Source organism: Bemisia tabaci, chromosome 5, assembly GCF_918797505.1.
Source record: "Bemisia tabaci chromosome 5, PGI_BMITA_v3".
In the NCBI taxonomy this organism is placed as follows: Eukaryota; Metazoa; Arthropoda; class Insecta; order Hemiptera; family Aleyrodidae; genus Bemisia; species Bemisia tabaci.
In genome coordinates this window covers 28089679-28191313 of record NC_092797.1, presented here as the reverse complement: position 1 = coordinate 28191313, position 101635 = coordinate 28089679, and the positions used below count along the sequence as shown (strand labels likewise).

General features: G+C 37.5%; 6 protein-coding genes across 12 annotated transcripts; 3 read left to right on the top strand and 3 right to left on the bottom strand.

The window, feature by feature from the left end:
- The first annotated feature begins 859 nt into the window (after positions 1-859).
- Positions 860-7281, top strand: LOC109037472 (uncharacterized). The gene is made up of 3 exons (XM_019052165.2): positions 860-1248; positions 2470-3265; positions 4269-7281. Exons 1-3 carry the CDS (start codon positions 1135-1137, stop codon positions 5411-5413), a joined length of 2055 nt encoding a protein of 684 aa, XP_018907710.2. The 5' UTR covers positions 860-1134; the 3' UTR covers positions 5414-7281.
- A 1622-nt stretch (positions 7282-8903) lies between these two features.
- LOC109037528 (uncharacterized) lies at positions 8904-22970 on the bottom strand. 6 transcript variants are annotated; one of them, XR_002009482.2, is made up of 8 exons: positions 22596-22931; positions 21594-21686; positions 16257-16328; positions 15590-15664; positions 13907-13987; positions 12326-12403; positions 11346-11520; positions 8904-9394 (listed from the first exon to the last, which is right to left on the bottom strand). XR_002009482.2 is itself a non-coding variant. In XM_019052249.2 (8 exons), exons 1-8 carry the CDS (start codon positions 22678-22680, stop codon positions 9337-9339), a joined length of 642 nt encoding a protein of 213 aa, XP_018907794.2. In that variant the 5' UTR covers positions 22681-22943; the 3' UTR covers positions 8904-9336. The 6 variants fall into 6 exon arrangements, 5 of the variants coding, with proteins under 5 accessions (XP_018907794.2, XP_018907795.2, XP_018907797.2 ...); XM_019052249.2 differs by having other exon boundaries at positions 11421-11520; positions 22596-22943; XM_019052250.2 differs by having other exon boundaries at positions 11421-11520; positions 15608-15664; positions 22596-22924.
- Positions 22971-30899: 7929 nt separating this feature from the next.
- On the top strand, positions 30900-41936 carry LOC109037445 (probable pyruvate dehydrogenase E1 component subunit alpha, mitochondrial). Its single transcript, XM_019052119.2, has 7 exons — positions 30900-31092; positions 32235-32300; positions 32747-32920; positions 33570-33788; positions 35300-35548; positions 36425-36673; positions 37666-41936. The coding sequence occupies exons 1-7, from the start codon at positions 31045-31047 to the stop codon at positions 37852-37854; spliced, it is 1194 nt and encodes a 397-aa protein (XP_018907664.2). The 5' UTR covers positions 30900-31044; the 3' UTR covers positions 37855-41936.
- A 1107-nt stretch (positions 41937-43043) lies between these two features.
- On the top strand, positions 43044-52178 carry LOC109037485 (uncharacterized). Its single transcript, XM_019052191.2, has 9 exons — positions 43044-43286; positions 43961-44156; positions 45817-45932; positions 46554-46706; positions 47114-47369; positions 47772-47839; positions 48247-48652; positions 49287-49348; positions 49761-52178. Exons 1-9 carry the CDS (start codon positions 43157-43159, stop codon positions 50522-50524), a joined length of 2151 nt encoding a protein of 716 aa, XP_018907736.2. The 5' UTR covers positions 43044-43156; the 3' UTR covers positions 50525-52178.
- disp (RND transporter family member dispatched) lies at positions 50903-73813 on the bottom strand. Its single transcript, XM_019052192.2, has 15 exons — positions 72281-73813; positions 71458-71544; positions 69299-69422; positions 68672-68833; positions 67968-68051; positions 67276-67399; positions 66019-66242; positions 64866-65039; positions 63567-63702; positions 62303-62536; positions 61375-61570; positions 60605-60986; positions 58765-59298; positions 55083-58298; positions 50903-54082 (listed from the first exon to the last, which is right to left on the bottom strand). The coding sequence occupies exons 2-14, from the start codon at positions 71463-71465 to the stop codon at positions 57387-57389; spliced, it is 3294 nt and encodes a 1097-aa protein (XP_018907737.2). The 5' UTR covers positions 71466-71544; positions 72281-73813; the 3' UTR covers positions 50903-54082; positions 55083-57386.
- Positions 73814-73965: 152 nt separating this feature from the next.
- Positions 73966-77200, bottom strand: LOC109037300 (cytochrome c oxidase assembly factor 5). Of its 2 annotated transcripts, none has more exons than XM_019051895.2 (4): positions 76974-77200; positions 75863-75974; positions 75012-75113; positions 73966-74419 (listed from the first exon to the last, which is right to left on the bottom strand). In XM_019051895.2, exons 2-4 carry the CDS (start codon positions 75968-75970, stop codon positions 74378-74380), a joined length of 252 nt encoding a protein of 83 aa, XP_018907440.1. In that variant the 5' UTR covers positions 75971-75974; positions 76974-77200; the 3' UTR covers positions 73966-74377. The 2 variants fall into 2 exon arrangements, with proteins under 2 accessions (XP_018907440.1, XP_018907441.1); XM_019051896.2 differs by lacking the exon at positions 76974-77200 and adding an exon at positions 76765-76934.
- Positions 77201-101635: the final 24435 nt, after the last annotated feature.

The window sequence follows — 101635 nt, the reverse complement described above, 5'->3', positions numbered from 1 at the left end:
ATGAGAAGGGAGCGGCAAAATACAGGCGGCCCATGCCATGGGCGGCAAGTAAGTAAATCCGACCCTGGGTATTAACAGAAAATTTGAAGGTGGTATTTTGATTAGTTTTATTTAAAGAAAGAGCATAATCGCAGTTTTTACATTGTCACAATAAAGATACGCATTTTTTAACTGTTGCTGTGTTTATAAAAAATTACCAACCCATTAAAAATTAACGTCATATATGGCCTTCAAAGGTACCTAAGTGTCCTAACAAATGCAGACCTGACTACACAGAAAAAAATGGATGGTGCTGACGACAGAACCTTTTGTTCATACGGCTCCCACAGTTTCTTTGTTACACTTACAGAACTTTTCTGTTGTGAGAACAGAACTTCTGTCGTGGGAACAGAGTACTCTGTTCCCACGACAGAAAGTTCTGTAAGTGTAACAAAGAAACTGTGGGAGCCGTATGAACAAAAGGTTCTGTCGCCAGCACCATCCATTTTTTTCTGTGTATAATGGAACTGTGTAAACATTCTTCGTCAGAGAAAATTTTTGAGAAAAACTTTAGCGTCTTAAATTCTGTGCAATATACATCATCATCACTATGTCACGTGTAATATATGTACTACTACGAATCATCATAATTGAGTAAAAGGAATGTAATTTTATGGCATCAAATTCACAATTTCTTTTCCTATATTAAAAACGCGTAATCTTATGGTCTCTTTTCGAGACGGCTCGTGCCACTGTGAGTAAACCAATAAATGGTTCTAGAATGTGCTAGACGTTTTTTGAACTAAGCACGTGATTTCTTTTATCACATTGATGAAAGTGATTCATTGAAAAGAGTTCATTTTTTAGATTAAAGAACTTAATGTTATCAATTCTGTGGAAGGAAAGGAAATGGGTTGATTTGAACTCTGTTGAACCTCAAATTTGTATTAAAAGACGAAAGAGACACACAAAATCACATAATCTGCTTCTTCAAAAACAACAGTAAACAGTTTGTGCATAGTGACGTTTATTAATTAAAATTGATCATATACTCAAAACGTTTAAGTTCTTGCGATTAAAAATAGACCATTTATTGAAATTGCTGTAATGTTTGGTCTATAGATTACCTTTTAGTTGAGTGTAGTGACATCAACTATGGCACGAGTTTTCACATTGCTTGTTACCGTGTTTTTAAAATCTCTGGAGGATCTAGTGCCGAGTGCAAGTGCAGAAGAATCAGTGTCAGCCAACGCATCAAAATCAGATTTAGTATGTATCATGAAATCCCAAACTTTGTCTCTTAGTTATATCGGCGGCAGAGGAAAGAACTTTTTAAATCAATTTTATGTAGAGGTTTTTTTTGATTTTTGACAGATTTTTGATTTGTATGAGTACTTGTTTGGCCAAGAGTAGTGAAATTGCTACGAAATTTGTCATTTTCAGCTTTTCTGACAAATACCTATTCTGCAATTTTGGTTTGAGGTTAAGTTCTATTGTTTTAAACAAAACGATGAACTTCCAACCACTATCGAATACGATCTATTGAAGGACGCGTATCGTCCCATTCTAGTCATAATATGATATTTCACCGAAGTAACTAATTCGATTTTCAGAATCGATTTACCTACTTCAGTTCTGCTATCTCTATCTAAAAATCCGTAATATTTTCAGATAGATTAAATGAATTAACCCTCGAATCTAGTTAATAACTAATTTATGTTTTTTACTTTTTATAATTTTGATTACAAAATTAACGAGAAAAGAATAAGTAATTGACTCGCCAGACGAGAGAAAAAGAGCGAGTTACAGATTATAAGGTTAGACTTGTTGGCAAACATGACGTATCATTACCAACTTGTCTCTAACAGGACTGCTGAAAATGAAGAGATTGTGATTGAGGGAGAATAAAAAGAACAGACAGAATGAGCATTTCTCTGTCAAGGCCGGTTGATACATTAATTTACTCTCAAGGAGAAAGCAAAGATGTAAATTTTTGATGAATTTGAGTTAAGAGTGGTGTTGCACACCAATAGTCTATATCAACGGCGAAACTCCCAAACCACGTGTCTCGGTTTGCAGCGTTACAGACTTCTTGTTCTACTTTAATTTTTAAATGATAAAACTGCGCTTTTTGAATAATGCCATGATTTTTCTTCTCTGTTCGAAGAGAACTCTGAGGAAACTTTAAAAAGTAATATTCATTTCTTCTTAAAAAAAATAAAATGGGAGCGGAGATTTTTAAACTCTGATAATTTCTGAACTCTGATCGTGGTCTGATAGTTTCACCGTCAATATACATTTTTGCATACCAAATTCTAAGTAAATAACAAAATGCAGTTGGTGAAAAGTTGGGTAATCAAAGGGGGGAATGCACATTCTCACGAGGAGGGATTCGCATGAAACCTCTTTTCCTCAAAATTGACCAGATGATAAAATATCAGTCAAGTTCAGCATTCAAAGACTAAAACGGATGATTCCTCTTTGTTTCAGGTTCAAGTTCCGGAAAGTTCAGACTTTGCCGTGATTAGACATAGCAAGGCGTTCATCGATAAAACTGACTTCATTCACGAATGGATCCTCCACCAACCGGTTCACCTCAGCGTTTCAGCTCCACCTGGCTCAGGAAAGTCCGCACTGCTGAGCATGGTGCGGCACTTCTGCAACGCCTCAGCCAAAATTCAAGACGGAGCGCTGATTTATCCCGTCGATGGCGACTCACAAACGCGTGAACTTTTTCGAGATACAACGGTCGCAAAGCTGAAGGATTTTCACGACCGGCATTTCCAAAAATACAGCGTTGTCAACGTCGCGTTTGCACCGTTGAGAAACTCAATCGACCGAGCCTCCTTCGAACAGAACTTTTGCTCCGTGATAAAAGATATGATCAACGATTATCAGTTCCTGACTGACGTCAATAGTTTGAACGAGTCGGAAAAAGCCTTCCTCCAGGGTTACAAAGGTCACGACGACAAGTTTTGTCGCCAAGATTTCGAGTCTGCCTTTAAACATCACGGATCCCGCTTGGTGAGCATCCTACAGAAGCACCTCGCGAGTAGCGTTCTTGTACTGGTGGATGACGTCGACGCGGTACTGGATGCCTTCGCAACTCATGATGGTGCAGAGTCTTTCGCAGAGTTTGCGATTTCCACCATCAGATGCTTTATTTTAGCGTTCATTCTAAATGAAAGAGGGTTTAGTGAAGGTCCAGTTGCTTCAAAACTATTGATGATGAGCTCATTTGAACTTGGTGTGGTTATCCCTGGTGACGTGGATAAGTTAATTACAGGTAAGAGTTAACCTGAGAAATGAAACACTTCACAAATCTTGTGAGGTTTCCATTTTTGTTAATACTTTCATTAACCTTTCATAGTTCAATAGGCCAGTTGCGCTGGTAATAGAATCGCGTTTTGATGCTTGATTCTTGTAGATTAGTTAAAAACGAGAGGATCTGTCCAAACAGCAACTTTCTATGTTGAATATCAACCGAGATATCGTCCTTTGAAAATTCGTGGTTTTGACGTCATCCACCGCGGCAGTGCATAAGATAGTATTTACTACCGCGGTGGATGACGTCATAATTCGAGTTTTTTAAGGCGCGATATCTCGGTTAATATGCAACGTAGAAAGATGCTGTTTGGACGGATCTTATTATTTTTAGTTGATCAGCTAGCCTGCTTGAATTACTGGTGATTTATTTTGAAAATGAGGCGAAAGAAGAAAAGATACCTAAATACAATTCTATGATTTTCGCCTCGGAGAAGAGCAAACGAATGTTTTATTTGTTTTCATGCATAGTTTACTTTCATGAAAACAAATTAAAAGAATAGATTGATTGCATTGCGAGTAATTTAAACTGGAGAGGGGAGGTTTAGTTAATTTTTATGAGGTTTCTTTTCGGACAACACTGTCTAGTCATATGATAGGGGGCAACAAGCACACGATTTTAAACTAAACATGCTGCGTAAATCTGTGAAAAATAAACGTGCAATTTCAAAATTACATGAATATTCAAAGTTTTTTTTTACCAGCTTAGTTGGTGCGCCCAAAACTGTTGACGTTGAACTGTTTCTAATATTTGACGTCATAATAAGTGAGTTGTGTGCTGTTTCTAATATTTGACGTCATAATAAGTGAGTTGTGTGCCCTTTTTGCTTGGGTACATATTTACCATAATCAAGTAATTGAGATCTTTATTTTTCTTTTTTTTAAATGGCTTAAAAGTTTCAAAACTTGTCCACCATAAATATTCCTTCAAATTAGCTCTAAGGATGATATTTTGAAAATTGCAGGCGTTGAATTTGATCGGTCACCGCGCCTGGGCACATATTTTGGTCTGAAGTATGCTGAAGTTGAAAAACTGTTAGCAAATTACGCTCTTCAAGATCATTCTCGCTTGGTAGCCGATTTGTACGACGGACACACCGTCGTTAGATCACCATCTATGTTCAACACAGAGGCCGTTCTAAAATTCATCAAGAATCGAGGAAATCCGCTCGCTCCGGAAACACCTACTGCTGTCTTGAGGGACTTTGAGAAACTATTTAGCGATGTATGGATCGGTTTAGCCATGACATCGTGCGTCTTCGATGGCACGTTTGCCATGAGTGCCATCTACCAGACTCGGTATCAAAACTTGCTCGCACTGAGACAGAAACTGCGAAAAGTCAGCCCGTTCCAAACCGACTTTAAACTGAGCACTCTGGACCATGAAATCTTCATCAAGCTCCTAATCAGATCAGGACTGCTCCAGGTTCTGGAAGACTTCGTTTTATTTGAACTCGGCTTTGACGTGACGTACCACCGTTTAGCACCGACCAACTATTTTGCTGCAGGAATTCTGCGAGATTACCTGTATAAAAGCGGGTATGTGGAGAAATTCTTCGGAGTGAGGGCGAAGGACGAGATTTCGATCACTGAAGCATTTAGGAATCTAGCCCCAACGATTGCATCGATTGATAAATTAAAAGATGCCGTTCATAGTATCGTGCAAATGAGAGATCCTGAGGATGATACCAACCTGAAGGCTTTGATGTACACGTTTGCGCGAAAAACGGCGGATCATTACAGCAAAGAGCTCGTCGTTGACGCTGGAATAATCGCGCACAGTAAGAACGAGGAAAAAGCAAAATCGAGGAAAGGCAAACCAACGAAAGGGGGAAAAATAGATGTGCTTTTGGTACAAAAAGAGAAATGTTTAGGAGTTGTCATTGTAACGAGATATGGTGGTAATGCTACTTCCCTTGTAAAGGATGTGGCCAACCATGCTTACACGGATATATTTGACACTAACCTAGTTTATTCGAAGTATAAAATTAAAGATAGAATGCTGCTTGCGGTAGCTGTTTCTAGGAAAGGTGTAGACGTGTACGGAGAAGTTTATGGTTCAACCGGAACTATTACTTTGGGGGCGCGCCGCAAGTTGTCACATCAATGATTTTTCTAGCTCTAATCCCTCTATACATCGGAGTGCACTCATTTTAAAGAAAAATTATCCACACTGTGTTGAAAGACAAGCTTCATATCAACTCTAATTAGTGCAGTTAGTTTCTATCTCATTGAATTGAACAGTTGGTTGACCGTCTGGTCAAAAAATTGATTTCTTCACCAACTGATTGCAGCAAAATCGCGAGTCGTAAAAACAGAAAGTTGTAAATATGGCCAACGTGTGTTTACAATTCAGAAATCCTACGTTTTTACGACTCGTGATTATAGTGCAATCATGTTTGTGAAGAAATCACTTATTTGCCAAACTGTCAATCAATCGTTAAAGACGTTAGCGACGTTAAGAGACCAGCCGATTTCCTCACTATAGCGAGGTTCTTGTTACAGCAATAGTTGTCATGGGAGATAGAGGTCTGGAATATCTAAAGACACTTACGCAATCTTTGAAAAAAATCTGATCAAACTAAAATATTGCAGTTTTCCCCTATCATTGGTCAGTTAATAGCTCCTACAAGAGACGTACCGAGCAAAATAAAGAGCCTTTTTCACTGGATGAAGTCCCCGGAATAAAATTTCGCAAAAATGTTTCAAAATGATTTTTGAGGAGCAAATTTCGGAAATGACCTGGGTCATTTTTCTCGTGTTCTATTCATGATATGTTTCTGATAGGAGCATATACAAATTACAATCACTATGTACAAATGGTCTTGCGCCAATGACCTAGATCCTTCGATGATTATTCTTCTGTGTCAAGAGCAGTAGGACGGTGCCTCAGTGCGGTGCAGTCCGTTGCAGTCGTTTGCTAGGCACTCATAGTGCGTTTCGCGGCGTTTCTAGGGCAACTGATAGCCTTAATTTCGCCCTGTGGCAACGTTTCTGCTTATCCGAGCCATCAGCAAAACTGCACCATTCAAAGCTTACGTTCCTTCTCGGAAAAACCACAAACTACGGTCAAGGACTCAGAACTCGTGATTTTCGTACGTTCAATGTTACCAGTCCATACCCTCGACGGACATTTCGCAGAAAGATCCGGGTAGAGTTATCATGTTCCGCGGTGCTGAATTCGGCTTCGCTGCCTCTTCTATGCGAAAGTCACGATTAATAAGGCTATTTCACTGTAAATTTTGGCGTATAACTCTGCGCATGTAAATTTTTGCACAATGCGAGTAGGAAAACATGTATAAGTACTCTTCTCGGTTATCCTTTACAAGGTTCCCGCTTTTTATTGTACCCTGTAACCCCCCCCCCCCCCCCGTGACCACAAAATATTTAACAACATACTAAGGGTTATCATTTTACAAAGGATAGAGGGATATCATGCAATTATTTTTTTAAAAACGTGGTTCTCATTGTTTGTTTGTAAAATATGAACTTTGACTGTAAAATGTTTATACAGCTATTTTTTAATACGCGTGTTTTTCTTTTTTATTGCTATCAATGCGTCCCAGAGAAGTTGCCACAAACTACGTGTGAAAGGACGTAAAAGGATCCGCGGTCACTCCTTTCCCACGCCGTATGCATTACTTCGCAATAAAGAAGAACGACAGAAAGGAAAGGAAAAACCAAAACGCCTTCATTTTTTGTGTATGCAACACAGACATCCGCCGAACACGAATAGTTGCATGCAGACGAATTCGCCTACGTTGCGCTCGAGAACTAAAATACTTGAGACGAATAACGTTATTATAGGTAATGATGAATTTAAAATCTGAAGAAAGAAGGCTATTTTGACAGTAACAACAATTATTAACACATCGTCATGAACATTATTATTTATATTTTGCTTGCAACCAAAATTGAACCAAAATTTGAAATCAAGTTTTTAAATAAAATGAGCAGTGGCTCAAGCTTCAGCTGAGAGACTTGGAATACTTTATTTTTCCTCTCTCGTATACGGAGTGCTGGCTCGCGAACTGGCAGTTTCACGAATTGTACTCAAGCCTTTTAAATGCAAATAAAAGGAAACCGCCAGACTACTTAATGCTAGACTGTGGGAACACAATTCACGAGGCTGCGCTGCACTAATGACGGGTGCAATCAGACCCGAGACGTGTCTGCAGTTGTATTCCTAAATGGAGATGTTGCATGTGTGAGGAATTTGCGATTTGACTGTTAATTCTTGTGTAAAAGTTTGCGAGGAACACTATGGTGCCACTGGTTTTCCCTGAAATCAACTCCCAAGCTAAAAAAAAAAGCTCTCAAGTTGAGGCCAAAATGGAGGGGATATCCCACGCTGTCCTCAGAGTCCACCTCTACGTCAAGACAAACTCTCCATGCAAAGATAGGGAGCAAAGACATTGACAGGGCTGCCACTTTATTTGGGGACTCTAAAATTGAAAACACGGCAACTCAACCCTACTAATGTATTTGCTCCCTATCTTTGCATGGAGAGTTCGTCTTGATGTAGATGTGGACTCTCAGGATAGCGTGGGAAATCCCCTCCATTTTGGCCTCAACTTCAGAGCTTTTTTTGAGCTTGGGAGTTGATTTCAGAGGAAACCAGTGGCTACATCGTATTTCTCGCGAACTTTTACGTAAGAATCAACAGCCAAATCGCAAATTCCTCACACATGCAACATCTCCATTGTCATAACTAAGTAGTATTGCACCAAACAGCATACCTCTTTGAGGGAAAATTGTGCTCGAATGAGCTTTTTCCCTCTGAGCTAAGATTTTCAACTTTTCACTGAATTGTAACGCGCGTTGGCTCCTCCACTAACTTTCTGTCTACAATTAAAGAGGTGTAATCCACGAGACAAATATTTTGTCATCTTAAGCCTTGTCTCCACGAGCCGTTTCACAAGATTTGTCACAGGGAAAAATCCCACTAACGAAGTTGCGAAAAATATTGAGTTAATCAATAATTTTCGCAGTACCAAGTATGGTACTTGTACCCCTAGGACCCGCTGAGAGAAGAAGAAGAAGTGAAAACGAATTGTGCGATATTTTATTCATTACTACATTATTCATATTTTTTTAGTTAAAATAATGTGTCTAATTGTCAATTGAGTGCAATTATTATTTTGATCCCGGTTTAATACTCGACTTTAACTAATTTATCTTCCCGCGCAAACTAGTCGCAGGACTGTATGAGCCCCGTCCCGTTGAGACGGTAACTGGGAAAAATCCCAGAAGTTTCATTCCTGCGATTCGAACTTGGGACAAATCCCATGGAAACGTCCCGTGGAGACAAGGCCTTAAGTGCCAACGACAGAGGCTTCGAATCATAAATTTCGATTACTCTAATAAGGTTTGTTTAAAGTTCCTTCTTATTTGAGTGTGCAACTTTGACCATTCTGAAATTTTACGTCATTCAATATCGTCGGTAAATATATCAAAATAATTTTATGATTCAATTAAGAAAGAAGCAAAGTTTCCTCTACCTACTATTTGAACTTCTGCGATGTACGGATGACAGAGGCGTATGGCTGAAGGGTATATAACAACATCTCTTAAATTGGAGCTTTGAAGTACATTACACATTCAGAGGAAAAATTCAAGATGATTTTATTTTTTATTCCTCGAAACATTTTTTGTCAAATCAAATGGTAACGCAAAAAATTTCAAATTAAATGAATTCTCCGAAAAATAGTCAACTTTGTACTGTGCTGATAAAAGAAGGACATAATTATAGGTATACCTCTCATCACCACAACTATTTTGTTCTGTGTAACTATAGCAAACGTGAAAAGGTACTTAAGTGTTGCGAAAGAAATTTGACCTTTCTCAGTTAAGAGATGATAAAATATTCAACAGAATTAGATTCATCGTGCTTACTTTATTTATATTTACACTGTTAGGAGATAAATCTGTTACTATCTAATGTTCATTCAAATGAATTCCGCTGTTTAACAATTTCAATATACATTGTCCAAATTCTGGGAATGAGGAAACAGAAAACTCAAAGATGTCAGATTACCCCATAGTGGCGTAAAATGCTGAGGTTCGGAATGGAGAGGATGATCTGACCTGCCTGTAACAAAATCATATGTATAAACGTTATTTTTTTTAAAAAAAATGAGTAAAAATAAAGACTACAGATAAAATAGAATTTCCATGATAAATAGTTTCAATTATTTGAACCAGCAAGAATTAGGAGATAATATCTTCTTATATGGGAGCCCCCAAGAAATTAACAAAAAATTTATGGTCGCGCCAAATACGCTTCTAGGATTTTACGGACAATCGTAATAAAACAAACAAAATCTTAAAAATGCACAAGATTTCGACCTACGAGTGCTAACTCTTCGTCGAAGCTAGCCAATTAGCATAATTGATTATGTGAGGAAATGAAACCTTTCTACGGATCGAGACTACTCTGAGGTGGACAGGAAGATCGAGATTCAAGTCGTTCGTATACCATTGTTGAGTCGTATAGGTACATCTAGCAAAGCTAGGCTTGTTTTATGAAGTTGGTACTTCCTAGAAATTTCAAGATAAAATCCATCCAAAAGGCAAGTAAAATTCACTAATCAAGGTCAGGTTGATTTTATGTTCTTTCATTTGAGTTGAGAATGGTGACGTTAGGCCTTTGGAAGTTTTACGATTTTAGGAGCAAATCAGCATGAACGAAGGACAAAGTCCTTTGTTGATGAACAATAATGTGTTCAATAATTTTATACTCACTCAAATCATATATTTTTTTTATAGTTTGTTTTATGCCAACGAAGCTGACGTCATACTTTTTTAATTCATATCAGATAATTATTAGTCATAATGCGAATACCTATAAAATACCAAAAGAGGAAGTGATGAACAGACACAAAAAAGATGGGCATACCATGCAAAATCATAATCAATAAAAATAATATGCTGCAAAAAGAAAAGTAGCCCAACCTAAACCTGTTTGTGTTCCTAAACTAAATTGAGATTATTTTGAAAAATTTATACACCTACTCTGCCATACTAAGGAAAAACGCCGTATGAGCATTCAAGTGCTGTCAAATTTCCTCTCAGAAAATAGCTATTTTTGAAGAAAGTTATGAATATTTTTCCTTTAAATTTCAGGAACTTTAGGTGAAATTGCGAACAAATTTATATGGAAAATTGGAGGGAAAATACTTACAAATTGTTCAGAAAATTCGTGATTTACCAAAGGAAAATTGGCAACGCCTGAAGGCTCATACGGCGCTTTAGCTTAGCACGGCAGTAGTGTGCGCTTAATAGCAACACTGGCGCGGTGCGACGACGAATATGGCGGTGCCAAGGAATAATTAAAATATCTGTGAGTAGTTTGAGTGTGGGAATATTTCCGGGAAATTCCTCTATCCGTATGGCGGGTTTCTGAACTCCCTGTTATCAAGTTTGAGAAATTATTCAGATTGAATTACCAAAGAGCATTTAGAGCTTATACATTATAACTTTCAGTTCGCGGAAGGCTGACGGTTAGAAAAACAGAGGCCCAAGCTCATAACCGTCGCACAAGTTGAGGCTCTTGGCACGCGCTATTTTCGAAACGCCTGCAAAAATTCCGGGGAACTTTGAGGCCTAATAAGGGGGATCCTTTGAATTATTGATCAATCGTGAAACTCCCACGCTTTTCAATCTTTCATGAGGGATACACGGGGCCCGGAAATCACACCCGTGCTGCCGTGGTAAGGAAAAACGTCGTATGAACCTTCGGGCGTTGCCAAATTTCCATTGATAAAACCCGGATTTAGTGGAAAAATTGTGAATATTTTTTTCTTAAATTTTCAGACAATTTTGTTCGCAATTTGATCTAAAATATCTGAAAATTTCAAGGACGAATATGCATAACTTTCCTCAAAAATAAACATTTTATCGAGGGAAATTTGGCACCCCTCGATTGTTGATAGGGTATTCTTCCTTAGCACGGCAACATGCCTCAGCTAACTCTGAAGGAGCCCCAGCCCAGCGCCACGTCTTAAAGTCATAAGGCAGAGAAGGAGAAAAGAAACGGAGACCTCTAATTGGATGGGAGAGGAGATCCCGCGTAAAGCAAACATACGACATTTCTCGTGAGCAAGGGCTTGGCTTACTTCTGCTCCTTAGAGCGGGCGTTCTTGTTATTCGATAAAATCCAGTAGATCCACGAGTTCGGGTCCCGCTTCGAAGGTGGCTCGGCCTCCAAACCTGAAACTAATATAGGATTCGATAATAATCATGTCACCATCCTTAGGAGGAAAGCCGTAATAACATTCAAATCTTGCCAAATTACGTTCGTAAAATTTGTATTATTTTTTTTTTTTCAAAATCAAATCGTCACCTTTCCGGCCAAAGTATCACAAGCGCCATGCGACGTTTAAACATTTCCACCCCCATTCTAATTTTTTTACAGAAAAATTGTTGGTTGAATCTGTTTGAAAATTTCACAGATTGTTTTCGGTGGCACGGAGAAAATTCAGTGAAATTTTCGGACAGCTTCGTTGAACAATTTCTCTGTAAAAACAATAAAATGGCGGCGGAAATTGTGTAACGTCGCATGGCGCTTGTGATACTTTAGCCAAAAGGTGACGTCATGTTGATCTTCATTTTAATAGAGCTGAAATACCTGCTCCGCTTCATTTGATTTGTATGAGAAAATGTTCAAAATCCAGCGAACATTGTAATGCGATGTTCCGAAGAATCCGAGAAAATGTTCAAAATCAGCGAACATTGTAATGCGATGTTCCGAAGAATCCGAGAAAATGTTCTCTAAATTTTATCATTATTTTCATGACAAAAATTACCCTTCTTAAGTCAGTTAATTCCTATTAGATAAAAGAGACAGTTTCTCAATCTCAGCAACACTTGATGGTGCTATCTATCTATGTCTTGAATTTCTACTTCTCATTAATCACAGACATAGTTTCTGACACCTCAGTTAAATGTCATCACGATCCGAGATGAAGGCCGATGATTTTTACCTGTAAGTTTAATGGAAATTTCAAAGGCAGCTACTTACTCTCTGATGACCGAGAGGGTGTATAACTCAGCCTCTTATGCAATGTTCTTGGGAAATGGATTCTGATTGGAGGTTTCTCTGAAACAAAACATGATCATATAATTTCGCGGTCACTCAGGGTTCAATTTATCAAAGGAATTTAAAAATTTGGAAAAAATATTTAAGCTGAGCTCAAAAAAATCACATCATTACCCTTTGCATACTTTGCATAGTAGAGCGTAGAGCACTGATATAATCATTTTTCAAACATACTTTTTTACCATGTAAATCTATCGAAGGGCTGTGGGAGATCGAAGTTCCTGGTTAAAACGGTCTACTAAAAATTAGAAGACAACCTCTAAAAATAGGTGACATCACGTGAAAAAAGGTGACGCACCTAGAAGCTAGATGAAATCATCTAGAAGCTAAATGACATCAGCTAGATACGGGGTGACATCCATGAGGAGATAGATGACATCTACTAAAATTTACACCGAAAAATAGTTGTTTTTACTGTACGGAGTTGTAAAATTCACATCTCCGCATTTTCTGGGAAAATGTTTAGTCCGTCCGTATAATGTATTAATTCCTCATAGTAAAATTTGCTTGACTTTTCAAAAAAAACTTTTACATGTTTTAAAAATAGTAATTGGAGTTTTTTGATTTAAAAATACACAGTGGAATCGTCTAGAAATATATTCTAACACCCGTCGAAAGCAGTTTGTAAATTTTAATGATAAGCAGCTTGAGAGTAATAACAGTTGAAATCAGTCATTTTTTCACGTCAACTTGATTTCATGACATCAGCGGATTAAGATTTTCTCTCTAAGAAACATTGTTCTTAAATTCAATCCAATTTATACATTTTGCTTGATTTTCAGCCACTTTCAATAAGATGAAACGCTCACTTAAAAAAGGGTATTCGGATAGAAGGAAAACAAAGAAGAACGTGGCCTTTGAGGCCACCAGGCAAACGAAAATAACACGAAACAGAGCGAGGTACAGAGCGATCGTTGATGACGGCGCAGAGATACAACTATTCGTGCTTGATGGGTGTCCGTGTTGCGTCTGCAAAATTGAAGGCGCTATGGCGCGAGGTGTAAACTCGCATTGCTCCGTTCCGTGCTGCCAGTAACTAGTAAGGTGTTTCTCAGACGGAAGAAAAGTGAAATAACGAGGCCCGATTACGTCTCTCCTATCTTCGGCTGTGTTGACTCTCCATTTTTTCTTTTTTTCAATTTGATGTCCGATTCTTTTTTATCTATCTATTGCTCGTGCTCGTGGCCACGTGACTACCTCAGAAAAAGTAGTCGGGTCAAGTTGATCCCGGCTTGGGATTTTTAGGGATGGTTGACGAAAACTATCCCTTGACACTCGATTTTTTCTCTTTTTTTTCAACTTGGTGTCTGATTCTCTTTTAACTGCGTATTTGTAGACCTGTATCTGAGGCTCGTAGAAACCGGCTCCACAAAACCCGCGGGGCATGTCCTTCGCAAAAACGGAAAGCGTTTACGAGGAAAAATCAATATGAGGAACCATTTTATGAAATGCTCACATTCACAGCCTGTCCAGTGACCCATTAAAGGATGGAAATGAACATACCTTCCTCGATCATTTCAGAAGCCACGTCATCCAAGCCTTCCTCTTCTGTGTCTCGAGGCGTGAGTCTGTCCGTCATCAAACCTGTTTCCGGCGAAATTACATCGCATTAATATCAAAAGCCTACACGTCAAATGAATGCTTAATTATAGAACGAAAACAAGGAAACAGCGGAAACAAGGCTAAAATATATAAAAATATACGGGACGTTTCGGTGTCTCACGACACCATTATCAACCGCTAAAATTTCAGATGTTTCGGACCTTCTTGTTTACTCCTGTTATCACCGCAGTCTTTCATTACCATCACCATGTAACGCCCTGCTGGTTTCTTTTGATTTAAATTTCTTTTTTTATTTTTGTACTTTTTTAGCGGTTGATAATGGTGTATATTTTTATGTATTTTCGCTTTGTTTCCGCTGTTTCCTTGTTTTCTTTCTACTATTTCCGTTTTTGGCTGTCTTTGCACCTACGTCTTTGTTCTGTTTAATTATACAAACATAAAATTATGAGAGTAACGCATAACGAAAAACGCAGGAGACGCAAAGCGCTTCGGGACCGCAAAGCGTTCAGGAGGCGTAGCCTCCTCGATAATACATAATCCTTATATCACATCATGACTACTAAAATTCACCGCTGCTATCGCTGGTCTGAGAAACGATTCATTTCAAACGCTTACAACATTATTAAAAATGCAAATGGACCACAAGAATAGAATAGGGTGAGAAGGCATGTATTTTCTTCAAGATCATTGAACGCAAATCGGTTTTTTACACCGAACGTTTGGGCTGAAACTCTGGTGACAATTTATTTTTTTACTCTTTGCCATTGAATTTTACCTAATTTTTACTGAAAATCTTGTTTCTCAAAATATACAGTTGATTTTTGTTGATACTTTTCTGTTGTTGAATTACAGCTAAGACGATTCCTTGCAATTTTCCAGTGGATATCTTTCTTTATGCTTCGCCAATTTACCCTAGAACCGTTTCAGGTAATGGTCAAATTACATTTTGGACCTACATACATCGACAATGTACTTAACCAGGAAATCACGTATCCCGGTGTGAGAAGTTACAGATCTGACATATTTTATTTCAGAGACAATGTTTCTGCGACCTCTTAAGAACACCTCCTTGAAAGTTAATTAAAAATATTAAGCTCATACGTATGATACTATTCTTGAGAAAATAAAATGAGCATTAATTTAGAGTCACCTTAATCGAGGCACGGTTTATTCTAGTTTCACCAATAACTACATTTTAAGGGTAATAAAAACTAAATAATCAACGATCCTAAGTTTTAAAACTTTCAAGATACAATCAAACCTTGCATTATGTTGGTTGGTTAATACATGTATTTATAATCGCATTAATACCGCACATAATCATCAGTAATACTTCAGAAAGGAGAGATCAATGGATATGCACAAAAAATTAAAAAAATACATAGAAAGAACATACTATATTAGGAGATTTAGTTAAACTTAAGTTAAGTTAAAAAAGAAAGGGGTTTGATAAAAAACTTTTGGAAGTATGGTGATGAGATCAGATAGAGGAGGGAAGGGCGCGCAGGGTATTAAAACATGACAGACTGAGAGGGGAGCACCACAAAAAAAAGACGAGTTAAATGGAGAGGCTCGAGTATTTTAATTAATATAAAAATGCATGAACAAACATATGGTACATACATTTTAATACATACTCACTCTTGAATTGGTTGATTCGCTTGATACTTGGCAGAAACATCCTTGCTGCCGGGGAACCTTCACGAAAAAAACAATGACATTATCTCACCAGATAATGCACATTTTTATGCTAAATGTGAACTCTTTCATTCTTCCTCGCTAGAATCTTAAAAGTTCGTAAAACTTTTACAGTTCACCACAAATATTTATTTTTGTTAAAGGTGGGTGGTTCTCATCCTTTTTAAAAGTGAAAGTACTTTTAAATTTGGTAATTTGCTCTCACGGCACTTTTACAATGTCTTGTAACTATGTGCTTTGCATGAATGTAAAAAAGGTAAAAAAAAAAAAAAAAAAAAAAAAAAAAAAAAAAAAAAATAGGAATTATGTCAAGTTACTTTTGTAGATTGGTGCGCAATGTTATTTATGTCGTATTGAGGAAATGAATAAGTATTCATTACTTGCCACTTATCAAAAATATGGACAACGGGCATAAATAATAAGTAAAAAATCTACCCCCCCCCCAAAAAAAAAAAAAAAGAATCGTTGATATATCACAACCCGTGATGGTTAAAGGTATTGTCCAAATTCCTTCTACAAAGTTCGTATAGAATGTTGTAAACAATTTTAAAAGAGCCGGATCAAAAACTTTAAAACTTTGAAAAAGTCTCACCTATGCTATCCATAGATTTTGCATATCGCCCGGCGTCAATCACTTCCGAAAGTTTTGGCAGTCTGTAAAAACCTTGCAAGAAGAAACATATTGATTATTGTACCGTTCCACACTTTATTTACTCTCAGAGAGGAAATTAAAATCAAAATTCCTTAATATATACCTTCCTACTCGTAACAAGCCAGTTGGAGGCACATTGTTTAATCTCAACACCTTGAAAATTGTAATGAAAATGAAGGGACGCGTAATTGAAGTTTATTTTTTCCTTCAGATCTTTGTCATTGTGTTCGAGAATTCTTAGATATTTGTCAAAATTTCTCTTTGATATCACTGAGACATTTACATCGGAAAAAATAAGGAGAGAACGTAAAGCAATATGCTACTTTTAAATGTTTCCTCTCGTTATTTTATGCCACCCCCGTGACACGGTAGAATTTGGCTCTTTACCTGCAGTTGCAGAACCATAAAGAAGCTTGACAATGACTGCTGGACTACCTGACTACCTAAGTATTTCGTGGGAAATACAGTGGCTTGTGGCAAATTCTTAACTTATTTTTCAGATTTACCAGATGCATGGGTTAACGCCATCTCAGGAGTTTAGTATCTGTCCACTAGATTCCTCGGAGAGCATATTTATGACCAGATAGTGTAGTAAAATTTCTGCTTAGAACTTTTTTATCGGGAGTTGTATGCCACGTGAAACTATTTCACTCAATGTTCCAACTATTAATAAAATGTTTGAGGTAAATACATAGTTGCAGAAATTGTATGCCTCAGTCAGAATCTAAGAAAATTCAAATCAATTAAAATATTATCACAAACTGTTTTTAAACTTCCAATAAAATATTTTTCTTGTAAAAAAAACTGTTTATCAGAAAAATTACATTAATCATAAAAAATAACCTTTCGACGCGGCGGTTAAATCTGAGTGTTTTCATAAAATGATATGATTGATATGCATTTCAAAAGCCTCCTCTAACTCTACTGTTGGTTTGACAAGTTTTTGTGATTGAGGGTGTTTAAAAAAAATTGAAAGATGGCTAATGCATACTATTCCAAAACTATAATCTCCATTATGAGATGCATGCATAAACATTACATTATTGCATTTACTATGCACCCTTTAAACCGCTCGGAACTCTTGGCTCATAATTCAAGAAAAACTCGTGTTAAGCAAGTCTGGAGAGCTTTTCGTTGGCGCTTCGATGCCCATTGTGTTATCCGAATACGGAAATGGTGATAGAGTGCAAAAAGGACAAGCAGCACCGTTATTTTAATCCGCTATTGTTCCGTATCCATAGTCGCACACGCATTTGCCGCATTCCTCGATTCAGCCTTTTAACGCGTGTCAAAAGAATTCATTTTACGGAATCAACGTGACATCGCTGTGCTCTCATTTTTTACAGGCAGTGCGATTGCATTCAGTTTTTATCTGTGACAGATCTTTTTCATTGGGGGGGTTCATTTCCCGCCGTGACATGCAGCGAAACAAAGAGGGAAACGACTGCTCAGGAGAGGTGATTAAAAATGTCACGATGGAAACGCTTCCTGTAAGCGTCTTGAGCGGGGATGCTCTCATGTCTCTTCTTATAAGCATATTATCCGTTGAAAATACAAGGGCCATTCGGGCCATTGCATATTTTAGACAAAAATTTTAAACTTTAAACACATTTTGTTGCCTTTTGAACAAACATCTGATGTTTGTTTAAGACGCAAAACTATGTGGTGATGTGACCTTCACTGCAAAAAATAGTAGCTCGGATCAAGCATGATGATTTTTTAATTTGCCGCCAAGATTTTTTTTTTTTTTGCTTTAAGCTGACTTTTTCTTGATACAAGAAAAATAATGCTTGGGTTAAGCAAAAAAGTAGCGCATATTTACCAGCAAAATTCTTGATTTAAGAAGGAATACTTCTTGGCGGCAAAAAGATTCTTTTTTTTTTTCAGTGTTGACTTTAACAAATAAAGAGAGGAGATCCATCCCAAAATGTTTTATTACGGTTTAGCTGAGGGACAAAAATCGCAAAAAACAATGTCCTCGATTACAGAAAATACCATTCTTTCAGAAATATGGTCATTTGCAAACCTTCAGAGTCATCCTGTCATTCACCACATTTCTGATGTACACATCAATGATTTTCAAAAGTACTGAAGTTGATTACTTGTGTGTGATTTCGACGGATGGAATGTGGTTACCAAAGAAAAATTATCGGTCGCTGAAAGAATGTAGTGTCAAATTCCAGAGGTCAATCACAAGTCCATCATGAAAAAGGAAAAACTCGCCCTGTTTGCGGTTAGAGTAGCTTCAAAGAAGGAGTGAAGTATCTTTCCCCGCCACTTAACTTTAAGGCCAAAAAAAAATAGGTTTGAATACTTAAGTGGAAAAGAGAATCGTTGTCAGCCTTTGATGGTTTCCATCTGCTGCATACTTGTTGCCAACATGGACCTTATAAAATTCTGTTACGATGAGTTTTTTCGAGTATTTGTCGATGATCATTCGACGGTCCTGACCGGATATTGGTTTTTAAACGAAGTTGACAGATTCACTCGCGAAATTCATTGCGGCGGTGTATAATTGAATGAAACCTTAAAGTACTATAATATTTACTAAAAAAATTTTGCTCTTGCAGTTAAAGTTGTGAAAATCACGCGTACCATATTAAAAACCATAAAATATTATTATGGGCACAATAAACATCCAACTTGATTAATTTTTTTTAAACCCCCCCCCCCTTACTTTCCTCCCAATCTAGAATTCATCCATATTTTAACAGATGAGTAAATTAGGTATCCTTAATAATAAATAGATTTTAGAAACTCTGAGGCGTTGAAGTGGTAATCCGTTAAATCCCACCCAAACCATAAATATTCATTTTGTTTTCCATTTAAACAGACCCTCCATTCTCTCCTCCACCCTCTTCTTCCACGGGCCCATGTATCTCATATACGTATGTCATGGAACTGTTTTGGCCTCATGAATATTCATGTCTAATCGATTTACGAAGCGATTTATACAATTTAGTCGCTTCCCCTACGGCTCTTTTATTGGGCATGATTTTCGGAAGTTGTGCAACAACGTGTTTTGTCTGTTTAAATTCATCTGAACGATCAATATTTATGAAGATATGCCACGTTGCCTCGAATTGATTGTCTTTAATGGATTGAACTTGAAAATAAATGGTGCCACCAACTTTCAAGAATCGTCGCTGTTCTATATGTCGCAGGCAATTAGCAATCGCCGGCAATGTACAAGCCAGTGGTGAATAAACATGGAAAATTATAAAATTCTAAAATAAAAGAACAAGATTACAGTGCTGATTATGTTGCCTATAGTGTGAATAGGCACTTTTCCACCCTTAAAACATGGCAGAATTATGCACACTCAGAACAGAGTGCAGTAAACTCCGTGACATTAGTTGGGTTGAGATCGGACAGGCAACTAAACTAACACCGTGACAAAGCGTAGAGTATCACAAAAAATGAAGGCGCTTTAAGCCGAGCTCATACTTTTGAAAACCATAACCTTAAAAATTACATTATGCCGATGCGCATTATTGCGATTTATTGAAACTACGTGTGAACCGCTTGCAAATTGCCGGCGATTGCTAATTGCCTGCGACATATACATCATTGCACATGGTGCCGTGCTAAGGAAGAACGCCGTATGTGCATTCGATAGTTGCCACATTTCCTCCGATAGAGTTTTATTTTTATGGGAAATAATGAATATTTTCTCTTGAAATTTTCAGATAATTCAAATCTAATGGTGAGTGAAATTCTCTGAAATATTGGAGGAAAAATGTTTCCAGATTTTCTTGAAAATTCATATTTTATCAAAGGAAATTTGGCAACTTCCGAAAGCTCATGCGGCGTTTTCTCTCAACGCGATAGCATGCGTAATTCACTATATAGTCTATGATATTCTGAAACATGAGAATATCCGTACTTTTATCAATGGTGGTATTCGCATCAGCTCAATTCAAAGAATAATCAGAGTAAAACACTGACTTACTTAAACTGTAAACAGCAAAATGCTTAAAACTGAAAGAAAGAATGAATGAAGTGACAAATAAAAACAGACAATTTAAAATGGAAAAAAAGTCAAATTAAAAGTTAACTATCAAATAATTTTTAGGCTCAAAAGCAACACGGTGGCTGCAATAAATGTTTTGTTGATGGAGCATTTTGAATAAAACACGTTGAATGTAGAAAGTTTACCTGGAAGTTTGCACCACTTAGGAAGTATATGGTGAAGAATGAGTGTTCAATTTTTTTTTTCACGAAATGTACCTACTCCGAGATAAGAACCATTCACAGAGCGAACCAATATCTCCATTTTGTCAAAAGAAAAGCCACACAACTCTATCACACATTTGAGATATCATTCAAGTAAAAATCTTTTTCAATGTATCATTCAAGTAAATAAATATAAGTAAAGGAAGCAGTCGGGTGGAAAAGACAAAAAAAAACCTTATTACTGTGCAGGTGATGTTTTGAAACATCTCTAGTTTGGATGTGACTGCTACATAAAGTTTCTTCCACATTTTTTACTGAAAAAGTTTCTGCCCCGCGATTAATGCTAGTATCAATTCCGCAAACCATTGTCGATGACGTTTCGCTAATCGCACTGTTTGGCAACGCTGCACGGTTTAACCAAATTCAGACGATTATTATGGTCAACGCGCTTGACAGGAATAACACGAGCTTCTATAAAGTAAAAGTAGTAGCAGGTAATCATTGAAATTTAAAAAAACCAGAGCGCCTGCGATTTTGAGTGTATGCAACACGGACATCCTTTGAGCACGAATAGTTGCATGAAGGCGTTGTCAATAAAGAACGAAGGCGCCTACATATTTTTTCGTTAATTTAACGTAACCTTTCTCAAGCACGGTGCTCTTTTTTGCCATTTTCGGTATTTTGGCACCAGAAAGTAAAGGGAACACTGTATTAGCTATCCATATTTTTTTTAAAACTTTTTTTTTCATAAAAAACTTTTTACTTCTAAGGTTTAATATTTTTGTTTTTACTTATTTATTTTTTCCTAAAAAAAATAAAAAAGAAAATACAAAGATTCAAATTGCAAAACGCCAATACAATTTTCCCAAAAAAACATTTGAGTGTTTAGCATTCCTTTAGAACTAATATGAAATTCCTTCCTCTCTCTCTCTTTTTTGGATCCTTTGGATAGGTTTCCGTGGTAGATTTCTGACAAGTTTTTATGACAAAATTAATATCGATGGCAAACTGGCCCAATGCTCAATGTTTAGTCAAGTTTTATTGAAAAAATACCATTTTTAAAGTAGGTAACTAAGCTTTTGTCATTCATTTCGAACTTACGTATTCGGAGTGGCGCACTTAGGAACTCATAACTTTCATCACTTTTCCCAAACGACGAATCTGCTCTTGTTTTCACCATAATGTTGTCTGCCTCTGAGTGAGTAGGCATGAAAAAAGAACAAAGAAAGACTCTCTGTTAAAGTTCTCATTAATTTTGCTCATAAACTTTCATAAGAATCGGCCGTACTATACAAAAGCTAAACTATCTGAATCGTTCAATGAATGTAAACGAACTCCTTTCAATGCACTATCCATGCAAACTGGCACCAACGATAGAAACGTTAATTTAACTTTACTCGAAGTTTTTGAAGGAGGAATTTAGGTATGTTTCAATGCCCCAATGATTCACATAGGAAATACATTTTATCACAAATGCCGCGCTTAATGCACCCAGCACCTTAGTCCGCCTTCAATACGTTGGAATAGGCAATATGCATTGCAAGCTCTATAACTTCACGACGACTCCTTCCTACAGGGGTTTCTTCAAATAAAGTTTTAAGAGTACCTTAACCCGTAACTTTGCTGATATCAATTATTTACCTCTATTTAAATGTTTAAAGAAAAACATGTATTGCTCTATGCAGGTATTCATTTATTTGTTTTTGCTTTTTTGTTTTGTTTTGTTTTTTTTTGGGGGGGAGGCTGTTTCACATAGACTGTTGGACTGAAGTTTATGAAAAACTTCAGCTAAAATTTCAAGCTCACTTTATTATTAACTTGAACACATCTTTCAAATCAATTTCATACTCTAGAAACAGATTAAAGTCGGTTGTTTCTTCTCTTATATATCTTCTGATCCGTTCAAAAAATCTGTATGATTACGACCAAATTTAATGTAGGATTCAATGAATTCGATATTTCCTCAAAAAATCAGGTAAATTTCCATTATCTTACCTATCATTTTGGGAATATTTTCAATTCTTGTCCATCGCTCGTTTAAAACCATTTGAAAATCACAAAGATACATTTAAAAACTATGCTATTCTCAGATATCCCACTCACCATTGACACTGCTGTTTGGCGAGACCTGTAACGAGTGTGCAAAGCTAAAGTAGTACAGGAGGCAGGAGTATCCTAATAAATTCATTTTCTGTGCCGCTCCGAGAAAAAAAACCTTCCTTCCCTCGCGAAATTCAACTATACAACTTCAATACGAAGACCCAAATGTAGTAATGTCACTCAGTTAAATAATTCAGGCGGAAACCAAACAATATAATCAGATAAATAAACAGCAATATGAAGCACATCCAGGGGAATAGGGAGCCCTCAGGAAGGAAGAGGGTCTAGACAACGTTTAAGGTGCGCGCACCAGGAAATGCTCTTTTTATACCAGGATGGGGGGATCTGCAATTTCTTTCATCTTTCTTCGACTATCATTCAAGCTTTTAAGAATTGTTTCCATCGATCAAGTCGCACACTTACCCATGACATTTCTCTCCACCCAACTCTTTTCTTCTGCCTACCGTGATGCGTCCACCCCCACCCATTGTTCCACTTTACCTTCACTCCACTCATAAAAAGAATCATGTCCTCCGTTGCATTATTCCCAACTTTTCTGAAATTTGCTTCCTCTGAAACAAAAAAAGAAGAGGTAAGCGTGAATAGTCACGCACAAATTTCAAATTCAAAGCCCCGCAAAAGCGCATGAGGAATTACTTCATTCATAAAACAAAAGCCATTTTGAATGGGGTACCGAGAGGGAAAGGGAAAGTGAGTGGGATTTAGTAAAACGAACAGTTTATGGAAAAAATAACTCATCTGCGTGTATGACGCCAGGAGAAATAGGTCATGCTTTCTTTTAAAGCGGACGCGGGGGTCCCAGAATCTGCGTCGTGCGTTGTTCTTCCTGCTCCTTGGCTCTGCTACTTTAGCTGAATCTACCTGTTGCGTATCATTGATGTTGCGTCGCGCTGTGCGTTGGGTTTCTTCAACCGCACTTTCATTTAGAAAAAAAAGAAGAAAAAAATATTCCATTGAAAACTGATCTGACGTAAGGTATATTTTGACATTTAAGAATCAGAATTCAGAGCATATTTGAACCGCGTTAAACAGAAAGGAACCAAGCCACATCAGGTATTGCCAAAATTTGGGCAATTCAATTTTTTACATGAAAACGGTTGTGCGGATTTTCGTGCAAATTTCAGTGGATTTTCTCCATCCTACGATCCAAATTCCTTAAAATGTTCAAGGGAATGCACACAAATGTCCTCTTGTAAACAATTAAATTGCCCAGTTAAATTTGGCAACAACTGATGTGGCTTGGTTCCTTTCTGTTAAACGCGGTCCATTTATGATTCAACAAGAATCAACAAGCACTCCATCGTAATATACACATTTCATAAGCACTATATTTTTAATTGTAACACTTTGAGCTATATCTTTGTACCATGAATATTTAAGTTTTTCATAGCAAGTAACGTACACAACATCACGTCTTACATACAGTATCATATTAATTCGTAGCATCTTAAATATCTATGGCAGGTTCTTTCCATATTTCCAGCGACGGTTATCAAAGTCTTTCCAAAAGAAATTTGTAGCAAGCAGTCTCTTTCATTATATTACAAAGCTTTTTTTAGAATTTTTTTGTCGTTAATTTTTCAGCTCTTTTAAGTTGTAACCGATTTCGTAGTGACACCTGCACTGCCGATTGCTAAGTAAATCCCCGTATAAGCATTCGATTGTTGCCAAATTTCTTCTTTAAAACTATTTATTTTTGAAGAAAGTCGTATTATTATTATTTCTTGACATTTTCAGCCTTTTTAGATCTAATTACGAATAAAATCCTGTGGAAAATAGGAGGTGAAATATTCACAAATTTTCCTGAAAATCCGTGATTTGTCGAAAGAAATTTGGCAACACCTGATGGCTCATACGGCGTTCATACTTAGCACGGCAGTGTAGAATTCTACGAAAAAGAGGAAAATGAACTTAAGAGCACCACGAGAATTCATTTCTGCAGCTATGATGCCTGTAAAACAAAACACAAAACAGATCCATATTTGAGTCACGCCTTCACCTATTTTAAGTTCTTTCTAGAGTAATGAAACCTGCTTTTAGTATTTGCATCTTTATTTCCCACGAGATTTCAGTTTAAAGGAGACTCTACTTTCCTCCCATTCAATGCATCATATCCAACATCTTCCCTACTCCCTACAGGATTTGAGAGACGACATCCTACACAGTGGCGAGGCGTGAATAATCGATTATCGATATTTCCTCATTTGAAGCTGTGGTAAAGAATCGATTATTAAAGTATTCGTTGTGAACATCCTGTTTATCGATCCTTTTCCATAGGTTTAAATGGCAGATCACTCGATTTATCGCAAAGTAAGCCACGCCACTGATCTTACATCACAAGCACTAGTGAACTTGCCACCCACAAAAATAAAGAGAAGATCTATGGTAAGATCGTTTGAGCTTTTTATCTTCAATATTTCTTAAATGAGCTGATTGTTAGAATTTTACTCGTTAAAGGAGGATTGAATGGAACTACTTAAAAATATCGACAGATAATATAAGATACCTAGGTGTTTCGTTCGATCTTAATCTGCGATGGCTTAATTTTTATGAGTTTATTAACAGTCAAATGTGTTTATCATTGCGCTAAAAAAGAAACGGAAATAAGAAAATGTTTTGGTGAGAGAGGGGTTTTGTTCTTGCCCCGCGTTGTTATGGATTAAAAAAAATAATGATGATGAAATTGTGAAAAATTCAATCGGTCTATTTTTTACTTTGCTTCAAAAGCGAGTTTCAATAATTTGATGATAAAAAAAACAAAAATATTTAAATAGATAAATACAACGCGAAGAAAAATAACTAATTCAAAATAAAAATAAAAGCAAACTTTCCGTATTGTTTTCCCTTTTAAAAAAATTAACACAACAACAACATCATCGGTCCTAACAAAATCTGAAACGAACTCCCACGTTTAAAGTAACCTCTCAGTGGAAAAGGAATGATTATACCATTGATTTTGAGCTTACAGGTTGATTTTACAAGAAATTCAGCGACCACCTCTTGTTTCTCGCGCAATATTACACTGGAACAGTTGCAAGCAAGCAAGGTTTGCGCCACTTAAAGGAAATGACGGAAAAAATTCAGTATCAACAGCGAAGATTTGTTCACTCATATAGGTGCTCTGTTCAGTTGTGGTGTGGCGAAATGAGCGATGCAACTATTCGGCCTCAGCGGTAACTCCAGGTGGTATCCAGCGGTATTGAAGGAGCCTTCGTCTCGCAGTGACACGAAGCATCTTAGTTTAGCAGCCTCAACGCCCGCATAGCGGCTAATATTTTCGTTGATCGATTTGTCCGCAAAACAACCTTTGCTTATCGTAGAAGTGTAAGAAATAAAACGACATTTTGTAATAGTAAAAAAAAAAAAAAAAAAAAAAAAAAAGGTCGAACATTGCAACTTTGCCACAAAGTTGGGTAACTTTTATTCTCATAGTTTAAATTAAACTGAAAAAGGCCCTCTGTTATCCGGGAGACCTTCAGCTATAGTCGGTTTAAGGTTGGGTTTGGGTTAATTTTAAACAAGTAGCAGTCTTGCACAATGGAATATTAAAAATTAGATTAGTATCTATGAAAGCCTTGAGCGAATAGGGCGTTTTTCTTTTGGCATTATTCCATGCAGATGTGTTAGTACTGCTAAACTATGTTCAAGCGGAAATTTTATTAGGAAGTAGATATACGAATAGACAGATTAAAAAAAACCCTACGTTTTATTGTGTAGGTATACTGGGACTTTCGGTGGTTTTTGCGAGTTCCCTCCCTCACCTACTGACTCTCGTTACGCTCGCACCCTCCTTCTTACGTAGGTGTGCAATGTGCATTCTTCTCTAACATATTTCACCAGTCTCACACTACTTGGACTACATTTTGCAATCAGGAACTATAAAAATGATAAGTGTGTAGATATTTATATCCGGCCCGAGCCATGTAACAGATCTATCACGATCATTTTAGCTTCATTTTCCTTTTTTTTTAAAATTCGGCTGATGATGGGAGCTGTTCAGCCCCGAAACGTTCCGTAGTATATTTTAAACTTGTTTTTAGCCTTGAGCCAGTGCCTATTTTGTGTTTCTTATATCAGCAGTTATCAATACAAGATATATAGGCACCACCACGAAAAGCTTGCAGAGTGAGCATAATGGCATTTAGCTTCAATATGAAACGGAAAAGTGAATTGCCCTCCAATCAACAGAAGAAGCAGGGGTAATGTCAAAGGGTGAGTTTTACCGTGATCATCGTCACACCCAAATGCCACTTGCAAATTGTGACCGAGATCCCAGCGTTTTTGCAGAAATGAGAGGCCTGCGTTTGACAAGCATTCAGGCGAAAATTCCGGACTTTCTTACGAGACACGAGGCAGTTATTCGGAGCGATCAAAGTTGATGATTCTCGCTAGGGAGGAAAGAAGAAAAACAGCGCACTTCGATCCACGCGCGATCCACGCTAAAACATAGTCGCGCAAAAAAAGAAGTTCGAGGAAATCGCAGTAAATTATTAACGTGGAACGAAGCGCTCACAAGTCGCGCAGCAACCAATGTGCTTTCCCGCCGTTTATATCGGTAGTTTCTTACAAGAATTTTAATTTCCTTCCGGTGGCTTTATCATCTCTCCGATGATAGATCTCGGAAATTTCAGTCCGTCCAATAGTCGAACTTTTTCGCGGAACAATCTCAAATACGGGACAGGCTGCGTGCGTACTGACGTACTTTGAATTCATGACCCGGATTTGTCGATGAAACATTTTTGGCACCGATGATTATACATGAAGTTCTTTGCTAAGAATGGTGAGTATGGCTCACGCTCTTTTGACCGATATATCAGAGGAAATTTCTTTACTCACATCATCGAGGTATTTTACAACATTTTTCATTTTTCAAAAATGGACCGCGTTAAAGAGAAAGGAACCAAGCCACATCAGCTAGCCTAGTCCATTACGATGAGATGCCCATCTGTTAACACTGACTGTCAGCCGGAATTGCTTCTGCGCTTTTTTAAATTTTCAGGCCCATTTACTACAAAGGCTACAGATTCCGGATAGTTTTTGGTTAATTGGGAGGATCCTGTAATCGTACTTCTTTTTCCCTTTTAACAAAAGAATACACAAAGAGTCTTGAATCATTAAAATAGTAACTTTCAATGTAGGTATCCAGGGCCGAATTTACCTACTTGCCACCCATGGGCCGCCCCCTTCTCATTCGTTTCGAAACATCAATAAAAACCATCAAGTGAACGTGCCGCAGGGGGAGGGGTGCATAAGACGCGTTTATCTACTCGAGTTGGATACATTTTTTGTGAAAGTCCTGCCAACACCACTAGCAAAATTTCACGGAACTTTGCACGAAAGCTAAGTTCTGTAAACATATCTCTGTGTGGACAAGGTCCTTCATTTATAAGGAATGAACCAAAAAATTATGAAGGAACAAACATAAATATGGTTTAATAAATTTTACTTCCGCCGTTGCGCCGCGCTGGTCGCCCTGTGTTTGGCGCAATGCGTGAAGTATTCCTGCAGTCTTGTAGGCGCTATGCGTTTCACGCCAACCGCTCTTGACCGGACTGTTTTTGGCGCAATGAGTGAAGTATTCATGCAGCCTTGTAGGCGCTAATATCTGTTACATCCCGACCGCCGCGCCGAGGGCTTTTACTTTTCATCTCAAGTCCTCGTCATCATTCCTCTATGCGCTGAGCTCCGGGCCAAATTGCGTGTTAAGTTCCTCTCTTAACTCGACTAATTAAAGATGCTGTCTCTTGTATCGCCAAAAAACGACAAAATTAGAAATTACCCCCTTTTCTCGTTGATAATTGTTTTCTCAGAATCCGATTTTCTTTACACCTACATTTAAAAAAATTGCAAAATTTGCCGCCCCCTAAATTTGCCGCTATGGGCCGCGGCCCATGTGGCCACCCCCTTAATCCGGCCCAGTAGGTATCTCGGAAAAATCACGGCTGAATTGGAAGTGATTAAATTGGTTTACCCAAATAAAACAGGCAGTGAAAAACTTGCAACGTTGCAAATTAATAAGGTACAAATATTTCTTACTTTACCGTCTGTGATGAGAGAATGTGTAATCGCGCACGTACCGGAGTGAAATTTCGGCGGTAATCGTGTCTTCTGCCGTCAAGTCGTGGCGATACTTTTGGAGGCGCTCTGAGCTAAGCAACTATTAAGCCTCCGAGGTACTGCACAGTATCAGACGAAAATGAAGGCGCTCTGACGTGTGTAAATTGACTGGTATCGTTTACTACTACTGTGTAGAGATCCAATGATCCAATACGTTGCGGCTCCTGATCGATCGATTTTTGTGAAACTGGTATACCAAATGGGATTTTTCGACGGGAAACTTAATTTCTACTCAAATTATAATAATTCAAGAATTCTTGTTGGAGAATGTGGCCTAGAATGATATCTCGGCTCCTGTTCGATCGATTTCTTGGGAATTTTCCGTGGACATTAAACCTTCCCAAAAAGATTTTTACTGGTCGTTGTTTAGGAACTCTACCACTATTCTTTGTAGTATTTTTCCTATGAGAGAAGTGACAAAAAAAGGAGAGGAAAAAACTCCCTTCCTGGAACTCGTAAATATAGATACTCTTATGCAGGGCTGGATTCACCTACTTGCCGCCCATGGGTCGCCTGGAGTTTTCCGCCCCCTTCTCACTTGTTTTGAAACACCAATAAATCGTATTCGACAGAGGTTCGATGTATCGTTTGGCTCAAAACAATAGAAAATAACCTCAAACAAAAATTTTAGGATTTAATTTGGAAACGCTGAAAACGAGAAAATTCCTAACAATTTCACTTTTCATTTCCATTTGGTACTCGAGAGAATAAAAATTCGATCATATAAGACCCGTTACGTCAGATTTCTGAATTGACTTTTAAGGCTGTGGTTACATATTGAACCAATCGATATCAATATAATCTCACCGGTGTGACCTGTCAAATACGATCTATAAAAATCATGAAGTGAACGTGCCGGTGGGGGAGGGGTGTATGAGACGCGTTTACCCGTGTTGGGCACATTTTTTGTGATAGCCCTGTCAACGCTAACCAAAGGTCAGTTCCGTAAACCCATCCCTGTTTGGACAAGGCCTTTCATTTATAAAAAACGAACGAAAACATTATGAAAGAACAAACATAAATGTGGTTAAAAATGTTAACTTCCACCGCCGCGCCGACCGCACCGTGTTGGCGCAATGCGTGAAGTATTCATGCAGTCTTGTAGGCGCTATGCGTTTCAAGCCGATCGACTGCTGCTGACCACACTGTTAGGCGCAATGCGTGAAGTATTTCTGCAGTCTTGTAGGCGCTATGCGTTTCATGCCGACCACCGCCGCCGCGCCGTTCTAGGTCAAATTGCGTGTTGTATCACCGAAAGACGACAAAATTAGAAATTACTGTACTTTAACTCTCAGGAAATGAGAGATTTTGTCGCCTTTTCTCGTTTGTAATTTATTTTCTAAATCAGATTTTTTTCTTTTTGATACCTGCATTCAAAAAAATTGCAAAATTTGCCGCCCCCTACATTTTGCCGCCATGGGTCCCTTAATCCGGCCCTGCTCTTATGTACCTACCTATGAGCAATCAATACTTTGTGAGAAATTGTGTTTTTGATAAAAAATTTAACATTGCATTTGGACGAAATGTGCGACTTGTGCAAAATAATCTGATTTATAATGGCAGGAATTGTATGTTCGCAACTTACAAAACAGATATATCATCAGCCCGAATATCGAAGTGCGTCAAAAGAAATACAAACCCACGAACCTGCGATGAACCCAATGTCAACCTAACTACTGAAACTCTATGCCTCCCTTAATTTAACAATCTGAATTTTTGTACATGCACCCATCTTTTATTTCTTTTGTAAAGGCGGTAATAGCCTAAGATTCCGAATGTCTATAAATAAATAAATTAACTAACTAACTAACTATAACAGGACCCTTATACACAGATCGAAAAATCAGCTGCAGTATCGAAGTTTTTCCAAATTCAAAAAGCGCGCCCTCCTACGCTTGCTGATTTTCAGGGTTTTCATTGAATAAATCCTCTATACACTAAGTAATCAATGTGATGATGTGTGTGGATTTGTGGAATCTAATTCAATCTATTTGTGAACCTCATGATCGAATAAAAAATAAAAAATGATTCTCTCATTTATAAATAGTGTTTATCCCTAAATGAATCGTCTTTATTCCTCCACTTGCTAGTACTTAAATAAAGTAACAGTGAATTTTAGAAATTAAACTCTGACCGTCATGTTCTTGATAATGTTTACTGTTTACATATTATTCCACCTAACCTTGACAGTTGTAAGAAAGTTGAAAAAGTGTTGAAAGTGTAAAGTCAGTGTTCATCATAGAAAGTCCTGGCGGCTCTGGGAAGAAGACCATCCTTTCACCTCCGTAGTAATTTTAGAAATTTGTCGGTCAGGATGTTTTCCACGAACTCTAGATGTATCAGCCAAGTTACGAATCTCCAGGTAACTTTAAGTTTTACAACTTTGCATTCAGACTCATGACCTAGCTGGAGGTCACGGGTGGCATGGTAAAAATGAGTTTCACTGATATTTATTTTTTAATCGTAGAAAATTTTAACACCATAAACTTATATCAATTGCGTAAGCATTCGAAATTTTGAGCTAATTTTGTGACCATCCATTTTTTTTAAATTTTGGTTTTACCATGTGCACTGGCAATGCCAATAAGCGCACAGAAGGAGTTTTCTTTCATTGATCGGCGAATCCAGGGATGGAATTCAATCAGTCGCCTTCAAAGAACACCGTTGTTTCAGATCAGGCATTTGTTATCATTATTAATGATTCAGAAGATAAGTTTTCCAATCGGTGGATTGCCCCGATGAATCTTTTACTTAGCTCTGGTCACTGATCGGAGTGATTTGTGGTTGAAAATCCACCCACCATGGCCACTGGCCTTCATGTTAGCACCTACGGATCAGTTTTAGAGATTGGTGGTACAGCTTTATAATGGCAAAAATTTAAAGTTCTCTGTTTGGCGTGTAAATAATGATTTCTAAGAAAACTCACTTGCACGTTGTTTATTCCCTCTATACCTTTTATACTCACTCAGTGAGTCGCTGATGATGGTCCCGCGCCAAGATCGACATGCGTCCGACGGGTATAAAGGAAATTAACAACGGTAGGGAAAGGAATAAACAACGTGTAAGTGAGTTTTCTTATAAATTTAAATTATTAAGTTCTTGTGCGAACCCGAATATCAACGGGTATATGGTTTTCTATTTTATTAAATGCAGTTAAGTTGTAAGCAGTCAACTTAAATTTTTTTAAATAGCTCTCAAAATGTGGAGGAATAATTAGGTACTTTCCAAGTAAAGTAAGAATGTTAAAAATAAAGTACCTATTCACTCAGATTCTAAAAAATTCCACTAATTTCTAGGTTCTAAACCATTGTGTCATGGTCTTTCTCAGGAAGCACCAATATTTAAGTTGATGTTTCTCAGGAAGCACCAATATTTAAGTTGATGTTTCTCAGGAAGCACCAATATTTAAGTTGATGTTTCTCAAGAAGCACCAATGTTTAAGTTGAGTGAAAATTATGATAAGAAAGGTCTTCTTTTTTTTTTAACTTTGTTTTTTTCTTTCAGAAACTCATGGGATTCTTCGGCGCCAGTAAAAACAACTTTGCAACAGAAGTAACTTTGGATGTTAAGGTATGTAAATTTTTGACTATTTAATTGATTTTCTTGGTCTATGATTTTTCTTCCAAACGGTTTTCAATCTTTACATAGTTTGAGACTCAGTTTCCGATTCCTCATTATAGTTCTGTCGGTCAAATTATAAATATCCCACACTGTTTTCTCTTTTTTCATTCCTACATCTCGCCCACAAGCTAATACTGAATGAAAGTTAAAGAGGTATCTTTGTGTTACCTATGAAAGCTTTACTCTGAGGTCATACGTTCCCTCTGTATTCTTCTTTTTTATCTCCTCAAGTGTTCATCCGCAGCTTTTTTTCATTGATCGTACCTAAGCGTAGGATGTCAACTTGAAATATACTTAAGCATTAGAGAGGACCATGACACTATCCAAGAAAAAATTGAAAAAAAAAAAATTGTACTCAGTTTTATTCTTACTTGCTGCCATTCTTTTGTTTGTAGCCATTTAAATTACATCGTCTAGAAACTGGTCCAGTTACCAGCGTCAGCCTATCAAAAGAAGAAGCTTTAAAATACTACACTCAAATGCAAACGATCCGTAGGATAGAAACAGCAGCTGGTAATCTTTACAAAGAAAAAATCATCCGTGGTTTTTGTCATCTTTATTCAGGCCAGGTAAACCCTAGTGATAAAATATTCTCTTTAGATTAAAGAAATGAATGCGCCAAGCAAACATTTAAATGAAATGATAAAGTAGAATAAATAGAAGATGAACTGAGAAGAAACAATTGTTTCAGAGACTAATTGTTTCACTGGCTTTCATTGGTTTTTTGTATTAATTTCATTTATCTTAGTTAGTAAATTCTGGAATTTCATTTCTAATACATGTTTGGAATACAAAAAAAGTCCTTTCAATTGAACAATGGAAAATTTGCACAGAAAAATTTTATTGCTTAATCTGAGAGTGCTTAATAAGCTGAGTTCGCAGTATTTCTCATATTTTTTTCTGAAATTGGAGAAAACTAGATTAAAAAGTGAGAAAATGTGCCACCTCATGATGTCATCTGGCAGCATTTTCCATTTAAACACATGTATTTTAGCAGATTAGGTTATTTTGTCATTTATTCTCCAATAATTATCCAATTTAGAAACCAAGGATATCATTGCACTAGCTTTCGTGGCAGTATCATTTTAAAGATGAAATTCACAAAATTTGAGACACCTGCTAATTCTCTATTTTAATTTTAATTAAGGGGCTATTAAAAATGCTTACAGCTAAAAATTTTCAATATCTTTACAATACTCTTTGCCTCAAATTATTTAGGAAGCCTGCGCTGTTGGAATGAAAGCTGTCATGCGCCCTGATGATTCAATCATCTCTGCCTATCGAGTTCACGGGTGGTCTTATCTGATGGACATCTCACCTGTGGGAGTTTTAGCAGAATTGACCGGTCGCAAATCAGGTGCTGCAAGAGGCAAGGGTGGCTCCATGCATTTATATTCAAAGAATTTCTACGGTGGAAATGGAATTGTTGGAGCTCAGGTAATTGTTTTCAACTCAAAAAATTAAAAATTAATTGAGTTCTCTGATTATATTTATTTTATTTTTTTGTTATGATGTGTTTTGTCATCATCAGGTAAGAATACACAGAAAGTTGTCAAGGAATTTCATATTGTGTATGTTAACTGATGAAGAGAGGGTGGCCAAAGTGCATCTTCACTGAGAACATAAAAATACATGTGAGAGAGTCAAATAATTTTTCCTTTGTATTTTCAGTGAGATTGTGTTCATTACAAGAAAACATATTGACAGTGTAAGTCGGCAATCACATAACTCGTTTGCGGTGTCTGAAAATCTCCGCCTCTATGTTATTTGTTTAAAGGAGAACAAATTGACATCATTCCTTGAAGTTTTTGCAGAATTTTCTCCGCACAGAGAAGAAAAATCGCGGCAGTTCTAAAGAATTGCTGTTGAGTAGTTTCCCGTATAAAAAATAAAGTATGATAGGAAGCTGCAACGCCGCAAGAGGAGTTGTGTGATTGCCGACTTACACTGTCGATATGTATTGTTTTCAAGTTGGCCTTAAACCATCTCCATAATCTCTCTATTATATCCTAACTCTAACTCCTCATTTCTTGTATTGAAATAACGAGGAGTAAATATTAATTCTAATTCTACAATTTGATGAAAGCTTAATCTTAAGTAAGTGAGCAAGTATTTATTTTTTGGGGAGGGGGCAAAGGGGGGGGGACTGGCAAAAATTTAATCATTTCTCATTACCTATGGATCTTATGACCTAAAACCCAGGGAAGAGTGGAATTTCAATGTGGCTCCAATGTCACTGATTACTGATTCTTTATCTACAACTAACATAACTGCTGTGTTGGAATTTTCAGTTTATGCTCGCATTGTCAGTAGCAGCTTTGATAAAAAAGTGTCCTTAATCAATGCTAATAATTTTATATGCAACAACTTGTGGTGCTGGGTGATGAAAGAGCACTTCCTGGTCATGGTGATATTGATACAGAATCTCTGCTACTAATTTAAATTTTGTCTGGGAAAGTATTGGATGATTTTTCCAGAATTATCGATTAGAGCATTATAAATTCATGAAATTTTTAGTAAAAGTTGCCATAAAATAAATGAATTTGCTTTTTTTAGAATAGATGAAATGCTAGCGGAGATTCTGAAACACTGGAACCGATATATGCCATTTAATTTCCTACACTCAGCGCTTTAATGATGAAGTCTCCCAACAATTAGGAACAATAAAAATTCCGTACAGTCTTCATTAAGTGATAGCAACAAAAAATGGATTGAACATATGTAATATGTGCTGTATTGAATGAAAACCTTTTTGCCTGGCTGTGATACATAGTTATTGTATCAGTTATTATTAAGCAAATACGTAGTATAACCAATATATTGGACCGTATCAGTGCGACTCCTTTTCCTTAGTTCTGCACCATTTCAGCTTAAAATTATGCGATAGATATGCAGTTATTTTATTGATAGAGTTTTAATTTTATATCTGTCATTCTTTTACCTTTCAGGTACCCTTGGGCGCAGGTATTGCGTTAGCAGCAAAATACAAAGGCAATGATGGAGTTTGCTTCACTCTGTATGGTGATGGGGCAGCAAACCAGGGACAAGTTTTTGAAGCGTACAATATGTCCAAACTATGGGATATTCCCGCTATTTTTGTTTGTGAAAACAATGGTTACGGAATGGGGACCTCAGCTGAAAGAGCTGCTGCATCTGCTCAGTATTACACTAGAGGAGACTACATTCCAGGAATTTGGGTAGTTATATGATCCTTCTAACCAACTACATATCTTATCATCAAATATTATACTTCTCCTGATTATTTCCACCAGTCGCCTGGAACTCTCTTTAATTAAATTTGATAGGTCTCTAAATAGCATCAGGACATGAAAAGATATTTTCGAAATGTTTCTTCAACAAAACAGTTGTAACGTGTTACGACAAGTTTTTACTTCTACATGCAGGTCTTGCATCTGTAACCAGATTTTGCCGCAGCCCCATTCCAGCACCTCGATATCCTCATGAGATACTTCTTGATCATAATTTACTTCTACATGCAGGTCTTGCATCTGTAACCAGATTTTGCCGCAGCCCCATTCCAGCACCTCGATATCCTCATGAGATACTTCTTGATCATAATTTTCAATTTTGCTGATTGGCGCGAAAACTGCCAATATACTGTTATTGCAGCTAAGTCTCAATAAAAAAAAAAAAGTTGAATTCTGGAAAATTCATTTGAAGTCATGTTTTGAAAATCTGATCAAGATAACGATAGCGAAGTAATACTGCTGGAAAACTGACGATTTTACAGGGCAAAGAAAAACTTCGCCACTTTTCTTATTTTGAAGTTAGATTTGTATTTTTTTTTACATATTGCAGGGTTATTACAGCTCTACTATGCAGAATTGGAGATGTAGATAATTGGAGACTATAAACATGAGCTTGCTTATTTTATACTGTAAAATGCATCAAAATCGTCAACCCATTTTTGCCAATTTTTTCAGTTAGGTAGTATTGCTTTTTAGGCCTCAATAAGCAACAATCGTATCACAATGCACTTCAATAGAGGGTAAGTGTTTAACTCAACCTATTTTCATTTTATCTAAATCTCTAATTTGTTGCTTTTTCTTTAGGTCGATGGTATGGACGTTTTAGCAGTGAAATCAGCTGCGGAATTTGCAATTGAACATTGCAAAGCCGGAAAAGGGCCCATCGTGCTAGAAACAGCAACTTATCGATACTCTGGACATTCCATGTCAGATCCTGGCACAAGTTATCGTACTCGTGATGAAATTCAAGAAGTCAGGCAAACTAGAGACCCAATCACCTCATTTAAAGAGAAAATTATTAATGCAGGTCTAGTCACTCCAGATGAACTTAAGGTCAGTACTTATTTTGCTGCAGTATCTAAATTCAATAATATACCTCCTTTTATAACATGATTCAATCATAATCATCGAAAGCTTAGCACATCCGTATAAGAGGCGTGTCGTTTCAAATTATATAGCAATTGACAACCCTACTTTAAATCATAGTGCTTATTTAGGAATATCTTTCTTTTAAACTTTTCTGGAGACTGTTCCTAATTATTCAAAATCTCTTAAATTGACGAACCTTCAACTTTAAAAGAAAAATTCTTGGTCCCTCTAGTATCAAAGTAGCAAGCGTTTACTGTATTAAATGTTGAATTTCAAGAGTTGCAATTACCATCTAGTGTTTAGTGTGTGATGTAATTTCCATCAGACATGTTGAATGTTTGCCTGGGCTTGTTTATTTATTGAGGGTGTAAGAATTCTAGTAAATCATCTCTAAGAGACCTCTCGGTAAGCGTTCTTGTTGTAAGTTTCAAAGTTGCTTTATTTTTTTTCCACCTCTGTCGCTGAGAGGCCTATGATTAGCTCCTGGCATAAAATAAAGATTGAAGCAAAGTCCTCGAGATCCTCACTGATGACCTGAACATTCAAATAAAATAAACAATAGAAAAGAACCAAATCGATAACTTTTTATAAATATGATTGGCTTTTTTTTTTTTTTTTTTTTTTTTACGTGCTTTTGATATTAACTGGCAGGGCCTTAAGTCTCTCTGACAAAAAATCAATAACTTAGCTAAAATATCTCAAAAATTCTTCTAAATGAGATTGCTATACCGGGAAAATGCCAATTTGTAGGGAGGCCCCTAAGACCTTTTTCTTATTTTTGTAGAGATTCCATCCCACTTTACAAACAGGTTTCCCAAACATACACTCTTAAACCATTATAGAAGTCGGATCAATGGGCAGGTCAGTATTAAGATTATATGAGATTTTTAAAATTTTCTCAAACTAGGTATACTTTATTTTTCAGTCATTAATCACGTTTTAATTTTATATTTCAGAAATTGGATGGTGATGTGAAATCTGAAGTAGATAAAGCAGCAAAAATTGCTAAATCAGATGCTGAAACAGGAAGTGATGATCTGGCCGGAGATATCTATGTAGTCAATTTGGAACCGAAAATTCGGGGCGTCCACCCTTGGAGCACAATTCAGCATAAGCGAATTGGACCAGCTCTCAATGCATCGTAGGTTTGACTGTTCTTTAAATTATTCTCCAAAATTTAAAGATCAAAGGTAAGAAAATCTGTTTCAATCTGAGAACATCTTAAAAAATGTATGAATCACAACTTGGTCTCATCTTACCTTTTTGAGAAAGAACTTTCAAATGAAATCAATCGCATCTCATGCATCAACCCCAGTGAAAAAATATTATGACCAAGCTTTTTCATGCTTCTCATAATGAAAATGTATTTACAAACATAGTAGGACATTTCAGAATTTTTTCCCTGGGAATGAAAATTGTTTTAAGTTGAAAAGTAGGTGTGCGCTTTAAAAGGAATTACATATGCAATTTCTGCTCTTTCTTCCCTTTCTTCTATCCCCTTTTTGTGGATTGGATTTAAGAATTTTTGTTTGCCCGATATTTCAAGGATTAATAAAGAACTCTAAAATCCTTGGGCCTCAATGGCTTAGTAGTGTTTCATTTCCATGGAAGAAATTCAAAGTCAACTTGTTATCTTAAAAAAGCTTAATGGCTTGGATTTTGTTTCGATTTTGTCTTAGAATTTTGTATCATTTAACTTGTTTCATGCTTGAATCAATGATACTTATTGTTAGCTTAGTGAAGACCTGTGGCAAAATCATCTGCACTTTTTTCTTTCTTTACGTACTGCCATAAAAGAGAAGAAAAAAAAATATCTGAAATTACATACTTACTCAATACTAAACATTTTTGAATCTGTGATAATTTTGCACAAAAAGTGGCTCCCCTAATGTTCTGTAAGCATCGTTAGGTTAACTCTATATTAGTGTGGGGCTGCAACAGATTCTCTACGATACTGGAAGTGGAACTAAATATGGAGTTTTTGTATTCAGCCTGCTACAGATATTGTTGATTTTACTGAAGTAGTCCAGTTTGTACCATCTCAGTGTAGAAATAATTTCAGAAGTTTAAGGTTAGGCTATCTTTTTAATTTCAAACAATCCTGCTGAAAATGTCTCCTGTAGTACTATTTTCTTTCCCTTTTTTTAAAAAAAACATTTGCATACATCTTGTCAAAAGAAAGATGATGGAATTCTATTCATTCAGTCATGGATGGTTTTTGCCAGGAAAAATGAACTGTTACCAAATTTATTGTTGCCGAAAATTCCTTTTTGTTTGATTTCTCTCCCTTTGGTTCATACAAATTTATCGGGTCTCCTCTGTAATCTCTTTATCGTAATTTTTTTCAAAATAAAAATCATTCAATGTTCATGTGTTTTTAAAGCCAGGAAGTTGGTATGATTTACTTTTTCTGCTGCTTCTAGAATATTAATGTTGGCAGACTTTTACAGTGATCTTATATGAACAGAAATACAAATGCTTTCCTTTCAATTTCAATGTTTTCAACTTATTTTAGCCAAGCTCAAATACTTCCTCAAGCTTTTTTTCTATTTGTACTGGTCTCTTCAATATCGATAGCATAACTTTATTCTTGTGTCGTACAAAGTTTATGTCTAAAAATTGTGCAGTGGAAATTTTAATTTTGTGAGATAGTTTAATATCTCTTTGTGTATGTATATTGTTCGTCCTACAGTTGTCAGATGACTCTGACATCTTATTGAGACAAATTAACAATTCAACTATTTCATCTTTATGAGTGTATGGTATTTACCAGGTCTACTGATCTTAATGATCCGAAAACTTTGTAAATTGGGTGTATCAATCCAAGTCGCCTCATGTTTACAAATGTAAATTCAACAACTGACTCCTTGATTCATTTTGGATACCGTCATGTTTTCCTGTAGACTTTCGTTAAGTCTCCACTAGTACCATGTATTATCTTGCCTCCCAAATCAATTATTAACTTTGTATTCCGTTAACTTATTAATCAGGTACAATACTGAAATGATAAAGAACAGTGCAAATTTCTTATTCACGTCTTTTACCAAATGTTCCTTTGTTAAGAGAATTTTGGTATGAAAATATTATGTGAATGAGTTTTTAGAAAAGTTAAGAAATGTGAAAATATTTTTGTAGACATTCCAATCTAGTTGTGTAAGTTCATCGATTGATGAAGCTGAATTGTTTTCAGGTAAGAAGGCAGTAATTTCATGAAAATTTGCGGTCATTGATTATATGATGCAGTGGCTATTAGGCTCCGATTTTGGCTTTATAACAATACTAATAGAGAGGCTGTCCTAGAAGTCTGAGTATGCATACATTTTTAATTTTTTGCTGAAAAAATAATAAAGTATAAAAGCAAGGAATTTTAGTTCTTCGTCAAAGTCCTGTAACAAATAAAACTAAAGTATCATTCACCCCAGTTTCATAGTTTATCTTATACCCACAAAATAAAGTTCGTTTTCACAGTCTTTTTACAGCTTTCATACTCAGCTATTTCACAACCATAATGAAGAAAACTAAAATATTCTTTCCATTAGTTTACTTTAACCTTTTTCTCTTCAGCACAAGAATTCAACAGTTTGGATGCTGGAAAATATTTTTAGCCATTTTTATCTCTGATTTTTTGAAAATTATTATTCATACTTTCCCCCATAAATTAGGCCATCAACTCAATTTTGAATGTCCAGCACATGCCAATTTATTTTCAGTTTTTTACTACTTCCGAGAAAATAAGCCCTTTTTCTGTGAAAGAGCATAAAGGCCTGGAGCAATGTTGCTAAGATTGTGTGACTTTATGCATTTTTCCTGAAGACTATGATTCGCATCTCTACCCGTTTTCCTGCAAAAATGATCATAACAAGTGTGAATTTTTCTCATCACAAACTTCATGTTAAATTGCACAAATTTAGGAGCATCTCCATGAATTTATTCTCTTTTACCGAAGAATGCCTTGAATATATTCGGCCGTAAATTGAGATCATTCCTCAATTAAGTTCCTGGTGATTTGCTTCATGTTTTAATTACTTACATTTACAGTTGCATTTAATAAAAAAAAATTGGTACCTTTGCCCTCTCCTTTAGTCAATCTCCCTATAGATCCGTCAATGTGTAAGTTTCTCCTCATCCAAGGTTGTACATCTATATTCTTTAATTCATTAGAATTCGCATTTTTTCACTTAAATAATTTGTTTGTATCAAAACCTAGCTCATGAACCGTTTTGGCTTAAGAAAGAACCACAATAATTCTACTAATTTTTCTCCTTCGTTCATCAAATTTAATTCAGAAGATCATGTTATTGCCGCTGTATGCAATGTACTAATAGATGGAGAATTTCAATACTTTCAACTGCTGGAATTTAATTTAGGGCCCAATACTATTTCACCATTTTCTGCTATGGAGCTATATATATCAGATACGATTTTACAAGCATTATTGACTCAAAGCGCAGTGTAAAAAACTGGATTGTTTATTGTAAAGTCGGTCCTGCTTGAGCACATGGAAACATAATTTTTACCAAATCCATGCATAAAGTTCCCCTTCGGATTATCCCATGTCTTTGATGTTATGCTCTGAGGGTCGAGTTGTTCCTTTCATTCAATTTTTTTTTCTTTGCATAGCTGTATAATGTCGTTTTAAATAGCTATGCATTTACTCAAAGAGGTAGCTGTCATCGAACTGCTTAATCAAAATTATCATCCAGAATTCGAATTAATGGATTAGTTGGTTGTTCTTGGATAATACGCTTGTGGGAAAGAAGTTACTTGTTCTGTTGGATTTATCGCACTCTCATTTTAAAGAAAGGTCTTATTTTTTCCTAGCTGAATCTATATCCTTACACTACATTATGTCAAGAGCAAATATGAGATCAAATATTGGGCAAGGGGATTCTCTAAATTCTCGTATTCTGCTGTTTTAAAAATAATGACTAAAATCCAAACAGACCACGCAAGAAAGAAAAATCCAACTGTGCAATTTCAATTTCCTCAGTGGTAATAGCTGTAAGTGAAAATTACATTAGAATTCTCATTTGTAATTTATGATTGTTAAAGAATATTGTTGTTCTTTGTAGCTGTAAGCTTTATTTTTTGTGCTATCAAATGGCTTGTTTAAAAACCTCAGGTTTTTTTCTTTCATTAGCTGGTATCATGTTCTCTCTGTTTTGTTAAATCTACATTTCTAAAAATGTTTTCAAATTTCAATGAATAAACTGAATTTGATTTATAATAGCTCATTTTTTTAAAATTTCCCCGAACAGTGCAACTGCATAAAAATCACTTTCACTCTCTCATTTCACCATCAAAAAATTCTCCGAACCTTACCTAATCCTTGCAAAAAAAATTTCTGTAAGTTTGGTACCATTTCTACTGTTTGGTAATTTTATTGCAACAAGTATCTATGTGGTGAACCTTGGACTAGAAGGTAAACAATCTTTCAAAGCATTAACGTCGGAAACTGTAGTTTATTTGCGGAGAAAACTATTACCTTCAGCTCCCACATGCTTTTAGTATCCATGTTTTAACACCTTCATGTTTGATACTTTCGAGAAGTTTCAAAAAGTACATCTGCCCTGTATCAAATATCCCTCTTGAAAAAAAATGGCTTTGTTCCTAGATGAAACACATAAAGTGGTGAAAAGAGTCGTCATGCAGAAATGCACTTGGGCATAAACAACAGCTATGCATCCAATCAAAGAGGTTGCTGTCATCGAACTGCCTAATCAAAATTATCATCCAATTGAGGGTCTTGGAGGACAAGCATAAGTGCAGTTTTTGATAAAATTGAGGTATTCATGAACTGAACGAAAACTAGTTTGATAGTATATTCTGCGAAAATCTCCCAACTAAAATCCAGCTTTAAAGCATCAGAAAACTTCCCTTCTGCCATGAGGCTCCTCATTTACATTAGGGTGGTATGGTGCCTATCATTACAAAAAGGTATATGATCACTCTCATTAGTATCATAACAACCACTGAACAATTTGTTGAAAAAATTAGGAAAACTCATTGTATGAATGTTTGATATGCCTGTGAATTCATAATAGATTATTTGAATTTTTACTTATAGTTACAAGTATCGTGGATAATTCAGCTTCGAAAAAGTCCGCAAATTCAAATTTGGCGGAAAAAGCAGGTTTGTAAACAGAAGACCAGCGAGACCCACTGTCACTTGGTAATCTATTATCATATTACAGCGTTATTTCAGGTCAAAAATCATTGAGAAATGACCTTCCTTCTTCTTTAGATCGATTTAAAAATTCATAGGTTCTACTATTGTATACTTAATGATTAATTTTGTGATAGACGAATTTGGAAAATTTAAAATTTGCATTATTAGGTTGCAATCCTGCTGCGACTGGAGGAGCAACGAAAATAAACGCGCGACGACGACAGCGACGGCCGCCGTTTTGTTTTCTTTGACGGTTCGTGAATGAAGTGTGTGCAGTCATGGCGTCGTCCGAGCCTGCAGTACTTCTGCAGGAAGCCAGAGATTTATCCAGTCAAACTTTAATAAAAGTGAATGATGTGCAAGTGATTTTCAACACGGACTTGAAAACTGCCTTAAAACTGGACGACGGTAAGCACAGCGAACTTTTTCAACATATCCATCTTTCATCGCGTCGGTTGGTGTGATGACATCAATGAAAGAAAATGGTGCCGATGATGGCTTCTGCTCCGCAACCACAAAATGATATCAATCACCGGTGTAGGTAGATGGAATAGATACTTGAACCGCCGAAATCAAAAATCAAAATAGTGGTCATGCGAAAAATTGGAATTTCTTGAAATCACAATGTCAATAAACTCTGCTTGCTTTCATGAGAACTCATTGCTGTAACTAGTAACCTTGAAACCTCCCTAAACACACAGCATTATCTTATTACCCAAAGTAAGCTACTGACACTTCATGTCCTATTCTCTGATCAATATTTACACGGAAGACCGCTCTGTCTCCATGGCTCTATTTTGCAAATAGCTTCCTCGTATACTTGTATCAGCGAAACAATACACCTCATGACCTTTGATAACAAACAAATATGCTATTGAACTGCTCAGGCATTCACCATCTTGCCCAAGTTGGAATATCCTTTCAGCTGTTTTGACTTGAGTCTTTTCCCCTGGTAATTTCTCATGTCTCCTGCTTGTTTCACCTCTGACCTGGCCTCCTTGAAACAAAATCATACAGCATGTGAATGCCTGTTGCTGAATTGTTGTTTACTCACTTGTTTACACACCGGTCTTCTTTTACAGATGATGTTATGAAAAGTTATGTAGAGGCGGTTGCCAAAGCCAATTTACTAGCATCACAAAACATAACATCTGATACTGAGTTCATAACCATTGAGCGATTGGAAACAATTGATCCCGAAGAGCCAGTAGTGGCTGTTGATCTTGCCACAACTGTCACGGATGGTGTAGAGGAGCTTAGTTGTTCAATAACCACAGGGTAAGTCGCCAGATTAACATCAGGTTAACACCGAGGAGGTACTTTTTTTAAGACTAATTACCATTTCTAGAATGCAAGTAGCTAAGGAGTGACATATCGACGGTGCAAGTTGGCAATCACACAACTCGGTTTGCGACGTCGTAGACTTCCTGTCATACTTTATTTTTTAAACGGAAAACTACTCAACGGCAATTCTTCAAAACTGCCTTAATTTTTCTTCTCTGTGCAAAGAAAATTCTGCACAAACTTCAAGGAATGATGTCAATTTGTTCTCCTTTAAAAAAATGACATAGAGGCAGAGATTTTCAGACACCACAAACGAGTCATGTGATTGCTGACTTACACCGTTGATATACTTAAGTGAGGTCAGAGGATCGCTGAGGTCTTACATTCTGAGTCCTTGTTCGACAAAAGCCGAGTCAAATCCAAGCTTTTTTCAATAACTATGGCCAAAGTGCAAAACCAAGTATTTCCGTTGCGGTGTTTTAACGCATTCGTCTCATTTGACGAGTATACTCGTCAGCGCGCACCTGGGACATAGCTCAGTTGACGAGTTGATTTGTGCTATCTGTCAGCATTGCAACACGATTGTTTTGGTTGTGCATTTTTCGTTTTTCCAATAGATGACGTCTCAAGCGTAGCAATACTGACAGATGGCGCGAGTTTACTCATCAGCTGAGATATAGGCGCACGCTGACGAGTTCACTCGTCTTATGAGGCGAATGGGTTAAAATCTCTGCTCCTATTTTATTTTTTTGCAAAGGAACAAGCCAACATTCTAGCTTGAAATTTATATAAAATATTCATCTAAGAGAGAAAAAAATCTAGGAAGTCCTCAAGAAATCATGTTCACTAGTTTATTAAAGAAAAAAAAGTATGACAGGAAGTCAGCAGCGTCGCAAAAGGAGATACATAATATGTTTCAAACTTCTTTCAATTCATAATGGATACCTATCAAATTTTATATTGATTATTACTCTTATTAAAGATCATGCAGGGAGTAGATATTTGTTTCAAATTTACTATATCTAAGGTTTGAATCAAATGATTTCTGAAAGCTGTCACAGGTCAAGAAGAAATGCTTCACTTCTTAATTTACATGACAGCTATGATGTAACTTCCGCACGGTAAAATAACCTGACAATGAGAAAACATTTCTGTTGGACACTCCTTAAGTTGACTCCCAGAAATTTTTGCATAAGATCAGTATCTTACCTTTGAAGTCCTATCTTTTTTAATCTTCAAAGAAAAAATATTTTTCGAAATCTTCAAAATGGCAAGGTGCATGATTATTGCATGTTTTTTTGACACTTTCCTTCTAAGAATTTTCAGCAAAGATCTGCGTCTAAGATGTAAAAAAGTTGGACTTATTGCTCATCAATTTGTTTTAAATTTTATGGAATTGATTTATGATGTTCCTGGCATGTGTGATTTTCACTGTTTTCATGTGTTTTCACCTTGGAAAGAAACCCACTTCTATTCATATAGGGAGTGCAAAACTAGCAGGAGCAGTCAGGCTATCAGAGTTAACTTCTTTTGTTACACCATGAGAAGCAGTGGTCCTTACAAAGTTTTTCTGTAAAATTGCAACTCTTTGTTTTCTCTTTGCCTTTCACCATTGTAACTTCTTTCTAATCAAGTGTCATTTCGAATTTTTCAGTGATGAGGATGGCGGAGATGTAGATGCTTTACAGTATTACGAGACAGAAATAGACCGCGATGCCACTGATCTTGATCTCACTGATTTAGACCTTGAAAACTTAGATTTTCAGACAGGTGAATTAGAGTTGTATTTATAATATTAACTAAAACCCTCTAAACTTTAGTTTAGAGAGTTCATCAATCATTAGTTCATAAATTCATAATAAATATATTATTATAAATTAATTATTTAAGTTGTTTGAGTCTGCATTGAAATTATGAGCAGAAATTCCTGAGCAATGCATGATGATGGTTTAACAAGGTTTCAGGCAGTCTAGAAAAGTTGGAAAGTCAAGAAATTTATGGCAACTTGGAAAAGTCAGGGAATTTTGCGAGTAGTATTTTTCGGAATTCAGTGTAGCTAAAAGGGGAAAATCCTAAGTGAAGGTTTTATTTACAGGTCAGGAAGAGTCAGGTGATTGGAGCAAAAAAAGTCAGAGAATGGAAAAATGAAGAAATTAGGGAAACTTGCCTGTTCAAAAAATCGAATTCTCTTTGATTGGGGAGGGGGGGGGGGTGTATCATTCCTTCCTACAAATCTTGTCAATAAACTTTAGTCAGTATGTATTCCCTTTTTATTAACTTCAGATTTTGGCCTGCACTTAAATCTCCATATCCAGCACTTAATGTGGAAGAAGAAATAAGATTATCATTGCCCATTTTCTTATCTTGTTTTTATTTCCATTTGATTTGCAGAATCAGCATGGACATCATCCACAATCAATCTTCTAATATCACTCAGAGGTGAACTCAACCAGAGGTTTTTATCAGGAAAGAAAAAGTTTGTCCTTTGGGAGATAATTGCTCGCAATATCAACAAAATCAAAGGCACATCTTTTACTGGAAAAGGTATTTTGTGTTTTGCTTTCTTTGCGATCCAGCCTGTCTTGCAATGACATTCTTGAACAAGAAACTGATCTTTCGAATTAAGGAACCGATCCAACCACATACTCGTATTCAATGAATTATCCATTAACTACAGTAAGACCTCGATTTGTCGGATTTCACAGGACCGGAGGCCGAATCCGTTCAATTTCGGATTTCTTTTCAACAATGTCAAATTTTGGTCAGTTATTCATTTCACAATTGAACATCTAGTAAAACTGATGTTGAAGAACAAAAATAAATAAATTATGTGAAGTAATGATGGTAGTTATCGGTAGGTATTTATTATCCTCTTGAGTGTTGTTTTGTTTTGCAACTGAATGGAATTTTCCTCTACAAAATTGGGTCCCTTATATTTGATTTGCTCATAGGTTGCGATGATAAGTGGAGAAACATGGTGCACACTTACCGAAAAAATCTGCTCAAGTGCAAAATCCATGGGGTCCAGTCTGTGAAATGGGAATTCTTCCATCATATGCATCAAATATTGAACCCTCATAGTAAATTGGACTTCAGCCATATGGTTGCCCACCTGAAGTTTAATCTGGCTGATGTCACCTCAAAAGTCGATCGAGCTTTATTATCTGAAGATTTAGACGAGTCCAACTTAATGGATATTAATGACAGGTAAATTTTTCCATTTTTCTGCTTAGTGCCTACTCTGAACACCTAGATCTTGTTCCAGCTCCTGATCAGTGATTGATTTGAAAGTAATTTTTAGATCCTACCAAAATACACTTATGAATTTCATCAGTACTGACAGTGATGTCATTTGTAGGTAGGCTCCTTAGAGTGATGTTAAATTTTGCTGAAGGAATTGGAATGTACATATTATATCATATACAGATGTCTCCTTAAACAAGAAAATCTGAGGCTATGAAAGTATCCAGCAAATGGTCGGAATAGGAGCTTAATTAATTTTTTTAAACACTATAATGTAATTATGTAGAATATCACATTTTAGGGAAACTCCTCAAATTTTGAAGCCTGCATCATCTGCTCTATTTAACACATTGTCTTTTTTTCCAGTGTGGTAGCTATTACCGAGGCAGAAGATGATGGGTCCGCTTTCGCAGCTGCCAATGAGAACAAAACAGGTGTGGATGCTTAAGTTTCTGAACTAATGTTTTTTGTAGAATTTCTTTTAATTTTCTTAAAATTTTGCCATATTGAGCAGGTTGTTTCATGTGAATCAGTCAGGAAGCAGCTCATCTATCAGCAACAGCTCAAAGGATTATGCTTTGATCATTTTTTAAGCACGATGAGATCAAGTTTCAGATTCATATGCTTTAATTTATTATCCAAGTTATTTTATTTCATCAAGACTGTTTTACCAAAAATGTATTTTTAGTTTAGGTATGAAAACCCCGTAAAAATTCAATAGAAGTCATACAATTTGGACAACAAGGATAAAAGAAAAAAAATCAATGAATTAATGCTTAGGATTTCAGCAAAATAATATTCTCACAAACATTAATCATGCATGTTATTTGTTTGATTGTAGAAAAAAAAGAATGGACCACAGAAGTTTACCTGATGTTTTTTATCTTGAAGCACAAGTACAGTAAAGTAATGAAAGAGCCAAGAATGAAGTTCAAAGTCTACGCCGAAATAGCAAATAAAATGAACGATGAATTTGGGACTGATCTAACAGCAAAAAGGATTGATGATAGGTGGCGAAATTGGGTTCAGACGTATGAGTCAAATTTGGCCAAATTGAATAGTCAAGGAATCGAAGCTGTCAAGTGGAAGTACTTCGCCATAATGGATGAACTTCATGGAAGTCAAGCCAAGGAGATACTTGGAGACACACCAAGGCCTGGAGAATACCTCGTTAAGCTATTCAAAACTGGAACATGGAGAATAAAGAGGAAGTCTGATTCTCTCGGTGTGAATGGTGTCGATGGAAGGTAAATTTTACTCTCAAAACTTTCTCAAAAAACAAGGTCAGAGGTGCAAATAGCTCCAGAACTCAGCAGTTTTCAAAGAGGCTTCGTTAATAGGTTGAAAGGTGCTGTATTTCGGCATCGCAGCATGGGGAATCAATTTTTTTTCAAATTTTTTAAATGCTTTGACTTCGCTAAAATCTGGGAGTGCGCTGAGTTCCTGCAAAAAGGTCAAAACTATTCGCTGACTCAACAAGTCAAAATTTTGAAATTGGCTGGGTCATGTGAAGAAATTGAGGAAGTGCTGTGCTCACACAAGAAAATTGAGGAAGAGCGCTCACTAAAGTAAGCTAAATTTTCAAAATTTGCTCTCAAAGTCACAGAAAAAAATCAAATTCGTCATTTAGATGGCACATAATTTCTGACCAAAGAAAAGCTCTTTACTGAAACTTTTAGTCCAAAACCTAGAGTTGTCTAATATTTTTCCTGTCACCAATGCTTCCTGTGAACTCATTAGTTATTGACAATTTCATACAGCTAGGTTTATGACATTTGATGGAATTTGAAAGGATCAAGATGCTTTTAGTGGCAAGTTTTACTGATTCAAGTAATTTTCAAAATTTTCACTCCAGCTAAATTTTAGTATATTTTGTTTCAGTGGGGAAGAGCCTGTTGAGAATATGGATGTAGATATTGATTCGTTCGAGTTATCTCCTGCATGTAAGTAGAAAGTTATTCTGTAACACATTTAGCTTTTGCATCCAATAAAAATAACGCTAAAAATTAATGCAAACGCACAAAATGGTTCTTTTGGTCAAAGTTAAGGCGGCGATCACTCCTTAGCCCTCAGACGGTATGTCTGTGATGAAGACTATCCCTAATCTAATATTTTTGAAAATCTTAGTTTCCTCTGTTGTTGTTCCTGTCTGTTCCCTTGTTCTAAACGCTGCCCAAATAATAGCATATTTCATAATTTCTCAAATTTAATCAACATTTATTACAATCAGTGTTGTGTAATTTAATGTTAGCTTAATTAAGTTTTTGTTTAATGCATTGGTTAATACATGGCTTATTGCTCCGACTAAATTGTCTGCATTGTTTTTTTGTTAATTTCTCATTTTTATATTTATAGCTACAAACTGGAGAGATGATACCGTAAAGCAGCTGATTTTCATCCGTTGCCAGATGGAGAAACGATTTAACCAGAAAGGAGACAAAATCGGTCAACTCTGGGAAATAGTGGCAGAACGTCTGAGTCAAGCTACAAATCAAACATTCACAGCCAAAGAGTGTGATGACAAGTGGCGCAACTTATTGGGAACTTACCGAAGAAACCTAGTCCGAGCAAAAAAATATGGAACACCAGTAAAATGGAATTACTTTTGGATGCTAAGGAAGTACCTGGGTTACTCAGCCTTACATCGAAAAAAGTACACCCATGTGCCATCGTATCTTCAGAAGCACATCAAAAAGGAAACCAAACCAGAAAAGTATGTAATTGTAGGATTAGACGACTATCCAGAAAACAATACCGATCCGAAACCTATAGAAAATAGTAAAGATAGTGATGAAAATTTCAGTGTTGGAGATGATATTAGTAATATTGACTTTGAGGATGATTTTGATCTTGAATTTAATCCTCCAGGTTGGTTCGCCAATTTTAGTGAAACGGTTGAAAAAGGATTCCAAAACTTGGAACAGAAAGTAACCTCATTGCAAGAATCGCTAGACAGTATTCGACAGGTCCAAGTGGAACATAGTAATATTTTACAAATTATTTTAGAAAAACTTGACCCTACAAGGGTGACCACAGCAAGTGTCAGTGAACAGGGTGAACATCTAGAAGGTGTTGATGAAGGGGTTGCAGAACTTGTCGCAGAAACTGTTGCTGAGTGAATCAGTTTTTGCACATCTATTCATAGCTCATAGGTAATTTACCATTTGTTCCTGCCTACTTTAAAGTTATCTTCACATTGTTTTTCCTGTCCTCATTTTGCGAGCTAAGAGCCTTATAAGCTCATGTTACCATACCATAAGTCAAAACGCATCCTCCCTAGTAAAGTTCAATATTCAACCTTCTCATCAGTATTCTTTCAAAAGGGCTTCATTGGTTTGTTCGCAACCTGTTTTTCCTGTGTAAAGATTTTTAAGTTTGTCCACCAATTTGCTCTGAAGCTGTCTTTGAACTTATTGGGCAATGAATTCTTTCTTAAAAGTTGCAAGTATCCCTTTTACGATCTTACCAACTTTTTCATACATTTTTTACGTCCTGTTTTTTTTTTATTTTATTTATTTTTTTAATTTTTTTTACATCTTCACAAGATCTAGTAAGTCTTTTAAAGAATTACAGGAAAGCCTGTATTTTATTCAATAATAACACGAAACCATAAACTTTGGTAATTGTATTCACGAGTATAAAGGTTCTTGAAAAAACCTACTCTATGCAATAAGAACATTTCTTTATTTTCTTTTTGTATGTTGCATTTGACTTTCATACTAAGTGTTCTGTGAGGCAGAAACCCAATAGTCTTTGAAAAATGATCATATACATGTAAACTTTGAATTGTATGATGCCATTCATATTAAAGTTCAAAGTATTGCAGTATTCTGATTTTCTTGTCAGACAAAATCGCTTTTAGAAAGAAACTAGTACTTAGGTACTTGCTATGAGCCGGAGAGATTTGGCTGAACCCTCGCTGTAATGCAACATGAAACCATTGATGCTAATTTTTGTACCTCTAACGCCCAAATTTATTTTTAGAGATTCGTTTCTCTCATTCTTACAAAGAAGTGACAAATACAAGTTTAAGCTTAAAGAAGAAAAAATGAGGGAAAACTTGTTTGGGAACACCATGAGCATACCTGTTAAAACTGTTGCCCCTTGAAAAGTGACAGGTAAGGGGTGGAGTTACAGGGTGTCAACAAGTCTAGAAATAGTACTGATTTTTTAAGGGCGGTCCAGAAGTACTGAAAAGTGCGGAAATTCCACAAAAAGGTCCGGAATTTTTTTTTTTATGTTTGTCATTTTTGTCGCAATTTCAAATTTTTGAAATTTTTCTCAGTTCGTCAAATGGAGGTACTGAAAAAGTACAGAATTTTTCTGTTGGAAGAGGTACTGAATTTCTTGAGAATGTACTGAAAAAGTACTGTAAAATAACTTATTTTTGACCAATCTGTTTTAGTAGACACCCTGAGTTAGGTGAAAGCCCAGTTTATTACAGTCATTCATGACTAATTGACTTTGATGGCTTTGGGTTGTTTGGATGAACCAATGTACCTGCGTTAAACCCTCAAACAATATCCTAAACTAGTTTCTGACCACGCCCCTCACCTGTCCGTTTTTGTGGCACAGCCTTAAAACTGTTTTTTTCTTTTCATTTTAATGTTCATCAAAATTTTTGCCCTGGAAACCATCAAATTCGCAATCAGAAGTAATTGAAGAGTTGGAGTGTGGCTCTTAGTTTTTACTGTACAGTCTTGTATTTGTTTGTAGACCTTTAATTTCATGTTCCATGTGTATGATTAAAATATATTTTTATCATTGAAAAAATATCTGTTCTCTTCAAAACCTGCCTAATTTTAATTACTTTGATGCCCTTATTCTGTCTGTATCTGGTAGGTGAAAGGAAGGCTGTTCTATTTGGTATTTAAAGGGAAAAAATAGTTAATGAACGAATCGTACTCATATAAAACATAGTCCAGAGTAAAGGAATGAATGAATAACAAAGGGATAAGACTAAGAGAAATCCTTATGGTAGGGCAGAACGATCTTTTTTTTGTCAGTAACTTCTCTTTTCAATGGGAAAATATTTAAATTTATCAGCATTAGCTGTCTTTTAATTTCAAAATCATATTCTGTCTTCTGTGAAAATTTTGATAGTGAAGTTTTCACAATAGAAACAAGAACAAAATACATCAAGGTTACTTTTTGATCAGCTGCGTTGACTGGTGCAAGTGCAGATCTCCGAGAGTAAATTTATGCCTTCATCGTTGACAACAACAATGGGAAAACAATGAAAAACAAAAATGAAACAGTGTGAATATTTTTGAAAAAATTTATTTTAAAAAGGAACAATGACGTACTTACATTAATTTACTGAGTTAGCATCAGGATGAGCCTTAATTATAGTTTCTTTTTAACTTACTTTACAAAAACTGATTGATTGTAGTATACTTCTTCGTGATTTAAAAATAAAGAGAAAAAAAACACTTGTCTCAAAGTAATCCATTCAAATAAAGCATGTCTGATGGCAATTTTCCAAACCTAACTACATAGGCCCACCTAAAGAGCGATGGATTGAGACACAAGTTGATGGTGATTATAAGGAAGTGCCCACACCTCCACTCGAAGAATAACATACCTTTTTGCAAGAATTGACCGCCTCAGTATTTTGATCAAATAACAAAAATGAAAACAAGTTTTCACTAGACACTTCCAGAAATAATATCAAGAAGGTGAAATTTTTAAGTTGGTCATTTCTTCCCTGATTTTTTCAATGAAGTAAGTATAATTGCAAAAATTACGAAATAATATCCAATAACTTTGTCGACTGTAATTAAAAAAAAAGTATCAAAGAAACAGAAAAATGGCTCTGTTAAAAGGGTTCATAAAATAGAATATCTGGAGATCAAAATTTCAATAATTGTGGATGAAATATTAAATACTAACTTACAAGTTACAAAAGTAAAAACATACGGAAGTTTTAAGTCAGAGTATGCTTGTTCATTGATGCTAAATTGAATAGAGTTTATATACATTTGTACCGTTAGCAGTCAAAGTTCATTTCTATAAAAATGTAAAACGCAACATCGTTGATCTGAGCTCTTATCAATACTTCAACTATACTTAAATGCATTTTATTAGTGCTTGTGCAAAGATAAAGCTACTCTGGCACCTATGATGAAAACTAAAATGCTTAAAATTGAGCTCCATATGTATACTTGATATGGGAGTTCCATACGCATCAAAATACACTTTATATTCCACGAGGCATTATCTGCGATGAAAATTATTTTTGTATGAAAGTAAAAACTTTAAGGTACAGTTAACTCGGAAATTAATGGGACTAATGTCTTGGTAGGATTAGATTGTCAAAAACTTAATCAAAGTTTGTTGTTTGACAGAATACTTATGTTTCAAAATTCAGCATTGTAACTAAAATATCATCTTAAGAAAAGAGCGAAGCTTAAAGTACGAGAGAATTGATTTAAATTGGTATGTTTGCTTATCATAATGAGAGTTCTCCATGAGCATCTGAGACCAATACAACTTTGAAAAATTAAGTTCAATTCTTTGAATGACAAAATAATGTAGCAGAATTTAGTTCAGCACAACACAAGGCACAATATGTAAAAAGCATTTACAATAATAGGTAAAAATTACCAGTAATTCTTGCAACAGGGAAATAGCTTACAGGACCTGTATTATCAGCTATCAGACATTTAGAAATGGTACTTATACAGGGTGATCCAAAAGTCCCTTCCACCCCCTCTAACTTTTTACCTAATTGAGGTAAAGATTTGAAACTTGGGGGATATTCTTAGGTCAAAGGGAGCTACTTTTTGGCCCCCTTACAATTTTCAGGGGGGCCCCCCTTGGGGGGGCAACGGCCCCCAACTTTTAATTTTCAAATGGGAAGATCCCCTTTTTGATAGCTCGTTCGAAAGAGCATAAAAAAAGAAAACTTTTCGCGCAAACCCGAAGTCAATATCTCAAACCGTTTCAAAATGGCGGCCGGTTAAAGTTCAAAATGGCCGAAAATTCACACCGGTTATTTGTCGATGGATTTGCGCGAAAATCGTTAGGTAGGGGTATTTTGACACGAGAAAAACGAATTTGACGTTAGATTTTCAAAAAAACCGAAATTTCCAAAATGGCCGCCGGTTAAAGTTCAAAATGACAAAAAATAGATTTTTTTAGAAATCTAAGTTCAAATTTGTTTATCTTATGCCAAAATACTCTCAAATTCCAAGTTTTAGGCAAATCCATCAGCAAAAAACCGAGGTGACAATTTTCGGCCATTTTAAACTTTAACCGGTGGCCATTTTGGAAATTTTGGTTTTTTTGAAAATCTAACGTCAAATTCGTTTTTCTCGTGTCAAAACACCCCTACATACCGATTTTCGCGCAAATCCATCGACAAATAACCGGTGTGAATTTTCGGCCATTTTGAACTTTAACCGGCCGCCATTTTGAAACGGTTTGAGATATTGACTTCGGGTTTGCGCGAAAAGTTTTCTTTTTTTATGCTCTTTCGAACGAGCTATCACAAAGGGGGTCTTCCCATTTGAAAATTAAAAGTTGGGGGCCGTTGCCCCCCCAAGGGGGGCCCCCCTGAAAATTGTAAGGGGGCCAAAAAGTAGCTCCCTTTGACCTAAGAATATCCCCCAAGTTTCAAATCTTTACCTCAATTAGGTAAAAAGTTAGAGGGGGTGGAAGGGACTTTTGGATCACCCTGTACTTTAATAAGCATGGTTCCCATGTTGCAAGAATAAAAGAGATGAGGAGTTAAAGGTAATTTTCTCATTGTGTCAATAGCTACCATGACTGTCAGACATGATCATAGGTAAACTGACACAGCAAAATAAACATAGAGTTTGAAGCTTGCTAAATGTAATAATACACGTAGCTCTATTTTATCTACTTACCGAAAACAAACTAAGATTAATATCGAACAGTCAACAGAAATGTACAAAAAAATTATAATACTATACAGAATGAGTCATAAGCACCAATATTCTTAGCTGCAAAACATTTAAAATAATACTGCGATCTTACTTGTCTTTGCTACTTGCAAATGAGAGTCAAAATGAGAGACATGTATAAAATATATATAAGATCTTCAGTTCACAACAGAGAATAAAAATCGGGGGGCATGGGATACAAAAAGGGGATTCTTGAGAGAGCTTTTGTTGCTTGCATTAGCTTGGTCCATCTTTGTGAGAAAGTAAAACATACAAGTTGAACAAGCCAGCAATAAGAATATAAACTGGTATGTTTTCTTGACAAAGGAACTATGTTGCTCGATTATTTTTGTAAATTCAGTGTAGGTTAACTGTACTTGGTTAAATTATTCGGACAAAATTCTGTTTGAAAAATTTTCGTTGGGACAAAATCACCGTGTGAGCTAGTGTTCATGGGACAAAATCTCTGGCAATCGAATATGAAACCCTCCATAAATCGATAGCGAAAGTCTGCAATCACGTATCTCGTTTGTGGTGTCTGAAAATCTCCGCCTCTATGTTATTTTTTAAAAGGAGAACAAATTGACATCATTCCTTGAAGTTTTTGTAGAATTTTCTTCGCACAGAGAAGAAAAATCACGGCAGTTTTAAAGAATTGCCCTTGAGCAGTTTTCCGTTTAAAAAATAAAGTATGACAGGAGGTCTGTGACGTCGCAAACCGAGTTATGAGATTGTTGACTTACACCATCAAAATTTAAATCAAATATTGAGAATCAAGCAATGATAGCTAAATGAGAAAATAATGCACCAAGGGATCTCACACCGTAAAAGGACTGGCACACAATGAAAATATATTCAATTATGCTGTACTGCAAGGACACACACCCATGCCTTACTCACACTCGGAGTATAATCCAAGAGCTCATTTGAGACTCAAAATTTCCCAAGGCTCGGCATGGAGCAAGACATTGTTGACTTTTGAAGATGAAATGAGGGACTTAGTATTGACATCTGAATCCTTGAACCATTATCATCTCATACCCTGCACTCCAACTCAAGTGTGCCCGATTCATCTTTCAAAAACGAAGTAGAACTTATTTGCACTGGTAACTACCATAGACACTCCCTGAAGAGCAGTTTGTATCAAATTTTTTTCTTTCTTTTTTCATGAGCTATCACAACTCTCCAAACTTTTGACCTTTAGAAGTTATATTACACTTTAAAAGTCTACTTTCATTCATTTACAATTAAAATATGGCAAAAAATTACACATTTTGATCAAATCAAAGAGCTACTTATACATCCTACTTATATGAATAAAATGTATTCAAATACGATTCTGATCACCTGAGATAAAGTGTAGCTCAGGCTACACTCACCTACCGAAAATCATTAGCACAATTAGGCAAATTAGAACTGGTACTGCTCACAGCAGGAACTCGTTCTACCTAATTCGCAGGAATGGATAAAATTGAGCAAGTCGGAACTTAAAAAATAGGACACAAAACTTATGTCCAACTAAATTAGTGAGCATCTATTCAGACTGTTTGTGAAAATATTTAAGTACATACAAAGGAATCAATATGTGGTAAGCAGGGAGCAACTGAAAACAGGACTTCAGTAAAACTCCTGAAAGCTAATACTTCGGTACACATGTACCTGCCTCTAAGCTAAGTATGAAAGAATAAAACATCATGTAAAACACCAACGATCAATACGAGTATTATATGTTTGCTGTTCATCAACACAGAGTTTATACCTAAAATTAAAAAAATAAAATAAGTACTGACGTTCCAAAGCTCATAAAATAAAGCTGAAAATGGTGCCTTTTCAAGTCAATATATACTATATACTCTAAGCGGTTGAATTTGGTGATAACTTTTATGAGACCATTAGAATAACACAGACACATTTTTGTTTCACCTAGGCATGTAAGAGTTCAAAGGGTAAAAACTAAAGTACTCGATCTTGGACCTGAAAAAGGAAGGTTTCACATTACACCTCAACTCTGCGGAGCCAGTTAGCAGTTTTTTGTTATGCTTAGTATTGTGGCTAGCACAACACAGATGAATTCTTAACATACGATACTGTTTGAATCGTCATCATGAATAATGGTTGTCGAGCTTACAGCTGATGGAGATTGATCAGCAAGGGTGGTTCCTCTATGCTTCGTTTTGTTTTGGGATTTTTTACCCTTGTTGCAATTTGAATACTGGAGGGAGTCGAGTTCATGAGTCTCACAGCAAGAGTTCTGGTTGCTACCAGCTACACTTGAAACTGAGAATGGTGAATCCGACAGCATGTTGGCAAAAACTGAGCTACTCACGCTTCTGCACTTAGAGCCATCATGAGATTTGAGAGAACTCAGCCACAATTTTATATTCGGATATGAGAACTGTCCGAAGTCGTTCTCTGGCCCCATGATGCATAGCAACGGCATGAGGAATAAAGTTGAGTAAAACCAACTGATTGTCATCACAACAATGAGAAAAATACCTATTTGTCGGTAGGGTAAAACGTCTGATGGCAGCATGAACGCTCCAGCAGCACCAGATGTTAAAGCCGCCATTACTGTAGGCCCTGCCATCATAGACAACGAGTACACAACGCAAGAAATCCTGCAATTGTTTGATGGACATAACCTGTAGTTGACAGCATAATGGAGACTGAAGTCTACAGCTAGACCTATGGCAACATTCATTGCGACTGACTCTAAAACGTTGAGTTGCCAGCCTAAAAGTACGAGGATGGCAACCGTCACTGTTATGATTAAAGTGACAGTAATGATGGCTAGAAAACTGAGTATGATGTTCAGGGTAACGCCAAGGAGTACGACAAAAGCTACCAGCATTGATACAGCTATTGATAAAACAGTGTCTTCGGCAAGGGTTAGTTGCAGATTGTAGAATTGCAGATCACTGATGAACCAACCATTACGCATACCACGCGGGGCCTCACTCATGATTTTCTTAGTCCAGGCTTCAACCTGAAAGATAATAGGAAGCTTTTAAACATTAAAAATCATTACATTTGGATAGAAATTTTAAGGTTTGAAGAGAAAGAAATTAATATTTGTTTAATAGAATAATACATGATGATAAATAAAAGTGTAATTTAAATTATCAATAGAGTTTCAATGTAGAACATTACATGAATTTAATTCTTTCCTTAGGGTTTGCAACTGTATTTCTCAACAAAAATACGGGAGGTCCACATAGTGTGATATAATTTTTTAATCATGTCTCATTGTTCTTGCTAAGTAAAGATACACTAATTGTACAATATCACTTCTCTTCCTTGATCTCTTGTACAATTTCTATTTGCATTTTCATTTAAGTTCAGGATTTTTGAAACACCTCATGTGATACTAAATGTGGAACTGAACATGAACTCTGATAATAATTATAAAACATGATTGTGGAAGCAAACTAGAAGAAACTGATGAACCTTACCTCAGTATAAAACTGGTGCATCTTAACAAAGGAAGTCGAATGCGTGAAATTGCTTTGATACTCAACGACGACCGCTTTTATGTGGTTCTTGCCTTTTTTTGAAAATTTCGGCCCAGCCAGAGCAGACCCAAAGTACTCTCTAGGGGTTCGATGCAGGCTTTCCACAGCCCTCTTAATGCAAATACTAAAAACTTTTTTAGAAAATGGAAAATGTTCCGATTCGCAACAAGGGGCTCTGCTTGTTTTGGTGACACGATCAATACAACGCTGTTTCATCCATTCAATAAAACTTTCGATGAAGCAATTGGAGAGCAAAAGATCAAGTGATGGGGCGTAGAAAGTTTGATTTCGGAGTTGGGCACAAAAACGACGCAACCAAGCTTGAGACTCAGGATCAGACATGTCAAAACTTGGATCAAAATGTACTTTTCCTCGTGATAATGGATCGAGATAGTCACCGGTGTCGATGGGCAGAACACCCCATACAAATTGCAAAGGCATTTTATTGACCGCTGGATTATCCCATGCATCACCCTTGAAAGAAAAAAATCCATAAAGTTTACTATTAATTTTTATGTACAAATGAGCAAAAATCATAAATAGAATATTGATTAACTGAAACAAACAAGTTTAAGTATAAAAAAAAATTTAGGACACCCAATTTTAAAAAGAGCACTCGAGTCTTTAAGAAAATCATCAATTCCGTTTACAAGTCGGTAAGATGAACAATATGTATCAATTAACAGATTTAGGTTTGTGTGAGGTTCATTTCTTTATCCTTGGACGAGTATTCACTGAAGTCAAAATATGTTTTAAAAAAATACAGCAAGGCACTCTCATCTGAACGCTGGTTTGACTTGAAAAACAAGACTTGATCAATAAAACAAAAGATAAGTTAGAAGTAATCAAAACAAATTTTTTTTTACTTGACAGAAGGGGACAGTCAACCATCTTTGCATACTTTGACATCTCATCAGGTCTCCAACAGAATATCGAAAGCACTACATTTTGTATGATCTTTCCGCCCAGCTTGAAATCCGAAGTGAATCTCTCAAATGGACCACTAGACAAGGTACGAATTTCAGCATTCTGATGCATGTTTCGTGACTAAAATTTCACGTAGAACACGATGCGCACAACAAAAATTACCGAAATTAACTCCTTGCGAAGATATTTAATGATTCTTGATGCGTGAATTCAAACCACCCGCTCATGAAAACTCAATACTCTACGTGATTCCCATCGCGCGTTTAACGTTTACCATGACAGTCTCTGCGATATAAAAATTTGGCAACCTTAATTTTAACGCTTTGGCTCAGCTATAGCAAATTGCTTATAGTTTGAAAAACACATGTTGGGAAATGGACTTTGCTCGATTGAGAAGATTGCTGAAACCGTTGTAATGCGCGGTTTGACTCACGTAGAGCTTTGAGTTTCTGGTGAGCGGGCAGTTCTAATTCCTTGTGACCAATGTGAAATAAAAGAGTTAATATCTTCGTTAGGAGTTGATCTCAGTCATTTTCGTCGCGCAAATAGTGTTCTGCGTGAAATTTTGGTTAAGAAACATGTATCAGAATCCTTTAATTCGTACCTTGTCTAGTGGTCCATTACACACATTTTTGCTGATTTCAACCTTAGAACTCAAGTTTTGGGCCCCCATTTAGAGGGGAAAAAATGTGAGTGTCATTATGACCCAGATATTTAAAAAAATATACATCACATACTAACAGCAAAATACTGACAAATCCTGCGATTATAGGAGGGGGCTGATTTTGATCCTTATTGATACCTCACCATTCGGAAAGTTCATCTGACATATTATTGAAGGATTATTATTTACCTTTGAAAGACGCATGAACCAAAACTTCTCTCGGTATACAAGGTCATACTGTTCAAACGGATGCTCTGCTCGGAAGAGCTGAAATTCTGCTGTATCTGGCAGCCTCAACTTTGGGTGGTAAAAAACAACAATGATGCTAGCTGCTCCCAAGCACCCAAATATGAGGACGAAAAGGTACTTGAACTTCACGACCAACATGACTAAAAATCTGGCTAAACTGGATCCGATATTTATCAACTCTACATTGAGGAAGGTCAGACTGCTCATTGGGGAACGATAAATATGAGATGATGGAAACCATCTTTCCACAATCACAATGCAAGCAGGCAACCAGGTGAGCATCAGGATAAAGTTGGCTGCCACTGACACACCAGCAAAGATACTGTAATTTGAGAACACACAGAAAAATTAATAGAAATTAAACAAGGAAAAGAGATGAAAGTGTAAACATGTTTGTCAATAAAATAGCTAAGGTGCAGTAAATGCCCAACTTTGCAAAACTAGGATGGTAGTCTATGTGAGATAAATCTTGGGCAGTGAAGCGAATTTTAAATGAGATAATTTTTTTTTTTTTTTTTAAATTGATAGAGGGCAACAACCAACCATCTTCACAAACTTTACATCTCGAACGAAGACACGGCCATCTTGCTGTTTACTGTTGCTTCATTGATGAACGTCTCATTGGAAAAAAAGATGTTAGTTTGTTGACAAAAAAAATTACTTAAAATTTCATACTGAAATAAAGATGACTAAAAATTAAAGGTAACTACCTGAAACATTTAATAGATGTAATATTCGTGATGAAAGATGAGAAAAAAGCAGCACAAGTTGTGATGGTTGTGACAAATAATGCAAGAGCACAATGTCGAAGTATGTTATGAGTTAAAGAAATGATATCGTGAGGTTTTTCCTTTTTGAACGTTTTCCAAACTTTGCAAAGAATGAAAGCATCATCTGACCCAATTCCTGAAAAAATAAAATTGCCAAATTTGGAAATGAGACTTTCATAGGAATTAAGAGTTTTTCATTTCTTCAATTAAAGATCTGAAAGCGCAAGATTTGAGACCAGGATAGAAACGCACATACCTACTTTACGATAGAGATATATGCATAGACCCCAAAATTTTTGGAACCTGATTTTGAAATATCTTTCTGTGAATGTCCAGCAATCATAGTTGATCCCTCCGTTTTCCCAGATACAGTATTAGGTAATTTACAGCCCGTCAAAAAGTCCAAGGGTTATAATGGAATTTAACTTTCATGATATAGTAGTATAATGTGTATTGATGAAAAATCTTGCAAAGTAAAAAAGACTTTCAGAACTATGACACAACTAAGTAGTGCTACAGAAGAATTCTGAGGGTAAGTCATACTTTTTCTACTGCAAAAGATTTTTAAAGAAGCAAAAACGTATCTACCTCTTGTTTTGAACATCCCTGGACAGTGCTTATGAAATGACAAAAAGTACATAAATTAAAACTTTTGCCACCTAGGTTGGCTACTGTTAACTTTTAAATCAGAAGTAGTTGTGCCATCACTCTTTTTAGACAATTACGAATTATTCAAGGCCACTTTGCACAGTGGACGTAATCCAATCCATTCTGCATGATTTGTTGAAAATAAACAGCTACATAATCGTCCGAATAAAAATATCATCAACGATAGCTTTTGAAAAATTAATTATAGTTACATGCTCACCTATTGCAACGATTGCTGCTAGAACATTCATAAATGGGAAGAATTTCAAGCCTAAAACAAGACTGTAGAAACAATACGCTATTGCCAACGAGAAGATCACAGCTAAGATGGTCATGACCGTGATGAAAATAGACCGTGTGTAAACCAGGATGCATATTAGGATGAAAATAGAGCCTGCAGCCACCAGATAAAGGTCACGTACCAAATACTTGTCAAAGAGCAAATTCTTCAATCCTAAAAGTGATGAAAACGAGGTAAGTTCATCTGTCACACATTTAAACCATAAGGAAAGCAAACAAAATATTGTTTGGTTAGAATCTAAAAATATGTAGGCACTTTGAACCACATGAATCAAGCAAATTGAATAGAAAAAATGTTGGTTCAGAGATACCTGAAAATTGGATGCCAAGATTTTAATTTACAGCAGGTTCCATATGGAAAATTCACCCGAAAAGTTTTCACCGCTGGCCAGAATTAGTTGGACATGCAGGCTTTTGCGAGTCGCAGCAGTCCACAGAACTTTTCATGTCAGACCGGTTTATTATCGGTGAATATTGGTATAACAATATTCACAATGACGGAAACAAGACCAAAGTTTTGAGAATTTCAAAAGTGGCAACTTTAGTCATCTCACTGAATTACTCTGAACATTATCTGATCGTGCTGTACCTTGGTAAGTAAAACTGATATAATGAAGATAATATATTCTCTAATGTTATTGGCAATCTGTCCTTAACAACAACTTAGAGGTCAACAATTCAGAGGTCACGACTCTATGTTTTATATTTCATTACAACATCTTAATTATCAGGATTTCAAAAACTTTCCCTTTACCATGAGTGAATATTTGTGGTAAAAAAAAAGAAAAAAAAGTAAGTTGATAACTCCAAACACAGAAAGACATTATGAGGCACACCATTATCAAGAGTTTCCCCTTTTTTGTTCAAAAACTACAAATCATTTTCAACTTGGTAGCACTATGAACTAGGCAGAAGGCAATAAAAATAGTAAACTAGCTAAAGTCAATAGTTACCCAAGATTCAAGAACTAATAGCATAATGCAAATCACAGAGTAGGTTTTACTCAGATACCTACACACATTCAACCTGAAAAATGAAGCAAAAATTTGCCTCGAATGACCTCCTTGCTCTGCAGCTTTTCACGAATTATTGCGGTTCACAACAACGTTACTAAAGAAAATTTTAATTTTATGCAATTTACAAAATAAGATTGATAAGAAAATAGAGTAGAAGAACAAGATTACCAAAATCAACTGCTGCTAATTTTATTGAGCTTAGTTTTAAGTCATTTGTGTCAATGCTTTCATAAAATGGAATAGAGGAGGAACTCCGAGCAATCGGCAAAAACATCATCGTACTTTTCAGCTCACCACTTCTTTGCTAAAAATGAAATAAGGAAATTATTAAAGCAAAATCAATTAGGGAGAAGCACCTACGTAACACGTTTACATCTGTGAGATCTAAAATAAAAGGAACAATGGAGCCGAAGTACCAGATTTTCCAATTTTCACGCAAAATAGTGCAAGCCACTACATTTTTGCGATGTCCCATCAAACGAGGGCTAGACTAGAATAAAAAGTCATCTACTTCCTATTCAAAATCTTAGATAGAACATGATTCATGCAACCAAAAGTGCAGAAACTGATTCTGAATCAAGTATCAATAAGTATTTATACATACATATCAAGCCGCTAACTCAGCACACTAGAGCGCTCTGCGACTCTAAATTGCCATCAGAATCGATCCTCCCACAAATCAATAAGTATTTATAACAGATTAAATGTAAGTTAGATTATATATTTTGCAAGTAAATAATCAAATCAGGTATTTTATCAAACGCCTAGACAGATAGTCATAAAGGCTAGTTCATTTGAATTGAAATTCTAATTTTGTCTCTAATTTTGGTGAAAATAAATTTAGATATAGTTTTTGTTACCATCTACTGAATGAGGGAACAAAGATATACTCGGCAAACAGATGACAAAATTTAACAGGAAGAGGAGCCAACAATAAAAAATACTGACTAAATGCAAAAATCTCAGTAAAAGAGAACTAAAGTTGCTTATACGAGCATGCGAAGGAAAACGCCATGTGAGCATTTGGATGTTGCCTAATTTTCTTCATAAAATATTTATTTTTGAGAAAAGTTATGAATATTTTTAATTGACATTTTCTGATATTTTAGATTGAATGGAAAATAAAACTTATTGAAAAATCAGAAGAAAAATTCCCTTTAAATTCGTATTTTATCCAAGGAAATTTGGCAATGCCTGGAGGCTCACACAGCGTTTTTTCTTAGCACAGCAGTAAAGTCAACTTGCTAAAAACTCGAAAAACATACAAATCAAAATACAACCAAAAACTAATGATTTTCAAATACTTGGAGTGAAATTTTAGTAGAGACCTTTGAAAAAAAAAAAATAATCACCAATGAAAGAGCCCACGGCTGTTATTACAGTACAAAAACAGTTAAACTTTCATTTTGCAAAAAAAAGAGAAAAAAAAGGTGATATTCTTGTAAGGGTGGGTAAAAGGAAACTTACTTTGGCTGGAAGAAAATCTGTATCCACGAGGTAATGAAGAATTGTGTACGCTGCATTGTGTTTTGAACACTCAGGAGGAACGTTGGAGGATTCGATATTAGGAGATAATTCCAGCTTATAATAATGCGGAGCACATTTCTCCAACAAATCTACAAAATCGTAAATATCTTGTAACTGAAATCAGAAAGCAGTGGCCAATGATGAGGAAATTCAACAGTACATACTTACAGATGCACCACAATTCAAAACAGCCATGGCTACTAGAAATTTAAATGCTCTCTTATTAAGACATTTTCTATGACTCTTATGATTACAATTAATTCAAATTCTACAATTAAGTTATTTGTATGTTGCAAGGTTTTAATTACATTTTAGTGTGCTCTGTTGATAGGAGTAGGTATTCTTTAAAAAAAGAGTATTAATACGTACTGCAATTTTTGTGTTTGTTATCTGTCTCTTGGTATAAGCTTACATTTTTCTTTTATAAAGAAAGGCACTGAGGCAGTTTTCTCACAATTACTTCTTAAAATCTTTCCACTTGACTGCTTTGAAAAACATTTTGAGCAACATTTTTTATTTTCTGAAATTTGTCAAAATCCTGTCCTTCCAAACAATGTGCAAAAATGCCCAGCTATGTTTTTTTCTTCTTTTTGACTCACTACTCGTTGAGTGTAACACAACCAATGGTTTTAAAACCTAACAACTTTGATGCTGCAGAAAAATGAAACAATGTATTTTATGGTTTCATGACAATACTATCCTGTGGAAAGTTATTTATTGTTTAGATTGATCCTGTGTATACTCTCTATTTTTCCTTGGATAGAGAGACTCTTCTACTTTCTTAAAGCTTTTTAGTTGAAAAAGTCCATGTTTTCTTGGTCTTAAAAAAGTCGAAAAAGCTTCAATGGAGTATGCAAACTCATTGCCAGGAAATGGCTGTAAAGCAGCAAACTCTTAATGTTCAGTTCAATGGGGTTGGATTCCAAAGCTACAAGAATGATCTTAAGTTTGTATTACTCACCATTTCCTGGGTATAAATTGTTGGTTAAGTCAAAAGTTTGTAACAAGCCTTCTAGGACATCCTCTGTACGACTTTGCACAACTGTTACAAGTTTATTAAATTAACCCTTCCATGAATAATGGTAATACTTACAGTTATATTATAGCATGAGGTACGATTGTACAACATTGTTAAGTAATTAGGCACGGACCAAATGGGACAACATTGACCCTGACTATTTGCCTCACAAATTTGATGATACTCAGGTTTGCTGGTTAGATAGTCTTGAAACTGGCACATTTCGTAGATAGCATGAAGAGACGAAAGTAAATCATTATTTAATGCTGTAGCCACAACTAGGTGAGCATAATCCCCATCTGCAAAAAAAAAATAAATAATGTCATTGAGGATTAAAATTAAAAAAAACCTATATATTACACTGCCGTGCTAAGGAAAAACGCTGTATAAACCTTCAGCCATTGCCAAATTTCCTTTAGTAAAACTCGAATTTCCTTGTTAACTTGAGGATATTTTCCTTCCAATTTTTCAGATAATTCTGTTCACAGTTTCACCAAAGGTTTCTGAAAATTAAAAGTAAAAATATTCATATTGTTCCTCAAAAATAAACATTTTACCGAAGAAAATTTGGCAACTCTCGAATGTTCATGCGGCGTTCTTCCTTAGCACGGCAGTACAGCTCAAGGACTTTTTTTTCACACAACACTTTGCTGGATATTGAAAGTGAAACTACCAGACCACGTGTCTCGGTTCCTGACGTTGTAGACTTCCTGTCATACTTTACTTTTTAAATGGAAAACTACTCAACGTCAATTCTTCAAAACTACTGTGTTCTTATTTCTCTCTGCAAAGAAAACTTTGTGAAAATTTCAAGAAATGATATTGATTTGTTCTCCTTTGAAAAAAAATGAAATGGGAGCGGAGATTTTAAAACACTGAAAACAAGAAACATAGTCTGGTTCTTTCACTGCCGATGTTTCATGCATGCCTGTTCTCCATTCACTGTGGTCAAAACTTAAAAATACTTAAAAAAATTATAGAAAGAATCTCTTTGAATTTGCTCATCTAGTTTTTCCTTAAATCTAAATTCAAGAACATTTCCTTGTCAACTTCAATGAAATGTTGCGTTAACACAATCAGCTAAGAAAAATAAGACAAAACAGTTTGCACAGTGAATAAAAATAAAAAAAATGCTACAGAAATTTTAGGAACATAACACAGAGTACAGGGGGATGGTGATGAAATGAAGACCTAGACTTCAAGCTTACGTGATCGTTCATACAGCTGATGACTTAATTTGTCGTACAAGTCAGAGTCTAGAACTGAAGTTCTCCCATCAAGTTTCTCTCAGAAATTGTAAGGAAATGTTAAACATCTTGAACGAATACTCACTTGGAGAACCACAAAAATAGTCATCTCCGTAATATGTAGGTCCATGATGAATTAAATCTGGGGAGTGTAATTCTTCCCATTCTTCATCTTCCGTGGTCTTGTTCCTATGGTTTTCTTCCACAATCTTACGTAACAAAGAAAAGAGACAAAATGAGATCTATTCATCTTCCTCATCAAATATCAGTATAATGCATAGAATGTACCTTGATATTTCTTATTGGTGCCTTGATAATTGAAGTCTTATTTTTAAAGGCTTTCAAATGGATGAAAAATGATCTGGTGAAAATGCACTCTTCAATTTTAAACAATGTGATCCACAGTGCTGCAATACTATGCAAGATTCATTGTTTGCTATCCAGGATTTTGCATGTTTTTTCTTAGACATATCATCCGAAAAAGACGACTTCCGTACTTACGACATAATTCGTTTTTTCAGACTGCATTCTGCCTGAAGAAGACTCACAAAATCTGGCAAAGAGTTCTATGATTATGACCTAGCACCGCAAAGCAAGACAAGAGCAAAATTCCTCCATTGACAATTTTATTTATTTTCTGCAATGTTTGTAAGTAATAGTAGCAGAAAATAATATTTACCATAATTATAAGTTATAATGGAATATTTACTTTATTCGCCCATTCAAATATTTGATTATCGTAACTCTGTGTGAAAAATCTGAAAGTGAAGTACTCACCACAGAAGTGTTTGATGTTGATAGTTTTTTGTTATTTTTGCCATCAGGTGCTTCTTCATCAGAATCTTCCATGTCCATTTCCTCCTTAAATAGATGAAAGAGAAAAAATGATAATATGGTCATGATTTGCTTAGAAAAGAGACTCATACAACAACAAAATTATGTGCTTTGACAAGTACTCTTGAAATTCCATAGACATGAAATTATAAGACTTCGGTACTATAATTTTTACACCTTGCTATAGAAGCAACGAGCTCTTTGAATTGATGTGGCCAAAACAAAGCATGCGCATTGTGACAGCTATAACATGTTTCAAGTAGTCCAACTGTTCCCACTTCATCAGAAAATCATAAAAAATTCACAGATCACTCTCTATTTTATGGAGCTCTGGCATGTTGTTAAATCTGCTTGCGGCTTCAAAGATTTAAAATGCTCAACAAATCCTATTTTTCTGAGGCCCCATTCTATCACCTCTTGTAATGGACTTATTTCACAGTTTGAGAAAATAAGAATAATATGAAGTAAGTTGGTGGTTTTGACTTTTTTTAAAATTATTTACCTAGATACTGCAATTTATGTACCTATAAATCCTAAAGCATGTATTTGCTACATATTTGTTGCAACTACTCCAAATTAAACTAATGAAAATATACAAATTATAAGTTGCCAGGTGTTTCCTTGCATACAAAGGATCAAAAGCATACCTCTTCTGGACTGTATGTTGGTTTAGGTCTTTTGGCATACTCCTCTGCTAGACGCAACTCACTTGGATTTAATGTCAATGAACCAGTATACCCAGTTTCATCATCCAAATTACTCAACGCAGTTAGCCTTTGACCGATGTCATTTCCACGAGCCTCGAATCCCTGAAAGCAAATGCAAAAGTTACAGCAAAGTTTAACTTTAAAACAGTTTTTGATCAAGGAAGATCGGGGACCAAAAAAACAAAAGAGAAACTTAATAGAAACTTTTCCACAAAAACATTGAACGAATAAGAAAAAAACAAAAAACAAAAAAACATTAAAAATGAAGGAGTTTGAACATATTTTCAATACGTTCACAAGATACTTTTGTGATTGGGGTTTTCTGAAGGACAAAAAAGGAGAATGAAATAGTATATAATATACCTGATAACATTGTAATAAATATATATACTTAGCTGATAAAAGATGATGGAGAGTCAAACTCAATAATTTATTTACAAGTGTAAGACATTTTAATAAAAAGATCAAATTTTTCACAATTTTTTTTTTTTTTTTTTTTTTTTTTTTTTTCAATTAGGTACTTAGTTTTGTCTCATGATAGTTGGTATGACTTATTCAAGCACTCACCAGTTGAGGACTTTGAAAATCAGGCAGATTCTTGGTTACCAGTGGAATTATTAGGCAGGAGGATGACAAAACGCCAATAGCGATGAGAACAATGTATGGATGGAAAGCGACAACGTGAACAAACCTGCAAAAGTGAAAAAAGTTTAAGGTTGGCTCAAAGCAATTTTCAACTTTTTTTTTTTTTTTTTTTTTTTTTTTTTTTTTTTTTTTTTTTTTTTTTTATGATACCTAAAATAACCTTGAAGGGCTAATTCAATTCAGTAGCTTTCTTTCAATTCAACTCCTAACATTCCCTACTTTTTCTCACTTATCCTTAAATTTCTTCAAATGCGTAGGGGAAAAAAGGAGCTGTTTGCATCTTGAGGATTGTTTACCCTGTGATGTAGGTGAGTACAACCTCTTTTCTAGCCTACTCCCCTGTGGCACTCCAAATTTAACACAAATTTTGTCAGAAAGTCTTTCCCCCAATTAAGCGCCTGCGCTCTGTTTTGCAGGTAGTCCTTCAACCAAGCTAATACTCTGGTCAGCAAAATCCAGAATTCGAAGTATGATAAACGGAACATGACATCCGATTTTTTTGCTTCAATCAACTCACGATATAATTTTAAAAACTTTCTATAGAATAACTTTCTTCCATTGAATACACCATTTCCAAGAAAATTAAGAAAACTGATGATAAAAGTCGTCCGTACTGTCCTATGTCATAAAAAAATCCAACATGCTCGAAATGCAAACTCCTCCTTTTTCTCTTTATGCTTCAATTGCGGGTGTTCCAACTGTACCCAATGATATGCGTATTGTCTCCATAATTTCTCACTCCCCTTGGTCTACCAATGCACCTCTCACAATCAGTGTTAAAAGCAAGGGCAGGGTGTCTACAAGATTTTCAAAATGAAATTCCCTGACAATTCCAGGTTTTCCATGACAAAAAATGACAAAATTCCCTGACTTTTTGGGTTTAGCCATACGATGAACTAGTTAGAAAATATAAAAAAAAACTATCCTTAGGAATGACCCCGTAAAGTCATATTCTGAATTACCATGGCGTTGGAAGGAGTTGAGTAATACTTTTGAAAGGAACGAGATCCTAAATACTCAAAATAAAGCTAATTCCAAAATGGTATACTCAGACTAAAATTCACCTTCAAAATTTAATTTTTAAGCTCTATTATGCTCTCTTTGTGACATATTGCCTCGTATACTTTTGAAAATTCAAACTATAGTTCACCCTGGTGGTTTCATATATTGGCATAATACTTAGTGTCCTGAAAAAACAAGTCTCTTTTTCTTAAAATATAAAACAAGATTTGTAAATGTGCCTGACTCAGGTAGATTTTGCTATAATCAAGAGGAAATATGAGTCTCTTCTCGATTTTAGATAAATTTCCTTGATTCGGGATTTTTTTTTTTTTTTTTTTTTTTTTTTTTAAAGTCAATTAATTCAGTGGATTCCAGAACCTATTGTCGGTATTGAATTTGTCTTATACTCAACAAGCGTTGGCTCGTTAGAATATAATCCACCAATAATATTTCTACAAGGTGGATGCACCAGTTGTGAACATGATGATTTAAGAACCAGAAAAACTTCACGCAAAATGCAGTTGACATTAAATATTTCTTTACTCAGTTAAAGAAAAACTAAAATTCTAGCACTTTCATTAAATTTCCTAGCTTATTGAAAAAATTGATTAACCATCTGCTCAAAACTTAGTTTCCTATCATTATTTACTGTAATTTTCTGCTGTTAGCAAGTTAACTTCATTCAAATCTATTTAGTCTATCTTGCCATTTGGCATGAATTAAGTAGATAAATTAAATAGGGCAGATCGATTCGATCTTTAAAGTTAGCGAACACACATTAGTGAACCTAGCGGCCGTGTTGCAAACTGGTTGAACAGAGCAGTTTACCTTGTCAGCCACGCGAGCGTGCTACTCGGCCACTTCGGCAGTGACGAGCAAAAATAGCCGCGAAATGTTCGAATTGCGAAAATTCCCTGACTTTCACCGGTTTTCGATCGAATTCCCTGACTTTTCCCGGTTTTCCAGACAGTGATCAAATTCCCTGATTTTTCCCGGTTTTCCAGACCTGCAGACACCCTGAAGGGTGAAAAAGATTCTCCTGCAAGAAAAAAAAATGTGAAGAAAACAGACTAACTTACCAATTCATTCTCCTAATTTTGAAGAGCTCAGAGAAGAATTGAACACTGACTGAATAAGCTGGATTGTTCAAATATTCCCATCTCACTCTGAAAAAGAAAAAAATATATTGTCAGAACTGTGACAGAAATGCTGGGTTTTGCAAAATAAAGAGCTGGTATTATCATCAGGAAACAATTTTCATTTCCCCAGACAGCGTTCGTAATTTTGAAAAAATCAATCTGGGTATGATAGTGAAACAGTCAGAAATTTTTTTGGGAAGAGATAAGTATGGCAGTGGAATTCTCAAGAAGTGTAGGGAATTATTACAAGCAATAATAAGCAATCCTAAATTATTTAGGATTAGAGAGAGCTTACAGACCCTGGAATAGTTGTCGGCTACTCATTTGTGCTTCCATCAACAGATGCTACTTAGGTACTTCTTTCAGGTAAAAATATTTGGCTCACCTATGGAGGAATATGCTCTATTTAAGTAAAAGCACATACAATTTATTCCGTTAAAATGAGATCTGCTCCTCTTTTAATTCCAGCTACGATAGTTATAAATGAGAGAAAAACTGATGTTAACCATTTCAACTCGTAGACTTTAGGAGGATCTTGATGATTTGATGGGTTCCAACTGACTTACATAGATTCAGGCTAAATTTTCATTGATGGCATACACTAGATGCCTAGATGCGGAGAACTGATACTTTTCAAAGACGGCAAATCCGTCATGAGCCTGTGGATTCAATTTGACAGGCACTGACCTGAGCTGTGAACTAGAGGTTTGAATAATACAATACTTGGATGTCAACATTTGAAAATATTCATGGAAATACAAACCAGATACGGCTAGATTCAGAGAGACTGTCACTCGACAGCAAAGTTGAAGACGAACAAACACTGGCTCCATTAAACTGACGAAGAATGCATTGTTTGAAGGGGGTAAATGATCGGTTGATTTCACTGCTGAGCCGGCAAAAATAGGTAACCCTGCACGCTCGAGGGTATTAATTTACTCGCTGGAAAGGGAACTAAAACTTCACTAAACCGAACTAAACGTGATCCCACAGTTGTTTACAAATTGAAATCCAAACAAAAGCCGACGAACTCGCAAATCGCGAGCAGCAGCGATAAGAAAATCGTGCCCTCCCCTCCCTTCCTCTCCTCCTATCAGATGAAAGCGGCCTCTACAGGCCAAAGTGGGAATTGAGCAAATGTGAATAAGCGCGGGAAATTTCAATTTCCGTCGGGAGGAGAGGGGGGGGGGATGAAAAAACATAACTTAAGATCTTAAACACAACGCATTCTTACAGCTTGCGTATCTATAATATAGATTTCGACAGTATGAGGCCGCAACCACGTATCTCGGTTTGCGACGTGGCAAACTTCTCAGCATACTTTATTTTTTTAATGGAAAACTACTTAAAGGCAATTCTTAAAAACTGTCTTGAATTATCTACTCTGTGCAAAGTAAATTCTGTGAAAACTTTAAAAAATGATGTTGATTTGTTCCTCCTTTCAAAAATAAAATAGGAGCAGAGATTTTCACACTGCAAACGAGATACGTGTTTGCGGACTTAGTCTATATACTTAAATGTCATTATTGCTCAATACATCGTGGTTGATCAGGAGAAGCTAACTTTTACTCAAAGAAAGGCTAAGCCAGTTAGGATATTTTCCAGTCCCAATGACAAGAAGAGCAATGATGAGCTCAGACAACAGCTCCATGTGATGCATTGCAAACTTGCGACTATTCTGCAGCAGAGAAAGGCGAGCTGCTGTCTGATATCTAATCATTGAAACATAGTGCTCACTGCAATGACCTCCTGTCTTGATTCTCTTATGGAGCCGCGCTTATTCAGTCTGCCCATGCCAGCGATTGTTCATAGCTTGTGTTGGGCTATGTTCTCTCCGCACAGCAAAGTGCAGCTTTATCGCTTCAATTTGCTGTTACTCCTATGCGTGCTTCTAGGTATTTCTACCCTTCTATTTTTGCTCCTTCACCATTACTCATGACCTTTTTTCATTTATGTTCAACAATAATTCAACTGATTGTATGTATAAGTAGGTATAACTTTCTTTTCTCCTCTCAAGAAAGGTACATAAGCAGTATTTGCCTTTCTGGACAACCCACTCGGTAACTGCTAAAAATAATGCTAAAAAAAACATCACAAAAACATTGTTATACAACATTAATTTCGGCAGTAATGTTGTGGCGATATGTTTTCTTGATCACTTTTTGCCAGGTAGGAGGACTGCATATTGCTGGATACATGCAAGTCATTTCAAGCAAAATTTGTTTGATATTAAAGCACAAAAAAAGAGCACTACAGCTCAATATTAGAGTGTAAAAGTCATTTGTAACAAAGGTTTTGGAGAAATATTCCAACTTCAAATGTTGTTTCTGAAAACATAGGAACTAGTGACTTCACTCCATCATCCGTGATAACTTTAAAATGATAGCATTAAATAAACATTGACTCAGTAATGAGTAAAGCAGGTACAAGGGATAATCATAAGGAAAATTTACCTTCCAATATTTTATTCTAAGATTCTTCGATTATTTACAATTAACAGGAATATTTGGGAAAAACTTAACATAATTGTTTTTAGAAGGACAAGGATATTCACAGGTTTGACTTGTGTCAAAGACCTTCGAGAAAGTTAGCAAACTTAAATTGACTAATAGCTTACCATGTTTACCAGAACAGTCAATGAATTTTCATTAAAAACATCTTATGGACCTGTTCTCACTTAAGTGAAAGATATTTTTGGATGGGAACCTCAAACTTCTTGGAGGCGACATCAAACATTTTGCTTCTGATGATAACAAATTAAATGTGAAACTATGAGTTCAACTTAATCCCTTCAGACATTTTAACACTAAGGGTTCTTGAAGGCAACTTTCAGAGAAAATAAAGTGCTCCGATGACCATCTCAGTACCCTTTCCTCCCTCGAAACCTTGTTCGCATGTCAAGCTGCAAAAAAATTATATGTAAGTATATTGAAAACATTGATATAAAAAAGAACACAGTAGCAAATATACAGAATTGAATAGGGTAGGTAGGGGTAAAAAGCCACACCTATTTAAATCATCAAAAAAACATTCAGTTGGCAATAAAATCACTTTTGTTGTGATGAGGGAACGATAAGTTTCATCAAGGACGGAAGTTCCTCCTTTCAGAGGTATCCTAAAAAGCTTGTTTCTTCATTGCCTTTCCCTCACTTGACTCGAAATTTAGAAGGGCAAATTGTTTCTAAAGATAAGTAAATTAATTCGAATTGGGAAAGTGAAACCAGGGAATTCTTGAGAAATGAAAGACTGGAATATACTGGAATCTAAATTGGATTTTGTGGGATTCTTTAACTTTATCAGAAAAATTTCAAATTTCTGTGACTTCATATGAAAAATCCTCACTTTTTTCATACTTATACTTCCGTACCTACTGATGTTTTAGAGTCCATGCTTTTTCAGGGTGTTTGTAATTTTTCCATAAGGAGGACACCCTCGAATTTACCATATTTTCACTTAAAAGTTAAATCGATTCTTTATTATTTGGGATAACTTACGATGGATCGTTTGCATTCAAAAAAGGTATTGTACAGGGCATAGCATTCTTCTGGAACAGTGCCATCTTTTGCTTTCAAGCACTCTTTTGGAGTCCTTTTATGCTAAAAAAAAAAGAAAACCATATTTAACGACTAGTAAAAAGGCGGTAATTATTTCCATTAACAAATCAAGTAGTAGACAATGTGAGACGATTTTTTTTTCATTTTCTGATGGTTCAAAGATTCCATTTTCAGATGATTGAATCAGTTCATTGACTAAATTTCTTCAACTTGGCCATCACAAAGAGCCTACATATTTTTTTTTTTTTTGAGAGTTCAGAGATTTGAAAGCCACTCATGCAGTTCAAGGTGGATAAGCAGAGTTGGTCGCATATCGATTTGAGCTGTCATTTCAGAGACTTGTTCCTTGCAGCGGGTGCAGACTTTGCCTCGTCATTTTAATGCACCCTCAATGTACCAAATATCATGTGACGTTAAGAGGGTGCAAAGTGCGACACCTATGTGTGTCCAACTTGCATGCAGTTAGTGACAGGATACAGATCGACAGCGCAAGTCCGCAATTACATATCTTAATTGGGGTGTCTGAAAATCTCCCCCACTATGTTATTTTTTTGAAGGAGAACAAATCGACATCATTCCTTGAAGTTAATGCAGAACTTTTTTCGCACAGAGAGAAAAAATCACGGCAGTTTTAAGGAATTGCTGTTGAGTACTTTTCCGTTTAAAAAATAAAGTATGACAGGAAGTCTGCAACGTCGCAAACCGAGTTATGCATCTCGACTTACACCGTTGAAATGCGCGTTGCAACACAAATGGGGATGCTTAAAATATTCTAAAAAGTGTAAACTTACATCTTTGCAACAGGGACTATTTAAGAGACATAGTTTCAAATCAGCTCGTGAGCCCGCACAGGGTCTTCTATCCGCAAGTCTTTGATTCGCTTCTGTGTACACAACCATTATTCTGTAAAGAATACAAACAATTAGAATGTAAGCACGAAAACAGTACCTAGTTACAAAGTCAGTAAAATTATGTTAAAAAAGAATTACAATCTGACAGATGAAGTTGAAAAAATATGTGCGTAGTACAAAATTATTTGCTAGGATCCAGGATGTTTCTACAATTATTACTTCAGCGACTTCGGGAATGGGTTGGCATCCTTTAGCTATGTATCACAATCAGATATATCCCAGAAAAACATTAACCAAATAAGAAGAAATAAGTATTTGATTTTGCAAGCAATAAAAAAATATGACCGTGTAATTAGACTGGAATGCAAGGCATAAATACACATTAGTCAGGCTTTCTCCTGAGGATTATGATGCTACAGGTACAGTGCCTCAGATACCAAAGAGAAAATCCCAAGCATTAAGAGTTTTGCATTCTGTTGCATGTGAGATGCTGAATCTGAAAGAGACGCAACTTTAGGTCACACTTATTTACATGATAAATTAAGAACTTAAGGGAACAAAATCATTTCAGAAACTCTTTATCATAATGCAAAGCTAACTTTCGATTACATGTCAATTATATAAGAAAAATTGTTTGTTACTTTTCCTAATACTAGGAGGAGCAAGTTAGTAATCTCTGATCATCGTCCACTATAGTCTGGAGGACTGACGTAGTTTGAGTTTCAAAGGTGAGCATACTATTTTTCCTGGATTTTAAGTGCCTCAAAATGAAATGAACTTAAAGGTATCAAAATCTGCGATCAACGTGAATTGAGCATACAGCGAGTGCTTACAGAACTTACTGGAAATTCAGGATGCAATACAGAAGTTCAGGACCAGTCCGATCTGTTTGAACAGGATTTTCCAATGGTTTCTGAACTACCTCTGAATGATCAATTTTCGGGTCATCATCGGATAAAGGATTGAGAATTAATTCATATGGGTGCGAGCAACTAAGTATTGATGATTAGAGATGACTAGGACCGTTGCCTACGAGAATGCTAGGACGTACCTGAGTTAGGAAGTGATTACACTGGTCAAAAGTTCACAGTCAAGTGTTTTACATACAACGAAACATTTTTCATGAAAACATCAAAAGACAAATCCGAGACTGCTGAAATGTGATAACTTTAATGCAAAAATCAATTTACAAAACCAATAAAACCACACAATTTACTGGGAGAGCGCTGAACATGAACAAGTTCAAGTCCTTCAAATTCAAATCAACATAACCTAAAAACGTAAATGATGCAAAACAACATTGACTGAGGCAACGTGCATAGTGGTTTGCATCAAAACAGATTGAAGGGAGTTGTCTTTTCACGTTTCAGTGCCTATTTTTATCATAAACTAGCGAAATGCCCGTGACTGAAATTACGGGTCTAGATAGCTTCGCCTTCGTCATATATTACAATTGAGGGGCTTACGGACAAGTTGGAATATGTGCAGTTTTTGCAATTTCAAGAAATACATGTTTAACATTTCAAAATGACGATGTTCCTTACGGCGGAGAGACAGCTTAAACCCACTTTTTGATGCTTTAAGATTGGATTTTAGTATTAAATATTTAGCAGACTATGTTTTAAGACCTGTGTTAGTTGAAATTATTAATATCTCAATTTTTTCAAAAACTGCACCCATCCCACTATACGCGGGCGACAGATCAAAAACACATTATTTTCTACATTATTATCAATTTTGAATTTTGCATAAATGCATACTGTAGGGGATACATTTTATCTGACTTTTAGAGATTATGACCGAGAAAATTCGGAAAAATTCTTGAAAACGACGGAAAATGTTAAAAAGTACCTCCTACTTATTATTAGTTCCGAAAACACGTATCTCCGACTGGGCCGGATTCACGTACTCGCCTTGACTTGCCGCCCATATGGGCCGCCTGTATTATGCTGCCCCCTTCTCATTCGTTTTGAAACATGAAAAACTACAAAAACCCTCAAAAACATTTTTCGGGCAAAAAATCCGGTCGAGGAAATTGACGTGTCACTTCCTTTTAATTAAGTATAAGATAGGCAAAAACCTTTGATGAATTCCCAAAGTCCACTAAGAATAATCTATCAAAAATGTCCAAAAACTTACTCGAAAGGAAAAAATTAAAATGAAAAATACAAAAACAAACACAAAAAAACCTTGCCAAAAGCAAACAAAAAACCGATTTTGAGATAAATCCCTCGAATGAACTTGAAATCACAAAATCGGTCGAGGATGTCAACTGAAATTTTCCCCCCTTCAATTATGAGCTCTGCAACAAGCGTGACTCGCTTGAACCTTTTCATACACGAGCCGCACGAATTCAGCTCTTCTTCTCTCCTCTCCTTCCGTCCATGGACAGAGGTCCAAAATTTTTCGGATTTACTGACGCGACCGGCTGCGGCTCGATGCTCTCAGTGAATCGGTGCCTTCTTATCCCTGAAGTCGGCTTCAAGTCGGTTGCATGCAGTCGACCCATTTTTCCATAACCACATGTTAGACTTTTTCGAAACATGATTCACCTGAAACATGGATTTTTTTTTAAGGGAGCTTACAATTTGCTTTGGACGGTAGGTAGGTTGAAAGTAATAATTGTTCTTATACTCTATCAGTTAAGTATAGGATACATCATGGATGACATTTCAACGGACACGTTGGGTCCGGAGAAGTGAGGGGATTTCTGAATCGCCAAATTATTAGAGGAATAGTTATAGTGGAGAGAAGTTGAGTCCCCTCACGGAATGAATCCCACTTAAGTCGACAGGTTGTACGTGTTTCCCTCTACCTTTTGTGTCATCTTAGTAATCCACCCATATGTTTACGCATCAAGCCGCAGCCGGTCGCGTCAGTAAATCCGAAAAATTTTGGACCTCTGTCCATGGACGGAAGGAGAGGAGAGAAGAAGAGCTGAATTCGTGCGGCTCGTGTATGAAAAGGTTCAAGCGAGTCACGCTTGTTGCAGAGCTCATAATTGAAGGGGGGAAAATTTCAGTTGACATCCTCGACCGATTTTGTGATTTCAAGTTCATTCGAGGGATTTATCTCAAAATCGGTTTTTTGTTTGCTTTTGGCAAGGTTTTTTTGTGTTTGTTTTTGTATTTTTCATTTTAATTTTTTCCTTTCGAGTAAGTTTTTGGACATTTTTGATAGATTATTCTTAGTGGACTTTGGGAATTCATCAAAGGTTTTTGCCTATCTTATACTTAATTAAAAGGAAGTGACACGTCAATTTCCTCGACCGGATTTTTTGCCCGAAAAATGTTTTTGAGGGTTTTTGTAGTTTATATCAGGTCGTTTTTGGGTGGATTTCTTAAAGCGACCTCCTCATCTCCCCTTATAGTCGCTCCTATCCTCGCCAATCAATTTTAGACACAAGATTTATTCAGATGATTTCCTTTGTCCGTTTTTTATTAGTGGTACAATTTTTTTTCTTGTAACCTTTGCTATGAGACCTTGTAAAAAAGAAGCATCATTGAAAGATGTCTGGCAAAAGTAACAAGTTCTCGTCTTGCAGCTACTTTCCAGACTTTTTTACTCAGTCACTACTTTGATGCGTGTAAGTTTCAGTGTCATAAAAAAAATATAAAGCAACCTCCTCATCTCCCCTTATAGTTGCTCCTATCCTCACCGACTACCATTGGACAAGGCAGTTTATGGATAATTCTTTTTGTCCATTTTAAGAACTAACAGTGAAAGTTTTCTTGAACTTTCTTAGAAAAAAGGCAAATGAAAGCAGCTTTCGGTCTGTTTGCGGCTGCTTTCCAGAATTGGTTTCTTTTTTCTTTTGCCAGTCCTTTCTCCGTAACTGCGACTTTATTCCATGGTAATTGAGAGGAAGTCTGTGTTAAACGGATTAGTATGTAATTGGGTTGATAAGACTATAGGGATGCAATCTTTCGGTTTTTTCCCAACATTCAATTACTCCGATGCTACAAACTTTTCTTTCTCATACTTCTCCCTCACGGTTGGAGCTTGGTGTAAATTAAGAGATACGCGGAAGAGCAGCCTTGATTGCTACACCAATCGTAGGATCTTATGCTCTCATCGTCCGCTTCAACGTACTGTCCAGCGGTCTGAATTACACTTGTGTAGTGTCCAGACTCGATACTCGAACCATGGTGACGGACATTTGCGTGTAATTCGTACCGATCTGCCCCGAGGGTAAGATTTTTTGTCGGAAGCTCTGTCACTTGGAATCTATCATTTTTCACGAAAATACCTTCCTGAATTTCAGTTGTGCGGAGAATTTGAATGGCCAACACATTGCCTGGGTTTCGTACGACTGTGCGGCTAAAACATTTGCCCGAGCATCTTTGGCCATCCGCTGATATATTCTCACAGCGGATGTCATCGTTCGGAGACCAAGCGCTTAGGGCGGAGTAGAGTCCCTGAATATTACTTTGCAATCCTCGTATTGGCATGGAAAGGATGTATTGGGTGGACTCGATAGGTCTGACAGTGCTGCAATCTGCACATTTCAGCTCTAATACCTCTGTGAACTTAGTACTATCCATCAACGCAGCGTTATGGAGAATCAAGTAATCCATGAATTCCCTCGCACATTGCTGCTGAGCGAGCATGAACTTTTCATCCGTTTCGATACGAACGGTATAAGCAGAAAGCAATCCTCTTCGATAGGTATGATAAAGATTTGCAAGGTCTCTCAACGCACTGCGGCTGGGATAGTTTATCAGAGCAGACCTCAGAGGTTCTAAACTTAACAGAGCTTGTAATGTTGCATTAGCGTAACAGGACACTTTACTCCCATTTTCTGGCATGTTTTGAAATCTTGGGAAAGTAGACAAGTCCGATTTCTGGGCGAGGAGAGGAGGAGCATGGGACCTCTTCGGTGCGTCCGAAAGGGGACCGGCAGTGGTTGCATTCGGAGCGACATTTTTACTCCTGGACTCTGTTGAGGCGATTGTAGCGTCCAACTTCAGTCGCTTTCGAGCTGTTTTGTCAGATCTTGTCTGCGGTGGAATTTCCCCACCTCGTTTGGCGACAGCAGAGGGCGCTGGGGGAACAGTCTTGTCCGTAGCATCCTTCACCGGAGCAGGTTTTTTCTGCCTCTGACCAATATTGGATGGGTCCACTCTGCGGTAAAAGAGGAGCTGAGCATCGACAGACCCTTTTGGCCATCTTCCTACAGCGACGTTACAATCGTCGGCTGATATGAATTTCCTGCCAGACACGACAAGAGCATCGCAGTGGCCTGTTTCGAAATTCGGGCCGTGATGGAATAATGCTCCATGCAACCTGTAGCGATGACCACCGACTGTGATAGTGGTCGTCTGAAGCGCCGGTGATCGAAATTTGGTGTTTTTCACAAGCCTTCCGTCAGGTTTCTTTTCCCACAGTGGCATCTCTACGAAGAGTACATCTTGCAGTTTCTGCAACTCCGAGCACTGAACCTCGCTGTTTCTCTTGCAAGTAGAGCATGTTGAGTTCGAAATGGGGGACCAAGAGAGAATATTTTCTAATAATTCCGTGACCTTGTTCTTGTTCTGTCCCGTAGGTGGTAATCGCAGAATGTACTCGTCCAAAATGTCGACGCTCTTGGTGTCGCAGGTCTTGCATTTTTTCTGGATTATCAAAGCGAATTTGCACATCCCTTGCAAGGTTTCACTCCTCTCGACCAAGGCGTGCAAGAAGAGGGAAGGATTTTGCTCCTGTTTCTCGACAAACCGATGCCCCAATTCTTGGCGGATACCTTCGGAGGAAAGCGAAACTTTTTGTTTAAATTGAAATTGCTTGGCGACAGCTCGCAAAGAAGTCATTCCACTTGAGCTCCGCAATGAATTTCGCACAGGCTCGTAGCTGAGTAAGCATTGTAGATTAGCGTTTGCAAAGCTCGAAACACCATCGCTGTTTACGAAGGCTGGCCAATGAGTGGCGGACGCTCCCTTTTTGGGAGTGGGAGAGTTACCGTAAATGTTTGGGGCCTTCGCATTTTTGGGTGCCCATTGATTATCCGGGAGGTGTTTATTTCTGTGCGTAGAGTACTGCATGACCAGATGTTTTAAGTGAGGAGTCATCTGTCGGAGTCTATTGTACTCAGCGATAGCCGCCTTGTGGGCTTTGATTTTCTCTGGATCGAAGTTGATCAAATGTAAGCCTTCCAGGGTTCTGACCCTGGACAGGGCAACGTAAGATTGTCCGGCGCAGAAGATACGATTTCCAATATCTGCGATGACCGTATCCATGGACATCGCCTGGCTTTTATGGATCGTTCCTGCGTAAGAGAGTCTTAGAGGAAATTGTTTTCTATGAACGAATATGCCTGGCTGTAGTTCAAACTTCCCCACTTCGGGCTCCCGCATTTCCAGGGAATCTTGTTCCGTCCGCAAGGTTACAGCTCTGGGGCGCTTGTTCGAATCGACAACTATATTCTGTGCGGCTCCCGTTGTACCATTCACGAAGCCTGTGGGAACATCCATGTTTTTTGTCAGCATGACTTTGGCGTTCTCTTTGATGACAATCAGTTTTTCTAAACCAGCTGTTCGGGTGGCATCTTCCTCCAACTTTTGAAGCTTGGCGAGCGCTCTGTTCTTGTCCGTCAGTTTGCACTCGATCGAGTCTTCAGCGACGAAATGTATCTCTTCTCCCGGTAACTTCGAGAGTGCTTTTCGGTTTAAAACGTTGCACATTGCTTTTTCGGGCATGAGACATAGTCCCTCTTTTTCTTTACTGAGAACAAAAGATGCCAGTTCATCCGCTCTCTCATCGGGATCGGAACTCTTGAAGGAAAACAAGCGACTGCGAAGAGTCTCTTGATTTTCAGCGGTACAAATACCGAGACGTGCGTTGTCCAACAGTTGGCAGAATTCTGGGTTACTTTGTTGCCGCATGTTGATCAGGAGCTCGTCGTAGTCTTTGAAATATTCCGTCCACAAGTTGATGTTGACGCCACCGGAGAAGTGCTTCTTAAACTCTCGATCGGTCATTTTCTGGAAAATGAACCGCCCCTTCACCGGGCTCAGCTGAAGCAAGTCTCCTACGGCTAGTATATTTATGCCGCCGAAGGGAGCTTTTTCGTGACAGTCGTAAATCTCGGACAGTCTCAGGTGTATCATCATGAAATTCATACTCGAGACCATGGAGATTTCATCGATGACTATGAGAACTACGCCCTCCAGTTCTGCTCTCAATATCTCCAGAACATGATCGGAGAGGCGAGTGTATTTCAAGCTGTCGCCGTGCTCTACAGGCAGTTGAAGCAGCCTGTGGACTGTGACTCCTTTGATTTCGGATGCAGCTGCACCAGTAGGTGCCGTCAACGCAATTTTTCTCTTCAATTCCTGCTTGACCCACTGGGTGAGAGCTTTTATCAAATAGGACTTTCCAGTCCCTCCAACACCGGAGACGAATTTCCTCATCGGGTCCTTCGCCTCGTAGTCGTCAGGATTTTTCTCGTGACTCGTGACGTATCGAGACAATCTTCCTTTTATATTCTCGTAGACTCTACGCTGATCAGGGTTCAGCTGCGATTCCAGCCATGCCAAATCGTGCTCGGGCTGTAAATTTGCAGCATCATGGAAGTCTTGCATTGCCCGTTGCGCTTCCACGCGTCTGAATTCCAGTGCCTCAGGACCTAGCAAGTTGTCGTCCGGCAGTTCTGGATTCTCTTCTCCGAACTCTCTACATTTGGCCTCTATGAGTTCGGTTACTGCATCATGGGCAGCGATGATTTCGGAGACCTTTTCATGGTATTTCATTGCCTCCTGAAGGGTGTGTTTTTCAGCGTCGAACGCCTCCGTATAGGTGTCGTACTGACCTTTCAACGCACCGATTCTTCGCCACGGTTTGAATAGCAACAGTAAACTGTAAAAATACTGTTCTGGCTTTTGTTTCGGGTCGCATCTGTAGTGCTGGATGATGTGCGGTCGCTTCCTTTTGCGCACATATTTCTGCCCGTAAGGATAGAAGGTAGGGAGTGGTTCTCTGATCGGTCGACTCTTAACGATGTCCCAATATTTCGCATAATCGTACAAACAGACGTCGTTCATTTCGCACGGTCTGTTCGGATAGTGGGTGTCGATTATACTAGGACAGAACACGTCAACATCGTTAGGATCCATCTTTTCTATCTCTTTTTTCGGCTTCACCCTCCTGCTGCGAAGGATACTGGTATCGACCCATTTGAAAGTTGTATCGGGGTCTGTTCTGTAAAGCGGTATACTCATTAAAGTATCAGCAGCCTCGAAGGCCCCGCACTCGCGGTTCGCCAGAGATCTGAGCCCGTAATTCCACAGACTTCGGTTCACATCTTCGACGCTGGCAATGGAGTCGAAAACGTCCGTCATGTGACTAGTCTCAGCTTTGGTCTGGTACTTGGAGATGTACTTGCCAATTATGGCGGCTTTGTCACCGACGTACTGTAAGTCCATATTGCCCACCCAAACGAGCATAGTGGCAGGGTTATAATCATTGATACGTTCGGCTCCGTTCGCACGAGGCAAATCGTACAGTCTCGAATTCTTGACCAGATTTCTCCTACCAGCTATGTTCGAAAGTAGACCGAGCGGCGCGAGGGAAATCAAAGCGGCATACTGTTTTAACACCGTTTTTATAAGTCTTTTTCCGCTTGCAGTAATTGTTACAATGGTGTTGCTGGTATTTAGTGACCTTGGCATGTAACGTTGGGAAAGTCTTTTTGTCCGGAATTTCACAAGTAATGTGATCCTGGATGAACTTGGCTACCTCTTCGCTGGAGGACTTGCCCAGCACCGGTGCATCTTTCACCCAAAGGAGGGTATGCCAATGTGGAGCTCCTCTGGTTTGATATTCCCTGCGCCAAACAAAGTGTTCAATGACGCCCAGAGGTCCTCCACCGGGCTCTGCCAAGAAAGCTAGCATAGCCGATAACTTCTGATGATAATACCTACAGACAGGACCTACATCACCTGCGATGAGACCTGCTGCCTGTTTGGTGTTTTTTTCATCTCCGTCGAGTTCTTTCAAGTACGCCTCGAGATCTTTGTCATCGTAGTCTGCCGGTGCCAAAGTGAGGAAGAAAGTGGGCGGCCCATACGTCTCGATCATTGATAAAATTTCACTGTGGGGCTTTTTCCAGTATTCTTCCGTGTTCCGTACTCTACTGAAAACACTCGTCAGGTCCTTACTGAATTCTCCTGCCTCCATTTTCTTCAGAAACTCCGAGGCGGTCATATTACCGTGAACCACATTCAGAACCTGATAAATGCCAGCCGCCAACTCTCGCATGGTGGCTTGATTTAACAGGTAGAAGAGGTATTGCGTGTTTTTCCTGAACTGAGGTTGCCGATGGAACAATTTCGCATGAACGAAATTCGTAAAGTCGACTTGGACCTCTCTGTCCACTTGGAAATAGTTTTTCCCATCGGGGAACAAATCAGGAAAACACATCGCATCCAGCTTGGCACTTCTCGAGTTAACGCTGGGCTCCTGAATTTTTAACATTTGGTACAAATCTTTGGCGCGATGATTTTCTCTCTTACCGTAAATGGGAAAAATAGTGTAAGGAGCATAAAACTCATCCTCTTTGTCCCGCTGGGTAAGCATGGCAGCTATGTTCTGCAACGGTGGCAGCGAATCATTCAGGCGGTGACCAGGTCGGAGAGGTCTTTCTGGACCTGTTTCCTCGGCTTCGGCTCCGACAATCTCGTCACCATCGATTTGGCCTTGCCCAGCGTCAAGGGAGACGTTCGATTCTTCAAGAAAACAAGCAGGCTCATTATTGACTTCTTGATCGGCATCCGCGTCCGGACAAGAAGTGTCTGCCTGCAAGAGAGGTTCTTCTCTGGCAAGTTCGTGATTCAGAGAGTCGCTCCTCTGCGGAGAATCATGATGTTGCGGTGCATCGGTGGAATTATTTATTAAATCCTCTTCAACATTCAAATCCGCAGCAAGGACATCTGCCGCGTTGATTCCTGTTGAGTCGTGAACAGCTCTTTGATTGACGGACTTTTCTGATAGATTCCTTGCGCCATGCTGAATGTTTTGCGGCTCGTCATCAGAGATCTCTGTGTCCAGACTAGCTTCCGACGGTGCAGGTTGTGCCTCATCGGATTCCGAATCGGGCTCATCCGGATCAGAATCTGCATCAGGTTCGTCCGAACCAGAGTCTGGATCAGGCTCGTCCGGATCACATTCGGCATCAGGCTCGTCCGGATCAGATTCTGCGGTTGAGCGATCTCTTCCCGCAGTGCTTTTCGGAGCCGTTTCTGTGTCTGGGAGGTAACGCAATAGCTCCTCAGCCGATTTCGGTATTTCGACTTTCTCGTACAACGGATTATTCTTCTTCAGCCACTGTAAAGCCCTCAAGACGTTAGTGACGTTCACCACGGACTCCCAGACTTTCCTGTTTTTGGTGGGAAGACCTCTCACTAGAATGAACAATTCTTGGTTGGGCAAAGTTGTTTGCCCTGACTCTAAAACTCTTTTAAGGGTAAGTTCTAAGGGCAGCGGCAAATGGAAAGTCCTCCCCACAACCTTGGAGGTTAAGTGGGCCGACGGTATTTTCCGGTTCATTACCGTCCCCGCTTTGACCACAACATGGAAGGCTTTAACGAGTTGAATGAACATTTTCTCGAAGCTGTTCAAACATCCAATTTCTGGTGGAATCGGAGGAACTTCCATTTGATTGATGGATGCGATCGGAGGTATGGTGTTGTTTTGTATTTTCGAGTGACAGTAGTCACAGATCCAATCGCAACACGCATCTGTTAGTACCGCGTATGCGAAAATCTCCAGCCACGTCTGATTCTCGATCGGCTTCATCTTCTCGACGGACTTTAAACTTCGCAGATGCATGAGCCTCTCGCAGCACAAGCAGTAGTTTCGCGGGAGGTCCTCCATTAATTTCTTATGGGCTTTAAAGCTTTTTTGGAACTTAACTTGGATTTCATCTTCGGAAACGAATTTTTGTCCGCCCACTTCGAACTCTCCGCCTTTTAACTTCGCTGCTTCTGCCACAGCGGCCAACTCGGATACGTTTCCGTTATATAATGCAAAATCAAGGTCGTCAATCTTATGCAAGAGTCGTTTTAGGGTTTGCAACTGACGAAGTAATGATCTTACACGAGGGTAATGAGGCCCCAGGTTCTGCAACACGACGAACGGAGCTCCTTTACCGTCATCGAGTCTGCAGGATAGCGTATGGCCTGATTTAATAGGGCTCTCAACGCACACTCTATTGGAGCAATCATTCATACTCACGATAAAAAGGACTATTGCCTTTAAAACGACAGACTGAGATAGTTCGGAAAGTATTTTCTTCACTTTATTTGTCGCATCTGCCTCGTTCACTTTACAGACATCACTTTCGCAAGGCCACTTATGAGATTTCCGCGCATTTTCCCAGTATCGAAAGACATTTTGAACAACGCCTTCGTTATCGAAAATGAGGGGACCACGAGCTGAAGGGATGGCCTTGTAAGAGAGCTCATTAAAATAACTCTCAGTGAACGAGGTATGTTGTTTGGGGCCCAAAATGGCGGCACAACAATCGTCTTCTTTCGAGAGATTTCTAGCGATGGTGAGTCGAGTATCGCATTCAGACACCAACTCTTTATGAACACTTTTGAACTGAGCGAGTAACCTTTTACGATGGATCATACACCATTTAACCAAGGTCTCGGCTTCCATCGCTGCGCTTACTTGAGAGCCCTTTAAACGAGAAGAGATATTTTTTTCTATCATACCCTCGGGAGATTGGAGTATGAAGACATTCCTTCTTAATTTACCTCTGGAGTAAACTTTGAAACTTTTGAAAGTTTTATTGAAAATCGGTCGGTTAATCCTGGCTTTCGGTACATTCCTCCGGAACGTAGAGGGCCTCGAAAGTCGGGCTGCTAGCCTTGAAGGATGATTCCTCTTTGAAACCGAAAGTGGCTGCTCACCGATCCTGTCAATCGAACAAGTCTGGACAGGCCCTGGTCGAGGTGCAGAGGAGTCAGGATTCTCGATATTCTTTTCCACCTCCTCTTGAGCGGTGGTATTTCCTACTCTTATCGGTGGAAAGTTATTTTGATTCGGAAGATCATCTTCAGGCGGTGGAGCAGCATTTTTACGCATGGATGCACCGTTACCTTTAGATGAAATTCTTCCTTTTTTCTTTCTACCAAGAGAAGATGATTTCTGCTTGGAGCTACGCTTTTTTTTATTCTTATCATCGTTGTAGCGTCTGAGAAGCCCTGCACTGGAAAATGCTTCCGACACATTTTTGGCAACTTCCTTGCGAATCAGAGCGTACTGCTTTTTGTACCACCGACTTTTTCTGGCTCCCCAGAAATGCAGTTTTCGCTTTCTTTTTGTTGGCACCGGAGAATCAACTCCAATAGAGAGAGATTCATTTCGAGCTACAGTTTCAGATTCACTTTCTGAAGTGGAAAGTGAATGTTCTGCAGCATATGACTCGATGAACTCTTGTGCGCTGAGGTCTTGGCTGAGAGCGACAGCCTCAACCCCAGAATCCATAGATAAGTCCGTACCGGAAAGTTGGACTACTAAATCATTTTCATGCTGATTTAGTAGGTCACAGCTTTCGGAATTGGACAACCTAGGTTTTTTCTTCCGGGGAGATGCTACGGTGACGCAATCAAAGAGTTCATGGCTGGAAGTAACAGCCTCATCTTCAGAATGCATAGATATTTCTGGGCTGGAAAGTTCGACAAGAAAATCATTTTCTTGCTGACTTAGTTCATCGTACCAATCGGTATTTGTTAACCTAGGTCTCTTTGCCGGAGGAGATGATACAACCGAGCCTTCTTCGTTACCATCGGCAGGCACAGAGAGAGAGTCTGCTGAGGGAACGGCTCGGACTCGAATACCCCGATATTCTCCTCCTATCCGCGTTCTTATTTTCTTCATGAATCGACAGATAGGAGTAAGAGGCTCTAAACTAAGATGCTCTTGACCACTCTCCGTATGAGGAGGTGCATGGGGTACATTGACAATGTCACACATGGTGGAAGCACGAGGAGCCTGGGGTTGAACATAAGACCCAGAAATTGGGTGGCTGCTCAACTGATCCTGGAGGCAAACAGACGCCAAATCAGGAGAACAGTTGTAGTTGAGGTTTTGACTGACCTGAGTTTCTGGACAGATCATTGGAGGAGAATCTCTCGGCTCCCCAGCAAGAGAGTGACTACGAGTCAACTTTAGGAGATGAGGCGTGGCCTTCTCACTCAAAATTGAATCATGACAAGTACGGTCATTATTAACGTTAGTTTCATGTCCAAAATGGAGTGGTATTTCGTGAGGACACAAACCATTATCTGATATGTTGTCATCTGCAATTTCTGGAAGGCTGACATATCCAAATTTAGCACCAGAGGCTCCTTCCAAATCGCAGGATGGTGAATCATCTTCCCGTTCAGGCTGATTTTCGCCTTCGGTAGGATCACATTTTGAAAGAGCCTTTCGTACTTTATCGTAGGCTCTTTTTCTAAAGGATTTTTCAATAGTCTTTTCATCAATTCCCTGAATTAACAAAGAGGTTGAAAGAGTATTGCAATCCTGATCGTTAGTACCTGTAGGAAACACAACATCAGATCGCTTAGCAGCATGTGCCTTCCGCTTGGCTTTCAATCGTCGAGCTTTGCTTGGCATTGCAATAAGTGTTAACTACCAAAATATAAGAGGTAGTGGGTGTAAAGAGCAGGAAACTCAAATTACACAAGTACGGATAATCTGCATAAAGAGTGAAACTCAACTTATGCGATGAGAGATAATGCGTATGAAGAGCGAACTCAACTTATACGATTAGAAATTATTTGCATAAAGAGCGAACTCAACTTATGCAATAAGAACTGGTGAGTGTAAGGAGCAAGAAACTCAAATTACACAAGTGCAGATATTTTGCATAAAGAGTGAAACTCAAATTATGCGACAGGAGATTCTGCGTATAAAGAGTGCAATACTCAGCTTATACGATTTCAAAATATTTGCATGAAGAGCGAACTCAACTTATGCGATAAGAACTGGTGAGTGTAAGGAGCAAGAAACTCAAATTACACAAGTGCAGATATTTTGCATAAAGAGTGAAACTCAAATTATGCGACAGGAGATTCTGCGTATAAAGAGTGCAATACTCAGCTTATACGATTTCAAAATATTTGCATAAAGAGCGAACTCAACTTATGCGATAAGAACTGGTGAGTGTAAGGAGCAAGAAACTCAAATTACACAAGTGCAGGTATTTTGCATAAAGAGTGAAACTCTTCTTATGCGACAAGAGATTCTACGTATAAAGAGTGCAATACTCAACTTATACGATTTCAAAATATTTGCATAAAGAGCGAACTCAACTTATGCGATAAGAACTGGTGAGTGTAAGGAGCAAGAAACTCAAATTACACAAGGAGCCTCTAGACAGGGTAAGAACTGGAGGCTCTAAGCACATGAATCTGCATCAGAATTTCGCGTAGAATTCAATGGTACAAACGGGAATTCATGAAACCAACTAATAAGCGAGATATTTGCGTAAATAGACTGCGCATTTTTGTAAATCCCGCTCGCCTAATATACGAATGACGTCACATTTGTAGCCAATAGGATTGTCGCAGCGCTGCGCAGCGCCGACTGAGCATCGGCCATCGAAAACGTCCAACGCTCCCAACGCCGGGATCGTAAACAAACGAAAATTGATAACAGGAAGGACCCAAGCACCCAAGCAACTCGAAATCTTTTAATTTTCATTAATTACAGTCCATGTTCGACTTCAAGAAAGCATTTGACAACCATTTTCCTCGTATTTTATAACCTGGAGCCACAGCCTATCGGCTCATTGTAATGTGCACTCTGAGAATCAGTTCCACAAGTCCAAACCCTGACATTCTTTTCTTTGACCATTCATTTTTCATTCTCGCCACAATTTAAGTGTTATGCAGTTTCTTTATCTAAAATATGTGGTCTTGAATTCATTCAGGAGTCAGAAGTTTACCTTTCTTTTAGTATTACAGCCCTTTGACCCCTCAAACTTCACCGATATGACCTTATGTAGTTCAAGGTTTCTCTGGCCCGAACCGAGTGATTACACATCTGAGGTGTGTCTCATAGTTCTTCAAATTAGCAGTTTAGAACTAAATTAGGGACTACAGTGACTCAATCCAGTTCTGCTTTCTTGTTCAATGTTTGTTATCAGTGTCTGTTCTTTTACGTGACCAATCTAGTGCATGCACTGTTACGCTATAAGTACAGGTGTTATTGCTTTTTTCCTGCTGTCAGACCTTTTTCTTAAGCCTGCTGATTCACCACAGAATCTGCCCTAGTTGTGTAAATAATTTGGTGTGTAGTTATTGAGTTAATACCTCATTGCGGTGATGCAAACTTTCTCAGATCCGTCATAAGTGGGTATTGCATTTAGACGATCACTCGGACCAGATGAAATCACTGCTTTAGCAGCTTCAAATTTATACTTTGATCTCTGATTCACTAATAAATAACACTTTATGGTGTCATTTATATTTAATCAGTTCAAAGCTAATTCGACAATGAATCATCAATGGTCCGATCGAAAAAGGAATTTTCTGGTGCGTGCTACGGCTGAATCGACATTACCTACAACTCAACTTTCGAAAGCATGAACCTTAAAAAAATTCATCAGGAACTGGTACTTGGTAAGTAATAATTATGTTAGCACTCTCCTATTTATGAAGGGATGTGTGTCCTGTAAATTTCAGAATATACTCTCCTGCCATATATCTAAAGAGGAATACAACATCTCAAGTGGGTGAAGTTATAAAATTGTGGAAATTGGTCATTTAAAGGGCTTTTCTGCTCGAAGACATGACTGAACCAATCTGAAAGCTGTGAGTTACGAATGATGGAGGGTCCAAGGTGTCTTCCCTGCTTTAAAAGATAAGGAATTGTGCCTCAGGCCTTAAATGCTATTGGAAATTCCAAACATTGTGAATTCAAATGCACGCTAAACTTCATCAATGAATATGGAAATTTGTCTCAGAGAAAATCTGATACGATTCTGGTAGTTATTTATTCCTGGTTTCTTAATTTCAGAATTTTTGTATTCTAGTTATCATCAAATGCTAATCAACAGATATTGCACAAAACAGTTGCTAATTATTTGAGGATTCATTTCTTAATCAGTATGTTTTATGTGTTTCATGCAGCGACGAGCCTTACTGAATTTCATGAAATGAAGTGATCACACCTACTTACCTGCAACATAGTTAGATCATCCTCCAAGCGTTAAGAAAATATTTTTCCTCTCTTTTAAGAATTCAGGGCGAGTAAAACCTGCTCAACAAAAGTTTGTGTAAGATTGTTCCATTCAAAATCACCTAAGAATCATTTCAATGGTAAAGTTGCCAACGATTCCTATTGGAAGTCGTTTGGTTCACTGAATTTTTCAGGTACCGAAAGATGAAAGGATCTTGAAAAGTCATAGAATTACATCCCACCATGAAAACAAGTTGGGAAAAACAGTTCAGATTGACCAGGGATGACATTTGTAACATTTACTTCTGAAACCAATCTAATGGCCAAACATAGGTATCATTTGCAAAACGTGTAAATTACATATCCTGAATACGTTGCTCAAACTTTCTACATCCAGTTCAGATTTTCAAAGGGAAGCAAGTCAGCATATTGTTTGAAGTAATTACTGAATTTTCTGCCCATGTAGAGGAAAAATATCACATTTCAGAGATTTTGTTGAATGATTTTTTAATTGAGAAATTAAGAGGAACAGGAAGTCTAAAACTTTGTGAATTTAGGTAGGTGGTTTCCCAGTTTAGCCTTGTCATTAACATCCTCTTTTTGCCATGAATGATTATCCACAAACATAAGCATACTCACACTAACTGTCCAACAACAGATCCGCATGTACCCTGGTGATACCTTAGTAACTTCAGATATCTTACCTTTTGAACTACTTGAATGGTTGAAAAATATTTTCACTTCAAGACGGATGGTCATGTCCTGATTGAAGCTTTCGAAAATTGAATGTAGTGTCGATTCAGCCATAGCACGCACCAGAAAATTCCTTTTTCGATCGGACCATTGATGATTCATTGTCGAATTAGCTTTGAACTGATTAAATATAAATGACACCATAAAGTGTTATTTATTAGTGAATCAGAGATCAAAGTATAAATTTGAAGCTGCTAAAGCAGTGATTTCATCTGGTCCGAGTGATCGTCTAAATGCAATACCCACTTATGACGGATCTGAGAAAGTTTGCATCACCGCAATGAGGTATTAACTCAATAACTACACACCAAATTATTTACACAACTAGGGCAGATTCTGTGGTGAATCAGCAGGCTTAAGAAAAAGGTCTGACAGCAGGAAAAAAGCAATAACACCTGTACTTATAGCGTAACAGTGCATGCACTAGATTGGTCACGTAAAAGAACAGACACTGATAACAAACATTGAACAAGAAAGCAGAACTGGATTGAGTCACTGTAGTCCCTAATTTAGTTCTAAACTGCTAATTTGAAGAACTATGAGACACACCTCAGATGTGTAATCACTCGGTTCGGGCCAGAGAAACCTTGAACTACATAAGGTCATATCGGTGAAGTTTGAGGGGTCAAAGGGCTGTAATACTAAAAGAAAGGTAAACTTCTGACTCCTGAATGAATTCAAGACCACATATTTTAGATAAAGAAACTGCATAACACTTAAATTGTGGCGAGAATGAAAAATGAATGGTCAAAGAAAAGAATGTCAGGGTTTGGACTTGTGGAACTGATTCTCAGAGTGCACATTACAATGAGCCGATAGGCTGTGGCTCCAGGTTATAAAATACGAGGAAAATGGTTGTCAAATGCTTTCTTGAAGTCGAACATGGACTGTAATTAATGAAAATTAAAAGATTTCGAGTTGCTTGGGTGCTTGGGTCCTTCCTGTTATCAATTTTCGTTTGTTTACGATCCCGGCGTTGGGAGCGTTGGACGTTTTCGATGGCCGATGCTCAGTCGGCGCTGCGCAGCGCTGCGACAATCCTATTGGCTACAAATGTGACGTCATTCGTATATTAGGCGAGCGGGATTTACAAAAATGCGCAGTCTATTTACGCAAATATCTCGCTTATTAGTTGGTTTCATGAATTCCCGTTTGTACCATTGAATTCTACGCGAAATTCTGATGCAGATTCATGTGCTTAGAGCCTCCAGTTCTTACCCTGTCTAGAGGCTCAGTGCAGGTATTTTGCATAAAGAGTGAAACTCTTCTTATGCGACAAGAGATTCTACGTATAAAGAGTGCAATACTCAACTTATACGATTTCAAAATATTTGCATAAAGAGCGAACTCAACTTATGCGATAAGAACTGGTGAGTGTAAGGAGCAAGAAACTCAAATTACACAAGTGCAGGTATTTTGCATAAGGAGTGAAACTCTTCTTATGCGACAAGAGATTCTACGTATAAAGAGTGCAATACTCAACTTATACGATTTCAAAATATTTGCATAAAGAGCGAACTCAACTTATGCGATAAGAACTGGTGAGTGTAAGGAGCAAGAAACTCAAATTACACAAGCGCAGGTATTTTGCATAAAGAGTGAAACTCTTCTTATGGGACAAGATAAAAAGCGCAGTATAGAGAGAAAGGTCTCAACTTATACCATAGCAAAATATGTGTATAAAGAGTAAAACTCAACTTGTGGGATCTTGCCCACAAATGGATTGGCACAAAGAAGAGAGTCTTAACTCATATAAAGTAGGAAAAATAGTTTTCTTTTCCAGAGAAACGAGGAGACACGTTATCCAAGTGTTAGAAAAGGGACTTGGAAAGTTGAGTGTACTTCCTCTCTCAAGCAAAATATGGAATGTAATAAAGCTTAGATATTTTACCTAATTAACGAAGGCACAAATAATTAATAGATAACTAATAGAATTAATAGACTAGAAAGAAATGGCACAGTGACACAGTGTTCACTCAAACTTCACTAGAAGGAGATGGAATGAGGAAAATATGATGAAATCAACGTGTCGTTTTATCTTATATGACAAAACGATAATAAAAAAAGTACGAACACCGTTTGAAATGCACCAACAAGAGTAGATTTTTCTTTATTTAAATCAAAATTGGTTAAAATGATTTTTCTTTGTGTGAAAATGAAAATGGATATAATCTTAAAATCAGTGATCTGAGTGATCAGGTTATGTTTTGTTCCTGTTGTTGGTTTCTATTTGCTGTCTTGTTCGTTCCGCGGTTCAACAATGGGTTCAACAGAGGAAACGTAAAAAAAGGAGCCAATCAGAAATTGATTTCGAAAGACGCTACTCTAGTTAGGACGACTCGAGTGTTCATTGGTTGACGAGAAACTACGTCATTAACAAGGTGGCAACCACAATCGATTTTTCACTGAAAGATGTGTAATAATTGATCAAACGTTTACAGAACTGCTGTTGATCTACATAATGTAAATAATGAATAATAATGTAATCATCGTAATTTTTATTTAAAAAAAAGACGCCAGATTAAAGATCAGGGGGAAAGGAGCCCCTTGAACCTATGTGTCGCGGATAGTGTGTTCCGTTGGTTGGAAAAAGTTATGTTGGTACCAAGTCGTGAGCTGTCTACGTCATTTTCGTTTTGGCGGACTCTGAATGTGATGATCGTGGAATTTTGAGTCCTTATTTTTACTGAACTTCAGACAGTGGGAAACGCACACAGAACTGTTGTCAAATTAAATGATGTTTCTAATTATTAATAATGGAACTATCGTGATCTTTTTATCCAAAGGATTGACGCCAGATCACGGATCGGTTGGGAACAATTAAATCTATGAATCGCTGCGTTGCAGCTAGTGTCTTTTGTCCACCCAATAACAAAAAATTATGTTGGTACCTGCACTTGGTATAAAGATTGACAACTGACTTGACCTATTTAATTTATTATCTTATGTGTTCTTAATGCAGTGAATAAGTCTGGAGATCTAAGTATTGGCATGAGTTCATTAGAAAAAAAGGCTCATCTGAATGTGAGAGGCCAAAGCGGTACTTACGGTCACCATACCTGGGTTCGTAGGCTCACCCTCGTACCTACTGAGACGGCAATCTCCATCTCTTGATCGGAGGATATGCCGCACCTAGTTGGTAAGAGTGGAGAGGCATTTATGATTACATTGATACCATGGGGTCTAATTGTATTTAGCCTTGATTAACACGATCCCACTTATTCCAATGGAACTAGGCAGGAACACGTACCTACGAATCTTACTACTGTAGTCCTCGTAACAGATAAGCAATTTATTCCGTTACGCTTTTGAACAGAGGAAGAATGGACGCACCCATTTCACACAGTAATCGATGCAAGAAAATGAAGCCTTCATTGTATTTTTATCATCAACTTATGAAATTATGAAAATAAAACGGGTACATACCTTTCATTAAAGACCTTGTTATACATTGTTGGGCAAAATGAAGTTTCTAACAACTCCTGACGCAAAATCAAAGAGACTCAGAAGAAACCAATTTGAGCAAATGCTCACAGTCAAAGACCTTTGATTATGTGACATTAAGTTGACCTATGATTGAACTGTTCCGAAAAGGGATGGAATTGTGCCTCACATACTCAGGTTCGCAAGCCACGCGTAACAAGAACGGTAGAAGAGATAGGAGGATTCCAAGATAAATCATGAAGGAAACATGTTCTTAATGTAAATAACATACACTTCAGAGAAGCATAATCACTCCAGTGCACATAGGTTGATGGCAAGATATAGAGCGAATAAATTTTGGTCGACGTTCAGTGACAGTCGCATGTGAAGGCCGAGGCTCATATTCCAGTAATTTTTAGACTTTAGTAGTGAGAATACATTCTGTGATGTAAATGCTGCTTCCTTTGGAGAGTTTGGCACAATTTCGGTGTAATTTCGTTAACATAATTTACCTGAATTACTATGCTTAGGTCAGGTACTGACATCAACAAGACGACATAACCTCACTTAAAAATTTGTCACATTTTCGTTCAATAAAATAAAGATACCACTTGAACATTTTAAGAGAAACTAAGGTAATAGAATATCGGGCTCCAGTAGAACACGTGAGACGTAATAATATGAGTATGTAAATATAGTAGTTAGCATCTACAAAGAATTAAACTCTTATCCAAATTAGGTAAATCTATTCACAACTAGTTAAAGTAAAGAGGTTGGTAACGACCGACCAGAAATCACTTGAGATTTTTAAGAAACCAATGAAGTAGTGTATCGGGATAAAAGTGGGCGTAATAATATAAGTGTGTAATATTAGTTAGGATCTAAAATGAATTGAACTTTTAAATTAAATCTGTTCATTATTCACAAATAAATAAGTAGATGGAGGTTGATAACGACGACAGGAATTTCGTTCCCGAAACTCGGACGAACCTGAACAGAATGAACCAATGGCGTTGAACCATTATATTACTGGTTTTTTTCTAAATTCAAAAATTATAGCTAAAATTTTGAAGGATGTAAGCGGATGCTGGATTATCCGTGAGATAAAGCGCTTTTTTATGTGGCAAAATGAAATCCTCACATCTTCACGGAGTGCCCTTTACATAGGCTCCATTACAATCTGCGGCCGGGTAAGCGAGAAATCTGTTGTTAAAGATGGTCATGACGGGCAGTTTAGTCGTATTTTCCGTAATTTCTCTTTTGGTTCACTAGGAATGTTAGAAAACTGTAAAAACCCATGGACACGGTAACATGACGATTCTTTAGGTACCCACTTTTATGGGTCTAAGGTTTACCGTTATCGCGGAGTTTGAGTGACTTTCTCAGGACCCTGGATTCTTGAAATTCAAATTTCCCGGCAAAGTAAAAAGTAAAATTTTCCTTGTTTTGGGTCATTAAGTGCTTATAACTTTTTGAAAACTCGATGGATCTTAATGAAACCCTTAAACGCCATCCGGCTAACTTAGCTGCGTCCATAGACACCAAGATCGTTGGAATCCGTGCCGCCGTTTGCTCTGAATTCCATTCTAAATCGAATCAATTTTCAGATTAAGGGAGTTGCCTGTGACTAAGAGTGTCGGCCACCCGTTTGTTATCGGGACTTTAGTAGGACGTCATTTTCCTCGACCGGGGGTGGCTACCGCCACTCTTGATAAAAACCATCAAGTGAACGTGCCGGAGGATTAGAGGTGCATAAGACGCGTTTATTCGTGTTTGGACACATAATTGCGAAAGCCCTTTGTCAACACTACCAGCAAAATTTCACGGAACTTTGCGCGAGAGTTGAGTTCCGTAAACCTATCTCTGTGTGGACAAGGCCCTCCATTTATAAGAAATGAACGAAAAAATTATGGAATAATAAACATAGATGTGGTTTAATAATTTTAACTTCCGCCGCCGCGCCGCGCTGACCGCACTGTGTTTTGCGCAATGCGTGAAGTACTTCTAGAGTCTTGTAGGCGCTTTGCGTTTCACGTCGAGCGCTGCCGCTACTGACCACACTGTTTGGCGCAATGCGTGAAGTATTCATGCAGTCTTGTAGGCGCTATGCGTTTCGAGCCGACTACTGCTGACCGCAGCGTGTTTGACGCAATGCGTGAAGTATTCATGCAGTCTTGTAGGCGCTATGCGTTTCATGCTGACCGCCGCGCCGCTCCGTTCCAGGTCAAATTGCGTGTTTGGTTTCTCTCTTAACTCGACTAATTGAAGGTGTTGTCTCATGTATCACCGAGAGACGACAAAATTAGAAATGACTGTACTTTTACTCTCAGGAAATGCGAGATTTTGTCGTCTTTTCTCGTTTGTACTTTATTTTCTGAATCAGATTTTTTTCTCCCTCTTTTTGATACCTACATTCAAAACAATTGCAAAATTTGCCGCCCCCTACATTTTGCCGCCATGGGCCGCGGCCCATGTGCCCACCCCCTTAATCCGGCCCTGGTTTTAGCTAATTCAGTGATTCCATCTGAAAGAGTTAAGACGAATTTTGAAGGAGACTCGATTTCGAAAATTTGACACGCACTGCCCTCCTCGCTATCACGGCAGAGTCGGTCTTCTGGTGAAAGGGCGTCTCCCATTTCCCATGTGAGCCCTATTATCCGTATAACCATCATGCTTTCCGAGATAGTGTAGAAATTTTGAGCCATTTTATGCCTAGAGCTACGACATCTCACTTTTGGTTGGGCTGAAAAAGAGGCTTTAAAAAATCCAATTATAATTGCTTCTCGCTCATGGAGTCACAAATAAGTGCACCAAGATGGCGGTACCTCGAATGTGAACAAAGATAATGAAAATATAACCAAATTGTGGTTTATTAAGAGTGAATTGTTGTTTTTATCGCACCAAAATGAAAATAGATCAAGAAATTATTCAAAAATCAATCTAATTTTATTTTATTGCAATTTCTTCGGTTAGGTTTTGATCAGTTTTGTGGATGTTGTTGTTTTTGAATGACAGACATCGCAGGATTCCTTATCCTTATCCCTCAATGTCTTTCGTTTGGGTGCACACTTTTGTGACACCACACTGAAAAAAAATTCTCGGCATTTTTACCAAGGTCCGTTGGTACCTTCACCATCTCACTTTTTTTTACCAATTATTGGTAATTTTACTGGTACTTGATACTTAGACAGACTGGTAAGCTTACCTAAAAACCGGTATTTTAACTGTTTTTTTCAGGTAAGAATACAACTTTTATTGGTAATCAATTCCCGGTAACTTTGCCATTTTATCTCGGTAATCCTACCACAGTCGATGAGAAATATTGGCGTTTTTACCAAGGTCCAGTAAAATTACCGAGAAAGTTCAATAACTATACCGAGATTTTTCGGTAAAATTACCAATTCCATAACCGAGATTTATTGGTAAAATTACCAATTCCACAACCGAGATTTATCGGTAAAATTATCAATTCCATAAATGGTAATTTTACCAAGAAAAAACAGGGATCAAATAGAACCCTGAATTCTTGGTAATTTTACCCTTTTCCTAGTAAATGCACCGAGATTTTTTTTTCAGTGATGGCCAGCCCAGGCCAGCTGATAATCGAGATGTCTTAACTCTAGGTAAAAAGGGACTCTAGCAGAAATCGAGATACGCCCTCACGTGAGGGGAAAGACGGTGTGCGAGGCGGCGCGCGTGGGAAGACGCGGACTAATGCGCCCGTTCGCCGTTCGCTCCTGCTAGGGAGCTCTCTCGGAGGGATGCTCCTCGGCTGGGACCCTTCAGCTTTACCGCGGGCACGACCCACGTCTTCCACCCGCTCCCTCCGCCGCCGCAGCACGTCATCAGGGAGTCGGCTCCGTCTCTTTATTTGATTCCCCCTTCATTTTTCATATTTACGCGCGTCAATCTCTGATCCGTTCTCAAATTTCCCTCGCGCCTCCCCCGCTCCTCCCCTCCTCCTCACGGCTATTATCGTCGTGCGTACGTTTCGCTCATGCGTGCGCACTACACCCTGCAACCTTAGCCCCCCCCCCCTCCCCCCTCTCCTACTCTGTCTTGTTAAGGAGGAACGTCGTATGAATCTTCAAAGGCGCATCCTCTCTGATAAAATGATAATTTATTGGGGAAGTTAGAAATATATTTTTTTAAAACTTTCCAGACTACTTTGTCCCCAATTTGATCCAAAATATCTGAAAATTTCAGGGGGAAATTATGACAGTATGTTGGACTTTTTTGCCAACGTGCGTTAAAATATCAGCATAAAGCTGAGAATCTCAATACAGAGGGAAAAAGCTGATGTGAGCACAGATTACCCTCAAAGAGATATGCTGTTTGGTACAAAAATAGTTACGTCCATTCAGGGAGGCAACTACAGACGGGTTTCGGCCTTGTTGGGTCAATCTTCAGTGCAGCGCAGCTTCCTGAATTTTCTGCTACCAAGCTCGAGAGGTCGTGAAAACCAGCCCGAGACTTGGGCAAGGGGCCTTTGGGAAATTATTCATAAATTTCGTCAAAAATACTTGTTTCGTCCGGGGAAACTTGGCAATTCTCAAATGTTCATACAGCGTTTTCCCTTAGTACGAGCGGCAGGACTCACCCCTAATTGTTTGTCTTTTTTTTTCTGGCGTAAGGTTTTAACTGCACTCTTTTCTTCAATCGTATAGTAAAATTGAGACACTCTCTTTTGTATGGACAAATTGTTGTAAACAATTATTTTGTATAATAATTAAAAGCTGATTTGGCTTGGTCCCTTTCTGCTTGACGCGGTCCAGTTAAGAGCGACGTTGTTCGACCTATCGATTTTGCATCTCGTCGCTCGCGTTAAGCGTAAGGCGCACGGTTGATCGAGTCAATTAGAGACGTCGGATAGGTACCTACTAATACAGCTGAAAATTTTTGTATTTATTTCGTCACGCTTTACATTTCAAGGGGTGCTTGATGTCAAAAATTTCACGAGGAAACCAATGTAGCCTCTTATAGAACCTCGAAGTTTTGTTTAAACGGAAGTTTAAGCGTTTAAAGTTCCTGAATTTTGTCCGACCGCAAAAAGCGCCGATTTTGGTGTATTTTTTTAGTTTGCTGCTTGTCGCGCGTTTAATTTTGACGTGAGCAGAAAGAATTTGACTCAGCTTGTAGAAAGTTTAACGAGTTTTAACTGCGGAAAAAACCAATTTTTGTCGTTTGATCAACTCCTGGCAAGCCACTGGCCATAATTCGCAAAAAAGCAGATTTTAAGCCATTTTTGCCAAATTTGCAACTTTCGAGCAACAATTTTTTTTTATGAAATGTTCAGATTCAAAATGTTCAATTAGAGACGTCGGACAGGAACCTATCAATAAAACTACA

Coding starts and splice junctions, on each gene's coding strand:
- LOC109037472 (XM_019052165.2), top strand. CDS start 1,135: ATGGCACGAGTTTTCACATTGCTTGTTACCGTGTTTTTAAAATCTCTG. Junction 1,249..2,469: donor ACGCATCAAAATCAGATTTA/GTATGTATCATG, acceptor TCTTTGTTTCAG/GTTCAAGTTCCGGAAAGTTC. Junction 3,266..4,268: donor CGTGGATAAGTTAATTACAG/GTAAGAGTTAAC, acceptor TGAAAATTGCAG/GCGTTGAATTTGATCGGTCA.
- LOC109037528 (XM_019052249.2), bottom strand. CDS start 22,680: ATGAATTTATTAGGATACTCCTGCCTCCTGTACTACTTTAGCTTTGCA. Junction 21,687..22,595: donor GCCAAACAGCAGTGTCAATG/GTGAGTGGGATA, acceptor CTACTCACTCAG/AGGCAGACAACATTATGGTG. Junction 15,665..16,256: donor AAAATCTATGGATAGCATAG/GTGAGACTTTTT, acceptor TTTTTCGTGAAG/GTTCCCCGGCAGCAAGGATG.
- LOC109037445 (XM_019052119.2), top strand. CDS start 31,045: ATGTTTTCCACGAACTCTAGATGTATCAGCCAAGTTACGAATCTCCAG. Junction 32,301..32,746: donor AAGTAACTTTGGATGTTAAG/GTATGTAAATTT, acceptor TTTTGTTTGTAG/CCATTTAAATTACATCGTCT. Junction 32,921..33,569: donor GTCATCTTTATTCAGGCCAG/GTAAACCCTAGT, acceptor CAAATTATTTAG/GAAGCCTGCGCTGTTGGAAT.
- LOC109037485 (XM_019052191.2), top strand. CDS start 43,157: ATGGCGTCGTCCGAGCCTGCAGTACTTCTGCAGGAAGCCAGAGATTTA. Junction 43,287..43,960: donor TGCCTTAAAACTGGACGACG/GTAAGCACAGCG, acceptor CTTCTTTTACAG/ATGATGTTATGAAAAGTTAT. Junction 47,370..47,771: donor TTAATGGATATTAATGACAG/GTAAATTTTTCC, acceptor CTTTTTTTCCAG/TGTGGTAGCTATTACCGAGG.
- disp (XM_019052192.2), bottom strand. Junction 65,040..66,018: donor CCTCATGCTATAATATAACT/GTAAGTATTACC, acceptor TTCTGATTTCAG/TTACAAGATATTTACGATTT. Junction 60,987..61,374: donor ACATCTATTAAATGTTTCAG/GTAGTTACCTTT, acceptor CTCAAATTACAG/TATCTTTGCTGGTGTGTCAG.
- LOC109037300 (XM_019051895.2), bottom strand. CDS start 75,970: ATGGTTGTGTACACAGAAGCGAATCAAAGACTTGCGGATAGAAGACCC. Junction 75,114..75,862: donor ATAGTCCCTGTTGCAAAGAT/GTAAGTTTACAC, acceptor TTTTTTTTTTAG/CATAAAAGGACTCCAAAAGA. Junction 74,420..75,011: donor TTGAATGCAAACGATCCATC/GTAAGTTATCCC, acceptor ATTTTTTTGCAG/CTTGACATGCGAACAAGGTT.